This window comes from Sorex araneus, chromosome 2, assembly GCF_027595985.1.
Source record: "Sorex araneus isolate mSorAra2 chromosome 2, mSorAra2.pri, whole genome shotgun sequence".
Lineage (NCBI taxonomy): Eukaryota > Metazoa > Chordata > Mammalia > Eulipotyphla > Soricidae > Sorex > Sorex araneus.
In genome coordinates this window covers 228693536-228799838 of record NC_073303.1, presented here as the reverse complement: position 1 = coordinate 228799838, position 106303 = coordinate 228693536, and the positions used below count along the sequence as shown (strand labels likewise).

General features: G+C 49.2%; 4 protein-coding genes and 1 long non-coding RNA gene across 7 annotated transcripts; 2 read left to right on the top strand and 3 right to left on the bottom strand.

Annotated features, from left to right (window-relative positions):
* The first annotated feature begins 37359 nt into the window (after positions 1–37359).
* CCDC65 (coiled-coil domain containing 65) lies at positions 37360–47639 on the top strand. Its single transcript, XM_004616920.2, has 8 exons — positions 37360–37675; positions 39108–39275; positions 43779–43948; positions 44815–44953; positions 46270–46467; positions 46674–46892; positions 46998–47150; positions 47247–47639. The coding sequence occupies exons 1-8, from the start codon at positions 37544–37546 to the stop codon at positions 47556–47558; spliced, it is 1491 nt and encodes a 496-aa protein (XP_004616977.2). The 5' UTR covers positions 37360–37543; the 3' UTR covers positions 47559–47639.
* Positions 47640–48545: 906 nt separating this feature from the next.
* FKBP11 (FKBP prolyl isomerase 11) lies at positions 48546–53193 on the bottom strand. Of its 2 annotated transcripts, none has more exons than XM_055127950.1 (6): positions 52210–53193; positions 52032–52097; positions 51738–51825; positions 51430–51463; positions 51087–51157; positions 48546–48780 (listed from the first exon to the last, which is right to left on the bottom strand). In XM_055127950.1, exons 1-6 carry the CDS (start codon positions 52333–52335, stop codon positions 48563–48565), a joined length of 603 nt encoding a protein of 200 aa, XP_054983925.1. In that variant the 5' UTR covers positions 52336–53193; the 3' UTR covers positions 48546–48562. The 2 variants fall into 2 exon arrangements, with proteins under 2 accessions (XP_054983925.1, XP_054983926.1); XM_055127951.1 differs by having other exon boundaries at positions 51738–51820; positions 52210–52272.
* Positions 53194–64679: 11486 nt separating this feature from the next.
* Positions 64680–90372, bottom strand: ARF3 (ADP ribosylation factor 3). The gene is made up of 5 exons (XM_055127952.1): positions 90174–90372; positions 69570–69790; positions 68434–68544; positions 68101–68225; positions 64680–67434 (listed from the first exon to the last, which is right to left on the bottom strand). Exons 2-5 carry the CDS (start codon positions 69715–69717, stop codon positions 67273–67275), a joined length of 546 nt encoding a protein of 181 aa, XP_054983927.1. The 5' UTR covers positions 69718–69790; positions 90174–90372; the 3' UTR covers positions 64680–67272.
* Positions 90373–90517: 145 nt separating this feature from the next.
* Positions 90518–93128, top strand: LOC129402162 (uncharacterized). Its single transcript, XR_008628572.1, has 3 exons — positions 90518–90907; positions 91658–91730; positions 92031–93128. It is a non-coding gene; the product is annotated as an uncharacterized LOC129402162 (long non-coding RNA).
* Positions 93129–94382: 1254 nt separating this feature from the next.
* On the bottom strand, positions 94383–104146 carry WNT10B (Wnt family member 10B). Of its 2 annotated transcripts, XM_055129530.1 has the most exons (7): positions 104099–104146; positions 100157–100694; positions 99674–99844; positions 98803–98922; positions 98430–98692; positions 96479–96852; positions 94383–96002 (listed from the first exon to the last, which is right to left on the bottom strand). In XM_055129530.1, exons 4-7 carry the CDS (start codon positions 98880–98882, stop codon positions 95544–95546), a joined length of 1176 nt encoding a protein of 391 aa, XP_054985505.1. In that variant the 5' UTR covers positions 98883–98922; positions 99674–99844; positions 100157–100694; positions 104099–104146; the 3' UTR covers positions 94383–95543. The 2 variants fall into 2 exon arrangements, with proteins under 2 accessions (XP_054985505.1, XP_004616778.1); XM_004616721.2 differs by lacking the exon at positions 104099–104146 and having other exon boundaries at positions 100157–103272.
* Positions 104147–106303: the final 2157 nt, after the last annotated feature.

Below are 106303 nucleotides of genomic sequence, written 5' to 3'. Positions count from 1 at the left end.
TGCCAAAAACAATAAACTAGCCATGGAAAAAAAAAGTGAATTTAAGCTGGAGTTTGAGAACTAAACTATAGAACAGGTGGCACCCCAGGGGACCGGGAGGAGGGGCAGAAAGATGAAGGAGACCCAGAAATCTCTACCCTTTGTTCCATCTAATCCCCAATCCATATCAGTTCCCACTTCTGTCTTCCCTTCCTAGAAAATGCTGAACTCCTTTATCAGTTCCTACTGTATTCCTTTGAATGCCCACATCTCCTTCTTAAGAATACTTTCACAAAGGGGGAGAAAAAATTCTAAAAAAATTTAAATGCCTTATCATATTAGCTGGAAAAGCCCGGAAAACTCCCAACCCAGAGACAGGCAGAGTGAAAGGAATGCAGGAATCTGGAGGACAAAGCAAACAGTTACTGTCTGTTTGGCCAAACAACCTCTTACAGCACTAGGCAGGCTGGCAGGAACTGTTTAGCTATGTTTGTTCTGCCTGGATTCAGCTTCCTGGATGAATCAGGCCCAGGTCTAGCTCCAGGTTGATATCTAATGACGCCAACGCACTGCTTGTGTCACAGGCTGAAGTTCAGACTTCAGGGCTAAGACTTTAGTATTAGAAAGTTGGAGTCTCAACCTGAGGTTGAGACACACTAGGAGATGCTGCCCACCAGGCCTGCCCCTCAGACCCCTAGCCCCTCCTTGAGGAGCCTGTCCTCTGGACTGTGGATGTACACAGGGTCAGTATTCAGAAACGAAGACTGTCCAAACAAGACCTCTTTTATGTCAGGAATTACTGAACTTGGGCAAAAGCAAGAGCACTCCAGAGTTTATCTTTAGATATTAACCGGGTGGGGTAGCCCAGCTCCTCCTGACTGTGCTGTGAGTCTGATTCCATCTGATTTTCACTCCAATTCATTATCATTGTTGCCCTCCCCAGGGATATTTCTCCCATTAGAGGAATATTTGAAAACCTTTTTGTTTTGTTTTGGGACCACATTGATAGAGCTCAGGGATCATTCCTGGCAGGCTTGGGGGAATCATATGGGGTGCTGGGGATTCAATCTGGGTCAGTTGCGTGCAAGGCAAGCACCCTACTTGCTATTCTATCACTCTGGACCCTTAAAATCTTTCTAAATCCCCAGAGATAGAGCTCTGGGATGGGGGGAGGGTGTTAGATTTCTAATGCTTCTGCAGAAGGGAGCAAAACGAGGGTATTTTGAGAATGTGGCCTAACCATTATGCTGCTCATGAACCCCTGTGGTGCTTGGTTGGGAGCTCAGGTGCTAAGAGTTGCCTTCGACTCATTTCCAAAGGGATCAGGAATATGGCCTACCTTCCCCTTTTCTGAATTAAAAAAAAAAAAAAAAACCTCTCAGCATCCCTCTGAAAATCTATCTTCTTTAAGCAACAAACAGAAGTCACCCCAAACAGTACAAGAGATGACTACTTCCCTCCCCACCATGGTTCTAGAGCCTCATGAGAGATGGGCCACCCACTTGGGAAATACCAAAGATAGAGGCTTCCATTGACCAGTTTGTAACCCTCTTGCCCTAGGCTTCTGCCTCCCATCTTCCTCTCAGTCTCATTCTCAGCTGCAGATACTATTTTTTGTTTGTTTTGTTTTTGTAGGTTGGTTGGTTCCAGGAACCAAACCCAGGACTTCACTCATGCAAAGTATGCATTCTACCACTGAATGTTCCCAGCTCCTCAGAAAATGTTCTGTCTATGAAATGTGTCTTTTTCTTGCCCTTCTGCAGCAGCCTGGCTGCCTCTCTGCATTCTCTACAAAATGGGGAAGTCCTGGGAATAGCCAAAAGGTCATAGACTACCTAGGGGTCTGACAGACAGTACAGTGGGAGGGCAGTTGCCTTGCATTCAGCTGACCCTGGTTCAATCCCTGGCACTACATATGGTCCCCTGAGCTCCACCAGGAGTAATTCCTGAGTGCAGAGCCAGGAGTAACCCCTGTGCATTGCCAGGTGTGACCCCAAAAGCAAAAAAAAAAAAAAATCTGTTCAAACCTCTTCCAAGAATCTTGACAATATGTCTTTTTCCTGGGCCAGAGAGATAGTATAGAGGGTAAGTTGCCTTGCATTCACCTAGTCTCAGTTCAATCCCCTACACCTAATAAGGTGCCCAAACACCACCTACACCTAATAAGGTGCCCAAACACCACCAAAAATACACAATATTTCTTTTGCTTTGGGGGCCACATCCACTATTACTCTTGAGCACAGAGCTAAGAGTAATCCCTGAGCACTGCTGACTGTGCTGCCTCCACAAAAATAAACAAACCACAAAGACTGTAAAGAGCTTGTTTCCTTCTTATCAAGACCAGAAAAGTGGGGTAACCAGAGAGATTGTAAATGGTTAAGGTGCATGCATTCTTTTGTTTGTTTGTTTTTAACCCACACCCAGCTGGTGGGCTCAGGCCAGGGATACGGGGTGCCAGGGATTGAACCCTGGTTGGCCACATGCAGGGAAAACCTTCTATTTGCTGTACTATTGCTCTCGCCCATGCTTTGCATGTAGGAGCCCTGGGTTCAATCCCCAACACCTTATGATCCTCCAACACCATCACCATCAGGAATGCCAGCCCTCCCAAAGCATATAAGGTGAAAGAAACCAGTCACAAATGATCACATATTTTATGATTTTATTTGTATAAAATGTCTAGAATAGGAAAATACATAGAAATAGAAAATAGATTAGTGGTTGCCTAGAGCTTGGATTCATGGGGAAATAGAAAGTGACTGTTAATGGGATTTCTTTTGAGGATGATAAAAATGATCTAAATTTAATTATGATAATTGTACAACTCTACGAATATACCAAAAGCACTGAATTGCAGTTTAAATTGTTGAATTATATGGTTATAAGTTGTGTTTATCAATTATATCTGATAACGCTGTTGCTTTGAAAAATAAGGTTAGGGCCTAGTGGTAAAAGCCTGCCATGTAAGCCTGAGTCTAGTGAAGTCACCAGTTTGAACCGCCATATCACACAACGTGCCCAAGTGCAAAGTAGCAGATCCCAGCACTGCAACCAGATGAGAAGAAGAGAGGGAGGAAGGAAGGGAGGAAGGATTCATCACCCAGGTTTAAAAATTGTCAACAAAATCTTATTTCATCTGTAACCTCACCCCTTGTACCCCATTGCTAAATTATTTTAACAAAATTTAAACACCGTATTTCTTTAGTTTCTGGGGACACATTCACTATCGCTTAGGGTATATCTTCCTTATTAAGTGCTCAAGAGTCACTCCTAGCAGTGTTCAGGGAACCATGGATTAGGAATTAAACCCAGGCCTCCCTCATGGAAAGTATGTACTCTACCCTGAGCTATCACTCTAGCCCCCAGATAGAATATTATTTAGTCCATAGATGTCTCAGTGTTCATCTCTGTAAGTCTATGTCACATAAACACAAATATCACCACAACTAAAAATGAATAACTCCTTAGCATCACTGAATTTCTAGTCCAGCCTGACATTTCCCATGTAAAGTGATGGGCTACATATTGCTTTATTAAAATCATAATCCATGTTAACAAAATCCACATGTTAAGTGTAATTTCTATGGCTCTTAAATGTCTTTAGGAGGTCATGCTGTGTCAGGGATAGAACCTAGGGCCTTCCACATGTCAAGTGGATGCTAGGGAATCTGTCACTTAAGCCACATCCTTGTCCCTTTTACCTAGTATCTTATTTGACAGATTCCACCTCCTTATTTTCTCTCCCTGCACTTTATTTAGAGTAACCATGTTGTTTATTCTCTAGTGTCTTCTATTTACTAGATTCCAGCAGCCCCATGGATGTTTGCAGCTCCACAGCACTGGTGCGTAAATAACACACCATGTTACGAGCCAAATCATATGCAGAATCCAAAGATGGGAAAAAACAAACACGTTTTGGTCTTATCTTCCTGAGAGAAGGACGGGGACTCACTCAGCCTCCCCTCCTCCTTGGAATTAGGTGCTTACCTTGCACGGTTCAAATTCCCATCACCACATATGGTCACCAAACCTGAGGATCATCAGGAGGAAGCCCTGAGCATTGCAGGGTGTGGCTCCAAAACAGAAGCAATTAAGGGGCTGGAGCAATAGCACAGCGAGTAGGGCGTTTGCCTTGCATGCAGCTGACCCCGGGTTCTACTCTCAGCATCCCATATGGTCCCCCGAGCACTGCCAGGAGTGATTCCTGAGTGCAGAGCCAAGAGTAACCCCTGTGACCCAAAAAGTAAAAAAATAAAATAAGCAATCTAAAATCAAACAAATAAAATTATCTAACCAGCATAGTGTGTTGTGTGTGTGTGTGTGTGTGTGTGTGTGTTGTGTGCCCAGAGCTGTCTTATCTGTTGTGGGGACCCCTGAATATTCTGCTGGGACACTGAGAAAATACATGCAAGGTAAGCACCTGATTCCAAGGAGGAGGGGACGCTGAGTGAGCCCCACTCAGGAAGGTGCTTAGGGTGATAGCAAATTGTTTCATTTTGAGAATCAGATCCAGAAGTGCTCAATGTATAGTGCCAGGGTCTCTCCCAGTGGTACTGGGAAACGCATAGTGCTAGAACTGAGTCTGAAGGGCGAGAAGAGCCAGAGTGTAGGGCACTTGCTTTGCATGTGGGCCGCCGACGTTCCATTCCTGGTATCCCATAGGGTCTCCCAAGCACTACCAGGAGTAATGCCTGGGTGCAGAGCCAGGAGTGACCACTAAGCATTGGCAGGTGTAGGCCCCAAACAAACAAAACCCAGAATCAAGCCTGGGCCTCCTGCATGCAAAGCAGGCCTGCTCCAGCCCCTCAGGCTCGCTCCTCAGATCTCTATTTAATTTTGACTGTTGTTTTTTGTTTTGTTGTCATTTTTATTTCAGAAGGCCAGTCAGTGATTCTAGGTGGAGGTCCTACTCCCGGAGTCACGTTGCTCAGTATTGTTCCTGGCAGGGCCAGAGGACCAGGTGGTGCTGGGAGTCACACCTGGGCCTCCTGCATGAAGCTGTCAGGAAGCTGGGTGGTTCTAAGATGGATTCCTCTCATGTTGAAGGTAGGAGTGAAGTGGGGTCAAGGCAGTGACTTAAGGAAGCAACAGCCACTCATAGTAAATATGAAGAGGTGGGGAAATCTGCTCCGTCATCTTTGTGCTTTGGACAATGAATTTTATTTTCTTAGTTGGATATGATTACAATGAGGTCTTGTTCTTGATCTATAATGGTCAGTGGTGGGCAGAGTGATGTTGGCGTTCTGTGAACTTGTTCATGTTCATGTTCAACAGGGGGATTGATAAGCCTCACTCTGACAGAAAGCCACGCCAGTTCCTCAAGCTTTGCTCTTTCTTGTGCTCAAATGCTCCATAGTAGTCTTTCTCAGCTGGCAGCATGTGACCCCCGCTGGCCCCCCAGGACACTCCATGTGGACCTCAGGTTAAAATCATATAAACAGTGGTCCACAGCATGAGACCAGAGGGTTAACCAAGAGGGCATGAAGAAGAAACAAGGTGGAAGGGCCATGCCAAGGAAAAAGTTGAGAAACACTGTTTGGCGGGAATGACACGGCTTGGGAGCAAGAGTCAGAGGCTGGGATGGGGACCAGTGGATGCAAGTGACTGTAAGAGAGAAAAAGCGGGAAACAACAATAACAGAAACGTTACCTGGACCAGGGACGCGGCTCAGTGCCTGCTAAGAGTTTGACTTCAGCATCACCCCACATTGCCAAGTATATCCCAGGACTGTCCCTAGTACCCCAAGTGCCATGCCCCACCCCTACCATGTGCATGGTGCACATGCACCCCCCACACACACACACACACTGTGCAGCCAGCAATGCGTGACTCCTCGAGCAAGCACCAACAGCACAACAAAGGGAAGGAAATGGAGGAAAGTGACTTGAACTGGATTAAGTGTTAGAACAAAAGTTCAGGGATGACTAAGGATGGAGCAAGAAGGGAAACTGAGGGAGGCAAAAACTGAGCTTCCCGGGGCTGGAGTGATAGCACAGCGGGTAAGGCGTTTGCCTTGCATGCGGCTTACCTGGGTTCGATTCCCAGCATCCCATATGGTCCCCCGAGCACTGCCAGGAGTAATTCCTGAGTGCAGAGCCAGGAGTAACCCCTGTGCATTGCCGGGTGTGACCCAAAAAGCAAAAAAAAAAACAAACAACAAAAAACCAAAAAAACGCTCCCCAAGAAGCCTGTGTCCTCAGTTGGGCTGAGCTGGGAGCTGAGAGTGGCAGACAGGCACACAGCAGTGTCACCAGAGGGCACCCAGCAGCGGCCATGCTGCATGGAGCAGCATCCAGAGCCAAAGCCCAAGGAGCCTGCAGTGGCCAGCCCTCCCACCTCTCCCTGCAGTGGCCAGTCCTCCCCACCTCTCCCTGCCACGCCAGGGCTTGGCCAGGACCAAGAGGGCTTCTTGCTAGGGGAGGGGTGCGGACCCCTCGTGCTGGGGTGATGATAAGGGTCTTCAGGAACACAGGAGAGAACTGAGAGGGAGGTGAACTCTGAGCCACACCCACTTCCTCTCCAGGGTCTGAGTCCAGCCCCTTTACCACTGTCCAGGAACAACTCCCTTACTCTCCTTTACGCCTCTTAGCCCACCTGAACACCTGCCATGTCCCTAGGGGTCTTCATGCTTTTGCTCTTCTGGGACCTTCACAAGGGTCTCCTTTGTTGGTTGTTTTGTTTTGGGGTCACTCCCGGCGATGCTCAGAGTCACTCCTGGCTCTGTACTCTATCCACTGTACTATTGCTCTGGCCTGAAACTAAATACTTTTGTAGTAATTTTTTATTTCAGAACAGGTTTTTGTCACTTTTGTGGGCATGCACCTTGGGGGCAGTCAGGGAGATGTACTTGTGTCCATCTCTGTCAACTCAAGAAGCTCTGGCGCTGGAGAGATAGGACAGCAGTAGTGCTTGCCTGTAACAGGGCGGACCCAGGGGTCATCCTCAGGACCACATCTGGTCCCCTGAGCACCACCAGGAGTAATTCCTGAGTAGCATCGAGTCAGGAGTAAACCCTGAGCACAGCCATGTTGGCCCACACCCTGCCAACAAAAAAAAAGGAATAAAGAAAAGCAAAAACAAGTACATGGATGTCCCTGCTTTGTCCTTTGGAATCAGGTCTACTTGGAATAAAATTCAACTTCTTATTCCGACTCATATTGCCGTATATGGCCGCCCTTCACCGTGGCTGCCCTTCACCCTGGCTGACCTCTCTTCCCACATTCTTCCTCTCTCACAAAAATGGCTCTCAGCCTTTTCTATCCCCCAGTCACAATCAGAAACAAATGAAGGGGCTGAAGCAATAGTATAGCGGGTAGGGCATTTGCCTTGCACGAGGCCAACCCAGGTTCAATCCCTGGCATCCCATATGATCCCCTAGCACTGCCAGGAGTAATTCCTGAGTGCAAAGCCGGGAGTAACCCCTGAGTATTGCTGGGTGTGACTCAAAATACAAAAAAAAAAAAAAAGAAAAGAAATGTCTTGGCCCAAAATATATACATATGTACACCCCCCCCACACACACACACATAGAGCTCCCAGGAAGGAATACCCTTCTCCCTTCCCGTCCCACAGGACACCTTATCCTCTATTAACTCTTAGATTTAAGTGTCATCTTGTCCAGAGGTAGCCTAAAGTCGTCACCAGATTATTTTCTTTGGTACTCTCAGGCATTTGTCACTGTTTTCTGGTTTCTGGTCTTTGTTGACCTATTTTTCAGTTGTCTTTCCTGAACTCTGACCCAGGGCTCTACGGGGCAGGGTCTTGTCAGCTTTGCTCAGCAGGTGCTCCGTGATTGCTGGTAGCCTAGAGGAGCAGGGCCAGGGGCTTATAAGTGGTGCCAAGGACCAAACCCAGGTCGGCCTCATGCAAGACAAATGTTCTCCTGCTGTACTACCTTTCTGGGCCCCCTGAAGTCTAGTAATTCAGACATCCTGAGTCCATGAAACACGGGGAGTCTAGCTGTCACCCTGTGTCCCCACTGAGGATAGACACGAAGGGAGAACCTTGCTTCCAGGCTGGTGAAGGTCAATGGTATAAACCCAGACATAACAAATAATGAAAAAGCAGCCCTGGAGCCAGCCAGACACAGTGAAAACAATCATTGGTGTGCTTCCTGTGTGCTCGGCCGCCCCAGCCCAGTGCTCTGAGAGTAAACATCCAGAACTCCCAGGCTGGCACTCCAGAGCCTTTCGCCCAAATTCAACCCTGAGTGGCCAGAGACAGCCCAGACCAAGAGTGCAGGTTCCAGACAGGGGCCAGGGTTGGGGCCAAGCCCTAATGTTGGGACCTGGGCAAGGAAGTCAGGCTCTCACTGTCTCGGGTGGCACGGACCATGTTCCTTCACATTCTCTCCAGCAACTGGGTGTCTCCACTTGGCCACCTGTCCTACCTGACCCACAGCGCCCTGGCCTCGCGGCTGGAGCCTCAGCTCTGCACTTACTGAGGTGAGTCGGAGGCCTGGGCCCAGCGCTTTCTAGCTGGTGACCTTACACAGGCTGCGCCTCTGTGAGTCCTGCTCCCCCAGAAAAGGCTTTTTATTTTTATTTTATTTATTTATTTATTTTTTGCTTTTTGGGTCACACCCAGCAATGCTCAGGGGTTACTCCTGGCTTTACACTCAAAAACTACTCCTGGCAGTGCTTGGGGGACCATATGGGATGCCGGGGATCAAACCCGGGTCGGCCACATGCAAGGCAAACGCCCTACCCGCTGTGCTATCGCTCCAGCCCCTGGAAAAGGCTTTTTAGAGTTCCTGCACCAGCGTTCCATCCACCGCCAAGGCTTTCTGGCAGCCTGACTCAGTTCTCCCAGCCCCTGCGGGAAAGAAAGCAGAATGACCCAAGGACTCTAAACTCTGTCGTTTTATTAAGTCTTTCCTCATCAGTCCTCCCCAGAGCAAATCGTCCAGATCCCTTTCTCTTGTCCTCACAGCTTCTTAGCCCTCCCACAGCTTTCCTTTGCTGCCTCCTTTATAGACGGTGTCTCCTGACACTGCCAGCGCGCCAGAAGCACTCCACGTGGCTGACTGCGGTGTGGACAGAAGCGAGTGAAAGAGGGTTCAGGAGACTGCACCATTCAGGAGCCGCTCAGGTCTGGGCTCCTCCCTGAGGCCTTGCCACGACTGTGTGCCTCGTCCCCAGCCTCCGAGACCAGCTGTGACCGCTCTGCCTCTGTCCAATTCATTCCCAGCTACTTCTTTGAACCTGGGTGCTAAGGCAGTGGGAGGGACAAATCTGGAATTTCAAGGGGAGAGAAAATGCCAGGGAGGGGGAAATTTTCAGGAGGGAAACAAGATAAAATGTTTCCAAGAAAGGGTGAGGGACTTGAGCAACTTTTACCATCCGCACTGACAAGGCTGAGGGGAAGGAGAGGGGTGTGCTCGGAGGGTGGAGAAAGTCTGGGAATTTTCACCAGACCAGGATGTGGGGGTGTGGTTGGGGAAAAAGCCCTGCCCCCAGGCCTGGGAGGACCCAAAGACCAGGAAGGTGCTACTGTGTGGTATTTATTTTCTTCCAGTGTCTTAAAATAGAGGAAAGGAAGCAACCACGCACACAAATTAACCAGAAATGGGGGAAAGTGGTCACAACGGCAGCTGAGAAATCAAAGCCGGAATTTCAGGAACCGGGATAACTATGAGCTGACCTTGGAATTTCCAGCCTGTGACGAAGCTCTTGAAGCTGCCGCCTGTTAACTTCCCGTCAGCCTGGAACACTTTCAGGCATCAAGCCTGGCAGCAACGGGTGCCTCCCCCGGAGAGCCCCGATGGCCCCAGGGGAGTGGATCAGGCAAGGGGGGTCTTCCCCGGGTTACTCTCTGAGGCCTAGTGACTGGAATACAGCTCCTCACCGAGAGCTCGAGCTCGGCAGACCAGCCGGTCTGGCGCAGGCAGGACGCTCCCTGTGGAGAGGAGGATTGAGATGCAGGACGTGAGTCATTAGCCTCCCTCTCACTTCGCAAATGGCAGGCAGAGTTCGGGTCCTTCTGAGATCACAGATCTTTCTCAGGGTCTATCAGAGTATGTACCCCAGTGCTGGAGAGATAGTGCAAAGGGTAGGGCGCTTGCCTGGCATGCAGCCACAAGCCAAGTTTGATCCTCAGCATCTCACGTGGTCCCCTGAGCATTGCCAGAGTAATTCCTGAGCAGAGCAGGGAGTAACCCCTGAGCATTGCTGGATGGGTGCCCCTCAAACAAAGAAACAGAACACACACATACACACACACATACAATTAAAGTCTATATACAGCATTTTACATTCAGTTTCAGGGTTTCAGAAGCACCCAACCCTATTCCTTGTTAAGGCAATTGGCTGGTAGGGTCTGCATTAATTCAATATAGCTCATCCTCAACTCAACAATCCAGTAAATAAAGTGTGATGGGGGGCACGGGGGGCTCACAGCACTATCTTGGCAGCCCTCAAAGGCCTCTACTAGCCTCAAAAGGACCTTGAGTTTCCCCTGTGGCATAAGAGGCCTCTTCACCCAGCTCTGGTGCGAGGGGGGGCTCAGAGTGGCAGGTCGGGAAGCCCCCGCCCCTGCATCCACCCACAGAGGCCAGAATGGGGCTAGCCTGGAGGACGGTTTTTCTCTCGCCCCCTCAGGGTATCCTTTTTGGATGGAAATTTGGAACTGCCCAGACTAGAAGAGATGAAGGCCTCCTCCCTTAATTAAATGCCTAGGAGTTGCTATGGAAACCAGAGCTTCCAAATCCCGGCCAGACAATGGGGAGAGGAGCTGCCTCTAGCCTGGACAAGGGAGCCGGCAGGGGCCTCCTCGGAGTGGGGGAGGTGGGCAGAGAGTGAGAAAAGGGGGTACTCAGCCTCCCCCCCCATCCGTGGGAAGGGGCCTCTCAAATCCAGGGGGCCTGCGGAAAGCAGTAGGGCCTCTGGGAAGGAGAGGGAGCCGGTGGGGTGGCTAGAGGTGAGCGCTGCCCCAGAACCCAGCACCTCCTTTGTTCAGGAGAAAGCCAGCCAGCGAGGAACAAAGGAAAGAGGCCAGAGGGCAGACAGTCAGAGATAAGGCCCCGGCTGCCAAAGAGCAGAGAAATGGCGCCTGGAGGGAGGGACAGTGCTGAGACATTGCCCCACAGACAGCTACCAGGCCCTTTCAGACCATTCAGACCCTCTACCCCTTTGTCCTAATCCCCCGCTGGAGCCCCCTTTGGTCTCAGGCCTTCAGAAAGTCTCCTTAGGGCGGTAGATGCTTCACGGCTCTGTGCTGGCAAAGGCTGCAGGCTGCCGTCTCCCCAATATGCCCTAGAACCCCGCAAGGCTGAGGGATGGAGGACGCATAGCTGAGAGGACTGGGAAGCCTGGCAGCAGCCAGGAAGGGCTACAGCGGCCCGGGGATTTGAACTCAGGCTCTGTCTCAGCATCCTGTAGGTCTTACCATTTCCCCACCCCTGCCTCAAGGCTTCCAGCCAATTTTTCTGAGGCAAGCCCACTCTGTTCCTATCCCTCCAGCCTCCCACTCCGTGTTACCTAAATACTTCTGGAGAAGAAGTTCCCAATTTGTATGCTGGTTATCTAAAGAGTTTATATATAACTTGGTTGTTTGGAACCCAAACACATTTTCTTCCCAGAGCAAAGGTATTAAATGAATTCAGAGAGCTGCTTGACCCAGAATGCAGCTGACAAATGGTACCTCAAGCTCATGACTAACACAGGGCCCAGCCATCACTAATAATGCTGTCTCCTGGAGCAACTCACCCTTGGTTCTCTCTCCTGGGTTACAGAAAGTCAACTGGCTTAAAAAAAATATATATATATATATGTATATATATATATATACACACACACATATACATACATGTGTGTATAATTGACTTAATTAAAAAGATGTGAGGGGAGAGAGGAGAAACATTCAAGAGAGAACAAAGGCAGCAAAGACACAGAGACAAGCAAGCAAGACAGGGGTTCAAGGAAGAAAATGGGCTTCAGGGGCAAGTGCAGAAGTGGCTTTCTCTTTCCTCTTTTCGCCTCTTGCTTCCTTCATTTTGCTAATCTGGATTTCAGTTGTTGAAGTGGCTAGAAGAGGTAATAATCATTCCTCAATCAGGCTGTATTCTGGGCACGGACCAAAGCCTGTGTTTCCTGAGAGCTGGGACCAGAGCAGAGTGTTTAAGAAAGCAAGAGTTTTTTTGTTGGAGGTGAGAATATGGCTCAAAGGGCTGCTTTGCATGTGAGAAGCCTGGGTTCAATCCCCTCTCCTCTATAGTCACCCAGGCACTGCCAGGAGTGACCCTGATATCCAGTGGTGCAAATGCTGGTGATGAGGGGTAGCCATGTGGTACCCAGGACTGACCCCTCAGTCGTGCCAGGCAAACCTCCAGAATGGGTATATGGTTCACGTGGTGGAGCACGTGTCTTGCATGGGAGGCCCTGCTTCCAGTCCTGGGTACCACATGTGTGCCCCTTATAACCTGCACCTCTGGGTAGAATGATGACCCTGGTAACTTCCCCAAAGTAACAGGTGTGAATCCAAGTCTTTCAGAGCTAAGGGAACTATCTCTGTAGCACTCAGATTTGAGAGTAGAAGAAGCAAACATGATGGCTGTCTGCCACTGCTTAAAGGACTGTTGGGGGAGGGGTACCATACCCAGTAGTGGAAGGATTAGAAGGATACTCCTCACACAGTGCTCAGGGTCACTCTGCAGTGCTCAGGGGTACAGTACTGGGTTTGACAGAGATCCACATGCAAATCATGATCCAGATTTCCTTATGCAAATCATGAGCTACAAGCCCTTGTGTCATCCCCCAAACTCTTAAAGACCCATCCTGACTGCACAGTGCTCCAACAAGCCAAACTGAGCTTAAGAAGTAACAGGTTGCCAGGTCCAGAGTGCTGGTACAATGGGTAGCACATTTGCCTTGCATGTGTCTGACCTGGGTTCGGTCCCCAGTATCCCATGTGGTCCCCTGAACTGGCCAAGAGTAATTCCTGGGAGCAGAGCCAGGAGTAACCCTTGAGCGTCACCAGATGTGACCTCCACTAAGTAACAGGTGAGGGCTGGAGCAAGCAGGGCATTTTCGTTTGCACACAGCTGGCCTGGGTTCAATGACCAAGCACCACACTGCTAGGAGTGATCCCTGAGCACAGAACCCAAGAGTAAGACCTGAACACAGCGGGGTGTGGCCCCCAAACAAACAAAAAACAAAAAAGAAAACAACAGCATCCTTCATAAGACAGAGCTTTCTGATTCTCTCCAACATCTTCGAAAGTGGCCAGAAGGACCGGTGAGCACAGGAATCAGAGAGCTTGCCTTGCACGCAAAGACTCAGCCCGGACCTTGGTTCAAATCACCACCAGGGGTCACTCTTGAGCAGAGCCAGCATAGTTCTTGAGCACCAACTTTGGCCCCCAAATCAAACCCCCAAACCAAAAAACAAACGCCAAAAGTGGAATGGCCTTTTGGTAAAGTAGTGAGCTCTGTCCCACTGGAGGTATTGAAAGGGAAGACACTGGCTAGCAGGCGCCTGGTAGGGGGAAGCCAGAATTGGACCAGCCCAAGACTCCCTAAACTTGTACACTCACTTAGCAAAATGCTAAGTATCAATAATGTGCCCACATTATGCCAGGAAGGAGGTGGAGAATAAGGTGGGGCCTTGCCCCGGGGAGCTACAGCCCAAGTGCAAGAGTCAGGCATTATAAATAAACACGTTATAAATAAACAAATAAATAAACACTGCTGGAACTAGGATTTCAAACTATGGTTGTAAGGAAGATAGTAGGGTGCTATTGTTTTTGCTGCCACAAGTTGAATCTAGTTCTAAATATATACAATTTATTCATTTCTTTCTTTCTTTCTTTCTTTCTTTCTTTCTTTCTTTCTTTCTTTCTTTCTTTCTTTCTTTCTTTCTTTCTTTCTTTCTTTCTTTCTTTCTTTCTTTCTTTCTTTCTTTCTTCCTTTCTTTTTTGCCCCTTCCCTCTGTTGAGTTGCTACTACATTAGGAGTCACAGCCCTGGTTGTCTGGGGTTGCACACTTAGTTGCGGGCTGGCACACATTCAGTGGCAGTGCACTAAGGCCCGCGAAGTGCCAGCTCCCCATGGCTGGATCCGGGTGACACCAGTGTCTGGGGCCCTGAATATCAAACTCCCACGCCCAGGATGGTAATGTTTTGTGCACCCCACCTTTCCCAGACCTGACCCCTCTCATCCTTTGTCTTTCAGCTTCATTGTGGGTTCTTCAGAGATGTCTTTTTGGAGCCAGTCTCCAAATTAGACCCCGACCTAGCATGTATGTGATCCCATACATCACAGCAGCACATCAGCAGGGAGAAGAAAGGAAGAAATATACAACAAATAAGTAAGTACATTGCATCTTAGGGGCCGGAGCCAAGAGCTTCCTGCAGGTCAGCAGTGCCTGGAGCGCGTGGGCAATCTCAGGGTCAAACTCATCCCCTGGCGCCAGCAGGAGGCGCTTTACCCACGGAGCCAGCCCCTGGCCTCCCGGTTCAATTCTTTCTGTTTCTTTTTTGGTTTTTGTGCAACACCCAGCAACGCTCAGGCTTTCCTTATGCCTGCACTCATAAATTACTCCTGGTGGAGTTAGGGGGACCAAATGGGATGCAGGAAAAGAAACCCCGGTTGGCAGAGTGCAGGGCAAATGCCCTACTTGCTGTACTGTTTCTTTAGCCCCCAATGCTTTGCTTTGCTTTTGGTTTTGGGGCCACTCCCAGTGGTACTCAGGGTTTACTCCTGGATCTGTAACAAGAATCATTCCTGGGGCTGGAGTGACAGCACAGCGGGTAGGGCATTTGCCTTGCACGCGGCCGACACGGGTTCAAATCCCAGCATCCCATATGGTCCCCTGAGCACCTCCAGGGGTGATTCCTGAGTGCATGAGCCAGGAGTGACCCTGTGCATTGCTGGGTGTGACCCAAAAAGCAAAAAAAAAAAAGAATCATTCCTGGCAGGGGTCTGGGGGTCTTATCTCTCCCAGAGATCAAACTCTGGTCAGCTGCTTACAAGGCAAGTGCCTTACCCACTTGTACTGTCTCTCTGGCCCCCAGAATCATATTCTTCCTTCCTTCCTTCCTTCCTTCCTTCCTTCCTTCCTTCCTTCCTTCCTTCCTTCCTTCCTTCCTTCCTTCCTTCCTCTCTTTCTTTCTCTTTTTCTTTCTTCCTTTCTTTCTTCCTTTCTTTTGTCTGCCTGTCTTTCTTCTTTCTTTCTTATTTATTTATTTTTATTGAATCTCTATGAGATACACAATAACAAAGTTATTCATGATTATGATTCAGCCATACAATGTTCCAACACCTGTCCCTTCACCAGTGAGCCTTTACTACCTCCAATTGTTCCCAGTTTCCCTTCCATCCCGCTCCCCTCAAGCCTGTCTCTGTGACAGACACTTTTCTTCTCTTTCTCTCTCTCTCTCTCTTTCTTTCCTTTTAGGGACTGTAGTTTGCAATATTGTTATTGAAAGAATATCATGCATATCACTTTACCTCCTTACAGCACCATGTTCTTGTCCGAAGTGATCATCTCCAATTCTCAATGTCATAGTCGTTTCTTCTCTGTCCTAACTGCACCCGCCCCCACCCTTGTGGCAAACTCCCTACCATGGACCAGTCAATATCCCACAACCAAGTGTGATCATTCTATTTCTGTGCCTCTCCCTTTGACTTATTTCACTCAGCCTGATACACTCTATTTCCATCCATGATTAAGCAAATTTCATAACTTTATTTTGACTAATGGTTGCATAGTATTTCATTGGTAGATGTACCAGTTTCTTTATCCACTCATCTGTTCTTGGGTACTTGGGTTGTTCCCGAATTCTTGCTATTGTGAATAGTTCTGCAGCGAACACAGAAGCACAAATGACTTTTCTGCCTTTTTGGGCTCCTAGGGTATATTTACAGGAGTGAATTACTGGGTTCTATAGAAACTCAATTTTCAGTTTTTTGAGGAATGTCATATTGTTTTCCAGAAAGTCTGGACCAGTCGGCATTCGCACTGATAATGAAGGAGAGTCCCTTCCTCCCTGCATCAACACCAGCACTGGTTGCTCTTGTCCTTTTTGTTGTGTACCAGTTTCTGTGGTGTGAAATGGTATCTTACTGTTGTTTTGATTTGCCTCTCCCTGATGATCAGTGATGTAGAGCATTTTTTCATGTGTCTTTTAGCCATTTGGATTTCTTCTTTGGGGAAGTTTCTGTTCATCTCTTCCCCCCATTTTTTGATGGAATTGGATGTTTTTTTCTTGTAAAGTTCTACCAGTGCCTTTTGGATGTAAACCCCTTATGAGATAAGTGTTGTTTAAATAATTTCTCCCATTCCATGGGCTGTCTTTGTATCCTGGTCATCATTTCCTTTGAGGTGTAAAAGCTTCTTGGTTTCCCCCCCCCCCCCCGCCCCTAAAAGCTTCTTAGTTTAATGTAGTCACAGTCATTTATCTTTGCTTCCACTTGCTTGGTCAGTAGAGTTTTATCCTTGAAGATGCCTTTAACTTCAACGTCATGACAAGTTCTGCCTATGTTTTCCTCTATGTATTTTTTTTTTTTTTTTTTTGCTTTTTGGGTCAGTCACACCCAGCGATGCTCACAGGTCACTCCTGGCTCTGCACTCAGGAATTACTCCTGGTGGTGCTCGGGGACCATATGGGATGCCCAGGATCAAACCTGGGTCAGCCGTGTGCAAGGCAAACACCCTATCCTCTGTATATTCGCTCTGGTCCCAACTCTATGTACTTTATGGATTCAGGTCTGATATCAAGGTCTTTAATGTTTTGACTTGACTTTTGTCCATAGTGTTAGAAAAAGGCCGAAGTATTTGTGTGTGTCTGTGTGTGTGTGTTTTCCCAACACCACTTGTTGAAGATTTTCTTGCTCTGCTTCATATTTATTTTTTGCCCCTTTACTGAAGATTAACTGATAAACTGATAACTGAAGGTCTGTCTCAGGATATTCAACTTTATTCCACTGATCTGAGGGTCTGCCTTTATTCCAGTACCATGCTGCTTCAATTACTACTGCTTTGTAGTACAGTTTGAAGTTAGGGAAAGTGATGCCTCCATCTTTTATTTTTCCCCCAAGAATTGCTTTTGTTATTCAGGTGGGAGTGGGGGAGTATTATTGTTCCATATGATTTTCATGAATGTTAATTGATATCTTTGGAAAAAAAAAATGTCATGGGTATCCTTATAGAAACTGAATCGAAATAGTACAATGCTTTGGGAAATACGGCCATCTTGATGATAATAATTCTCCCAGTTCATGAGCAGGGAAATTATTTGTTTACATTTTTTTGCCACACCCAGGATGCTCAGGGATTACTCCTGGCTCTGCACTCAGAAATTACTTCTGGTGGTTGTAGGGGGACCATATGGGACGCCGGGGATTGGATCTGGGTCAGCCATGTGCAAGGCAAATGCCCTAGTCGCTGTACTATCTCTCCAACCCATTGTTTCCATTTCTTTTTGTCCTCTTTTATTTCCTGAAATAGAGTTTTGTAGTTTTCTTTATATTGGTCTTTCACCTCTTTAGTTAAACTGATTCCAAGGTACTTGATTTTCTGAGGCACAACTGTAAATGGAATTATTTCATATTTTTTTGTTTGCTTGTTTATTTTGGGGTGTCACACCCAGTGATGCTCAGAGGCTACTCCTGGCTCTGCACTCTGGAATTACTCCCAGCACTGCTCGGGGAATTATATGGGATGCTGGGGATCAAACTTTTGTCAACTGCATGCAAGGCAAACACTCTATCCACTGTATTATCACTCCAGCCCTGAGATTGTTTTTTTTTTTTTAAATTCTCTCTCTTTCGGGGCCGGAGCGATAGCACAGCGGGTAGGGCGTTTGCCTTGCACGCGGCCGACCCGGGTTCGATCCCCGGCATCCCATATGGTCCCCCAAGCACCGCCAGGAGTAATTCCTGAGTGCAAAGCCAGGAGTAACCCCTGAGCATCGCTGGGTGTGACCCAAAAAGCAAAAAAAAAAAAAAAAAAAACAAATAAATTCTCTCTCTTTCATTATTTGTGTATAAAAAAGTCATGAACTCTTTTTTTAATTTTTTTTATTGAATCACCATGTGGAAAGTTACAAAGTTCTCAGGCTTATGTCTCAGTTATACAATATTCAAACACCCATCCCTTCAACCAGTGCCCAAATTCCACCCCCAAAAACCCCAGTATACCTCCCGCCCCCGCCCCTCCACCCCCAACTGCATAACTGATGAATTTCACTTCATTTTCTCTTTACCTTGATTACATTCCATATTTCAACACACAAATCACTATTGTTGTTGGAGTTTCCCCCCCAAAAAAGACAGCCCTACTAACAAGGAAGCATTTGATAATTAGTTTTCCATTGCTGAGAATGAAGAGATATGTAGCCCCACTGCTCCAAATACATAACTCTATTTTTTTCTTTTTCCTCTTCCTTTTTTTTTTTCCTCATCCCCCTTCCCGCGCCTCATAGTATGGTGGACGCCACGCCGCGTTTCTCCCCCAAAATGGGAAACAACCCGGAAAGAGGGATATTTCTTCTTCTCGGCTGGTGTGGGGCTGTTGCATAGTTCACAGTCTAGAGGATTGGCTGCTACTTTGATTATTTTCAATATTTTTTTTTTTTTTTTTTTTTTGCTTTTTGGGTCACACCCGGCGATGCACAGGGGTTACTCCTGGCTCTGCACTCAGGAATTATCCCTGGCAGTGCTCAGGGGACCATATGGGATGCTGGGATTCAAAGCCGGGTTGGCCGCGTGCAAGGCAAACGCCCTACCCGCTGTGCTATCGCCCCAGCCCGATTATTTTCAATATTTCAACAAAAAACTCACTGTTATTATTTGGAGTTTCCCCCCAAAGTCAGACCTGCTAAATAGGAACCGTTTCACATTGCTGACAATTAAGCGATGTTAAGTCGGTTTTGGATTTCTGTATAAAGTCCAGGGAAAATTCTGCCAGAAATTGCATAGCCCATCTCACAGTCCCAGTGCATTGCTGTAAGAAGCTGCGCTGGATAGCAAAATGTGTTAGAAGGTCTCTGGAATCAAAGTCTTGAGGCGCAGAAGGTTTGTTTCACTCTCAGCAGCTCCAGATTTATCTGGGCCCAGGGCGTGCCGGTTACACCCACTTCCCATGATTCCCTAGGAGCCCCAAGTGTAAAAACCGTATACCTCTGGGTGAGGAGTCTTAGAAGATGGCTCCTGCCACGTGAATGTTGCTGCCGCCGCCATTTTCCATGCAGAAAGACAGGGTGGGGAGGAAAGATCCAACCCCAGGCAGCGCGGAGTTGTAGCCCAGCTCACAGTCCCAGTGCATTGCTGTAAGAAGCTGCACTGGATGGCAAAATGTGTTAGAAGGTTTCTGGAATCAAAGTCTTTAGGCGCAGAGGGTCAAAAAGTCATGAACTTTTACACATTACTTTTGTAACCTGATACTTTACAAGTCTATTGTTTCTAGGAGCTTTATTATAGGAACTTTAGAGTTTCCTTTATTGTAGTGTCTCCAGGGTTTTAAATATAGAATTATGTCACCTACAAAGAGCAACAACTTGACTTCTTTCTTTCCTATCGGAATGTTCTTGATATATTTTTCTTACCTTAAGTGCTATGGCAGGTGCTTCCAGTATGGTACTGAATAGAAGTGGCAAGAGTGGGCAACCTTGTCATGTGCCTGATCTTAGAGAGATCCCATTGCGTATAACGTTTGTTGTAGGCTTGTGGTAAATGGCTTTGACTATATATTGAGGAAAGTTCCTTCAATTCCCATTTTGTTGAGAGTTTTTATCTTCTTCTTCTTCTTCTTCTTCTTCTTCTTCTTCTTCTTCTTCTTCTTCTTCTTCTTCTTCTTCTTCTTCTTCTTCTTCTTCTTCTTCTTCTTCTTCTTCTTCTTCTTCTCTTCTTCTTCTTCTTCTTCTTCTTCTTCTTCTTCTTCTTCTTCTTCTTCTTCTTCTTCTTCTTCTTCTTCTTCTTCTTCTTCTTCTTCTTCTTCTCCTTCTTCTTCTCCTTCTTCTTCTCTTCTTCTTCTTCCTTCTCCTTCTCCTTCCTCTCCTCCATCCTCCTCCTCCTCCTCCTCCTCCTCCTCCTCCTCCTCCTCCTCCTCCTCCTCCTCCCCCTCCCCCTCCCCCTCCCCCTCCCCCTCCCCTCCCTCCCCCTCCCCCTCCTCCTCCCCCTCCTCCTCCTCCTCCTCCTCCTCCTTCTTTCTTCTTCTTCTTCTTCTTCTTCTTCTTCTTCTTCTTCTTCTTCTTCTTCTTCTTCTTCTTCTTCTTCTTCTTCTTCTTCTTCTTCTTCTTCTTCTTCTTTCTTCTTCTGCTTCTTTTTTTAAATAAGTACCTTTTTTTTATTAATGAATCACCGTGAGGGTACAGTTACAGATTTACATATTTTCGTGCTGTGTTTCAGTCATACAATGCTCAAGTACCCATCCCTCCACCAGGGCCCATTCTCCTCCACCGATGACCCCAGTATCCTTCCCACCCCCCTACTCCCCCCCACCCTTCTGCTTCTGCTTCTGCTTCTCCTAGCTCTGAGCTCAGGAATAACTTCTGGCAGACTCAGGGGACCATATGGGGTGCTGGGAATAGAACCCAGTTTGACCATGTGCAAAGTAGTACCCTACTGCTGTACTATTGCTCCTGGCCCCCAGATTAAACTCTTTTTAATTTTTTTTGGCTTTTTGGGTCACAGCTGGTGACATTCAGGGGTTACTCCTGGCTCTGCAGTCAGGAATTACTCCTGGCGGTGCTCAGGGGACCACATGGGATGCTGGGGATCGAGCCAGGGATGGCACATGCAAGGCAAATGCCCTACCCACTGCACTATTGCTCCAGCCCCCCAGATTAAATTCTTAAACTTGCTTTCCTCTCAGAAGAAAGTAAGCATAGCTTAGTGGTGAAGAGACAGGAGAGATAGTCTGTCTGGTTTTAGATGGTAAAACCATCTGTCAGTTACTTTTCTGTCACTGGCTGTTTGACCAGACAAGGTATTTCATTGCAAATGCTTCAGTTTTACCACATATAAAATGAGAATTGCCCATCTCTAGGAGTGTTCCTAGTACTTCTTAAGTATTTCGCACAGTGCCAGGTATATAATAAGTAGTGTACAGTATTTGCTAAATAACATCAATCATTGTGGACCTGGGGATGTAGTTACTAGTAGAGTTCATCTTTTAATTGTATGAGATATTGGCTTCATCACACACCCACATCACCTGCAATAAATTATTGTAGCATCTCCTGTTTCTTGTCTCTCCCAGCTGTACCCTTTGGCTCACCACAGAAAGCCTAAGTCACAGGGGCCAAAGTCACTGTTCTCTCTCCTCACCTGCTTTTCTTAATTTTGGGGGTTTGATGATGACAGAAAGTGCATCCAGGACCTGAATTATAGGCTATGTTTGTACTCTATAGCTTAGCCACACCCCCAACCTTCTTACTTGCTTCTCTAGTTTGACTACATTTGTCCTCAACTCTGGCATTTAAAAAGCACAGGGGCCTGAAGAGATAATATATCAGGTAGGGCGTTTGCCTTGCATGCAACCAACCCAAGATGGTTATATCTGAGTGATGAGCCAGGATTAACCCTTGAGCATTGCTGGGTGTGACCCAGAAAAGCCAAAGAAACAAAAACAAACCAAAAAAAAGAAACTCAAAAGACCAGTGCACATCCTTTGAAAGTGGGAGGCCCAGGTTATATTTAACCCTTGAGTACCACTGTCACTGTCACTGTCACTGTCATCCTATTGTTCATCGATTTGTTCGAGCGGGACACCAGTAATATCTCTCACTGTGAGACTTATTGTTACTGTTTTTGGCATATCCAATACGCCACGGGTAGCTTGCCAGGCTCTGCCTTGCGGGCGCGATACTCTCGGTAGCTTGTTGGGCTCTCCAAGAGGGGCGGAGGAATCGAACACGGGTCAGCCACGTGAAAGGCGAACGCCCTACCGCTGTGCTATTGCTCCAGCCCTGAGTACCACTAGGTATTAAAAAAAAAAAAAAAGTAGACATAGGGCCAAAAGTAGACTCAAGGGCTGGAGCTCACGCTATGTATGTGAAAGCCCCAGATTGATCCCCAGCACCACACGATCCCCCAAGGACCTCCTGGAGTAGGCCCTTCCACCAGTTTTTTTTTTTTAGTTTCATTTTCCCTTTACACTTTATATAAACATTGTTGTTTACTAAGTTGTTCATGATGATTTGTTATAGACATTTAACATACTAACACCAATCCCACCACCATTGCACCTTCCTACCACCATTATCTCCAATCTTCCCAACCACCCCTTGAGCCTGGTCCCATTTGCAGGTCCTCAATAATTTATTTTGTATTTCTTACTATCAATAATTTGCTAAGATAATGAACAAAAAATTAATGAAGATCGTTATATCTCACCATTAAGCCCTTGTGTAAGAGATTACTAAAATGTTGTTATAGATTAAGTCTTCTGTGTTTATATTTTGTTAACCAAAACTGGTTGCTGTCTACCCTACATCCCATCAAATCTGGTGTACTACCAGTTTATCAGTGTTGTAGAGTTTGAGATGTTGCTCCAGGAAGTTCAAACTTTTTAATTCAGTGATTGAACTGGAGTCAAATTTTAAACTGGGTGACTGCTTTGGGACATGAGTGTGACTGCCAGGGGTTCCAGAAGTATAGGGAGATGGCGGGAGAAGGTAGCTCGTAACTGACTCCCTGAAAGCCTAAAGATTTCAGTCACAAAACCCGCATATCTGAATTTTACATCTGATTAATTTCTGGTAGAGGTTCATCTTGGACAGTGGAGTTTGGCCAGAAGCATGGCAGTGATTGTGGAGTGTGGAGGCTTTTGGCTGCCAGGACTCTGGGCTGGTGCTGGGTTCACCTGCCCCCCTCTGAGTGCACTAGAAATCCCTTGCACGGGATTTTACCATTGTTTTTGTGTAGCTCTCAAACTACAAACTGTTGTGCCCAAGTTTCAGATCCCCAATTGCAGAGAGACCAAGTCCACACACGATAATGCAAAAGCGAAGGAACTTTATTACTAGCCTGAGCCAGCGCCAGCTTGAGCTAGGGTCCAAGTCTCACCCAACACAGCGGAGTCTTGACAAGGACCCCAGCTCCAAATCACAAGCAGTTTACATAGGGTTCAGAGCTAAAAGGCAATTTATAGGGGCCGGAACAATAGCACAGTGGGTAGGGCATTTGCCTTGCACGTGGCTGACCCAGGTTCGATCCCCGGCATCCCATATGGTCCCCCCAAGCACCATCAGGAGTAATTCCTGAGTGCAAAGCCAGGAGTAACCCCTGAGCATCGCTGGGTGTGACTCAAAAAGCCAAAAAAAAATTTATATACTGGTCTATTTTTAGCATTGGCCCCATTTCAATGGTAGTTAGCAATTAGGCGATGGTTAGCAACAGTTTCTCAGGAGGGCACAGTGACCCCTCATGACCGGCCAGACCCAACTACCCAATTCCTTATCTTGGCAAATGACTCAACTGGGAGTTTACCAGCAACTGCAAGTCCTGCTCTGGGGAAACAGAAACTGAGGCCCAGCTGAGACTTAGTGTTGGCTGCAGCTTGTCCTGGCTTCTGAGGAGCCTGCTTCAGGCCTCACAAAACAAAATACACAGGCAGCACTGAGCTCACTCCAGCCCAGTCCTCTTTATTCCAGCACCAAAGATGCTTCTAATGACCCCCTTGGTCAAGGTGGACTCCTGATGCCTCCCTTCCCTCTCCCTTCTCCAGCTGTTTCCAGCGGCTGACGGTAACCCCAAAACCCCACTATCCCCACCCTGATCTACGAGGCTGAGTGGAAGGCCACTCCCACATGTTTCTGTGCTCTTTCCCAGTATCAAACTTCACTTCTACACCAAAAGTAACAATTTTCTTGACTCTGCTCCTGAGGGCACCGGCTGTCTCCTTGTTCTCTGTGGCATCCTGGGGCCTACACATGGCACCAATCCCTCTCACCTCAATTCTCACTGTCCTGCCCCTGGCATCCCAGCCTTACTGTCCTCGCCTCAGGGCTGGTCACATAGTCAGCTCCTATTCCTTTTTCTTTCTTTTTTTTTGAGGGGTGCAGGGAAAGAAGGAGGATTAGATTCATACCCAGCAAGAGTTGGGGACTACCATGACTCTGTGCTCAGAGATTGCTCCTGGTGATGCTAAAGGGACTAAGAAGTGTTGAGGATTGAATGGGGATTGGTGGAATAAAAGACCACCTTAACCTCTTGACTATCAGGCCCTCCTACTTTTAGGGGGACGGGGCATACCCAGGAGTGCTCAGGGATTACTCCTGGTTCTGCTCTTAGGAATCACTCCTGGCGGTGCTCGGGGGAACATATGGGATGTTGGGGATCGAACCCTGGTTGGCCACATGCAAGGCAAATGCCCTAAATGCTGTGCTCACTCAGGTCCCAGGTCCTCCTACTTTTATTTCAGACCCATCTTACCTGTCTATTCCTCTGGAAGACTTACAGAAGGTTCCTAGTTTAGGTAGACGTACCACCAGATGTCCCCCTGGTGCATTTTTAAACTTCTCTTTACTTGTCTGTGTCTCCTACTAACCTATAAAGTTCATGCTGGAAAGATACTGTGTTCATCTAACGTTCTTCTGTATCTTCGGCACCCAGTACAAGACCAATAAGAGACCAGAAGCATAGGCCTGGGGGCCATGAATAATCTTTCAGGAGTTCACGAGATCCCCCCAGCTTATGAAAGTGTAGATTACAATGCATTCTTTCTGGGAGAGTTGGCATCAGGGTGGGGGACCTCTCAAGTGCACAGGAAATGAGGGTGCCACTCCCAACCTGCCAGATGGGCTAGCAGAGCAGTGCAGCTATACAGTCCTGAGGGTCACCAGGGCCACTCTTGGTGGGGGCATTCATGATGGGGGTGGAACTCAGCCCCAAGAGGATTTTACTTATTTCATCACCTCAAAGGCTATGCAACATTCCTGCCCCTAAAATGGCTAAGCATCACTGAGTAGTGATCAAAACTCGGGTTTTTTGTTCTGTTTGGGGGCCATACCCAGCGATGCTCAAGGGTTACTCCTGGCTCTGTACTCAGGAGTCACTGCTGACGGTGCTCAGGGACCATGCAGGGATAGAACCGGGGAGGGCATGTGCAAGGCAGGCGCAAATGCTACTATTGCTCCGGCCTCTTGCCCTGGTCCTTGTTTTTTGACCATAGCCGGCAATGCTCAGGTGTTATTCCTGGCTTGGGGGACCGGTTGGAATGCTGAAAATCAAAGCAGGGCCGGGCGTGTGCTGTACTCTGGTCCCTGTCAACGCTTGCTTTGGTTGGCCACACATCCATAGATATTATCGACAAAACGTTTCTGAATGAATGCAAAAGCATGAGTTAACTGAGCTTACTGGTGAGAAACCTTTGCCAGTAAAAGTTAACCCCCCTCCCAAGTGCGGCCTAATTACAGGCCGAAAGCTCTGGAGGCTCCTGGCCCCTGGCCACCACCCATCTCTGGTCCTGAGATGCTTCTTTGCTTTGCCGCCTGTTGGCAGAAAATAATTCCAGGGAAGAGCTGGAGGTGGTGGAGCCCGAAGGAGCATGACGGCGGCTTCGGCTCAAGGAGACTCTGCCCCCTGCTGGCTGCTCGGGATCCAACCGCAAGGCGTGTGTGTGTGTGTGTGTGTGTGTGTGTGTGTGTGTGTGCGCGTGCGCGCGCGCACCAGTGTGTTAGTCATCTGTGCAACCACTGTTTCCGTGTGTGTACCTATGTGTGTCTCTGTCCGTGAGTGTCCGTGTGTGTATATCTGTGTGTGTCTGTATGATGTGTGTTCATGTGTGTCTGTCTGTGTATCTGTGTGTCTCTGTTTCCCTGTGTGTCTATGTGTCTCTGTGTGTCTGTGCCCATGTGTGTCTGTGTGTGTCCATGTGTTTGTCTGTGTTTCCACGTACCTGTGTGTCCGTATCTCTGTGTGTCCACGTATGTGTTTTTGTGTCTGTGTGTCTGTGTTTCTGTGTGTGTGTCTGTGTGTCCACGTTTTGTGTGTCCGTGTCCATGTATGTGTTGTGTATCCGTGTGTCTGTTTCCATGTGTATGTCTGTTTGTGTCCGTGTGTGTCTTTGTGTCTGTGTGTATCTGTGTTTCCATGTGTGTCTATGGGTCTGTGTGTCCATGTCATGTGTGTCCGCGTCCGTGTATCCACGTGCTTGTCTGTTTCCACGTGCATGTCTCTGTGTGTCCGTGTCCATGTGTGTATTCATGTCTTTGTGTCTGTCTGTGTGTCCGTGTTTGTATGTGTTGTGTGTGTGTGTGTGTCTGTCTGTCCCTGGACATCTTTTCTTCCAGATTAGCTTTGCTGCATGAGTCAGGGCGGTAGCTTCAACTCCGGAGATCCCACCGCTTTCGCGTCCCCAGATCAGTAGGAGTGCGCGGGTTGCCGGGGCGGAGACGCGGGGCTCCCGGGCGCCTGCATCCCCGCCGCGTCTCCATGGGAACTGCTGCAGCGGGCCGTGCGCAGGGGAAAGCGGGATTTCAGGGTGGGTGCGGAGGAATGGCCAGACGGAAACGTACTGGAGCTATGGAGACGTGGGGAGAGAAAGCGAGGACCGGAGGAAGGGGGAACAGAGACGTGGAGGGAGAAGGAGAGTGGGGGCAGAGGAGGCTTTCTGGAAAACCTCATTCCTGTGAGGAAGGCCATTCCCGTCTCAGGCTGTGTGATCTTCATCCCGCTAGATATCACTGTTCTTCTCTGTAAAATACAGGCAATAGCAGCACTTCACAGGGTGCGTGCAAGATGCGCTGAGGCAATGCCCTTCACCCTCATGATGTCACGCCATAGTGGGGCATGCTTACTCCCTTCTAGCTTTCAGAGACCCTCAACTGGATCCCCGTGCCTCAAAAATACCTTAGGGGTCTGGGTAGGATTCGGTCCACACTGGTCCCCTGACCCATACCAGGAGTGAGCCCTGAGCACCTCTGGTTATGGCCCCCAACCAAATAATGATAACAACAATGACAACAATAATGATACTTCAGTAGTACGTCATACCTTTCAAAGTTCTTTTATACACATGCTCTCATTTGTCTATCCAATGCTGAAAAATAAGAGATTTTTCTCACATGACAGAAATGCAGATTCACAATTTAAGCTTGCCCAGTCTCAGCTCTGACCAGCTGCTAAACCATAGAGTTCATGAGGCCAGAGCGATAGTACCATGAGTAAGGTGCTTGCCTTATTCATGGCCAAGTTGGCTTCAGTCCCAGGCATCTGTACGGTCTCCTGAGCCCAACAGCAGTGATCCCTGAGTGCAGAGCTAGGAGTAATGCCTGATCACTGCTGGGTGTGATAAACAAAAATAAACAGATAAATAAAACCTGGATTCATGAAGAGCTTGTTCATCCCTTTTCTTTGTGTGAGGCCCCAACTTTGGTCCTAGAGCTGGACATGAGGGAAAAGCTAATTCTGTTTCTGCTTTGTTTGCAGGTCTGGGTATCAAATCCAGGGCTTCCTACATGCAAGACAAGTGCTCTAAGGCCTCATCCTGAAGAGCAGCATTTGGGTTTAAATATAGAGAAAGCAGAAAACTCTTCATTGAGGGGCCGGAGCAATAGTACAGTGGGTAGGGCATTTGCCTTGCATGTAGCTGATCTGGGTTCTATCCCTGGCACTCCCACCCCATATGGTCTTCCGAGAGCCCACCAGGAGTGATCCCTGCATGCAGAGAGCCAGGAGTAAGTCCTGAGCACAGTAGGGTGTGGAGAAAGAAAGAAAGAAAGAAAGAAAGAAAGAAAGAAAGAAAGAAAGAAAGAAAGAAAGAAAGAAAGAAAGAAAGAAAGAAAGAAAGGAAGGAAGGAAGGAAGGAAGGAAGGAAGGAAGGAAGGAAGGAAGAAAGAAAGAAAGAAAGAAAGAAAGAAAGAAAGAAAGAAAGAAAGAAAGAAAGAAAGAAAGAAAGAAAGAAAGAAAGAAAGAAAGAAAGAAAGAAAGAAAGAAGGGACGGAGGGAGGGAGAGAGGAGGGAGGGAGGGAGGGAGGGAGGGAGAGAGAGAGAGAGGAAGGGAGGGAGAGAGAGAGGAAGGGAGGGAGATAACTATCTGTCCACCTGTTTTACAAAGTGTCTGTAACTATTTTACATTTCCAACAGCAAATTATGAGTTCCTGGTTTTCCATGTTCTTCTTCTTCTTTTTTTTTTTTGCTTTTTTTTGGGGGGGTCACACCTGGCGATGCACAGGGGTTACTCCTGGCTTTGCACTCAGGAATTACCCCTGGCTGTGCTCAGGGGACCATATGGGATGCTGGGATTTGAACCCGGGTCGGCCGCATGCAAGGCAAACGCCCTACCCGCTGTGCTATCTCTCCAGCCCCTCCATGTTCTTCTTAAACATATTATTTTCTGTATTTTCAAACAGGTCCATTAGAAGAAAAGCAAACAAAAAGGTTTAAAAATGTTCAGTGACTTGCACGCGGCCGACCCAGGTTCGATCCCCGGCATCCCAAATGGTCCCCCAAGCACTGCCAGGAGCAATTCCTGAGTGCAAAGCCAGGAGTGACCCCTGAGCATCACTGGGTGTGACCCAAAAAGCAAAAAAAAAAAATGTTCAGTGAGTGGGACCCAGACATAGTACAGCAAGTAAGGTGCTTGTCTTGCACACAACCAACCTAGGTTCAATCCCCAGCACTCTACATGGTTCCCTGAGACCACCAGAAGTAAGCCCTGAGCACCACTGACTGTGGCCCTCAAAACAAAACAAAAACAAGAAAGAAAAAAAAACTCAGTAGAAGGTCTGAGAGGCAGAATGAAAGCAGCTGAGTTCTAAGATTAGATGCAGGAAAACTAAAAATAACAGAAGATAGAAAAACATCTGAAAAGAAATCATAGCACACCAAAGTACTATGGGATGAGTTCAAGAGGAACAATATAAGAATCACTGGAATTCCTGAAGAACAGGAAGGCAGATTCATTAAAGAACCACTAAATAAACCACATTTAAGAATACACCATTGTTTTGTTTGTTTAGTTGGTTTTGGGGCCACACCTAGCTATGTTCAGGGTTACTCCTGGCTCTACACTTAGGAATTACTCCTGGTGGTGTTTGTGGGACCATATGGGTTGCCAGGGATTGAACCCAGGTCGGTCAAATGCAAGGCAAGTGCTCTGCCAGTGTATATCACTCCATCCCCAGAATCTCCCAGTGTTGAGGAGTGCAGGCACCAAGATCCAAGAAGGGTTTCAATAATAATAGAACCAAATAGAAAAACTCCAAGACACATTGTAGTTAGAATGATAGAAACAGAAAACCAGAGACAGAATATTGAAAGCAACAGGATCAGAAATGGAACTTACAAACAAAGAAAAGCCTAAGAAAGAACAGACAAACAGCTGAATCTTCCCAGGTAGGGCCAGTCTGTGGACTGAAAACTCTGAGGCGTTCTTGGAATGGGGGGGAAGATCCCCTTGCACACCCGGCACTGGGAAACAGAGCAGCTCCTGCCCACACCCACCATTTTGCCATAGTAAAGATGCTCAGCTCCACAACTAGCTCAGCTCCACAACTAGAAGAACATGATGCCTCCAGGTCCTCCCAGGTAGACTGGTCCAGGCTAACAACTCTGGGGCTTTCTCAGGACGAGGGCGAGCTGATTCCTCTTTCTGCCTGAAAGCACAGCAGCCCACGCCACACCTTACACCATCTGGCACAGAAGTGGCCAGCTCCACAGCTGCACCTCATAGACTGCCAAGCCTCCAAACGGGCCCAGTACTAGGACTCCCGGACCGCACGGCTGCTTGTGCAGCTGCGTGACTCTCTCTCCAAACTTCCTAATACTGTCCGCCCTGAAAGGTTCATAACAAATCTCATGGGAAAGTTGCATAACGACCACCAAGCTCAGCGAGCCTAAATAATAACACAGAATTCTCAACTTGCACCAATCAGCCCAGTAACTTCTCAGATAATGATTTTTAAGTAACACGCTAATGAAATATAGCAATGACCTAAAATTGACTTTTATTGATCTAAGTTTTAATAATTTCATTTGTCTTTGTAGTATAACAGTATAAAGTAAATTTGTCTGTGTCCGCAAGGGGGCAGGCTGTGACGGTGGGTGGGAAGTTGGGGACATTGGTAGAGGGAAGGTCACACTGGTGGTGGGATTGATGTTGGGACATTTAGTGCCTGAAACACTAGATGTAACTGCATTATGAACAACTTGGTAAATTATGATGTTAAAATAACATTTTTTAAAAAAGGAAAGCCTGTAAGATTCATAGAAGATGTATTAAATGAGTCTGTGAGCCAGAAGAGAATAGTGGCTCACATCAACAATACTCAATGAAATGAACACCTCACAAAGAATACTCCAACTAGATTTTCATTCAGATTTAAAGAAATGATATAGAGCTTTGTGGATAGGCAACATGGGAATTTATAGCCTTGAGATCAGTTTTGCAAGCAGTGTTAAAGGAGGGGTTGGAGAGATAGCACAGTGTGGATAGGGGGGCTTGCCTTGCATATGGCCAACCCGGGTCTGATTCCTGGCATCCCATATGATCCACTGAACACTGCCAGGATTAATTTCTGGGTGCAGAGCCAGGAATAACCCCTGAGCATTGCCAGGGTGTGGCTGAAAAACAAACAACAAAAAAGTGCTAAAGGAGCTTCTTCAAAAGACAAGACAAACTTCTCAGCACTTTGCCACTGAATACTGCATTCACTCATGGTGCTTATGGTTGCCCTCTACTAGATTAAAAAACGTCTAGTTATTCCATAGCTTGCCAAGAGATTTTATACTTTTTGAATAATGAATTAATATCTCAGTTATGTGAAATTGTTCTATTGTCTATTTAGGTGATATTTACACCAATAGAATTTGTTATGATCTTCTACTTATTAATGCTGCAGATACTTAAGCATTATATACAATATAATAACATTTTCTAGCATAAAGCCAATCTTCCCTTTTTTAGGAAAAATACACATTTATAGGCCTTGTTAGATATTCTCTCAAAATTGTCTTAAGCTTCTTCTCTCTCTTTTTTTTTTTTGCTCTTTGGGTCACACCCAGCAATGCACAGGGGTCACTCCTGGCTCATGCACTCAGGAATCACCCCTGGCGGTGCTCAGGGGACCATATGGGATGATGCTGGGATTTGAACCTGGGTCGGCCACATGCAAGGCAAACACCCTACCCGCTGTGCTATCGCTCCAGCCCCCAAGCCTCTTCTCTTTATTCTTACTAAATTGTATATATATATATATATAAGTATATATATAATTTATCTATTTTATGGGGTTTTTTTTAAATTTTGTTTTGTTTTTGGATCACACCTGTTGTATTCAGGGTTTACTCCTGGTGGGGCTCAGGGTACCAAATGGGATGCTGGGGATCAAACTGAAGTTGGCCATGTGAAAGGCAAGTGCCCTATCCATTGTACTATCATGCTATTCCTATTTCATGTAATTTTTATTGATTTATTTTTTTTGCTCTTTTTGGGGGGTCACACCCGGCAATGAACAGGGTGTGTTCTCCTGGCTCATGCACTCAGGAATTATTCCTGGCAGTGCTCGGGGGACCATATGGGATGCTGAGAATCAAACCCGGGTTGGCCGAGTGTAAGACAAACGCCCTACCCGCTGTGTTATCGCTCCAACCCCTCATGTAATTTTTAATGTATTAACATAGAATTATTTATGCTATGAATTTGTTAATTTATATGCCTGGAAAAATGTACGTTTTGAAAAAAATATTTTTCAAATTATCACTTACAATTTGGTGAAATTTCAGAAGTTTAGCTTTATTTATCTATATGTGTGTGTCACCATGTCCACAAAAAAATTCTCATATGTGGAATATAAAGAAATATAAAAAGGGATAATAAGGGAACAAATGGCAAATGTTTTTAGAACTGGAGACTTTGTCTATAGAACAGAGCTTATGTAGGAGGAGCCCTTGGGACACCGAGTGAGGAAAGCAGGTGGTGGAGTGGTGGTTGGCATGATATACGCATGAAAGATATAATCAGCAGTATTGTAACTCACGAGCATCTCAATAAAGTTTAGAGGGAAATGTTTTGTGAGGGGCCAGAGAGATAGTACAGGGGTTAAGGTGCTTACCTTGCACACAGCTAACCCTGACTTGATCCTGGCACTGCATGTGGTTCTCTGAGCACTGTCAGGAGTGATGCCTGAGCACAGAGTCAGAAGTAAGCTCTGAGCACCACCAAGTGTATGTGTGTGTGGGGGGGGCAGGGGGCTGGAACATAGAATGTAACACCATTGTAGCCACATTACCTAAACTATAATAATAAAATGCTCACTGAGTATTGGGGACCAGAATCCAAAATGCTGGAGGCCCCTCCCCACCACCCCCAAATAAAGAGCTGCCCGTGGGTAGATATCCTAGAAGACTTTTCCCTGAAGGAAGCACTTTACATCTGTTTATATTTTTTCCCTTTTTTTTTTTTTTTTGGTCACAGCCAGGGATGCTCAGGGGTTACTCCTGGCTCTGCACTCAAGAATCACTCCTTGAGGTGCTGGGGTGGGGGGTGGGGGATGGAACCTTATGAGATGCCAGGATCGAACCTGGGTCCGCCGCCTGCAAGGCAAATGCCCTACCCACTGTGCTATCACTCCAGGCTTATGTTTATTTATTTATTTATTTTGCTTTTTGAGTCACGCCTGGCAATGCACAGGGGTTACTCCTGGCTCTGCACTCAGGAATTACTCCTGGCGGTGCTCAGGGGATCATATGGGATGCTGGGAATCAAACCCGGTTGGCCGCATGGAAGACAAATGCCCTACCCGCTGTGCTATCGCTCCAGCCCCCCTATGTTTATTTTTTTTATGTTCAACCAAACCCATGTTATTTCCTGTCCATTCACCCTTAAGGAGCACGTTTTCTCTTTTTCTACATAAGCCCTGGCTGATCCGATAAAGAGTGTTGTTGGCTACTAGCCTGTGACCGGTTCTTCTGTTGTCCATTAGCCAGGGGAATGAATATCAGTCCTGCACACACCAGGGGACCTGGTCACCGCCGGGACGGTTACAGATGGCACCCAAAGAGGTACATCAGTTGCCGGCCACCAGCCTGTAAACCGTTTTTCTGTCCACCAGCCAAGGCAAAAATATGAACATTCCAGAGGACCTAGTGAGCTCCAGGAATCCCATTTATGAAATTAGAATTAAAATGAGTACAAACTAGAATTCATGAAATCCAATTGGGGCATATCTCTTTAGATGAGGAAATAAGCTTGCTAGTCTTTCCCTCTAGACATTCCCCTATAGGAGCTTTAAATCAAGAAGAAATAGAGCAATAAATATTTTTATTCATGCACTGGAGACTTTCTTAGACAAAATAGGAAAAATAATATACTTTGGACGAACCTCTTCCGCCAGTGATTTATCTAGATTGATCAGACCCAAATAAAATAGTTGTGCCCCTTACTAATCTATAGGTGAAAGAAGCATTCAAAATGAGTCTGGAATGGAAATTAGTCATCTCTGACTTCATAGGGTAAATTGATAGTCATTATCCTTCTTCTAATTGTTTTGATTTAAAAAAATAATTGGATTTTACCTAAGATTATATCACCCCATCCTCTGAACAATGCACTCACTTACTTAGTTTAAATAGGCTATTTGGCATGGCAAACACCTTATTCTCAGAAAGAGGAAATGGCGGCAGTGACTCAATCGTTAAAAGACTTGATAGGAAAGGTAAATATTGTTTCTGACAGCCAGTATGTAGTCAGGGTACCCATGAAGAAATTGAACTCTAAAGACATTTATGAAATTCCAAATTAAAAGTATTTATTATGCATAAAAGAGTCTCTTACCCACATGCCTGGCTGTCTTCCCCGGGGCCCCTCGGAGGGGATGGGCTCCAGCTTCCCTCCCCACCCCGAGCAGAGATCCCAGCAGCCGAAGACCACCCCGGAACCTAGCTACAGCCATGCTGGAGGCCCCTCTCCACACGTTCATACAGGCCTCATGCATGAAGGTACCGGCAGAGGAACCAGGTGTGTATAATCCCATCAATGGCCAACATCCAGAGAGAGACTTAAAAGCAAGCTCTCAGAAGATATCTTTAGCCTTCTTCTCCCTCTGGGAGAAACTGGCAATCTTCTGAGAGTTTCCTGCCCACATGGGACAGCCTTGCAAGCTTCCCATGGTGTATTCATATGCAAAATCTAGTAACAAGCTGGATCTCATTCCCCTGACCCTGAAGAGCCCCCAGTGCAACATCCCTAGGAGGGCCGAGTTGAGATGGACTTCTAAGATCTCAGGGAAAGGACAAAATGAGATGTTACTGAGCCTACCCGAAGAAATCGGTGATTAACGGAATTTCGTGATTCGTGATTTATGATGCATAAAAGCACACTATCAAAAACAAGAAGGGGATGTGAACAAGAATGCCTAGGTAACAAATACATAAAGTCTTCTTTTTATTATTATTATTATTATTATTATTTGGTTCACACCCAGCAATGCATAGAGGTTATACCTGGCTCATGCACTCAGGAATTATTCCTTGAGGTGCTCAGGGTACCATATGGAATGCTGGGAATCGAACCTGGGTCAGCCATGTGGAAAACAAACACCCTACTCACTGTGCTATTGCTCCAGCCCCCATAAAGTCTTCTTTTTTTTTTTTTTTGCTTTTTTTTTGGGTCACACCTGGCGATGCACAGGGGTTACTCCTGGCTCTGCACTAAGGAATCACTCCTGGCAGTGCTCAGGGGACCATATGGGATGCTGGGAATCGAACCTGGGTCGGCCGCATGCAAGGCAAACGCCCTACCTGCTGTGCTATTGCTCCAGCCCCCCCCCCCATAAAGTCTTCTTAACCCTAAATTTTTCAATCGTAAAAAGATTTTTTTTTTATGCAGCTGTAAAACATTGGCAAAAGCTAGTGATCCAGATAAATCAATGTTTCTGGTTTAGGGAGGAAGAAAAGGGAAAATGAAATGAAAAGAAGAGGTAAAAGATGGGGGAGAGGATGTGCTTGTATTTTTACAGGAAAAGCTGTCACACTTGTCTCTCAAGATATTGATTAAGCAAATGGAAAAGACCCATTGAGCACCACTGTTCCACTGGGGACAAATAAACTTTTCCCACAAGGCAGGAAGAGTTTTGACCCAGACCAATAAAACACCAACCACTCTGTTTATGAAGGTGTGAGTAAGTTACACAGGTAAGCAAATTGCTGATAGTTGAATGGGAGAATACACCACTGTTGGCATTCATTAGTGAAACTGGTTGGATGCCTGATTCAGGGGACCCTAGAGCCCAAGAAAAATCATCTAGGGGCTGGAGTAATGGTACAGTGGGTAGGGCGGGTAGGGCGCTTGCCTTGCACATGGCCAACCCAGGGCTTGATTCCCAGCATCTTACCTTATGTTAAGTATTGAGAAAGAATACTTGTATTGCAAACCATAGTGACCCAAAGTGGAGAGAGAAGGAAAGTGCCTGCCATGGGCTGGGGGGAGAGTGGCAGGAGAGAAAGCTGGGATACTGGTGGTAGGATATGTACACTGGTGGCGTGATGGGTGTTGGAATATAGTATGCCTGAAACCCAGCCATGAAGAGTCCTGTAACTCTGTGTCTCATGGTGATTCAATTTAAAAAACAAATCTTCTAAAATATATAAAACTTCTTAGTATTAAATAGGGGTCATCAATATGTCCAGTGTTATGGTTCGTGCTGTGCATGTATGCTCAATCCCTATGCTCAATCCCTGGCTCCACGCACAAAAAATATTGTTCTCATCCAGTATGAAATAAATGATAACCTCCATCAAACTTATTGCTTTTTAAATTTAAAGTGACCAACTTTGTTAACTCATTTGTGTTAGAAAATAAAATTATATATTTGGGGCTGGAGTGATAGCACAGCGGGTAGGGCGTTTGCCTTGCACGCGGCCAACCCGGGTTCGAATCCCAGCATCCCATATGGTCCCCTGAGCACCGCCAGGGGTGATTCCTGAGTGCATGAGCCAGGAGTGACCCCTGTGCATCGCCGGGTGTGACCCAAAAAGCAAAAAAAAAAAAAAATAAAAAAATAAAATTATATATTTAACTTCAAAAAAAAAGTTTTGAGAAAGACACTGTGCTCTGCATCTCTTACAGATGTATCTGTATCACTTGCCTAAATTCCGGCATATCTTTAAGAGCTAACATTCTCTTTACTCAAAGCCAGGGAGCACAAGTAGATGCCTGTTAATCTTCCCAGGGCATGGCAGGACTTCCCTCCAATCTACATTGTAGAGAGCTTGTTAGAGAAGCTACTGAAAAGATTTCAAAGTTTTTAGTTAATGTTTATCCTTGGAATTATGGGATTAATAACATTAGTGACCACCACACCTGCTGCTGGAACTGGCCTCCACCAAGGCACCCAAATCATTCATTTTTGTTGAAAACTGGCTTAAATATTCTAGTTTATTAAGACATAGTCAAGAACAAATTCATAGAAAAATTGTTACCCAAATAGCAAATTTACTACAAGCAGTGATTTCTGTCAGGATAAAATACTAACTCTGCAAACTAAAGTTCATTTAAAATGTGATTAAGGGGCTGGAGTGATAGCACAGCGGGTAGGGCGTTTGCCTTGCACGCGGCTAACCTGGGTTCGATTCCCAGTATCCCATATGGTCCCCTGAGCACCGCCAGGGGTAATTCCTGAGTGCAGAGCCAGGTGTGACCTAAAAAGCAAAATAATAATAATAATAAAAAATTTAAAAATAAAATAAAATGTGATTAAAATTTTACCCTGTTCTGTGTTACTCTCAAAATTTATATGAAACACAGAAATTATGGGAATTAATTAGAAATCATTTGCTTAAACAGGGAAATGTTTCCTATGATATACAACATTTGCAACTTAATCTTTGATACTTTCTCTCACAAATTAAAAGTTTTTTTTGGCAGTGGTCTCTTTGGATGCATGACTGATGGTATTTACCAATCTTAATCCATGGAAGCATTTCTCATCCCTTAATGGCAATTATAACAGCTCTTCTTCTAGTTGTTATATTTGCACTATTAGTTGTACTCTGGAGAAGTGACCACACAGCCCGTGCCACCAACAGGACCGAGCTGCCTGAAATAGTGAAACAACTAGCCCACGAATAATAATAATAATAATAATAATAATAATGATGATGATGATGATGATGATGATGATGATGATGATAATAATAATAATAATATGGGGAAATAGCATTACTCCTGTCCTCAAGAGAAAAATCTTAAGGGCAAATTTATCATTTTGAGTGCAGAGCCAAGAGTTATCCTTGAGAACCACCGAGTGTGGCACAAAACACTATAAATAAATAAATAAACAAGATAAAATGTTCAGTGAAAAATGCTCATGAAAAATGAACTAAAAATCTAATAGGTAGCGGTCTTCCAACCTGCAGAGGGCGCTCCAGCCAGAGCCGCGTCTCCGGGTCTCTCGGCACCATTTTCACAAGATCCCGTTGCTAGGAGACGGAGACGCATTTAAGGCTGGCGAACCCAGCCTTGCCTTCATCCTAGGCGCTTACTCTCCTTTTTGCGCCTTGGACTCTCTGTGGTCCCCCTACAGAGCGGGGGCAGCTTCTGAAGGCTGCATTGGGGCCTTTTTCTCGTTAGAGCTGACCGCAGGCTGATCCTTGGCCAGGTCTGGCCCCCTTGGGCGTAGAGCTATGCCCAGGAAAGGGAGAAAGAGCAAGGCGCCCCTTTCTGAAGAGGAGCAGCTGCTCCTGTTACAGCAGAAGCTACTCGCGGAGGAGGAGATGACTAAGAAGAAAGAGAGACTCCTGAGCCAGTACTTGAAGGTGATGGTTTGCTCGTTCCTCCCTTCCCGCCCCTTTCACCCTGCGGGTGGCAGCCTCCTTGTTCAAGATCTCCCCTCCTTCAGGAATAGAACTGACTTCGATTTCAGGGAACATTGTGTGTTTTGGAGGGAGGAAAAGTTCTATTCGAAACATGGAGTAGAGCGGGTAATAGCTCAGCAGTCTGCGTCTGCTCAGGGCTGTCCAGTTCGGCCTTCTTTTTTTTTTTTTTTTTCTTTTCGGGTCACACCCGGCGATGCACAGGGGTTACTCCTCGCTGTACACTCAGGAATTACTCCTGGCGGTGCTCAGGGGACCATATGAGATACTGGGAATCGAACCCGGGTTGGCCGCATGCAAGGCAAACGCCCTACCCCCTGTGCTACTGCTCCAGCCCCCAGTTCTGCCTTCTTAAAGGAGGAAGCGCAGAGGCCGGCGCCATAGTACAACGGGTAAAGTGCTTGCCTTGCACGCGGCCGACCCAGGTTCGATCCCCTGCACCATATATGAACCCCTGCGAGTCCACTAGAAGTGATCCCTGAGTGCAGAGCCAGGAGTAACCCCTGAGCACTGCCAGGTGTGGCCTAACACGTCCCCAAGCCGCAGTCCCCCCCTCCCTATGGGATGCAGTTGTGACATGTTTCTGGATATTTTATTCCTTTTGGGGGGTGGGGAGTCACACCCGACTGTGCAGGCTGGTGAGATCTTTTGTGGTACAGAGCATCTAACCTGGGTTGGCTGTAAGCAAGGCAAGTGCCCTACCCACCATAACTATTGCTGCAGCCTTATTTCATCCTCTTGAGAACTGTGTTTACACAGACACCCGTGCACAGACTAACACACCTCACTGTAGAGACATCACTATCCTGTAGGGACCATCAAAGGATATATCTGTTCTTTGTTAAAGGAAAAGGCCTTATGTAGCTCTAGGCGCCATCAACACTGTGGAATTGTCAGAAATTCCAATGTTCCCCCTGGAGAAGGGATCATTATAAACATTATTCTATACTGATGTTTCCCTCTGAAAGAAATTTTCCTTTCCCCTCCCCCAAAGTGAAGGAGCTATCTCACTTCATATCCTCCCCAAGTAAGAACAGGACCTTCTGGTGACAGGAATAGTCAGCAGGTAGGGCATTTGCCAACCCAGGCACAGGTTTGATCTCTGGCATCCCATTATATGGTCCCTTGAGCCCTGCCAGGAGTTACCCCTGAATCTAGAGCCAGGACTGCTGCCAGGTGTGGCCCCCAAACCAAAATCAAAACTAAACTTAAAAAAAAAAACATCCAAACACAGGACTTCGCTAAGTGTTCAGTGACTTTGCTTCCACAAAAAAGACAAAGGGTAGCTATCAGCTGACAAACTGCGATCCTGCTTGTTGCACTGTCCCAGGGCTTCGCGGGCTCGTACTGGAGGTTCACTTATTCCTTCCTACAGGACAAGCTGGCCAAGGAAGAACATAACAGTGTATTGAACCTGAAAAAGATCAACACACAGTGGAGAGCCATCCTGCGCGAGGTCAAGACCAAAGAGCTTCGGAAGGACATCGAGATCCTCAGCCAGACCTTTGAGCGGGTGGTCGACTGCAAGGATAGTGTCATCAAGGTGGGCTGTCTCCGGGAAGTGCTTGTTATGGTTGCCTCTTAATAGAATACGTCGAATGAATTAAGAAATCATTCATTTTTTTTTTCCTTTTTTGTTTTGGCACACCTGTCTGTGCTAAGATCTGACTCCTGGCTCTGTGCTCAGGGGTAACTCTAGTGGGCGTGGAGGAGAATATGAGGTGCTGGAGATTGAAGCCAGGTCACTCTTTTGTTTGTTCGTTTTGGTTTTGTGCCACACACAGCAATTCTCAGGGGTTGCTTCTGGCTCTGCACTCCCAGAATTACTCCTGGCAGTGCTTGGAGGACCATATGGGATGCAGGGGTTGAGCCTGGGTCGGCTGCATGAAGGCAAGTTCTCTACCCACTGTACATCTCTCTGGCTCCTTCATAAGATCCTTTTGTTTGTTTGTTTGTTTGTAGTGACACCCAGTAGTACCAGGTGTGCTGCTCCTGGCTTAGTGCTCTGTGTTCTGTGTGGGCCCAGGATTAGATTGGCATATCAGCTCATGAGTGATTTCTCTAGCTCAAGTATTATTTTTAAGATGATTTATAAATATTTGTGTGTGTGTGCTACACCAAGCCATGCTCATGGATTACTTATTCCTGGCTCTACACTCAGGATCACTCCTGGAGGGACTTGGGGGATCATATAGGATGCTAGGGGTCAAATCCAGGTCGGCCACTGCAAGGCAAGCATTCTGTCTGCTATATATCTTTTTTTTTCTTTTTGGGTCACACCTGGCGATGCACAGGGGTTATTCCTGGCTCACACACTCAGGAATTACTCCTGGCGGTGCTCGGGGGACCATATGGGATGCTGGGAATTGAACCCGGGTCGGCCGCATGCAAGGCATGCAAGCCCTACCTGCTGTGCTATTGCTCCAGCCCCCAATGTCTGCTATATATCTTTCTGATTCACTCAAGCACACAGAAGGCAAAAGCTAGCTTTGAGGACCAAAGAGATGGTCCAGAGGCTAAGGCTTTTGCCTTGCATGCAGCAGATACTGGTTTGAACCCCAGTACCACATATAGTCCCCTAGCATTTCCTGGAGTGACCTCTGAATACAGAATCAGGCGTAAGCCCTGAGCACTGTCTGGGCAGCCTGCAAACTGAAAGAAAATAAGAGGAAGAAGAAGAAAAACAAGATGCTCTGCATAGAGGATGTGGTAGTTTACCGCAAGTGGACTCAATGATGCCTAATCCTGTGGCATCAGTAAATGCTTTTTAATTTTATGTACTTTAATATTTACTCTTTTTATTTGGGTAGGTAATACAGTCACATTATTCAAACTTCAAAAGATAAAAATATAGAAAGTTTCCTCCCACTGGTGCCTTCCATAACTCAGTACTTCTTCTAATAATTTTTGTTTGTGGGTAAACCTTTTGTTTTTACCAACATGGTGGTGTATGTCCTGTCTGCCTCTTTCCTTTATCATTTAATGCATCCTAGGGAGATCCAGATTCAATTCCCAGCACCACACAGTGTCCCTTGAGCTAAGAGCAAGAAATAATCCCTGAGCACAGCCAATTGTGGTCAGAAAAGAAGGAAAAAAATACACACACAACAAATATCCAGAGATAATTAACTCTTTTTTAAAAATATGTATTGTTAGCTCTTAAAGAGTTTCTTATTTTTTGGGGGGATGAGCATACTTAGTAGTTCTTAGGGGTATCCTGGCTCTGTGCTCAGGAATAACCCTTGGCCATATTTTGGAGGGTGCATACACAATGGTAGGAATTTGAATTGGGATCAGCCACAGGCCAGGTAAGTGCCTTAACTCCTGTTTTGTTTTTCTGTAACTGCATAGTATTCCATATTGTACATAACACATTACTCTGTTCTCTATTTCCTATATCCTGGTACTTGAGTATAGAAGCTTGTGTTTTTCCATTAGTAAAACATACAATTTTATTTTATTTATTTTTGTAATATTAGCAGCTGTTGAGTATCTTTTTTATTGAGGGTTGTGAATGCTGATTTTCTGATCATATACTTCTATAGAGATATTTCTAATGAATATGAATACTTCTATAGATATTTCTTATCATTCACCATTCAACTGCCCAGAGATTACATAATGTATACACACATGCACACACATATACGCACACAAATACTTATTTATCTTTTTTTATTTACACTTTATTTATTTATTTATTTATTTATTTGCTTTTTGGATCACACCTGGCGATGCACAGGGGTTACTCCTGGCTCTGCACTCAAGAATTACTCCTGGCGGTGCTCAGGGGACCATATGGGATGCTGGGAATCGAACCCAGGTTGTCCGCATGCAAGGCAAACGCCCTACCCGCTGTGCTATTGCTCCAGCCCCTACACTTTATGTTTTAAATGATTTGGTTGTACTTGGGGATGTAATTCAGTGGTAGTCTTGCAGTAATCAGGCCACAAGTTCGATCTTCCACACTACTCCACATATGAATGCCATCCTGGCAGCATAGCACTGCCTTTTATGATCCCCAGTCACTGTCACTGTCACTGTCATCCCATTGCTCATTGATTTGCTCGAGTGGGCACCAGCAACATCTCCATTGTAAGACTTTTTTTTTTACTGTTTTTGGCATATAGAATATGCCATGGGTAGCTTGCCAGGCTCTGCCATGCAGGCGAGATACTCTTGGTAGCTTGCCAGGCTCTCTGAGAGGGGCAGAGGAATCGAACCCCGGGTCGGCCAGAATGCAAGGCAAATGCCCTACCTGCTGTGCTATCACTCCAGCCCATGATCCCCAGTACCCCCAGAAAATGTATAATCTCTTGGGGCTGGAGCAATAGCTCAGCGGGTAAGGCATTTACCTTGCACGAGGCCGACCTGGGTTCGATTCCCAGCATCCCATATGGTCCCCTAAGCACCACCAGGAGTGATTCCTGAGTGCATGAGCCAGGAGTAACCCCTGTGCATCGCTGGGTGTGACCCAAAAGAAAAAAATGTTTAATCTCTTGGATATAAGTGTGTGAACATCACAATTAAGAGTATGACCTCCATAATGAAGCATATGGGATTCATGATCATCACAATAAAGAGAAGGGGAGAAGATGATACATAAATAAGAGCTGGTTGTCTGGGCTGAAGTGAGTGCTCTACACACAGGAGCTTGGGTTCCAGCACCAGCACCACCTGGTCTGAGCACAGCCAGATATGGTTGCCCCTTTAAAAATAAAAATGGATTGACTCTCTGGCATCTTTCTATGGGAAGTGAATTTTTGTTTTGTTTTGTTTTTTGGACACCAAGCTGTTCTCAGTGGCTCTGTGCTAAGGTTAGGGATCATTCCTGGTGGGGCTCAGCGGACCATATGGGAGCCTGGGGATCAAATTCAGGTCAGCTGCATGCAAGGCAAATGCCTTATCTGCTCTATTATCTCTTTGGCCCCTAGTTTGTTTATTTTTTAATTTATTTATTTTTAAATTTTTTGAACCACACTAGCAATGTTCAGGGGTTACTCATGCTTTGCACTCAGGAATTACTCCTGGCAGGGGTTGGGAGACCATATGGGATACTGGGGATTAAACCCATATTTGCTGCTTGCAAGGCAAACACCCTACAAGCTGTACTATTGCTCCAGCCCCTGACTTAAAAAGTCACTTGCACCATATTCTAATGATAGAAGTCATCACAGGATCTGCCCAAATTGGAGTGGGTGGAGAAGAGAGAAACTACCTCTTGCTTGAGGGATGGTCACATTGCAGATTGCGGGGTATTTTCCTGTCTTTGGAAAACATAGTCTCCTACAGTGAGCCACATTTTGTTGGTTCCTGAGTCCTTTTGACATGACCCTATTATTCTTATAGCTTCTCTACAATTTTTTTTTCAGTTTTTGTGTCATACCCAGTGATGCTCAAGGGTCACTCCTGGCTCTGCATTCAGGAATTAATGACTATGTGCGATGCTGGGGATTGAACCCTGGTTTGACCAGGTGCAAGGCAAATGCTCTACCTATTATACTGTCTCTCCAGCCCCGGCTTCTCTACAATCTTGTGCAAAAAATCTACTCGAGGTTTTCAACGTGTTTCTTTCATTCCCCAGATCTCAAATCAGCCATTTCTTCAAGAATCCCCAGTTCTGGGGCCAGAGCAATAATACAGTGTGTAAGGCAGGGGCTGGAGAAATAGTACAGCGGGTGGGATGCTTGGCTTGCACACGGTAGACCCAGGGTCAATCTCTGGCACCTTACATGGTCCCCAAGCCCTGAGTGCAGTGCCAGTAGTAAGCCTTGAACACTGCTGGGTGTGGACCCAAAACAGAAATAAACAAACAAAATCCCCAGATCTTGGATTAACCCATTACTGTTGTAACCGATTACTGTTGTCACAGTCACTGCCAGCTACCTGTGCCTCTCAATGTAAAAAAAAAACAACAACAACAAAGAATTGGCATAAGGAACGAGAGGGAAATTTCATTTATGTAACCAGCTGGCCAGCTGAATCCACCTTACTTTCTCACACACATGCCGGTGAGCGAAGTGCTGACTCTGTACTCCCTGCCCAGTCTCTGGCTAAGGACCTGGTCGAGGCCGAGGAGCAGTACGCCCACGCCCTGCGCAGCCACCTGCACAACGTCGACCAGCTGCTGTTCCTGCAGAGAAGCCGGCTCCGCCTGCTGGAGGAAAGTTACAACATGGAGCTCGAAGCCCTCACCAAGGAGTTTGAGTCAGAAAGGTCTGGAGAACTCAGGGTGACAGGGACAGAGCCAGAGCCTGTGTCTGCCAGCACCCCACAGCATCCACCTTGATCAGAACATGACTCCCGAGGGAGAACATGCTGCATTTCTTCTAAATTAACTTGTACTTCCTCCCTTTGCCTATGCCAGGTCCCTCTTGGAACACACACTTTGAAGTGTCTGGTTGGGACAGACAGGGATGGAGAGGAGACTTCTCACTGTGACCTTTTGTATTTAAAAAAAAAATGTTGGGGGGGCTGGAGTGATAGTACTGTGGATAAGGCACTTGCCTTATACACGGCCAACCAGGGTTTGATTCCAGGCACCCCATATGGCTCTCCGAGCCCCACCAGGAGTGACCTCTGAGCACTGCCAGGTGTGACTCAGAAAAAAAAAAAAGAGAGAATAAAGTGCTTGCCTTTGGATGCAGTCAACCCTAGTACAATCCCTGGTACCACATGGCTCCCCAAGCACAGAGCTGGGAGTGGTCCCTGAGCCATATGTGACCTCCAACCTAACCCCTGCCAAAATGAAAGAATAAAGCTTGTCTTCTCTCCCCTTTTTTTGGTACCTAAGAGTTGGTACCATTCATCTGGTGGGTTTTTTGTTTTATTTTTTGCTTGTTTTGGGAGTCATTCCCAAGTGGATACTCAGGGTTTACTCCTGGCTCTGTGCTCAGGGATCTCTCTCTCTGGGGCTTAGGGAACCATATGTGGTGCTGGGGCTTGACCCTGTGTCAGCCGCCATCAAGGCAAGTGCCCTACCCAGTGTACTGTCTCTGCAACCCAACATCCACCCAGTTGTACTCTTGCTTTGAGCTATTCATATTAGCCCATGTGTAGGGACAGTGTGTTTTCTCTTACAGGAAAACAATTATTGACCAACATGAAAAAGAGATTCACTATCTCCAGGATGTCTACATGGCCATGGAGCAGAATTACCTAGATTCCGAGTACGAAAGCAAGCTGGAGTTCCAGAGTATGTGGGACGATCTCAAAAACAAGGTATGGGGCAAGGAAACAGATCCCAGGGCCGAGCCCAGCCCAGCAGTACCGGGCCTCTAGCACCTCGGCCACAGGACTGCGGGGCCCCCGCCCCAGCAAGGAAGGCCCAAAACAAAGGCCAGGTCAGGAGAGGTCAGGAACCCGGGAGCACACAGAGGAAGGCGCTCCTTTTCTTTCGCACCGGAAGAGACCCCTGAGCCACGAGTAAATAAAATGCCAGGCACCTCCACACTTTTTGTAATTTTGTGAAAATTGATCTGGCAGTAGGACTGATCTAGAATGTCAGGGTAATGCATCTTAGAGCCAAAGGCACAAAGGAGATAACCTGGCTTCCCTTTGGCTTGTAACTGAAGAAAGTAAGGAGATGAAAGGAACTGCCAAGGCCCTGCTCCCGGTCCGTGGCGCTGGGGGTGCAGTTGGCTCCGGCCTGGCCGCAGGTGCTGCTTTTCTTTTTCCCCTCTGTTTTCTTTTCTCTCTTCTTCTCTCTTCTATTTTATTTTTTCCCAGTGTCGGCTTATGTCTGCCATCCTGCAGCTTGCAAACTTACTAGCCTCCAGACCTGGATTTGAATAATGGGAGTTCTGTTTTGATTTTTCCCTGGTGTTTTTAAAATAATAATAATAGTAATAAGCTTTCCATATTTAAAAATTGGGAAATTGAACATAAGAATACAGATTTTTCAGTTTCCCTTGAAAACTATAAGGATGGGCTGGGAGATGAGGAGCTGGAGGGGAAGGCCACGTCCCTCTTGAGCAGCAGATGGTCCCTCAGGCACAACACAGAGAAACTCTGAGCAATCAGAAAGTAGGCCTTGAGCACCAGCAGGTGTGGCCAGAAACCAAAACCAAAACCAAACAAGCAAAAACACTCCAACAACGTATGGTTCTGGTCACACTGGCCACATCCCCAGTGGAGCTAACCAGCTGGGCCCACTGCCACCCCCTTTGGGTTTGCCACAGGCCCTGTCTGCCCTGTAGCATTTGTATCATCTGCCTGGCTTTTGTGGGCTTTGTTTGTTTGTTTTTGGATCAACCCAGCAGTGCTCAGGGGTTGCTCCTGGCTTTGCACTTCGGAATTACTCCTGGCAGTGCTCAGAGGACCATATGGGATGCTGGGGATTGAACCCAGGTTGGCAGCATTTGAGACACATGCCCTCCCTATGGTACGATCACTCCAGCTCCTTTGTAGGCATTTTGTATTGGGGTCACTGCAATAGGCTGTGCTGTGAACAATACAAGCAGGTGAGGTTGCTGGCAGGAAGGAGGGAGCCCTGACCGGGTGGGACTGAGCACTGGCTGTGTGGGGCCACTCCCTAGAATTTAGAAGAGAAGCATTTCCTAAGACTGCGGCTGGAGACTATAGTGGAGGACCTCTGGAGACGGTTCCAGGAAGCACTCAAGCATTACACAGAGGCCACAGAAGACCGGAAGGTTGCCTTTGAGACCCTGAGGGCCAAAGATGAGAAGAGCTCCAAAGAGATTGAAGAACAGATGAAAAAAATACAGAAACTGCAGGTGAGTACAGATAAGCAAAGCTCTGCTTTAATTGTGCCATTATTCCCCATTCATGATCCCAGTTCTCACTGGGCCTCTGCAGGGGAGAGAGGGAGAGAGTGTGCTTGGATCTCAGTCCCCAGGCAGCCTGTACCAGTGTCTGAAGCTCCTCAGCCTGTCAAGCGCTTCAGCCCCAACTGCCCTATAGTCCTGCCCTGTTCCTCCAGGACTCCATATTTATTCTGAAAGGCAAGATCCTATTGCATATCCGTGAGAGTGAGGAACAGAATCAGCTCATCCGTAACGACAAGCAGATGATCCTTGTACAACTGCAAAAACTTAAGGCCCAAAAGTCTCAGGCCCGGGCAATATCCAAGGAAAACTTAGTCAAACTCACCCTGGAAAGTAATGCCACCCTCACGGCCCTAAGGAAGACTGTGGATAAGGTAAGTGATGGGAGAAAGCGCGCAGAACAAGCCCAGGAACTGGGCACCTGCTCACTGTAGGGGTCAGTCCTTTCCTAACAAACGGTCTCTTCCGGCATCCAAAAGGGTGAAAAGATCCTTAAACTTGCTGAAATATGCAGGAAGTTTGAAACAGAAGAAGAAAAAGTGCTGCCCTTTTATGCATCAGTACTGACTCCGGAGGAGCAGGAGAAGATTGAGGAACTTCATGGAGAGGAGCTTACTGAGGATCTGGCCAAGGTCAAGTTCCTCAGGCCCGGGGTTGGGTGTGGTAGGGCCATGGGCATATTTACTAATGGGCCCCAACACCTGCCTCTCCCATGAATTCAACCCTAGGTCATAGGAGACTACCGAGGGATGCAGAATTTCTGGAAAAGATTTAACAAAGTGAAGCTAGAGCAGCTGAGCCTGCAGTGTCGACACAACCAGCTGTCGGGCATCAACAAGAGGCTGAGGGAGATGCTCAAGCAGTACCTGGACGGCATCTCTGTGAGTGACGAAGTGCTGAGCCAGCTCAACCCACTCTTCATCGTCAACTATCGAAGCAACGTACCCCAGCCCCTGTCCTTACCTGCACCCCAATCAGGGGACAAAAACCCTCTGCCCACTGTCCGCACTGGAGCAGACCACATCTCCTTTATACTGTGATACAAGAAGAAAACCACTTTTTTCAGTCCCCAGAGAAGTTCCTGAGGCCTGAGACCTTAGCTATTAAAATTTCTTCTAGCATTTCTCAGTTCCTCCTTAGATATGTGCCATTTTGGACACCAAGCAGAGCCATCTATGTGAGAACCCAGGAACACTGCAGTGCTGGCCTGGGAGGTCACAGCAGGTAGTGACCAGGAGACTCACTGAGCTGGGAAGCAGGCTTCCTCGGTCACACTGCTGGGCACGTGCAAACTCAGCTCCTTGGAGAAACTTGGAGTGGGTTATTGGGCTGTTAGGCCAGAAAGGTGAGTGGAAAAGGTGATCCAGAGCCTCTAGTCACACCAGGCCTGGCAAGATCCATCACAGAACACTGTCTCCCCAGCCCAAAAACTCTTTCCCACTTAGAAGAGTCAGGGAGAGGGAGAGGAGGGGTGGGACAGAATGACAGTACAGCAGGTAGAGCATTTGCCAACAGCCAACCCAGGTTTGATTCTCAGCATTGCATGTGGTCCCCAGAGCACCGAGCACTGCCAGAATAATTCCTGAGTGCAGAGCCAGGAGTAAGCTCTGAGCATTGCCAGATATTGCCAACAACAGGAGTGTTTGGGCTGGAGAGATGGCTCGGTGAGGCTGTGTACACAGGAGGTTGTGTTTGATCCCTGGTACCGCCTGGTCCCTCAAGTTCCACTGGACGTGACTCTGAGCACCAAGCCAGGAGTAGCCCCTAAGGATCACAGATGTGATCCAAAATGCCAACCGAACAAATGTAGTCTTAAAAAATATCAGTGAAGGGGCCGGAGCGATAGCACGGCGGGTAGGGTGTTTGCCTTGCATGCGGCCGACCTGGGTTCGATTCCCAGCATCCCATATGGTCCCCTGAACACCACCAGGGGTAATTCCTGAGTGCAGAGTTAGGAGTAACCCTTGAGCATCATCAGGTGTGACCCAAAAACAAAAACAAAAAAATCAGTGAAGAAGACAAAGCACTGTTTTTAAATTGTTTATTATTTCTTTTTGCTCTTATTTCGTTTCTCTTCCTTGAGCTTCTTTTTGGAGACTTTGGGTTTGCTGGCCTTTTTGTAGAGGTGATACCCAATGAGACCCAGGAGGGCTGGCACCGTGCACATGCCCACCAGAGGCAAAATGCCCCTCACCAGCTTTTGCCAGTAGTTGGCTCGGATCAGTGCGATCAGCTCCACATCAAATTGCAGCACTGCATCCGCTAGAGGCAGAGAAGTGAGAATCAGAACCTGTTTATACTTTATCCAGAGCTCAGAATCTGAATGGGAACTAGGAGGTAGACCACACCAGAGCAGCAGCTGCGAAACTGCAAGATCTAAATATGGGGTTGAATTTTCTGAGCAAAAAGTAGAGAAGGGTTAAGGACAAACTGCCGTGGGGCCGGAGAGGTAAGGCCTTGCGTGCAGTCAACTTGGGCTCGGTCAATCCCCAGCACCACAGATGGTCCCCTGCGCCCTGCCAGGAGCAGCACAGAGTCAGGTGTGCTCCCCCACTGCCCCCACCCCTACCCCCCACTCAGGAAACTTTATAGAAGTGTGGTTGTCACAGTCAGGTTGTGACAAGTACAAGACAGTTTCTCTGTGGATCTGAGATGTACAGGCTGTTCTCTGCAAGTGGGAGAACCTCCAAACTAAGTGTTCTCTGCGTACAGAAACACAGATGGAATCTTTGCACCCAGGAATTAGTTGGGTTTAAAGTAGACTTATAGGGGGCTAGAGCGATAGTACAGCGGGTAGGGCGTTTGCCTTGCACGTGGCCGACCCGGGTTCGATTCCTAGCATCCCATATGGTCCCCTAAGCACAGCCAGGAGGAATTCCTGAGTGAGTGCATGAGCCAGGAGTAAGCCCTGTGCATCGCCAGGTGTGACCCAAAAAGCCCAAAAAAAAAAGTAGACTTATATTCTACCAACCAGGGGAAAGAGTGACAGTACAGGGGGTGGGGTGTTTGCCTTACAAGCGGCTGACCCGGATTCAACCCCCAGTATCCCACTTGTTTACTCTGAGCATGTCTAGGAGTAATCCCTGAGTGCAGAGCCAGGAGTTAGCCTGAACAAAACAGTGTGACATCCACCCACCCACACCCCCAAAATTCCACTAACCAATAAGCACACTCAGTGTTATATATATATATTAGGAAAAAATGGTGTCTCACACAAGAACTGGAGAAGTGCAGCCTAACTAAGGGTGGGGGAAGAGCAAGCAGGCAGCACTGGAAGGGGGGATGACTGACCCCCTTGCCAGACCTCCCTGTAAACTGGAACTAAGAAAAAGCATTCTCCTACATTCCAAGGCAGAACATATTTTAACAAGCAACATCTATTATTATACAAAGCAAGGGGATAATCATTTTGGGAAATCTGACCTATCTCTTACTTCAAGAATAGTTATTAGCATTAGGGCTGGAGCGATATTACAGCAGGTAGGGTGTTTGCCTTACACGTGGCGACCCAGCTTCCATCCCCCACATACCATATGGACCCCGGGGGCCCACCAGGAGTGATTCCTGAGCACAGTCAGGAGTAACCCCTGAACACAGTTGAGTGGGTCCCAAAACAAAAAGAACAGTTATCAGAAATAACCTGTAGAGGCTTTAAGAAGTTATGTGGGGGCTGGAGTGATAGCACAGCGGGTAGGGCGTTTGCCTTGCACGTGGCTGACCCGGGTTCGATTCCCAGCAGCATCCCATATGGTCCCCTGAGCATGGCCAGGGATAATTCCTGAGTGCAGAGCCAGGAGTGACCCCTGAGCACCGCTGGGTGTGACCCAAAAAGAAAAAAAAAATTAAGAAGTTATGTGGTGGGGGGGGCCGGAGCGATAGCACAGCAGGTAGGGCGCTTGCCTTGCACGCGGCCAACCTGGGTTCAATTCCCAGCATCCCATATGGTCCCCTGAGCACCGCCAGGGGTAATTCCTGAGTGCAGAGCCAGGAGTGACCCCTGTGCATCGCCGGGTGTGACCCAAAAAAGCAAAAAAAAAAAAAAAAAAAGAAGTTATGTGGTGAGCTTAGATATTGTTTTGCTCTGAATTACTTGACTAGGAGCATTTTCAGGATTATTCCCTGTGGAGGCTCAGAGAGGGCGATGGTGCGCTGGGAGGCCCTGAGCTACACACACAGCCTGGCACTTCGAGGAAGCCCTGACCCTGCAGGAGGCAATTCAGCGGCGGTCTCTTTCCCAAAAAGGCGCCGCCGCCCAGCAGGACTCAGCTGGCCCTAGCAGGTTACAGTCTCTAGGCGCGAGAGGAGGGGGAAAAGACCCTTTCAGAGCTACCTGAGTTCAAGGCCCCTGCTCCCACCCACCCAAGCACAGCTCTGCCTAAGCAGCACTGACGCCGAGCGTCGTGTCCCTGAGCACTGCTTGGGAGCCCCTCTAGAGAAAAAGTGCTGCATCAGAAGGGCCCAGCCCTCTTTTCCTTTCCATAAACTGAGTTTAGTCCTTCTCAAGTGGCAAAGTGGAAGCTCCTGGGAGGGCGAGTATATTGATGAGCTGGGAGACCATGTCAGATTACCTGGGATCGATGGTGGAAACCCCCGTTTTCCATAGGCCAGGTGCGAAGGAATGATGGCCCTTCGCTTCTCTCTGTGGGAAGGAAAGTGAGTCACAGCCAGAGGTGGGGACAGATGGGCCAGGGGGTCTGCAGCCCACTGAGAAGAGCCCTCTGCAAATTCACATTCCCCCCACATGCACCTTCCCATCAACCGTGAGCACCATAAGGTTGACAAGCAAAGGCATCCGTCCCCTGCGCTGTGCCAACACCTCCCCCCAGAGCCCAGAGAGGCGGCCCGCGGGGGTGGGGGCAGCAACCTGGCCTCCGGATCCCGTCCACCCGTGTCCACCGTGGCAGTACTCACCCCACACACATGTCTAGAAGGCTCTGCTCCAGACCTTAAGGAAGAAGACACAGCAGGAAGCTACTCATGTCCCCCAGGCCCAGGAGAGGGGCCAAAGGCTCTCCCTTGACCCTCAGCGGAGCGGCCCCTTCGCAAACCTCTGGCCTCCGGTGGAGTCGGGGGCAAGAGTAGGACTGGAAGTCAGGTTTGCAGCCAGGAGGTGGCTCATGAGAAAACCGAACCCCGAGGAGTGTCTTCAGGCCATTTCCGGCAAAGCCTGGCGCTTGAACGTGCTGGAGGAGGCGGACCGGGAGGCCGCGGCCACATACCTGGGATCACCTGCTTCTGGCCAAGTTCTATGACCAGAGGGTCTCTGGTGAGGGAGGTGTCAATGACGCGGCCATCTACCAAGCTGCCCTGCGGGGAGAGCGGAGAGCGCCCTCCTTGGACCTCCCGGCGCGCACACCCCTGGGCGCGGGCCGGCAGGGACGGGAAGGCCGCGAGGGACGCTCCCCTCCCCCCGCCACGTGCGCGGGGACCCCGAGCCGGGGGCAGCGGGCACCGCGCGCCACGTGTCCCAGCGCGGCTGACGTGTCCCCGCAGGCCCCGCCCGCCGGCCTCACCGTGTAGTGGATGTGCAGCGTGTCTCCCACGGCGGCGGGCTCGGCGCACGGCTCCGGGGGCTGCACCTGGGGTCGCACGGCGGGCGTCACCGGGGCTCCCCGGGCCCGCCCCCCGCGCCGGGGCCGCGCGCCCGCTCCCTGCCGGCGGGGGCGTCCGCACCCCCGGGCGGCTCCTCACCAGGGTCTCCACTTGCAGGGTCCGCGGCGGCCCCTCGGTCTCGGCGCCCGCCTGGGCCCTGCTCGCCGTCCCGCTCAGCAGCAGCAGCAGCAGCCGGAGCGGCAGGAGCGCGGGGCGCGGGGCCATGGCTGGACGCGAGGACGGCGGCTCCCGGGCGCCCAGGCCGGACCGGACGGGACGGGGCGGGGCGGGCGGCCGCGGGCTCCTCCTCCCGCCGCCCGGCCCCCGCCGTGTCCCCACCCCCGGAGGGCGGAGGCGCGCGCGGCGCGGGCGGGGCGGCGGGTTCCGAGCCGTCCGTTGGCCGGGCCGGGCCGCGCGCGGGGTGGGTGCGGGCCCGACCCCAGCAGTGCCGGGGCGCGTGGCCCGCGAGCGACTCAAGAGTTCGGCCCGCGCCGCTCGCCCGCCCACCTCCCCGCGGCCCGGGCCAGACCCCTCTCTGCCCCGGCGGAGCCTCAGTTGCCCGGAGGAGGCAGTGGGCTGCCCCTCACGGGTCCGTCGGCAAGTCCGTTAAGAGACCAAAAGGAGGAGAAAGGGGGACAGTACCTGCCACAGAGGCAGGCTGGGGGGAGGGTGGCAGGAGGGAAACTGGGGACATGCGGCGGGGAGCACACACTGGTGAAGAGACCGGTGTTGGAACACTGTAGGAGTGAAACCCAATCATGGGCAACTTTGTAACTGTGTATTTCAAGGAAATTCAATAATAATAATAAAAAAAGAGCAAAGGGCATAACCCCCTCCCCCCCTTTCCTCATACCCTAACGTTTCCTTTCTGCTTTCATAACTCCTTGAAAGACTTCTGTGTGTGGAACCCTTTTATAATTGCGCAGGGACTTTACAGGGTATGGGGAGGTTGTTTGGTTTTGGGGGTCACATCCAGTGGTATTCAGGAGTGACTCCTGGCAGTGCTTGAAGGCCATACTTTGGGACTGGGGGGACTGGGGATCCAACCAGTCAGCTTTAGGCAAAACAAGTGGCTTCTGTACCTCTCCCTCCCCCCACCTCTTTCTCCCTCTCTCTCTCCTCTCCCCCCACCCCTGCGAAAAAAGGTCTTTTTGAGAGTGTGTGTTGGGAGGGGGGGTTGGAAGGGTAGGGTGGGGGCCACACCTGATGGTGCAACCCAATTCTATGCCAGGGGCTGAACTGGGGCTGGCTGAATGCCAGGTTCATGCCTGGTACTATGGCTCTGGTTTTTTGCAATGCACAAGGGTTCCTCCTGGCTCTGCACTCAGGAATTACCCCTGGCGGTGCTCAGGGGACCATATGGGATACTGGGAATCGAACCCGGGTCGGCCACGTGCAAAGCAAACGCCCTCCCCAGCCCTCCCTGCTGGGCTACTGCTCCAGCCCTATGGCTCTGTTTTTGTTCTTTTATGGGTTGGGCTTTTTTGTTTTGGTTTGCTTTTTGGCCACACCTGATGCTCAGGGGGTTACTCCTGGCTCTGCACTCAGAAATTACTTCTGGCGGTGCTTGGGGGTTTATATGGGATGCCAGGGATAGAACCCGGGTTGGCTGCATGCAAGGCAAATCCCATATCTGCTGTGCTATCGCTCCAGCGCCTCACTCTAGTTCCTAAAAGGGTTTAAAATTATTCCGGGTCATCACTCTACTAGTTCCCTTCTACATGATTTAACCCCTTACAGCCCACTCAGGCCTTGGCCTCTGGATTCTGTTTCCACAAAAGTCCTCATTGAAGGCCTGGAACAACAGTACAGCGGGCAGGGTGATTGTCTTGCATGCAGTCAACCTGGGTTTGATCCCTAGCACCACATATGGTCCCCTGCCAGGAGTGACCTGAGTGCAGAGTCTGAGCACCCCTGGATATGTCTCCCCCAAAACATTTTTTTAAAAATGTCCTCACTGAGGGGCCGGAGTGATAGCACGGCGGGCAGGGCATTTGCCTTGCACGCGACTGACCTGGGTTCGATCCTTAGCATCCCATATGGTCCCCCAAACACCACCAAGAGTAATTCCTGAGTGCAAAGCCAGGAGTAACCCCTGAGCACCTGAGCATCGCTGGGTGTGACCCCCCCCAAAAAAAAAAGCCAAAAAAAAAAAAGTCCTCATTGAGTTCAGTCACTAAAGTTTGGGCTCCTGCTTTGGTCCTTGGGCTCTTTAACACCCGGCCGTTTTTGGTTGCCCGGACCTGACCGGTTGCACACACTAGGTACAACTGGCCTGGGCCTGGCTACCTCCACCTGGACATTTGATGGCACCTCAAACTAATTTGTACTAATTTCTTTCTCCTTCTAATTTTTTTGTCTCGCTTTTTGGGTCACACCCGGCAATGCACAGGGGTTACTCCTGGCAGTGCTTGGGGGACCATATGGGATGCTGGAAATCAAACCTGGGTTGGCCATGTGCAAGGCAAATGCCCTACCCACTGTGCTATCACTCCAGCCCTCTCCTAATTTTCAGTTTCTTTTGGCTGCCGTGCTCAGCATTCTTTTGGAGTCTTTGCTGTCCTCCCATATCCAGTCAGGTCCTTGGATTCGCTCTCCATGGCCCCTTTAGCTTTCCTTTTTCTTTCAGTTTTTGACTACACCTGTCAGTGCTCAAGGCTTACTCCTAGCTCTGCACACAAGGATCACTCCTGGCAGGGCTCATAGGACATATGCAGTATTGGGGATCAAACCCAGGTTGGTCGTGTGCAAAGCAAGTGCCCCACCCACCATATTCTCTCTGCCCTGCCCCTTCCAGTTTCTAACTTCCACTCCATGCTACCGCCCTAATCAAACCCCTATTTTCTATCTTTGTTTTTAACAAAAGAAGAAAAGCTGTGGGCCGGGAGATGGCACAGTGGTTAGGGCAGATGTCTAGCAAACACCAGACCCAAACACCAGGTTCTATTCCTGGTGCCATATAATCCCCAGGTACCCCTGGGTGTAGCCCTCGAGGTTCCCAAGTACAGCTGTGGTGGCGTAGGCATTCTTGGCACAGAGGGGTCTAAGCAGCATCACCAATGGAGCCCTGGGCCTCCTCAATCCTACTTGGGAGGCCCGTGCCCCAAAAAGGCTGAGGGCATATCTTGCACACAGGAGACCCCAGCTTTTCTCCTCAGCACCACATACACTGAACCTCTAAACCTGTGGAGCGCACTTAAAGTACTGAGCTAGAGTAGCCCCAAGCACCACTGTATATTGCACACACACACACACAAAACCAAAATGGACAAGGCCATGGAGTAAGTTCACGTGGTGAGGGCCACATGGGCAAGTTCGCGTGGTGAAGGCCTTGGTTATGAAGTTCTTCCTAAAGAGGAGTATGGAAACATTGTCCTAGATTTCCAGGAAAGCTTCTTTAAGGAAGGCAACTGAGGTGAGAAGTGCCTCATTGTGGCACCCTGACCCCTCCTCCTGCCGCCAGTGTGCACACGTGACTGACCATACTCTGGAACCCAGCTTCTTGAACTGAGGGTCTTCTGATGTACAGGATGACATAACTGAATGTGGGAAGTTACAAAATTTTTGTTTTAAAATATGATAGAGACCGGGGCAATAGTACAGCAAGTTGGGCGTTTGCCCTGCATGCAGCCAACCCAGGTTTGATCCCTAGCATCCCAGATGGTCCCAAGTGCTGCCAGGAGTAATTCCTGAGAGCAGAGCCAGGAGTAAGCCCTGAGCATCGCTATGTGTGACCCCCCAAAATTAATTTGATAAATTATCTGTAAGTATTAGATTTGTATACATAGTTTGCACACAAATATACGCAGTTGCATCAATTTTATTTTTTTTGCTTTTTGGGTCACACCTGGCAATGCACAAGGGTTACCTCCTGGCTTTGCACTCAGGAGTTACTCCTGGCAGTGCTCAGGGGACCATATGGGATGCTGGGAATCGAACCTGGGTCAGCCACATGCAAGGCAAACGCCCTACCCGCCGTGCTATTGCTCCAGCCCCAGTTGCATACAAATTTCTTGGGTGAAGATTTGGAGAGATAGTACAATGGGGATTGCACACGGTTGATCTGGGTTCAATCCTCAGCATTGTCAGGAGTAATTCCTGAGTGGAGAGCCAGGAGTAACCCCTCAGCATCGCTGGGTGTGGCCTACCTCCCAATGGCGAAAAGCGGTCATAAATGGAAAAATTTAAGCAATCCTGATCCACAATATTTTGGTTTTGGGGCCATATCTAGCTGTGCTCAGGGCTTAGTCCTGGCTCTGTGATCAGGGATCACTCCTGGTCGTTGTTCAGGGACCAGGAGTCCCTGGGAGCCAGGGACCAAACCCGGGTTGGCCATGTGTAAAGCAAGTGCCCTATCCATTGTACAATCTCTCCAGCCCTAGAGACCATCTTACTTATCTACTTAGGTTTGGGGGCCACATCCAGCAGTGCTCAGGGATAACTCTGGCTCTAGCTCAGCTACAGGTACATGGTGTAAGCAGCCTACAGCTGGCACGGGGATTCCAGTATTCTTCCCTTTGGCTTCAGAATTTTAGCAAATAGCTTCTATCCTGATGGTTCTAAAATGGCCTCAAGAAGGGCTGGAGTGATAGTACAGCAGGTAGGATGCTTGCCTTGCAGGTAAGGTTCAATTCCCAGCATCCCCTATATGGTTCCCTGAGCACTGCCAGGAGTGAGTTCCGAGCACAGAGCCAGGAGTAAGCCCTGAGCACAACCAGGTGTGGACCAACCCTTATCTCAATAATAAACAACATAAAGATAAAACTTTCTCGGGGCCGGAGCGATAGCACAGCGGGTAGGGCGTTTGCCTTGCACGAGGCCGACCCGGGTTCGATCCCCGGCATCCCATATGGTCCCCCAAGCACTGCCAGGAGTAATTCCTGAGTGCAAAGCCAGGAGTAACCCCTGAGCATTGCTGGGTGTGACCCAAAAAAAAAGAAAAAAAAAGATAAAACTTTCTCTTTAATATTTTCCCCCCTTTGGGGCTTTAGGTCATACCCAGCAATGTTCAGGGGTTACTCCTGACTCTGCACCCAGAAATTACAAAATTTTGTAAGGTGCTTGAGGGACCTTATGGGATGCCAGGGATCAAATCCTGGTTGGCCACGTGCAAGGCAAATGACCTGCTGCACTATCACTCCAGTCCCTAAGATTTCTGTATTAGATTCCATTGCTTAGTATGGTCTTTCCTTTCCCTCCCCTCCCCTTTCTTTCCTTTTCCTTCACCACACTTGACTGTGACAGCGCTTAATCTTTGCTCTGCATACATGGTTCTTTCCTGCCTGGCTCAGAAATGGAGTACTTGGAGATCAAACCCAAGTGGGATGCATGCCAAGGCAAACACCTACCTGCTGTACTTTCTCTCCAGCCCCTATCTGATAAATGTTTCTAAATTAAACCAAAGCCTCATCCTGTTCAGAGCCTGTGGCCCGGCACCTGATGAACCTACATCATGGGCTCTCATCTGTGAGCCTAACTCTAGCTCTTTCTCACCTGTCAAGTTCCATCCAGGACAAGCTCACTCCTTAGCTACAGTGCCCCCTTGTGTGTTCTTCAGGAATACACTCGGGACACCAATGCGTTTCCCCAGCGCTGCAGGAGTTCTAGAGGCCAGAGCCCTCTTCCCATCAGCTCACCAAAGCAAGGACAAAGCGTGATCATGTCTGCAGTCCCCTAGGTACTAATTGTACAGTATCCTCAATGTATGTACTGCTATTCAAACATGCTATATTTTGAACAGACACCCACTGGAAAGGAAGACCTAACTACACTAACACTAACATGGAAACCAGACAAATATACTCTTAAGTTAAAAATGTCAGGGAGGAGCTAAAGAGATAGTACAGCACGTAAAGTGCTTGCCTTGCACACACCACACCCAACCCCCCCGGGGTTCAATCCCAGCCATCATGTATGGATCACAAGCACCCCTAGGTGTGATCCCTGAACACAGACCTAGGAGTAAAGTACCACTGGGAGTTGCCCCCAAACAAAACAAAACAGCTAGGTGCTAGATAGTATAGGGGTTCAGGTGCTTGCCTTGTACTACCAATGCAGGTTCAATTCCCAGCACCAAATAGGGTCTCCTGAACATCACTAGGATGATTCCTGAATGGAGTCAGAAATAGCCCCTGAGTACTACTCAACCCTGGAAAAAGTATGTACAGGGCCAGGGAGCAAACTCATAGGGTGGAGTGTATGTTTTATATGTGGGCGATTAAAGTTTGATCTCCAATACTACATAGTATCCAGTACCCCCAGAACACCTTGACACAACTGCATGTGGCCCCCAAACAAATAAGCACGAATAGGGAAGGGGAGACAGTTCAGTGATGGAACTTGCATGGGTGAGGTTGCAGTTCAGTCCTCAGTAGGATACACATACAAGACAGCAGCAATAATGTATTATGTGCCCATTCATATTTTAACCCCTGTCCAGGGGCTGGAGTGATAGCATAGTGGGTAGGGCATTTGCCTTGCACGAGGCCGACCCGGGTTCAAATCCCAGCATCCCATATGGTCCCCTGAGCACCACCAGGAGTGATTCCTGAGTGCAGAGCCAGGAGTAACCCCTGTGCATCGCCAGGTGTGACCCAAAAACCAAAAAAAAACAAAACAAAATAACCCCTCTCCAAATGTGGGTGGGTTTTATACAAAAAATTATCTAGAATGGAAGCTGGAGCGATAGCACAGCGGGAAGGGTGTTTGCCTTGCATGTAGCCAACCCGGGTTTGTTTCCCAGCATCCCATATGGTCCCCTGAGCACCACCAGGGGTGATTCCTGAGTGCAAAGCCAGGAGTAACCCCTGTGCATTGCCGGGTGTGACGCAAAAAGAAAAAAAAAATATCTAGAAGGCTACCAACCAGAATGGCCAAGGGATGCACCTTTGAGGATGGGGGTGAAAAAAACAGAGGGGTGAGGACTCCACTTGCTGCTTGCTATATTTATGTATTGTTCAGATTTTTAAAATAAAAACTACTTTGGTCATAAAAATGAATTTTAAAATTAAATACTGAATGAACATGGTTATAAGGGAATGTGTGGGAGGTGCTGAATAAGTGTTATTAACAGAGCTCAGGAATCAGAGTGCAGGGAAAAGGTCCCAGTGATTAGTCACTGGAACGTCATAGATCTGAAAGCAGGTTTGTAAACAAGGGAGAAGACAGATCAAGACAGAGGACCAGGGGGGCTAGAGCGATAGCACAGTGGGTAGGGTGTTTGCGGCCGACCTGGCTTCGATTCCCAGCATCCCATATGGTCCCCCGAGCACTGCCAGGAGTAATTCCTGAGTGCATGAGCCAGGAGGAACCCCTGTGTATCGCTGGGTATGGCCCAATAAAAAAAAAAAGAGAGAGAGAGAAAATGTAAGTGCTAGGGCCTCACAGACAGTAGAGGGCTTCAAGCATTTGCTTGCATTCGACCAACCCATCTAATTTGGATCCCCTGCACCACATGTGGTTGATCAAGCACCACAGGGCTCACTTCTGGGCACAGAGTCAGGAACAGACCCTGAGCACGACCAGATGTGACCTCCAAAACAAGCCAAAAAAGAAGAAAAGAGTTTTAAGTTTTAACCTAGTTCTGCCATCATTTCATTTATAAGAAATGCAGACCTTGGAAATGACCCCAAAAGCAAAAAAATAAAAATAAGACAGAGGACCAGGGGCTGGAGCGGTGGTACAGTGGCAAGGTGCCTGCTGCCTTGTACCGGTTCACCCACGTCCCATCGCCAGCATCCCACAAGACTTCCCAAGCCTCACCAGGAGTAAGTGTAGAGACGGGAGTAAGCCCTGACCACAGCGAGGTGTGACCCAAAAAACAAAATCAAACAAGAAAGACAGAGGCCAAATATTTGGGGCAAATTTTGGGGGTTTGGCCAGAAGAGTAGAGAGAGGTGTCCGGAGAGGGAAGTAGAGGTCAGATGGGGGAAGCTGTGACCGTAAGACCGAGGCTGTGGGATGGCCAGGAGGTGAGCGAAGGCACAGTCGTGACACAGCGCTGACCCACCCACGGACGGGAATCATGTCCTGACACCTCAGCTGGTATTGTTCTAAGATCTTATTTTTAATCTGAATGGGAGGGGAAACAGGATTGGGGTGAGGGGCTGGCTGTGGGAACGAAAGGGGAAACCAAGGCAATACTATCACCCAGAGGGCAGCACACGGCCGCCCGGCCCCCAGCCAGGCCAGGGAGGGAGCTTTCTCCTTGGATCAAGTTAGGAGGGAGCTGGTGAGACGGTTCTGGGAAAGGCAGCCAACAGAAGCCTGGCAGGAGGCACAGCCTCCTGCATCCACCCAGAGGCTCTCCTCAGCTGCCAGGACTCACAGGGTACTGCTGTGCCCAGTTTGACCAAGGGAAGATGTTTCCCCGTCTCTGAAGACTAGGCATGTGCCTGAGAGTAAGCAGGGCACTGTTCTTTTTTTTTTTCTTTTTGGGTCACACCCGGCAATGCACAGGGGTTACTCCTGGCTCTGCGCTCAGGAATTACCCCTGGCGGTGCACAGGGGACCATATGGGATGCTGGAAATCGAACCCGGGTCGGCCGCGTGCAAGGCAAACGCTCTCCCCACTGTGCTATCGCTCCAGCCCTGGCACTGTTCTTTAAAGTATTTTTAGTGTTTGTTTTTAACAGATTGTTAAAAAGGCTGTACTCTTCCTATGCAAGTCTGGGTTTAATATCTAATGCCTTCTTTCCTAGGGCGATGCAGCCAGTGGTTCTCTTTTTAAGGGTGGCCGGATTCTCGCCTCCTTCAAGAATGAAATGTCATGATTCTTCTCCCAATTTCTCTATAACTGTTCTAGTCAAGAAATATCATCTCCACTGGGTTTACGGGTGGTGGAGAATGGGCACTGGTGAAGGGATGGGTTCCCAAACTTTGTATGAGGGAAGTATAAGCACAAAAGTGTATGAATCTGTAACTGTACCCTCACGGTGATTCTCTAATTAAAAATAAATAAATTAAAAAAAAAAAGAAATATCATCTCATTGATGCAAGATCTAACATAGGCAAAACAGACAGCCCATCTCTCTGATAGAAAGCCAAGAGAGTGTCCCTCTTTCACAAAGTATCCGAATCCCTCTGGCTCAGGGCCCCTAGCTAAGTCCTAGAACCCTTTAAAGATGTTGTACTCAATGATCAGAGAGGGGTCAACAGTACAGCGAGCAGGGCACCTTCCTTGCATACAGCTGATCCCAGCACCTAATACGATCCCCAGGAGTGATCCCAAAGCGAAGAGATAGGAATAAGCCCTGAGCACCACTAGGTGTGGCGCCCAAACCAACAAAAGACCAGAGAGAGGATAGTTAGGCTGCAGCTTGCTCTGCATGAAGCTGACCCCCACCCTGACTCCCAGCACCTCTGAAAATGACCCTGGAATACAAAGCCAGGAATAGTCCCCAAGCACTGCTGATGTGATCCAGGGGAAACGAAAAAATAAAAAAATCCTGGGGCCACAGAGACAGTATAGCAGGTAAGGTGCTTGCTTTTTGTACACAGCCAAATCCAGTGCAATCCCTGGTGCCGCATAAGATTCCCGAGCACTGTCAGGATTGCTCCCTGAGCAGAGTGAGGAATAAGCCGTGAGCACAGCTTTAAGCCTTCACACCACCATCAAAAGAAGAGAGACAGACAGAGAGACAGAAAGACAGAGAGAGAGAGAGAGAGAGAGAGAGAGAGAGAGAGAGAGAGAGAGAGAGAGAGGATCTTGAACTCAATTTATTACTCAGACTACTTGACTACTTTCAAAATGCTGTGGGATGGAGGGGTGGCAAGAGATGGGTAATAGCAGGACAAATTCATTTTCAAAGCTCCTCCTTGGCCTGGACCAGCCAGCCAGCCTGAGAGAACTATCAACACAACTGGCTTGGAGAACGGAGGGGGGGGGGGGAAGGACTCCCAGGTAGAACTGATCTGGGGGAGCAGAGAGCCAGAGTGCCCTTTCCACCCCACCCTTAGAGCTAAGTACCAAATTTGCTTCTAAACTACAGCCTAAGGGCCTGGAACGATAGTGCAGAGGGTAGGACACTTGCCTTACACACAGCTGCACAGTCGACCCCGGTTCAATCCCCCAAGCTATGCCGGAAGTGATCCCTGCATCTTATATGGTCCCCCAAGTCCACCAGGAGTGACTCCTGAGTGCAGAGCCAGGAGTAATCCCAGAGTATTGCCGTTTCGAAAGTAGTCTGAGTAGTGAATTGAGTACAAGATCTTTCTTTTCTCTCTCCCGCTCTTTCTTTTGGTGGTTGTGGGAAGGCTTTGAGTTGTACTCAGGGCTTATCACCCAAACCCCCAAAATTCAAAAATTCAAAAATTCAAAAAATGAACTAGACCCGGGTTCGATTCTCTGTCCCCCTTGGAGAGCCCAGCAAGCTACCAAGTGTATCCCACCCGCACGGCAGTGCCTGGCAAGCTACCCGTGGCATATTCGATACACCAAAAACAATAACAAGTCTCACAATGGAGACGTTGCTGGTGCCCGCTCGAGCAAATTGATGAACAGGGCGATAGTGCTACAGTGCTACAGTCCCTAAATACCCTCCACTGTAGTACATGACTAAAGTGAGAAATATAACCTAACACTCACCTTCAAGCTTTGACAGCTGAGCAGTTCCGAAGCGAGTTCCTCCCTGCAGACCACCCACCACCACCTTTGGTGGCACAGATCCCTTTCCCATGCTCCAGGCTTAACTTTCTCAGAGTTAGTTCTGTTTCCTGTGCTCAGGGACAGAGAGCCACCCCTACCCATTGTGGCACCCAGGGCAATGAGTCCCAATTTCAAGAAGCATTTTTTGCTTGGGGGCCACACCCAGCAATGCTCAGGGGCTACTCCTGGGTCTGCACTTTATCCCACACGGCTGAACCAGAGCAGAGCAACGGGATTCCCCTGCATTTATTCCCTGCCTACCCCAGAGACTCGAAGGTCTCTCCCTCTTCCTCAGCATAGAGGCTTGACTCCTCCTTAGCACAGGTCTGGAACATAAAATGTGTTAAACACTTGTTTATTTTCCACTGTGACCAACCTGGGCACTTTAAGTGTAGAGGCAACAGGCCTTATACCTCGAGCCTGAGAGATTCACATACCCACATTCATTCATTCCTGTCACTGCCCCCAACTCTGGGATGAAGGGGCAGTGTTGTCCTCTATCTCACCTGAAATAATCCACATCCTTCCACTGTCTTCCCCAGGCCCAGGCCGGGTGCTCCCTTGCCCAGGTGACCCTGAAGTAGATCGGGCCCCTCATGTTATAGGAAGAAGGCATGCTGGTTTGCCCTGAGGCTAAGTGCTGAGCATCTTCCTTCTGAGTTAAGTCTCCTCTTCGCCCCTCTCAGTGCTCCTTCAGAGAGCTGGGAGGCTTGACCAACTGTCCTAACGGCTTCCTTTTATCTTCTGGTACCCTAAACTGGGTTTGAGGGCAAAAAGGAACTAGATTGTCCCTTGCTCCAAGTGATTCAAGGGTTAAAGGACCTCCACTGGCCTAACACTCAACTCAGTTCCTCTCCATAGCAACGTGAGGGGGTTTTAGCTCTAGGAAATATCCATTTATCAATATATAAATGAATCACTTGAGGAAAGTGCTCCTAACTTATCAGTACCATCAATCACCAAGCAGGAATTTCGAAGACCCTTGGAAGAAAAGTTACCTATGACTTTGAGGGACTTTGAGGTTCAAAGTTTATAGGGTTGGTGAAGAGATACCTGTTCTGGGCAGTTTATGGGTTTCATATGAGCAACTCTGGACCTCGAGGGTGATGGCTTGTTAATAACAGGAAAGGGACTGAAAAGGAAAACTGGCAGGGAAGGGAGGGAGGCAAAAGAACACACATGATTTATTTCACATCTGTGGCCCGACTTGATCACACACCTGAATGCTGGCTCTCGCCACAGCACGGTGGAAAGCCTGTCCTCCAAGCCTAAGAAAGTGATGAGTGGAAGGGCCAGCCTGGATACCCGGCCCCTATCAGCCCCGAGGTGAGCACCATCGCCTCTTTCCTTGCCTGACGCCAAACAGCGACAGGAGAGGAACAGAGGAGGAGTGGGGTGAGATGGGAGAACAGAGACTTGACTGAAAACGTCTTCCCCTCAAGGCATTTGTGGAAAGCCTAGGTAAGGTCTGGCATCCTGACAGCAGGGAACCATCACATGCCTGAATAAGAGTTGATGCGAGCCCACCACTGTGAGAAGATCACACCACCCATCCTTACCTCCCATCTCACTCCAGGCCAACCCAGAGCCACATGGGCCAGGGGTCTCCAGAATGCAGTTCTAGTCACTGAAACCCCTAACGCCTGCCAACACTCAATAAACAGGTAAGTCAGGGTCAAAGCCTTGTGAGCTAGAAAGCAAAGACATGAACAAAGCCACACATTCTGGTGCCCCAGTGACCCCAGGCTCCCCCAGAGTATGTGGGCAGAAGCAAGCAGTGTGCAGATGAGTCTAAGCTTCTCGGGGACTTCACTCTCACGCAATCTAGTCTTGTCTTCTCCTCTCTGGAGAGGAGGTGGACCCCTCAGCAGAAGCCACTGTCCCGGGTCTGCTGCACATCAAGGATGGAGGTCTGCTCCACAGCTGCATAAAACAAGTTTAATATCCAACCAGGGTCACAGTCATCGCGTATCCCACATATTGAGCAAGGAGAGAGAAGGTGAGTTATTTAACATATACAGTCTACATTCCAGAGGAGGAAAAAAGAGAAAAACCAGTTCAGAACTGCAGTTACCACTGTAACATCACAAACAGACTTTGGGGAAGAAATGAGGGGAAATCCCCAGGGAGAAGAAAGGCTGGAACAAAGCAAAGCACAAAATCAAGTCTACCAGAAAATAGTGGGGGAGGAAGTGGCAGAGAAGGAATAAAACACCCGATCCCAGAAGGGCTTTTAGGCGAACATGAACGTAGAAAGGTCCAGCCCTGCTGAGACACACCAGAGGACCAGCGCCCCCTGCTGAACAGACCTCGAGCAGCAGCATCCAGGAACCTCCCAAGCCGGCTGCTCAAAACCCACCCTCCGGACTATCCCTGGACACGCAGGTGGGGCTGAGTTAGGAAAGCCTACTTGGGACTGACACCTAAGGAAGGGAGGGAGGAGAAAAGTCAAAATCCTCACCAACCACAACGCTATAAAATGGGGGGTGTGGGCGGGGAGGGACTCCTACGAAGGAAAACAAAAATGCCAGGAAAGAGCAATAGCAGTGAATGGGTCTGAAGGCAAAGGAGGAGCAACAGGCGCTGGGTGAGAAAAAACAGGAAATGGAGAAGGCAAAAATACAAATAAAAAAGTGTGGAGGGGAGCATCTGTGGGATAGGGGAGTGAGTGAACACATTTTAGAATGAAATCGAAGCTCCAGTAACCCTCTCCCCAGCCACCCCCTCCCCCCCTGCCAAGCACACGCACACATACAGACACACACACAGACACAGACACAGACACATACACACACACCCCTAAAGCAAGACCTGCACATACCCACTGCAGACTGGGCAGTACATCACTAAGGAACTGGCACTGAAGGAGACAGCCCTGGAACCTCTTTCAGTCTGGGCAGGGTGGAGGGGACAGGGCTGAGGACAGCCCTCCCGGGGAGAGACCCTCAGTCACACTGTAGGAGTCTGGGCCTTGACTTGAGCAGAAAGGTTACGGGCTCTGTCTTGTGGCTCAGGCACAGCCAGCACACACAGGAGCCCAGAGGAAAACGGCGGCTTCACAGAAACCTCGTAAGTCAGGACCCAGGCCAGGGCCTCAGGGACAGCGCCCCCTGTACACAGAGAGACGCATAGCAGCAGCTTCTGAACAACTACGTCATCCTGAGAGGACCCTGAAAACCAGTGCATCCCACCAGCACCAACAACCACTTCAGAATTCTAGTTCCTCCACGCCAGGCCCCAGACCCACTTGTGGAAGGAGGAAAGAAGGCAGGAGGAAGGTTCGGGATGGAGAGGGGGATGGAGAGAGGGGGCAGGACAGCAGGATGATCCGAGGACTGGAAACAAGAAAATTTTCATCCTTCATAACATCCTGAACTAGAAAAGAGAAGAGCTGGAGAACAGGGGAACTGTATTAGGCCTGCATGCCACCCCAAGCCCACTAAACCACCTGGGTCAGGTCGGGCATACAGACAACTGAATGAGGGAAACTTCTGGCAAAGAACAACTCCAAGATCAGAAGGTGAAGGAGGGGAGACAGTGCCTTCTAACCAAAGAGGATGGAGATGAAAAACCCGAGGCCTCTCTCCAGTGCCCCAGGTCCCAACACACACCACGGTTGTGTCATCCTCTCCTCCTCCTCCCATCCTGAGGAACAAATCTAAGGGTGTGGGGGAGGATCAGCTGAACACTCTGGGCTGTAAGAGTGAGTGGGTTCCTCTCTCCCTCCCATGAATAAGCCAGGGCAGAATGGTATCTCCTTGGAAACAGTCATCTGAGATCAATGCCAGCCCCTGCCCTACGCAGGGTAGAGAGAGAGGTTAGAGAAAGATGGTGGTGGAAAACCCACCATCTGTCCTATAACCCAGAAAACCCACCTGCAAAGAAGAGAGGGGCCAGGGAAACACTCGGGGGCTTCCTGCACCTCCTTCCCTTTATACACCAACATGGAGGGGCAGACCACAGGCTGGAGTGGGCAATGGTCCAGCTCTACGCCCTGAGCGCCACTCCACCCCTCCACTCCTCTCCCTGACCCCCAAATGTTTCTCTCTATACATGTATATACACGCGCACACATGCACGCACACAGAGAGGCCCGTGCAATTTCCATGAAGAACAGAGAGAAGGTGGTGATGTAAAGGAAAACAGGCAGGGGAGAGGGCAGACTCGAGAGCACAGCAACCAGAGCCAAACGAAGCAAACAGAGAGAATACTACCCCACCCACCTCCCAACCCCCAAGGAGCATCGGGGGAGGAGGTCACCCCAGGAAACCATAACAACCTTATGTTTTGTTTGAAATCCAGTCAATTGGAATGATTCATCATTAGGACAGCAGTTAGGGACTGGCCATGTCGGCAGACAGAGGGAGGGAGCGGGGAGGCAAGGCTCTTGGTGGGCATGCGGACATGATACCCAGGGCCCTGGCCACACTGGCACCAGGAGGAAGGGGCAGGGCTGGAGCAGGGAGACAGGAGGTGTATCGGGGTGGGTGGGGCGCTCAGATTGGACTGCCTGGCTCTCACTTCTTGTTTTTGAGCTGATTGGCCAGCCAGTCCAGGCCTTCGTACAGCCCGTCCCCACTGGTGGCACAGGTAGCCTGAATGTACCAGTTGCGGTGACGCAGCGAATGCAGGCCCAGCTTGTCTGTGATCTCTGCGGCGTTCATTGCATTGGGCAAATCCTGGAGCACGAGGGAAACACACAGAAAGGAGGGTCAGGATCTTCCAGAGATTTCTAGAGTGCCCCTCTACCAAAGAGACATTATCAGCCTAAGGAGCTGCTTTGTTTGGGGGAGTGCCCCCTAAGGAGTTGGTTGGATTCAGATATGCCACGATCCGACCCGGGATCCAAGGCATTGGAGGTCATTCATTCCACCACGGGACTAGAAACCAAATATGGATGCAGAGGTGGCAGAGAGGCGCTTCAGGCTGAGCAGCCAACCAGGCATGTCTGACCGTGGGAATGAGCAGATTCACTATAAAGAAAGAAGGCAATGGAGGGGCTTGAGGTGACAGATCTACGTTACCAATCCCCAAGGAGAGAAATGTTGCTAATAAAAGCCGGGGTGGGAGGGGCCAGAGCAAGGACAGCAGGGAAGGCACTTGCCTTGCATGCAGCCAACCTGGGTTTGACCCGAGGCACCTCATATGGCCCCTCCAGAACCATCAGGAGTCAACGCAGAGCCTGGCGTAACCCCTCCTCCCAATATTTTTTTAAATAATTAAAAATAAAATCCTAGGTGGGAGACTAGATGAGCATGAAGAAGCCAACATTTCCACACCTCCAAAACCGAGCTCCCCAAGCAGTGCGCCCCAGGCCCTGTCTTGGAGCCCAGAGCAAGGCTCACCTGCTTGTTGGCGAAGACAAGGAGCACTGCGTCCCGGAGTTCGTCCTCTGCCAGCATCCGCATCAGCTCCTCCCGGGCCTCATTCACTCGCTCCCGGTCATTGCTGTCAACCACGAATATCAACCCTGGGGAGACAGAACACAGGCTGTACGTGGGCCACAGAGGGACCCCGTCCCCACTCCAAAAGCCAAAGCCCTCCTTTCCCCTCCAGATATTTCCTCCCTCTCCTTTTTCCTGGAAGTTTCCGTCAGCAGGGAGAGGCGTGGCTGCTCAGACCAGGAGCCACTTCCTGCTAACACTCACTCACCCCACGTCAGTCCAGAACATCTCTACCTTGTGTGTTCTGGAAGTAGTGTCTCCAGAGAGGTCGAATCTTGTCCTGGCCACCCACATCCCAAACCGTGAAGCTTATGTTCTTGTACTCCACTGTCTCCACGTTGAAACCTTTGGGAAAACAAACAAAACACAATAGCCATTTTATCTCAAACACAAGGCCTGCAAAGGATGCCTCCCTGGGTCTGTACATGCTGCCCCAAGCTTGGCATGAGCCCAGCAAGAAAAAGAAATGTCAGGGGCTGGAGCGATGGCACAGCGGGTAGATCATTTGCCTTGCACGCGGCCGACCCGGGTTCGATCCCCATCATCCCATATGGTCCCCCAGCACTACCAGGAGTAATTCCTGAGTGCAGAGCCAGGAGTGACTCTGTGCATCACCAGCTGTGACCCAAAAAGACAAACTAAAAAAAGAAAAAAGAAAAAGAAATGTCAGGCTTTAGGTCTGGTATTACTATTACTTGGCCCAGTGGCCTAAAGCCCAGAAAACAAGCCCAAGAGAAGTGTTTAGGCCTGTGGCCAACAGAAGGGACAGAGTGGCTGGGCAACATGAGGCCACCTTTCCCATCATCTGTCTTCAGCTCTGCCACCCAGGAAGAACCAACTCTGGTAGGGTGCCTACCCGAGTGCCTCAGTGCGGCAGGGCAGAGGCAGAGTGAGGACAAAGACACGGGCTACATTCCTAGAGCCCCAAACGCGGAACCAGCTGTGGCTGATGCACTGCAGACCCAGCTCCAAGGCAAAAGCTCTCACTCCCGCAGGCAGATCTAACCAGGACCAGGGCCACCGAGGATCTGAGATGAAGCAATACCACACCTCTGGCAGGCACATCAAAGCCCTTCACCTGCTTTCCAAACACAGAGAACAAACCAGTTCAGTGCCTGAAGGCAGCTGTTGAGTGCCAGGCTGCGGAAGTTCCCGCATCAGAGAGAACTGGTGGGCAAACGGCTGCCCCAGCACCTGCTGGGAAGTAAGCAAAACTAACCAACCTGCCCTGAGCCCACAGTTGTATGGACTTGCCTGGGGAAAAGGGGCCAAGTAGTGGTGGTGACGGCGGGGGGTGAGGGGTAAGGGAAGCTGCATCGAGGAACAGATCACTGCTGGCATGGAAACCTACATACAAGCTGCACCCTTACCGATGGTGGGTATGGTGGTGACGATCTCGCCCAGCTTCAGCTTGTACAGGATGGTGGTCTTTCCCGCGGCGTCCAGGCCCACCATCAGGATGCGCATCTCCTTCTTCCCAATCAGGCTCTTGAGCAGGTTTCCGAAGATATTCCCCATGATGACAGCAGAGCCCAAGAGGGGGCAGCAGCAGTCTGGTTTGGGCCTGGTCCCTGGTACAGAGGACTTGATCCTAGACAAAGATAAAAAAAAAACTCACTCAATCATCTGCTTGCCGGGTTCCATGGGGTCTGCTGAAGTCCCGAGTCGCACTCACTCCTGACAAACTGACAGCCTGAGTAGAGAGGAAGCTCAAGGCCCAGCCAGACACGACTTGAGCCTTTGGGAGCAGAGACAAAGCTGTGATCACTCAGAACCCCAGCTCTGCCAGTAACTGACGTAGGCAGCTCCGGGGAAGTTACTGCACCTGTGTACTTCAGCACTTGTCACTGGCGGAGGTCGAACAAGACGATTTCTAGAGTCCCTTCAGTTGTGACACTATTACCCAAGCACACGATCATTCGTGCCTCTCCTTCCCAAGGTTTCTGGAAAGCGGAGGAGAGGACGGGGTGGAACGCAGAGGGGTTCTTTGTGAGTCCTGACAAAGCTGGGGCTTGCCAGGTTCCCAAGGTTTATGTTCTCTATAGTGACTGTTCCCTCCCTCCCTAGACTGCAATCCCACCTTCCTCTGCCACAACAGAATGAAAAAGGAAGGAAAAAGAGAGCAGCGATCCTAAGAGGCTGACCCTCCATTCTGCAACGTCAACATGCCAGTGCCGCTGTCCACTCTGCAGCGCCCCAAGTGCGGAGGTGAGGCGGGGAGAGGCACGTCTCACCCTCGGCCCAGTGAACCTGGGCTTGAAGCGACCGCACTCAGACAAAGCTGTTCCACGCGGCCAAGAGACAATCCAAGAGATAATCATCTCACCCCTCCTCTTCCCCAACTCCTATCTCAGTTAACTCCACACAGCAACTGGACTGATTTTAAGAATCAAAATGAGCTGGAGAACAGAGGGTAAGATGCACACTGATCCCCCATACATTTGGTCCCCCAACCCCTGCCAGCCGACCCAGGTTTGATTCTCAGCATCCCATATGATCCCCCGAGCACCGCCAGGAGTAATTCCTGGATGCAGAGCTAGGAGTAACCCCTGTGCATCACCATGTGTGACACAAAAACACTAAAACAAAACAAAACAAATCAAAATTGGGCAATGCTTTTTCTGTTCAAAGCCCTCTCTTGATTTCATTATCTCCCTCTTTATTTTTTTATTTTATTTTATTTTTTGCTTTTTGGGTCACACCTGGCGATGCACAAGGGTTACTCCTGGCTCTGCACTCAGGAATTACCCCTGGCGGTGCTCAGGGGACCATATGGGATGCTGGGATTTGAACCCGGGTCGGCCAGGTGCAAGGCAAACGCCCCACCAGCTGTGCTATCTCTCCAGCCCTCTCCCCCTTTAGTAAATCCCAAAGCCATAGCTTGGCCAACAAGGCCCCATATAGTTTGTATCTCCCTCACTTCACTCATTAAACTTTTGTTTTGGGGCCACTCCTAGCAGTGCTCAGGGAAGCACTTTATTCTGTCTCTGTGCTCAGGGATCACTACTGGCAAGGAATGGGAGAATTTACTGGGGTGCCGGGAATCAAACCCAGGTCATCTGCATGCAAAGCATGTGCCCTACCTGCTGGACTATCTCTTCAGCCCCTCATCAGATCTCTTACCACTCTCCCTTACTTGATGTTTATTTCCCAACACTTTCCCACCTCAAGGAAAGAGTATTCAGGGGCATAAGAGACAGTAGAGTGGGCAGGGCATTTGCCTTGCACATGGCCAAGCTGGATTCCATCCCTAGCATCCCAGGGTTCCTTGAGCACCACCAGGAGTAATTCCTTAGTGCAGAGCCAGGAATAACCCCAGAGCACTGCCGGGTATGGTCCAAAAACCAAAATAAATTAAATTAAATTGAAAGAAAAGAAAAGAGTATTTGCTGTTTATACTTGCTATTTTGTCTGCTGGGAATGAAAGCTCTGCTCGCAAATAACCACCAGAACTCATTCCCTCACTTTCTTTTCACATCACTTCATCAGAGGTTTCTATCCACCTAGAGCTTCGTTTTCTTTCTCCCCCCGCTCCATTTATCCCACCTATATTCTTCTTCATAGCACTTAATACCACCTGACACATTACATACTCATTTCTTGCTAAAGTATTTTCCGTTTCCTACTATAAATATCAGCTCCTTACCTAGTTCATTCACGGCTGTGTTCCTGGAGCTTGGCTAGTGCCTGGCACACAGGAGGTGAAAAACTAAACTCACGCTCAGTTACTCCTACTGACCTCACTAGCAGCACTGCAAGGGACACTTACCAGGCACCAAAACCTGCTGAAAGGATAAAGGGAACAGAGAACACCCCTGTGAGTGTAGGGACAAAACGTCTACAAGCGACCCCCAACAGCCAGGATCAGAACCATTCGATCTCTCTTCTTTCCCCATGGTAGGAGACAACCAAAAAAGGCATCTCTGAAACAATGAAATGGGGGTTCAGAATCCCCCGTACCAGCCAGTTCTCCGTGCCTGCAGGAGTCATGCGTCAGTGGGTAGCTGACTCAGCAATCACCATATGCCAGCCGCTGGCATTCTTTATAGAGTCTGGTAGACACACACACACACACACACACACACACACCACACATGCGCACACCAACTCCTAGCAGGCAAAGGAACAGGACAAGACACAGTGCACCCAAACCAAAGACTGTAAAAGGTGGACGAAGAATCCCATTTTCAATCTAAAGGAGGTTGGAGGTTAGTTTGTTGGGGTTTCTTTCTCCAAAAAAACTCAGTTCGCAGAAAATTCCAGACTAGTACAAAAGAACCAGATCAACAGCCCCTGGAGACCAAAGTACTAGTTTAAAAAAAAAACAAAACAGAAACAATGAAAGCTTATGAATCGTTTCATCTTCAAAGGCCTCCCCAGACTCCCACCAACAGGCCAGGTGTGGTGCTCCTGGTAGGCGCCCCTGCTGAGTCCTGCCTAACCTGGAGGGAACACGATGCAGGGAGGGGCCGGCTCAACTGCAGGACCCCAGAGCAGCCAAGGCTCCACTACCATCCTCCCCCAGCCCGCCCAAGCATCTGCCCAAGATCCCCGAGGCACTAATAATCAGGATATCATATGAGCCAAGCTATGAAAAGCGGATTCCACCAGGCTTGGCAATCTGCAGCAGTTAGACTTCCTGTTCTACTACCACGAGCTCCAGGAACGTAAATCTTCCTCTGCTTTTCTAGTCTCTTCTTATCTCTCACGACTGCTCCTCTGTTCAGTTCCAGACAGTACTTTGCTCTAAAGGTTAGAGAATAGGCTTTGGCCTATTCTGAGTGGCATAACATGTGGTATAAATTTAAGACATGTTCGTTTATCTTGACATTCTTCATAACTGAACTACTGCTGGTTAAATGATTATCAAATGTGAACACATCAGTGGCTGAAAATATCCACTGTCCAGAACATGCAAACATACTATCCTTAAGTTGGCTTCTTTTATATCAGGCTAATCCTGTTCAAAATCTGACCCTGGAACTGGTGAGGTAGTACTATGATTAACGTGCTTGTCTTGCCCAGTTCTTAAGCTGGACAAGCCCAGTTTAACCCTGACACTATGTATGGTCCCCCACAGTCACCACCAGGAGTGATTCCTGAGAAGAAAGGCAGGAATAGTCCGAAAATTACTACCAGGTAAGGCCCCCTCAAAAAAACAAAAAAGCTACTGATCCAGGGTCACACTTATTTCTCATTGACATGTCACATCATGTCAGTTAATAAAGGCCCTGAATTAACTACCTCATGGAGCACTCTCCTTTCGTGTCTGTACATTCACTATGGCCCTGATTTTACTATATATTCTCCATGGTCAAGGAGTAGCTTGACTGTTAGTTTGGCTCTGTTCTCACCCCTAGTGCCAAGCCCCCTGTAGTTCAATCCCTTAGGGGGGGCTGGGGATTGCATGGCAAGCACTCTACTGGCTGCACTGTCTCCGGCCCGCTACCAAGCACACTAGGTGATTAAAGTCTCATCTAAGGATGTCCTCACACCACTTCTGCCCTCGGCACTACTTGGTATCTGTGTGTAACACAGAGAGGCGCCTAGACAGCCTGCCAATTCTTGGCTATTTCTCACACATACCTGACCCCGAGACTAGTTTGGAAATATCATAAAATGAAGACCAGACTAAAATTGGTGAAATGTTTTTCTTCCCCTTTAATACCCTATGGGACTAATAGATAACTGATGAAATGTCAAAGAAGTTACCAGGTGCATCTCCCCATCTAGGGCAGGCAGGGCCTTCAAATATAAAGCATGACAGTGTGTTTTTTAGTAGCCTCACAGCTAGCACTAAGCTCAGGGGGTCACTCTGGTGGGTCCAGAAGATCATATGAGTGTCAGGGATCAAACCTGAGTTAGCCACAGGTAAAGCAGATGCCCTTCCCACTGCGCTATCTCTATAGCCCCATGACTCCTCTTTAATACAATTTGTAGGGCTGGAGCATTAGTACAGTGGGTAGTGTTTGCCTTGCATGCAGTCAACCTGGGTTTGATCTCCACTTCCCATGTAGTTCCCTGAGCACTGCCAGGAGCAATTTCTGAGTGCAGAGCCAGGAGTAAGCCCTGAGCATCACTGTTGTAACCCAAAAGGCAAAAAAATAAATGAATTCTTTTTAAAAAATAATAATAACATCTGTAACATGGTTTGATCCTGAGGCCAGAGCAATGTTACAGGTGGGGAGGATGTTTGTTTGCCTTGCACGCAGCAGACCCAGGTTCGATCCCCAGCATCCCATATGGTCCCCCAAGGACCGCCAGGAGTAATTCCTATATGCAGAGCAAGAAATAACCCCTGAGCATTGCCAGGTGTGACCCAAAAAGAAAAAAAGAAGAAAACCATGGTTTGATACTAGACACTTTGGAATGTTTCCTAATATACAATCACTGTCACTGTCATCCCGTTGCTCACTGATTTGTTCGAGCGGGCACCAGTAACGTCTCTCATTGTGAAACTTACTGTTCCTGTTTTTGGCATGTCCAATATGCCACGGGGAGCTTGCCAGGCTCTGCCGTGCGGGCGCAGATACTCTTGGTAGCCTGCCGGGCTCTCCAAGAGGGGCAGAGGAATCAAACACGGGTCAGCCGAGTGAAAGGCGAATGCCCTACCGCTGTGCTACCGCTCCAGCCCTATAATATACAATATAGCCAGTAATTACTCTTTTACTCCCATGATGGAACTCACATGTCGGTAAGGTAAACTCCATGGTTGGTAGAAACCAAAAATCTAAATCTAAAGATAAGTGGACAGGAGAGATAGTACAGGGATTAAGGTGCTTGCCTTGTGCACGACACATGGTCCCCCAGCACCACCATGGGTAACCCCTGAGCATGAAGCCAGAGGCAGACCCTGACCACTGTCAGGTGTAGGTTAAACTCCCCTCCCCTCAAAAAAAAGAACTAAAGCTAGTATCTCAAGATAATGTTCCTGGGACAAAGGACAGCAGAACAGGTGGGGCACTTGCCTGGCACACGCTAACCCAGTTTCAATCCCAGGCACCCCGATGGTCTCCAGAGCAGCACGTGTGATGATCCCTGAGCACGGAATCAGGAGTAAGGCCTGAGCACTGTCTGGTGTAGCCCAAAACAAACAAAAAAGAATAATATCCTAGAAATCTATTTTAGAGTCATAAAATTTGTTATCAATGGCAAGGGCATGGCTCTGAGTGTACAATGCCATGAGTTTGCCTCTCAGTACAGTGTGGCATCCCAAGTGCCACCCAGCAAGGCCCTGGTTCTCTGCCCCAGTACTGGACTATCAGGCCTCCCACCAGACCAAGCACTGCCAAGAACTCTGGATGTAGCACATACTTTTTATTTATTTATTTATTTATTTGCTTTTTGGGTCACACCTGGCAATGCACAGGGGTTACTCCTGGCTCTGCACTCAGGAATTACTCCTGGCGGTGCTCAGGGGACCATATGGGATGCTGGGAATCGAACCCGGGTCGGCCACAAGCAAGGCAAACGCCCTACCCGCTGTGCTATCGTTCCAGCCCCCTGTAGCACATACTTTTTAAAAAGTCATTGGAGAAAAGATAGTAAGAGGAACTCTAAAAACGTTAGTGCTCGCGGTGGGACAAGCACCATCTGAACCACCTGCCCCAGAGAACTGCCTCCCACCTGCTGAGGGGCGTGATCTGGCACTGTGATTTGCGCTGGCTGCGAGACTATGCCTTTCTCACTCTCCAGGTAATGCTGAGAGTCACAGCCCAGTCTGACCCCTGCCAATGTCAGTGACAGAGGCAAGTGTCCTGAGACGCCTAGAAGACTCCAGTCTAGTGCCATGGCCTCCTCTCCAGGCTGCGTGGGTGCAGAGTCCTTTCAGACCTGTTGCCAACAGGAGTGCACAAAAAGTAGCTTTGATACAGTGACCAGAATACAAAGACAATCTACAAAATGGGAAAGGATATTTACACAATGCCCATTAGATAAGGGGTTGATATCAATGGTATATAAAGCACTGGTTGAACTCTACAAGAAGAAAACATCCAACCCCATCAAAAAATGGGCTGAAGAAATGAACAGAAACTTTCCCAAGGAAGAGATACGAATGGCCAAAAGGCACATGAAAATGTGCTCTACATCACTAATCATCAGGGAGATGCAGATCAAAACAACCATGAGATATCACCTCACACCACAGAGACTAGCAAACATCCAAAAGAACAAAAGCAACCACTGTTGGAGAGGATGTGGGGAGAAAGGGACCCTTCTACACTGCTGGTGGGAATGCCGACTGGTTCAGCCCTTTTGGAAAACAATATGGACGATTCTCAAAAAATTAGAAATTGAGCTCCCATTTGACCCAGCAATACCACTGCTGGGAATATATCCCAGAGAAGCAAAAAAAAGTATAGTCGAAATGACATCTGCATTTATATGGTCATCGCAGCACTGTTTACAATAGCCAGTATCTGGAAAAAACCCAAGTGCCCTAGAACAGATGACTGGTTGAAGAAACTTTGGTACATCTATACAATGGAATATTATGCAGCTGTTAGAAAAAATGAGGTCATGAATTTTGCATATAAATGGATCAGCATGGAAAGTATCATGCTAAGTGAAATGAGTCAGAAAGAGAGACAGACATAGAAAGATTGCACTCATCTGTGGAATATAGAATAACAGAGTAGGAGACTAACGCCCAAGAATAGTAGAAATAAGTACCAGGAGGTTGACTCCATGGCTTGGAGGCTAGCCTCACAGTGTGATAGAGAAGGGAACACCAAGTAAAATGTGGTCAGAGGCCATGCGGGGGAAGGGTGATGTGTGCCGTATGTAGACTAGAGACTGAACACAATGGCCACTCAACACCTTTATTGCAAACCACAACACCTAATTAGAGAGAGAGAACAAAAGGGAATACCCTGCCACAGTGGCAGGGTGGGGTGGGAGGAGATGGGATTGGGGAAGGTGGGAGGGATGCTGGGTTTATTTGTGGTGGAGAATGGGCACTGGTGAAGGGACCCTGTAAACTTAAACTGAGCTATCACTATAGAAACACTATTTTTAGCACAATCAATGGAGCAGATCAATCCAATTTAAAGGGTCTGCCTATATTCAGTCTCCTTAGTGCAGCTGGCCTGTGACCTCTATATATGGTCCAAGTTTTTGTCTCAAGAGCACTGTCATCAGCACACTAAATCTGCATCAGTATCTCAATGACTTCCTCTGGGTTCAAGGATTCCCCAAAGCCAAGAAACACTTTCTGATGTCAGCTTCCATCCATTCATCAAACACTTATTAGGACTGGAGACATAGTTCAAAGGGATGAAGCACATACTTTGAATGCAGGAGCCCTGGGTTTGATCCTTTGCACCAACCACTGATTGGCATCCGGGTACAGTCCCCAAGCCACACTGACTCAGGGACAGAGTGGGGAAGGCTGACAGTTTTTACCTTCTTGAAACTCAGTCAATGGGAAGCTAAGGATTACAAAACAGTGTTAAGGGCAGGATATTTGGAGACAGAGCTGAAGCAGCTCAGAGCTTACGGTAAAAGGGGTTGCCTAGAAAAGACTGCCAGGTCTGATCTGAACAGACAACTGGAAGAAGAATAGGAAGCAACAGATAATAGAGAATGGAGAAGAAGAAATAGCATGGACATATAAAGACAAGTTAAGAATAACACTATTTTATTAGCCAAGTCAGGTACAAATAGGAGACAGTTGACTTGAGATACAACACGGTGAGTAAAGGAAGTGATGGAAGGTAAGCATGGGTAAGAGAACAAAGAGTGAGGGTGCTTGCCTTGCATGGATGACTGGGCTCAATCCCCAGTATCTGCCATGAGTAACTCCTGAGTACAGAGCCAGGAATAACACCTGAGCACCAGTAACTGTGGCCCAAAAGAGAATCATAAAAAGTGTTAAAAAGCCATTGTCTCTCTAGTTCTGGGCAGCTGTTGCAAGTAGGACTTAAGAGTCAGAGCAAGCCAGGGAAAGCGCTGCTCAATTCACACTATGTTACAGATCCCATGGAGAGCAAACAAAACATCACAAATCAAGAACAGGAAACGAAGCCTAGAACTTTAGATGATGATTATTTGAATAAAGATTCAGGGGATTCAAGCATGTTGTGGTTTTAGACTTGCAACAAATTTTGATATGAGTCCTTCAACAAGAACAAGAGTTCTTTCCAAGGTGGTGCTAACCACTTAAAATTGCTGTTATTGGGCCCAAGCGATAGTACAGGGGTAAGGTTCTTGCCTTGTACTCAGTCAACTCGGATTTGATCTCCAGCAGCCTGTACATACTGTGTCCTCAGCACCGCCAGGACTGATTAATGAGTGGAGAGACAAAGTTAACTCCTGAATGTTGTCAAGTGTGGTCCAAAAACAAAATGAAACAAAACTTGCTGCTGTTTCAGCCTGACATTCATTTATACTCTAGTGAGAGAGGTCATTTACCCTTACGTGACATCCTATCAACAATATTTTTATACACTTCCATCCTTGGTCATCAACAAAGCTTTGCTAAATAGTTTCCATCACCTTCTTGGCATTGATTTATTTGCCAGGTGTGATAGCAGTTGCTGTATAACTTCATAAGGGCACCAAGTATTAAGAAATTTCCAAATTTCTTAACACTTGGATAAGTGGACGGTATTTAGAAAGCAATGTGAGCTTCTCAGCTTCTTTTGCCATACTGCAAGCAATTTAGTTTGTCCTAGCCAATAAGGTGATCTACAGGTACATGCTGTTAAACTGGGCATATACACACGTTCAACAAAATAAAGAAAATGCAGGGGCTGGAGCGATAGCAGAGCGGGCAGGGCATTTACCTTGCACACGGCCGACCCGGATTCGATTCCCAACATCCCATATGGTCCCCCGAGCACTGCCAGAAGTAATTCCTGAGCCAGGAGTAACCCTTGTGCATTGCTGGGTGTGACAAGAAGAGAAGAGAAGAGAAGAGAAGAGAAGAGAAGAGAAGAGAAGAGAAGAGAAGAGAAGAGAAGAGAAGAGAAGAGAAGAGAAGAGAAGAGAAGAGAAGAGAAGAGAAGAGAAGAGAAGAGAAGAGAAGAGAAGAGGGCATTTGCCTTGCACACGGCCGAGACCCGGGTTCGACCCCTGGCATCCCATATGGTCCCCCAAGCACTGCCAGGAGCAATTCCTGAGTGCAAAGCCAGGAGTAACCCCTGAGCATTGCTGGGTGTGACCCAAAAAGAAAAAAAAAAAGAAAAGAAAAAAAAAAGAAGAAAAAGAAAAGAGAAGGAAGGAAGGAAGGAAGGAAGGAAGGAAGGAAGGAAGGAAGGAAGGAAGGAAGGAAGGAAGGAAGGAAGATGCCTAGATTGAGGATGATATTCGGAGAATGAAAATATATCAATCTCTAGGAATTATGGCATTTGCATTAGTGGCTCTTTTAGCTGTGACACTTATCTGTGAGCAAATTACTGACATAGAGAAATTTGATTATTTTCAGAGAAATTCATGAATTCTTACCCTTATTGTTGACACAATACATGCACCTTTTGTCTAGAATACATGGGAGATGGGAAGTTATTTATATGGCGCACACCTCCTACTTTTATATAGCTGTTTTCCTTCCAATTAATGTCCTGATGGGTAAAGCCATACTGTTCCTGCCATATTTCAGGAAGATTCTGAAGATCCAATGTGGTTGAGAAGGTGTCACCAAAATTAGTAAGACTGCAATGTCCTCTCACTTAAAGAACAACTGTTTGTTTACATTCTTGCTCAGTATTGTTAGATTTACCACAAAAAAAATTTACTACATTTCAAATCTGTAGTTTTTTTGTTTTTATTGTTGTTGTTTTCTTTTGGGGCCACACCTGGTGATGATCAAGGGTTACTCCTGGCTTATGCACTCAGGAATTACTCCTGGCGGTGCTGGGGGGACTATATGGGCTGCTGGAAATCAAACCTGGGTTGGCCAAGTGCAAGGCAAATGCCCTACCCGCTGTGCCATTGCTCCAGCCCCAATCAAATCTATCGTTTTTTTAAATAAAAGGATGTTGAAGATCTAAATGGACTATGAGTTTGAAATATGTATTTTCTTGAAAAAATCAAAACAAAGTCTTTAGCACTTTTTATATTCAGTAATGCTAAGTATAACAATAGTATCTTGATTTATCATATGATCAAACTCTTGTAATATGTACTATTGCAAAAAGAAAAAAAAAGTCACTCTGAGGGGACTGTGACAGTAAAGCAGATAGAATGTTTGCCTTGAACACTGCCAAACCTGGGTTCGATTCCTGGCATCCCATATGGTTCCCCAAGCACCACCAGGAGTAATTCCTGAGTACAGAGCCAGGAGTAACTCCCATGCATAGCTTGGTGTGGTTCAAGAACAAAAAAACAAAAAGCCATTCTGAGTATGTGACCAGGTGTGTGCTTAATAAAAATTATTCTAGCAGTTTAGGGCATAAATCAGGGAAGCAAGAGACCTCTTGAGAGATATAGTAATACATGTGAGAAATCAAAAGTTCTTAACTACAGGTGATAGCAGAGAGAGGATGTATTTAAAACATCTAAATAGTAGAATTCAAAGGATTCAATGGCTGATTCTATTAAAAGAGTATAAGAGCCAAAGATGACACCCAGATTTCCTCAGGCCTGAGCAATTTGGTGGCATTTTCACCAGACAGGAAATACCAGAGGAATAAACCTGGAAGTGATGCTGATGTTTCTGGACTACTGACTTTGAGGGCTAAGAGAAGGATACTTAGGAGAAGAGTCTGAGTCTTGGGAACCATCTGTGTAGATGTTACCTGGAACCACAGAGAAACCAAGCTGGGCATAATGGCTCAGTTACTGGCAGCCTACTCAACAATCACTCTTCACCTTTCCTCTAACAGAACCACTAGCGCCAGTAAGATAACTCAAAGGGGTAACAATATGCTTTGTATGTGCAAGGTTCTGAGTTTGGTTCCTGGCACTGTAATTCCTCGAGTGTCTATTTTTAAGGAAAAAAGAAAAAAGAAACCAACAAAACAGCAGCCAAATCAATAGTACAGCGGATAGGGTGCTTACTTTGCACAAGGCTGACCTGGGTTTGGTCTCCCACATCCAATATGGTCCCCCAAGCCTGCCAGGAGTAATTTCTGAGTGCAGAGCCAGGAGTAAGCCCTGAGCATCACTGGTTGTGGTCCCCCCCACTCCCCCATACACCAAAAAACCAAGACCGCTAACTTTCAGATATTTGGATAGAATATGTCAGATATTCCTTCCCAGTTCTAGGTATGAAAACCGTTCCACTTAAGGGACGTGGGGAATTATGGTATACTAACACCAGAGGTCTGATGGGAGCCCCAACGAAAATCTAGCAATCTTAAGAAGACATACTGGGGCCAGAGAGAGCGTACACAGGTAGGGTGCTTGCTTTGCCTGCAGCCAAGCAGGAGTCCATCCCCAGTACAATGTCTAAACCTTTGAGCAATTCCACATGTTCCCTGAACACAGAGCCAGAAGCCCTGAGCAAAGCTAAGAGTGATCCAGATACAAAACAAAAAAAAAAAAATTTAATATATTTTTTTTTTGCTTTTTTTGGGGGGGGGTCAACCCGGCAATGCACAGGGGATACTCCTGGCTCTGCACTCAGGAATTACTCCTGACGGTGCTCAGGGGACCATATGGGATGCTGGGAATCGAACCCGGGTCGACCATGTGCAAGGCAAACGCCCTACCCGCTGTGCTATTGCTCCAGCCCCCCTTTTATTTTTTTTTTAAAGACAAGGCAACATTCTTTTGTGTTTGGATGCTGATTTGGAAGGATGTGCTGCTGGAATTGTTGTTTGGGGGGCACACCAGTGGTGCTCAGGGCTTACTCCTGGCTCTGCACTCAGGGATCACTCTTGCAAGCTCAAAGGACCATATGAAGCACTGTGGATCAAACCTGGCTGAGCTCTGTGCAAGTCAAGCACCCTGCGCACTCTATCTTTCCAGTCCCGGCCCCTGGAATAGTCTTAAGGCTAAGAAGGGACAGACAACTCGAGGGTGTCAAACAAAGAAATGGAGAAAACTTAGCACTGTAAAGTTGGTTGATTTAAGAAAAAATAAGTGTTCTATTCCTTTACCTGATGGAAACTGCATAAAATTTCCTCCCTCTTTCCCTTCAGCCCTTCCCCCCATCTTTCCTACTTCAAAGCTCAATACCTGGAGATCATGAGATGCTCAGAGTGGAACCCTGCATGCAAAGCATGTGCTCTAGTCCTTTGAGCTCTCTTCCTGGTCCCACTTTAACTTTATTTTGGGTGAGGTTTGTGTCACACCCAGTGATGTGCAGGGATCACTCCTGGCAAAGCAAGCACCCCCATTTTAACCATTTTCAACTGCACAGTTCAGTAGCGGTAAGCACATCCACATGGTATGCACATAGCCTTGGGCTTCAGCCCCAGCACCACAAAGTCCTCTGTTCTGCTGGGGTGGTCCAAATAAACAAACAGGCCAAAGAGACAGTACACCAAGTGGGGCACTTGCTTTGCACATAGCTGAGTCAGGTTTGATCCTGGCACCATGTAGGGGCCCAGAGAACAGAGCCAAGAGTAAGCAAAGAGCACTGCCAGGTGTGATCCAAAAAACAAATAAAAACAAAAACAAAAAAACCCTGAGCAAAAATAAAGTTGTTTATTTTATTAAATAAAGTAAAATAACAAATAAAAGCTTTCAGTTTACCTTATTCCGAGAATCCGATCAGTTTACAACTGCTCCACCTCCTGACACTCAATGGTTGGTATTGCAAAATCGCTTCAATGCCCACGTGTAGAGCCTGAGATTTTCAAAACACTGTACTTTCCTAATTGCAAAACTGCTAACACTTCGAGGCCGGCGCTATAGTACATCGGGAAAGTACATCGCCTTGTACGAAGCTGACCCAAGTTCTATCCCCATCAGCCCATAAGGTCCCTTGAGCACTGTCAGGAGTGGTTCTTGAGTGCAGAGCCAGGAGTAACTCCTGAACATTGCCAGGTATAGCCCCCAAACAAACAAAACCCCCAAAATCACTGAAATTCCAATAGTAGTTGGTATAAAATCTTGAAAATAACCTCTGTGCTGCCCCTCCAAATCTGGACCCTGTGCAGACCGAGGAGCTGCCCATGAACAGAGAAAACAGAAAGACATGATTGGGAGAGGCTTGCCATGAGCAGCCTGAAGACACGGGAGTCAGGAACTGCCCACCTTGACTAAGAGCCCCGTACGTGGGGGCTAGCGAGAGTACAGGGAAGGGAGGGGTAAGGCCCTTTATGTGGCTGACCCTGATTCAAGCGCTGCAAAAAGTGACCTGAGCACTGACAGGTGTGCCCCTCCCTCAAAAAAAAAAAATGCCCTGAATGCCCTGAAGAACCCAGCAGGATCCCTTAGCACCTCAAACACATTTCTACTCCATACTCATCACAGTTCACTTCAGTCATGTTTCGCTTTTCAAAGCTGGAACTTCCCAAATAACTGTCTTACTTCATTACAGGTCAGCTAGATACTGATCCCTTCTGTACTGAGATTAGTGTGGCCAGAGCTCTCAGGTCAGGCATCTCAGGTTGCAAGTGGATATGTCTGCTACCATTTTCTATGCTTGTTGTGAAGGGGAAAAAGTGAGGAAGTATTTACTCTGAGCCCACTGCAGAAAGAACCATGTTTTATTCATGGCTTATGTCATCAGATCCCAGGAACACACCTTATCTGAGATGCTTCTGAGGAGCATGAATGGACTGAAAGTGGCCGTATGGGGCTGGAGCAATAGCACAGCGGGTAGGGCATTTATTTGCCTTGCACATGGCAAATGCAAGGGTTCAAATCCCAGCATCCCATATGGTCCCCCGAGCACCACCAGGAGTAATTCCTGAGTGCATAAGCCAGGAGTAACCCCTGTGCATCGCCGGGTGTGACCCAAAAACCCAAAAAAAAAAAAAAAAAAGGAAGTGGCCATATGTGTGAGGCTACAGAAGACTGTACTCTCCAGGAGGTCCCAAGCCCTTGCTCGTATCTGCTATTTTCTAGAGAGCCCCAGGGCTCACTGAGATTGGATCTGAGGGGGGTGGGGAGAACCATGTGAGACCTCAGTGTCCTCCTGCTCACAACCACCTTAGAGACAGCTCCACCCACTTCTGTTTTACGGTATAGACTTCAAATGAGATTTTACACACACATAAAAAAAAAAAAAGAGTGAGGGAAATGGAGCGATGGTATTAGGTGTACAGGTTTTCCTTGCACATGGCCAACCTGGGTTCAATCCCTGGAACCCCACATGGTGCCCTGATCACTGCCAGGAGTGATCCTGGAGTGCGGAGCCAGGAGTAAGCCCTGATCATCGTCACTAGGTGTGTGGGGGGGGGGGGAAGGAGGGGGAAGGAGGGATTGTTTAGGACAAAAACCACTGCATTCTAAATCATGATGTCATTTACATTCAGGTTTAGGGCCAGAGCAGTAATAGTACAGTGGGTAGGGCATTTGCCTTGCATATGGCTGACCCAGATTCAATCCTTGGTACACCGTTCAGTCCCCCGATCACAGCCAAGAGAGATCCCTGAGCTCAGAGCCAGAAGTAAGCCCTGAACACTGCCAGGTGTGCAAAGCCCCCTACCTACCCCAGGAGCAAAAAAAAAAAAAATCTTTGACATTTGACATTCTCCTGTGTAAGCTCATAAAAGAAGCGTTATGGCAGGCTCTCATCAGTTAGGAGTCCAAAGGTTTCATGAGATCTGTCACACCAAGGACCAAGCCGTCTCACCTTTCTTCAGAATACTGGATATCAGTGGATCCACGACACCTCCAGCCATTTCTTTTCTGGCCCATATGACACAGCAAACTCTCTGCAGAAGCCCCTGACAAAGCTCTAATACATTCACAAAATCCTGGCCTCGGTTCTTTCTTTCCCAGGTTATGATATAAAGCTCCCAGACTTTTGTGAATTTCCAAATGCTCCCCATGCCTTTTTATTTTTAGAAAGCTTTTAGCTTTCTGCACTACCTATTAGCACCCTACCTATATTCCGAACAAATTTCGGAAAAGAGAAAACAGACACAATTCTAGACTCATCTTACAACTCTGGCCTTAATACAGTACATTCTGAAACAATCAGAAGCAAACATTTCAAGAAGTTTTGATTAACCAAAGAGCCCTACCTAGGTGTTGGAGAGACAACTAATAGGCCTGACCATTTCCGTACCACAAAGGGTCCTCTGATCACTGCCAGGAGCAACTCCAGAGTACAGTAGCAGGTGTAACAAACAAAGAGTTTGGTCCAGGAAATGAAAATAAGGGTGTCGAAATACTGATCTAGACTTAAATAAAGGGACCCAGGAATCTAAATCCCCAACAGAGGTTAGGGATAAGAGCCCACTGTCATCTCCGAGGCACACCGACTTTCAAGCGTGAATACAATTCTGAAGCCCCCAGGTCCTAACTGTATCCAAGTGGCTGGCTCAGCCTTGCTCCAGCTTCACCTCCCACTCAGACAGCAGGAGCTGCTTCTATGAGGCTGATGCTGAAAAAAGATTTCACTGCTCAGAAGCTACAGAACAGAAAAACATGGTAATAATCACCCTCTACAACAAGCGCCTCAGGTGGCAAACTGTTCTTTTCAAAACCTCTTTCTGGGGCCAGCACAAGGGCTGATCTGGATTCGATCGCCGGCATCTCATATGGTTCCCCAAGCACTGTCAAGAGTGATTCCCAAGTAACCCTTGAGCATCACCAGGTTACTCCAAAATAAATAAAAACCAAAGCCAAAAATAAATAAAAACCTCTCTTCATTAAGACATTCCAAATGCTCACATTAAAATTACTATGATGACAATATTAACAAGATATTTACTTGGGGTTGGGGGGGGGACGGGAAAAATACTGGGATCATCAGTGGTGAATGGGCACTGGTGGAGGGATGGATACTTGAGCATTGTCTGACAAACACAAGCACGACAAGTTGTAAGTCTGTAACTGTACCTCATGGTGATTCACTAATAAAGTTTTTTTTAAAAAAAAAGATATTTGGGGCTGGAGTGATAGCACAGCGGGTAGGGCGTTTGCCTTGCACGCGGCCGACCTGGGTTCAAATCCCAACATCCCATATGGTCCCCTGAGCACCGACAGGGGTGATTCCTGAGTGCATGAGCCAGGAGTGACCCCTGTGCATTGCTGGGTGTGACCCAAAAAGCAAAAAAATGAATAAATAAATAAAAATTTAAAAAATTAAAAAAAAAAAGATATTTAGGGGCCAGAGCGATAGCACTGCAGGTAGGGCGTTTGCCTTGCACACGGCCGACCCAGGTTCGATCCCCAGCATCCCATATGGTCCCCCAAGGACTGCCAGGAGTAATTCCTGAGTGCAAAGCCAGGAGTAACCCCTGAGCATCGCTGGGTGTGACCCAAAAAGCAAAAAAATAAATAAATAAATAAATAAATAAATTAAAAAAGATATTTAGATATTTACTTGGGACTTATGTATGTGCTTTGTATAATACTTGGTGCTGTATCATTTAATTTTTATGACAATGCCACAAAGTAGGAACTATCATCATCACACTCTTCAGTAAGATAGAAATGAATAAAATTAAGCTAAGTACAATGTTGCCAAAATCATACCATTAAAATTATCATGAGGCTTTTTTCTATCTGGAATAGCCCATGTTCTCTTGAACATGTATGTCTCTCTTTCCCCACACTTCTCTGATTTCTTTCAATAAAAACTGTTTTGTGGGGGTGCCTGAGAGATAATACTGCAGGTAAGGTAGTTGCTCTGCGTGTGGCCGCCCCGGATTCAATCCCCAGCACCCCATGTGATCCCCCAAGCCTGGCAGGAGTGATCCCTGAGTGCAGTGCCAAGAGTAAGCCCTGAGCATCACCAGGTGTAGCCCCGAAACAAAAAAGGATATTGGGGTCAGAGTGAGAGTACAGCAGGAAGGACAGTATAGCAGGTAGGGCGTCTGCCTTGCATATGGCTGGCTTGGGTTCAATCCCCGGCATCCCATACAGACTCCAGAGCACCACCAGGCGTAATTCCTGAGTGCAAAGCCAGGAGGAACCCCTGAGCATCGAAACCAACAAACAGGAGAAGGAGAGCTAGTACAACACTTGCTGTCCACACGGGAAACCCAGATTTCATCCCTAACATGCCACATGGTCCCCTGATCTCTACCTGAGCACAGAGCCAGGTGTCTAAAAAACAAAAATAAAAATTTAAAATAAAGTTTTGCTTCACACAAGCTATATATAAAACATGAGACAGATTTTGAATTCAACTGGGCATGGGGGGAGGGAATGAGCCACACTCTTAGATGCTCAGGGCCTAGTACTGCTGGCCACGCTCCTGGGGGCTGGGAGGGTGAAGAATAAAGTAGAGGGAATCAAACCAGGCCTCTCTTATGATCTCTGACCCTTGAGCTATCTGCTATCTCACCAAAGAAAGCCTAGTTTTAAAGAAGTTCCTCCCACAAATCCCACCCACCAACCTCTGAGTCCATTTCCTCTTAGCGTGACTCCGTAGAAGAGAGACTAGTAAAGATGAGCACACACAATACAACCCTTTATGAGCACCAACTCACTTTCACTCTTTCAGCCTACTATGGTCTCCTTTATGCTTGCGTTAGCTACGATAATAGCAGCTACCAGTCACTGGCACCAGTTCTGTGCCAGTCACCACAGACATACTCTATTACCTCCTTGTAATCTGCAGGATCCCAATATGCAGACATTTTGAAAGACTTAACATGGAATGGAAAGACCCTGTGGCCACACTGGTCAAACAGGAAGCCTAGAATTTCAGATAAATGCTGTGTCGGTGGAGTCATAGTAGAGTGGGGAAGGTGTTTACTTTTATATGTGCCTGATCCAGGTTTGATCCCCAGCACCTGGTGTTCTGGTGTTCTGAGTCCTGCTAGTAGCGATTCCAGAACACAGCACAAGAAGAAAGCCGGTGTGGATCAAAAGCAAATAAACAATAAAACTATGTTGTAATGATATTTCTCTCCATTTTTGTTTTGGGGCCACATCCAGCTTGCTCAGAGCTCACTACTGGCTTACTACTGGCTGTGCTTAGGGATCATTCCTGGTGGGCTCGGGAGACCCTCATATCAGGCAAGTGCCCTACCAACTGCACTACTGCTACAGCCTCTCAAGATCTTAGTTTTCATTATTCATTCCAGTTCTGTGCATCTAGGAAAGTGGAGAAATCAAGACTGTTTAATTACAGAGGCTTAAGAGTGTCTCCAGTTGTGAACTACTTTACAAAATAAAATTAAATTAAAAAAAAGAAAAGAAAAAAAAAGAGGGTCTCTAGCGCTTGCTGTCACGCTCCATCCTGTTCCCTTTTTTCCTTAGACTGTGGTTAGAAAAGTTTTGAGTTCTGGGGCTGGAGAGATAGCACAGCAGGTAGGGCGTTTGCCTTGCACGCAGCCGACCTGGGTTCGATCCCCAGCATCCCATATGGTCCCCTGAGCACCGCCAGGGTTGATTCCTGAGTGCAGAGCCAGGAGTGACCCCTGAGCATCGCTGGATGTGACCCAAAAAGAAAAAAAAAAGTTTTGAGTTCTAACCATTTACAGCCTGTATTCAACTATGAGTGCCTCCTCTGTGCATAGGCAACGTGGGACACACGACTGACATCCAATTCTGGTACTCAAGAAGATCTAGATTCTTTGGAAAAGCAACATCTACTCACAAAAAAAATATATGATTATGCGAGATAATAATTCTATGCAGGGAGACAGAACATACGTGAATGTGATACACAGGGGCCTTTCCAACCTACATCCAAGTCCAATGATTAACTGTGAAAAGGTGATTTCATCTGGTTCAGTCTCTTGGAATGAGCTTTCACAGACATGTTACTCAAGTTCAGGTCTACCGTGCGGTCCACTGAGCCACAGGCAGTCACAGCACATGGACAAATGACCCCAACAAGAAGCTCAAGACAAAATGGCAGCAAACAGTGTCACCCCCAGACTAGTGAGAGGGAGGGCAGTCTGCAGACTCGACTCTGTCCCGTCCAAGGACCACGCAATCGGACTCCGGCGGCAGCTCTCCTACCATGAAACTTTCATGCCCAGACCAGGGGGGAGCCACCCCAGCGGCAGGTTTCCAGTTACGCATCTCCCGCAGGGGGGCCTCGCTACTTCTTCTCACTCCTGGCCACAGAAAGCTCCTCTGGGCGTGGGCGGGAGACCAGCAGTGACACAATCGAGAAAGACGGGTACTCCCTCCAAAAGGCGCTAGGACTCTGCTAATTAAGTGGCCGTTTCAACCGGGAACGCCACCTCCCCCTCGCTCCCCCAAACACTGGTGTAAGCAATGGCTCCATTTTCTGTTCCGGGAATCCTGGTACTTCCTAAAGAAAGAAAGCGGATTGGAAGACACAAACTCAGAGTCAGCGACAAGATGCTCCCTCCTCTCGAGGCCGCCCCCGCTTCGCCTGGGGGAGGAAAGCACCACCTCGCTCTCGCCTGCCAGCCCGGCACCCCCTCCCCCTCCGCGCCTCCTCTGTCCCCGCCCGCCGACCCCTGCCCTGCGCGCGGCGCCCCCGCCCAGCGCCCTGACAGCTCCCCCTCCGCACCCCCGCCCGAGGGCCGGGCCGATGGGCTCACCGCGGCCAGGCTCTTTTTCCCGTCTCCGATCTCCCGTTCCCGAGGAGGGGAAAGGAGCAGGAAAAAAGCTGATTCTCTAGCCCTGGAACAGGAAAGGGACCTACGGGGCGGCCTGCGCCGCGCCGCCCCCGCGCCACCTCCCCGAGCTTCTCCTCAAGCCCGACCCCTCCGCAGCCCAACCGGAGGGCTCCGGGGACGTCGCGGTGCCCCAGGTCGCCCCTGTGCGAGGCGGAGGACAAACCTCTGAGCGCCCACCCCCACCCCCACCCCCGATCCGCGTCCTTCAAACGCGGAAACAGGAGTGGGGCTGGCCCGGCGCCCCCTCTCCGAGCTCGGAGGGGGGATCCCGAGCTTCAGGGGCAGCCGGGGGGGTCCCCACCTTTCGGCCCCCGAGCCTGTCCTCCCAGGGCCCGCCCTCCCACCGGCCCTCACCTGTTCCTGCTCCCAGCCCCGCCGCGGCGGCCGTCGCCTCCTCCCGCTCCGGCTGCGCTGGGCTCTCGCTCAGCTCCCGCCGGCTCCCGCAGCCAATTCAGCGCCGGCTGCTCCCCGGCCCCGCGCCCGGCTCCCTCCTTCCTCCTCTCCACCTAGCACCGGAAGCCGCGACGGCGACAGGAGCTGCGCGGCGCGCCCCCACCCCCAGGCCGGAGACGTCCCACCTCCCGATCGCGCGAGAGCTGCGTGGCACCTAGCGGCACTTCTCGCGAGATCCGTCACCATGGCAGCGGCTGCAGCAGAGAGCACCCTGTACCGGAGCAGAAGCCCGGGCGGGGGCTGATGTGGAGGCTGGAGGCTGCGGGCGGCGCCGGCGGGAGCGGGGCGGGGGTGGGGAGTTGGGGGTAGCGGAGCCGGAGCGGTGGGGACTGCGGTGAGGAGCCAAGCCTCGGAGGCGTGCCTGACAATTAGAGAGCCGGGAGGCGCGCTGCCACCCTAGGGTGACAAGCCCTGGAGCTCCTGGGGCGAAACGAAGCGCCGGGTATGGAGCGGCCCATGCGGAGGCCGCCGTACTGTTTGCTCCAGGCTCGCCTCGTCTTTAGCAGAGCCCACCGCAGCCTCCTGAGAGCTCTCGCTGCACCAGAGCGCATCGCTTACGACCCCTAGGACTAGGTCCCTAGGAGGGCTAAAGAGATCTTTTCTCAGAAGGAAAAAGAAGAGTAATTAAACAGGAGGTAATAACTGGGCTAGTAAATTATAATTTGAAAGATGAACGATTTAGGTCTAATAGTCCGAGGAAGACTAGGTTGGTATAAATTTTAATAATCCAGAAATGTGAGGGACTCTGTCCCCATGCCTCCTTTTTCCTGCCCACCCCTCACACTCCTTTCTGCTTTGAAGTCAAGGTTGTCAGAGAAGGGCACAACCTCTGAGCATCATCAACTGTGACCCACCTACCAAAAAAAAGGTGTGGGGGGGTGTAAACTGTGTGTGTTTCTTCATTTGCCATAGTATAAAAGAGCACATGGTTCTTCCCTAAGTTTTGAGCCAAAATCGTTGCTTTTCTTAAACAAAAATATCCTCTTTTCTTTTTTTTTTTTGCCTTGTTTTTTGTCTACTTCCAAGAACTATACTATCCCTACCCCTTGTCCTCATCAATCCAGAGTGCATGAATTCATTCAATCCCTTCTTATCCCAGTCTGGTTTGGTGTGTGTGTGTGTGTGTGTGTGTGTGTGTGTGTGTGTGTGTGTGTGTGTGTGTGTGTGTGTGTGTGTGTGTGTGTGTGTGTGTGTGTGTGTGTGGTGGTGGTGGTGGTGGTGGTGTTTTAACCAGGGAATAACATGACCCTAGAATGAGAAGCTAAGAGGTCCCTAATTTGAGATAAGGATGAGGCTGATAACAAGAAGCATGTTTAAAACAGAGTTCTGTCTCTCCTAGGGTCATTAGGGCATTTGCCCTGTTAAATCCCACTTTTTGTTTTCAGGCCACACCTGACAGTGCTGCTCAGGCCTTACTTCCAGCGGGCACCAGGATGAGGTACAGGGGATCAAATTCGGGTAAGACAAAAGCCCTACCCACTGTTCTATCTCTCTGGCCCCCTAAAATCCATATTAAGTCTTAGAAAATGTCCACAGTGTTGCTACAGATTCACTTAGTAGTTGCTGTGAAACAACATGATCTTTGTTTTCCTAGGACTCTGATATGTGGAACCTAAGACTCTAGGTTCTGTCATGGTTGGGTCCTCGGTATGACAGGAGATGTAAACAGTGATAGACTAATCTGGCTGTAGCAAGCACTATGGTAGTTAAGTCAGAACTAGTAACTGGAGAAGCTCATAGTCTTTCTGTCAACCTTAGGAGTTTGGAGAGAAAAGAGTTCATTGCATTTCTGGGAGCTTCCCATGGAGCAAACGGGAGCACAGATAGGAGAGTGCTGCCCTGCTGCCAACTGGCCAACCACTGCCACCACATGAGGTGCCTGCCCCAGCTTCCCAGCCACCTGAAAAACTGAAAGAGAAAATTTTATCTAAAGCTGAAGAAGACCAAGAGGCATGACTGACAACTCATCAGTCTCTCTCCCTCTGCTGCCACTGGAGCTAAGAAAGAAGCTGAATTTGTCATCACTGGTAACTCACTCCGTGGGTTGCATACTCCTGCTCCAGCCACTGGCCCCAGACCTGGGCTGCTGTCCAGTGTGTGCCCAGGAACGGGAAGGGGGGCCCGGGGGATGGTGGTGGGGGGGAGAGGGGAGAGTGTGAGCCTTGCTGACAGAATTCATGTGGAATCTCTGAGGGTTGTGGTTTGGGGCTTCAGTTTGCCACAGAGTGTGTCTGAAGAAAGAAGAGAGAAAGAGGGAGCCAACAGGAGTACAGAGGAAGGAAACAAGAAATAGCTAAAATATTCTGGCTGTGACCATTGAAATTTCTGTTCTGGATATACCTTATCACTATTCTCTCATATTGTGTGTTCATTTAAGCTGTAGACTCTCACCCCTCCATTCCCTCTCCCCCATACTCACAAAAGTCAGTGCCTGAAGACGTGTTTAGTTGTCGCCCTACCTCCACCAAGTGTCCAAGCCCAACTTCTCAATGCTCATCTGGAAATCCATCCAACTTGTCATAAAGTACTGCCTAAGCAACTCTCCTCAAACATGTTCTCTCTGATTTTTGAGGATGTTTTCTATCTATTGCCTAGAGAACTAGAGAGAACTATTCTACATTTCCTGACCAAGGGAATCAGCCTCTTGCAATTTATAAATATTCAATTATTTATATACAGTTCTGAATGTGTGATACATATCATATGTTGAAATATGACTGTTTTCAAAGATAGTGTGTTAGAAATAGACTGGAATAAATAGATTGGGATAACTAGATTGTAATACAGAAATAGATTGGGATAACTAGATTGGAATATTGGAAAATTGGAATAAAATACTTTTTGCTGTGGTTGTCTCCTAAATGGTATTTTACTGAACTCTTTTTCTGAATGCAGAAGAACTTTGAACAAGAAAGACCAAAATACATATGCAAATAATTTAGAACATGCTGATTTTGCAGGTTTCCAGAGCAAAAACACTCCTGTTTTGATGCTGGGCTGTTGGTATAGCATAGGTCTTACATGTATAAAGCCCTTGGTTTGATCCCAGCAGAAAGCAAAAAAAAAAAAATCTCCCTTTTTGAATGCAGGAGTCTTTTATATGTTTCCTACTAGTCTTGTACTTACCTCCTAAGTGGTTTGGAGTCGAAGGCGGTGGGGGGGCGGGGAGCCTGCTCTTGTGGGTCTAGGCTTGTGTATTCAGGACTTGACAGGTGGTGGTGTAGGATGGGGACTAAGAAACTAACAGCCAAAGCCAAAGCACCAAACCTCATCCTCTAGTCCAGTTTTGTCAATTATTTTTCACTAGGCACACTAGGCCCATTTAGGACTGCTTTTGACCTTCCACAGAAGTATTAAGTACTATAACAAAGTCCACAAATTTAACATACTTAACACCAAGCCCTCTACATCTGGAGAGAAGGGAGCCAACTCCTATTCTAGTGCTGTGACCAAAGCAAAATCTGGAGACAAAGCAAACAGAGCCTCTATTGGGTCTATAGTCCTAACATTAAAAAGTCCCACCTGACTTCTCACACAAAAAGCTGCAGAATAAATCATTGAGGAGCATTTCAAAGCTTCTGTGGAACCAGGCAAGACATAAATCAGGTCACTATATGCAAAAGAATAGAAGAAATTCACCTGATGGAGCTGGAAAGACAGTATAGCAAGCAGGGTGCCCCTGCCTTGCATGTGGCCAACCCAGGTTTGATCCCTGGCACCCCATATATTTCCCTGAGCCTTCCAGGAGTGGTTCCTGAGTGCAGAGCCAGGAATAAGCCCTGAGCACTGCAGGCGGAAGAGGAGGAGGAAGAGGAGGGGGAGGAGCAGGAGGAGGGGGAGGAGGAGGAGGAGGAGGAGGAGGAGGAGGGGGAGGAAGAGAGGGAGAAGGTAGGAGGAGGAGGATAAGGGGGAGGAGGAAGAACAAGAGAGAGGGAGAAGGTAGGAGGAGGAGGAGAAAGGGGAGGAGGAGGAAGAAGAGAGGGAGAAGGTAGGAGGAGGAGAAGGGGGAGGAGGGGGAGAAGGAGAAGAAGATGACAGCTGGAAACGAAGAAGGTTGGATACTGGGATACCAAGTGTGGCAGAAATAATACCATCTGCAGCCATCGGTCTAGTAACTTTATTTATTTTAGTTACAAAGAGCAACCAAGAACAAGTCTCGGTACAATAAATTATCCAGTCCACCCTCCTGCTGAAAGAAAAATAGTCTCAAGGTAAAACTCTTCCTTTGTAAGTTCCTTAATATCTGAATGGAGGGAGGCAGCTTCTCTCTGAGCCTGTACAGATGACTGCAAATGAGAGGGAATCCCCAACTCTTTTCCTCCCCCAAGAAAAAACCTCCCTTCTACTGTCTTCCATTACCGCGAGAAGGTGCTTATCAGATACTAGTCTTACAATTCACCAGGCATCCGGAACTAGCTCAAAGGAAAAGAGTGGTCAAACTAGAGGTACTCCCCAGACACAGGAGTATGGATCAGTGTGGAAGAGAACCCAGGACCGGGGAAGGAAAACAACACAGTGCATTTCATCTTGTCCCTTCAGGTATTTTAGAAGCAAAAAGTGACAGGGGGATAACAGGACAACAGGAAAGTGGCTTAGCAGTAGAGCACTTGACCATCATGAGTAAGGTCCTGGGTTCAATTGCAAGGAAGGAAGGAATAGCCGGAGAGGGAGTGCAGTAGGGCACTTCCCTTGCACATGGCCAAACCCGGGTTTGACCCCTAGCACTGCATTGGTCCCCTGAGTACCACCAGGAGTGATCCCTGAGCACAGAGCCAGGAGTAAGCTCTTAGTACAGCCAGGTGTAGGATAGAGAGGGACAGGGGCGAGGGGAACAAAGAAAGCCGTAGGGTGGAATGAGAAAGAGAAGACAGGAAGAAGAGACAGGTAGTACAGTACAGAGGGGTGTGGTCATGCACACAGTCAATGCCAATTTGTCCCCCAGCACCAAGTATGATCTCCTGGAGCACTGCCAGAAGTCCCTCCTGATCACAGCGCCGGGAATAGCCCCTGAGCACTGCGGAGTGTGCCTTCAGAGAAAAGAAACCCCAAAAAGGAGCAACAGAGGACTGACAGCTTCCGTCCAGCTGCCTGGGGGGTGGGGAGAGGGGGCAGGCTGCACAGCAGGCTCCCGCCTGGCCCTGCCACCACCTGCAAAGGCAGGCAGATATTTTGAAGCTCCAGTTGTGAAGACCGACCCTGGCCCCTGGCCGGAGATCAGCAGCAGATGAAGGGTGCCCCTCCCGCTCCCCAGCTCCGCCGCCAGGCAGCCCCTCACTTGCACACATTGACCCACTCTGCCACCTTGCACTCATCACACAGCACGTAGCAACACCAGTGGAAGCGGCAGTGACAGCGCTCGACTCGTGTCTGTCGCAGCACGTTGTGCCCCCGGCCGCAGCACAGGCTGCCACAGCCGTCCAGCAGGCGGCTGGTCTTGTTGCAGGCCCGGCCCCTGGTGCCTGGGGAGCCCACCGCGGGGTCACGCTCGCAGAAGTCAGGAGACTTCTCAAAGTAGACCAGCTCTCCTGAGAGGCGGCGGGGACGCAGGCGGGGTTGGAAGGCCCCCGAATTGCGGTTGTGGGTGTCGATGAAGATGGCCCGGCCCAGCCGCTCCCGCAGTGCTGCTCCCACGGCCCGGAACTCCGGGGCAGCTCTCCAGCAGGTCTTGAACTGGCAGCTGCCTGATGTGCCATGGCACTTGCATTTCCGCTTCAGGTTTTCTGTGACCACCTACAGCAGGGGAATGGGAAGCATTGGAGAGAGGCCTTGGGGGACGGAAGAGCCGCGGCCCTCACTGCCTAGCAGACCAGCCCCCTCAGCTTCAGGTTAGAGTACCAAAGCCAGCGCTGGCTCGTTCATCTTCAGGTAAGAGATCCAAGTGGGTAGCTAGCTGGGTTGGGACTCAAGCATAATTGTCCAGACTTTCAGTGAATGATGCTAAAGTGGGAAATTTGTCCCAGAGCAGCTCTAAATACTGAGAAGGTTGCTGCATAATGCTGCCCCAAAGGAGGTCCTGCTGCCAGCTGGCTGCGTGCTGGGTGTTATTTGCTGGCTCCAGAGCAGGCAGATACCCTCTTTACAGATGCAAAACCCAAGTGACTTGCCTAAAGCCACTGGGTGGTGAGGGGCAGGGGCACCACGGCTGCTCTTCCTCTGTCGTGCCTCTCCCTCTCCAGCCAGACCTGAGAGCTAGGGGACCCACATACCTGGCGCCCCACTCTGTTGTTGTGGATTCGCATTCGTGCCTGGATGTCCCGAGGAGCTTCCCTGGAATCCAAGAAATCCCGAGAGAACTTCTCTCCAAAGTCCATGTCATGGCTGCAGCCACCCCATTCCCATGTGTCCTGGGGGCCAGGGTTGGGGCCAGAGCCAGGCCCTGAGCTGGGCAGGGAGTGGGGGAAACTCTTTCCCCGAGACAGCGCCTGCAGCTGCAGCAGCTTGGCCCGCAGCCGGCCCTGCTCGCCACTGCCCTTCCAGCCACAGCCGCAGCTCACCAGCTTGCCCAGGCTGCAGGCCGTGGCGACCGCGTGCATGACCCCCGCAGCCAGCATGGAGAAGGAGAAAGCGCTCTCGCGGAAACCTGGGGAGGAAGAGGGATGATGATGGTCCGGGCTGACAGGCAGAGGAGAGGAAGGAAATAAGCAGACACCCTCCTCTACCCAAAGCTCCGGGTTGCCGACTCTCTCGTTTGCCAGTTTAGCAATTCAGGGGAAAGTCAGGAGGGAAAGAAGAGCCTTGTCTCCTAGTCTGTGAAGGGAGAGGCTGCGGGGAGAAGGTCTCAGAGGCCCATCCTCGCCGGGTAAATCTAGGCTGTTCAGGTGTGGATGAAAGCGCTAGCCTGGAGGGAAAGGCCCCTAGGGGTGGGGGGATGACTAACAGGGAGTCCCCGAGGTCTTTGAAGATGCCTCCACTGAGTTCTACATCTGAAAGCCTTAGAAATTCCCTAGCCCTGCAGGGTGCCGGGGTGGGGTGGAAGCAACGGCGTTTGGGGTTCTTTTTTATTTCTTTCCCCTTCAGGGTTATTTTAATCAGTCTTTCAACCAACCAGTCCTCCAGCACCCACCACCCCAGGGCGCTGGAGCTGCAGAGCGGTCCTTCCAGCTCCCCAGTTTCTAAATTTGTCCTTCACCACTGCCCTCCACGTCTACCCTGACCTACTAGTACTCTATAAAACCCTGGCAGGGGAGTGAGGTGGGGGCGATTTTCCCTAAGGACCTCTTAAAATGTTGGCTTCTTTGTTACATTTTGGGGGTCCCTGGAGCTCAGGATGACAAGACTTTCCTGGCTTAGGTAAAGCCTTCGCCGGTAACCCGGTACTGTGGGGAAGGAGAGGGTCCCTCACTGCCTTTTAGGAAAGGCTCTCTGAGCCAGAGAGGATGAAAGAGAGCCTCCTTAGAGGCCAGGCCTCTTCCCTGCAGGATGCAGGGCTCCTGGCCCATCCTCCTGCCCCCCCCCCCCAACCCCAGCCTCCAGGGGTGAAGCTGTTTGCACACGTCTTGGGAATTCCCCTGCAGATGGCAGCTGCCTATTAACCCTATAGTCCCCACAGTCCTGCCCCACCCAGAGTGCAGCCCAGGATGGGTCTGTCCTCCCGGGGCCAACGCTGACACGGCCTGGCAAGAGGTAGAGGTTCCTCCTGGCCCAGGCCTCCCAGACCAGGCTGGCACTGACCTGTTCCCCGGCCCCTCCAGCCCTTCCTCACCTGCTCAGGTGAGAGTCACCTGGGGCCCCCACAGTACAAATAGGGGGCTGCTCCCCAGCTTCAAAGCCATCAGGGTCTTTGTTCCCAGCTTTGGCTCCTGGGAACCCCAGCAATTAGGGGAGTAGGTTTAACCCTTAAACGGTTGGGGGCGTCACCCCACCCCCGCTGAGGCTCTGGGGACACCAGCCTGGACTTGTCCCTAAGAGTGGGGGAGAGAGCTGGGGGAGGTGCAGGAGGGGGGATTTTGAAGCTTTCAGGGCTGGGGGCATCTTTCACTCACAGGTGCAACCCGGAACGAACCGGCAGAAGCAGGAAAGGGGGGCCCAAGGGGAAAGGCGCAGAGCCGCAGCTGGCTCGCTGGCCCGCTCGGGTGAGGCCGAGCTCTGAGCGCAGCCGGGCGGGGGGCGGGGGGTCCCGGGAGGCCCCTCCCCGGTGGCGCGCCCCGGCCGGCTCACCGCGCTTGAGGATGGCGCTGTGGTGCGGCAGGCGGCCGCCGCTCTCGAGCGCCGAGCAGTTCCAGCGCTGGTCGCGCAGCTGGTGTTGGCACTCGTGGACCGCGATGTGCAGGCCCTGGAGCGCCGACGCCGTCACGTCGGGGCTGCGCAGGCACAGGCCCAGCTGCCGCTTGCTCAGGCCCGACAGCGTCAGGCACACGGTGTTGGCGGTCAGCGGCGGCTCCCCGGGCAGCTTCAGGCCCAGGATCTCATTACTTAGGGCCCTGGGATGGAGAGGGCGTTTGGAGGGTCTGTCGTCTACACCTTGCACCCCCTCCCACCTCCGCCGGCTCTCTGCGCTGGGTGACGCGGGTGGGGGGGGTGTTCCGCTCACCGACTGCACAGCGCCAGGAACAGGAGACCCGCGAGACCCGAAGGCGGAGGCCGCGGCCGGGGCCCCTCCAGCCCGGGCATGGCCAAGCCCGCCGAGGGCCCCGCGCTGCCGGAGCAGGGCCTGCGGGACAGGGACACTTCCTCAGGGCGGCTCCCCCGACCCAGAGATGCCCTGTTCCTGGAGCCCTCTCACCCACGCCACCCACCGACCCTTCTAACCCCTCCCCAGAGGAAAGCACGAGTCACCAGTCCTCGCTGGGGAGTCTGCGCCCAGCGCTGGGACTCCCGAGGGAGCCCCCAGCCCACCCTCCAGCCAGCCGGAGCCTGGCACACGCACACTCACGTGCAGACTCAGGCTGGGAAACACCCGCTCCACCACTTCGCCCTTCGCCCCCTTTTCAATTTGCTCCCTATCCAGCCAAGGCTGGGGAGCGCGGTCAGGAGGGGGTTCCCCACCACCCACAGCTGGAGGGGAGGGGGCAATGTCGCCTCCAGGTGCCGGGAGAAGGCAGCCAGCCAGCCTGCAGGCAAGACCAGAGGAACAGCCCCCACCGAGCAAGGCCCCCTCAGAGCAGGAGGGGGTAGTTCCAGGTGCACAGGCTGGGAGGAGGCCGCTTGCCCCCCTCAATGGGACGGGGTTCCTGAGTCCTCTGCCTCAGCTTCCACCTTTTCCCTCCTCAAATCACCCATCTAGTCGCCAGGTTCCAGTCTTAGTCTCCACCCCCTTGCTCTCCCATTTATTGACCCCCAAATCTGGGGGTGCTCCTGGATTTGCTGTCCTTGTTTCTGACAAATCTCCGGTTCATTCACTCCCGGTGCCCGGAGGATGCAGGGCCGCCCGCCCGCGGGGGAGTCCCAGCCCTCCTGATTACCTCCAGCCGCCCCGCGGCTCTGGCGCGGGGTCCAGCTCCACCCGGCCGGGTGGCCCGGGCTCAGCTCGAGCTGCTCAGATCCTGGGGAGGCTGCGTTGGGCTCTGCCCCCACGGCAGAGCCGCATTCTTCCAGGGCAGGGCCACTCCTCTTCGCCGCTTCCCCAGCGGCCGCTGGGAGGAAGGGAGGGAAGGAGGGAGGGAGTGATCGAGAAAGGGAGCAAGCGGGTAAGCGGGACGCTGGGGGCTCTGACTGCACTCTCGGCAAGCTCACAGACAGCTCTGCCTCGGCTGACGGAGCTGCAGCCCCTCCCCGAGCCCCGGGCATTCCCACCCCACTACACACACGCACACACACCCCACACGCACCCGCCTTGACCCGGGGAGCAAAGCCGCTCCCCCTCTTCCAACACACACACACACCCTCTCCCCCGACGACAGGCTTGGCCCACTGAAAAGGAAGAGGGGGGCTAGATTCTCTCTCACCTGCTTTGTGGTTGTCAAGGCTGCAGAAAGGATGCACTGGCCCATGTTAGAGAACCAAGAATTGGTGCAAGTGGCCAAGACTTTTCTCACTTCTCTCTGCCTCAGTTTCCCCTGGAGAGCAGGGGTGGCTGGAGGGCACCTCCAGTCCAGTGAAGATGGAGCTGATTGCTGATCAGGCATTGGACGGTGGCTGGAGAGTTTCCCGTGCCAGACACTGGGGCTGGCAGCAGAAGCAGGACGCTCAGAAACTTCCACCCACCTCTGAGCTCTGCGCCTGCCCCTTGGGAGGGGTCAGCTCTGGCCTCAGAGTTCTCCCTCGCAGAGACTGGGTTGCCCCAAAGACCATCAGCCTGCCCTTCGATTTCCTCAGCTCACAGGCTTCCCTGCCCACAGAGGTCTCTGCCTTTTCCAGGACTCCAGCTCCGCACTTCAGACAGCCCACAGAGAGGCTCCAGCTCCGCAGACTGGCTTTACCGGATCTCAAACTGCGGACAGCTGAGGAGAGTCTGCTCTGGGTGCAGAGACCCAGGCAGCCGGCCTGAGGGAGCCCCAGCGGCAGTGAAGGGGTTAGATGCCGTTGTGCTCCTGCCTGACTCACCCTCCCGCTCCAACCACTGTGGGCTATTTTTGCCAGAGAGGGGCCCCAAGCCTCCCAGCCGCCCCCCACCCCTGCCAGACCGCAGTCCAAGGCACAGTTGGCCCCGTGCTCCCAAGCCTGGCACATTGACTCAGAAACAGACCCCCGGGGAAGCAGCCACGGGCCTGAAACCCACAGCCATGGTCATCTCTTCCTGGCGGTGGCCGTGCCTCCGGCGAGGCCAGGCTCTTCTGCAGCAGGTCCTGCCCCAGCTGAAGGGAGCAGAGCAACTTGACGGATCAGTGACAGACATCTAGAGGGGGAATTAGGAAGCACTTTGAGCACCAGGACGTGAGCAGGCTGGGAAGGGGCAAGTGCCATGGTCCCTGACAGGGGCTGTTGTGACCACAGAAGGCAGCTCCTCTGCTTTCCTGCCTCTCCATCAGTGGTGCAGGGAGGACGAGACACCCTGGTGCCAAGAAACAACCCACACGTGGCTTTCGAGCGCACCCGAATCTGCAAGCCTGTCTCAGGAGCTCGGATGGGGTGTTCCCTGCAGTGCTCCTTGTCCTTTCTGCATGGCAGTCTGGACTCCACCCAGGGTGGAGGACAGGGGGCTGAGGTTTCTTGTACCCAGAGGGCACCTCTCAGACATTTATGTTTGCCCACATGTGTCTGAGTCTCCCTTGGGTTTCATGTTTCTTCCACTCCTACCCATGTCAGGCGTGGTCAAGTGCCAAGGAGGGCCCAGGACTAGCCCGGTAGATTCCAGCTTCTCCCTGACCCTGTCCCACATCCCATTCCCTCTCCCTGCACAATTCTGGGGGACGCCACAGGCAGGCACCCTGGGTGGCCTCTGCTGGCCCGCAATGCCCTCTGCCCGACCGATTGGCCTGAGCACTGACCCGCAGGGCTGGAGGGTGGTGGGGCAGGCGGGGCCTGGAGCAGGCTGTGGGTACACACCCATTGCCTAATACCCCAAGCACGCGGCCCGCTCCAGGAAAGGGGAGGGGCGGGAACCAGAGAGACCTTGACAAGCACTGGGGCCTTGACAAGAGGGGGAAAGTATGGGGCTGTCACTCTTTCAGGGCAGGGGTGGGAGCTGGGGGTGCCCTTCGCCTCTAGGATGAAGGGCTCCCTCCCATCTTGAGGGCTGTAGTAGCAGGACCTAGGGAAACATGGGGGCCCTGGAAGGTGGGGGCAAAAAGGCCAGCGGGGGCCCCGGGAGATGGGGGAACTCGAGCAAGCCGAGGCGGTGGCCAAAGCTGCGCACAGCCTTGGGAACCTCCTCCCCACCCCCTGTTTGCCTTGGCCCAGGGTCCCGGGTGACTCATCGATTGCTGAGCCACTGATAGGGGCGGCCAGGCCCGGGGAACCCAAATTATAGGCCCGGGAGGGATGGATGCGCCGGCGGCGGGTAGCTCAGCTGTGCTGCCCACCCTTCTCCTCTCACGCCTCTTCTGCTGCAGCGCCGACGGCCACCACCTGGAGGCACCAACGGGTCGAAGTCTTACAGTGCTAGGGAAAACCCCACTTTCAGCAGCTGGTCCCAGCAAATCTGTGGGATTACCACCTAGACAGAACTCGGCAGCGCCGATGCCTTCCAGCCCAAGGAGACAGTGCCGCCTGCTGGTTCGTCGGAGGAACACAGGCTCCCCTACCCACGATCTCAGCACTGTTCCTCTTCAAGGTAATAGACGCCTCTTTTCCCCGCCAACATCTTCCCTTTTTCCTAGTCCTAAGTGGTGGTTGGCAGTGGTTTGCTACTAGTTTTTTAAGTCAAGAGTTTATTATTATGTTTTTGCTTGTTTGACCACACAGAAAGTATTGAAGAACTACTCCCAACTCTGTGCTTGGGTCTCTGGGGACCAGGTGGTGCCAGGGAGTGGACCCAGGCCTCCAGCACGCAGAGTGCTTAGCCTGTTGACCAATCCCTAACTTTTACATTTAAAGGTCAAAAGTGACACATAAAGAATAAAGGAGGGCAGGAGACTAGAGCGATAGTACAGTGGGTAGGGCATTTGTCTTGCATGCGGCTGACCTGAGTTCAGTTCTCGGCATTCCATATGATCCCCTGAGCACAGAGCCAGGAGTAACTCCTGAGCACCACCAGATGTGGCCCCTCCCCAAAAATAATAAAATTAAGTAGGGCAGGAAAATGTATCAAATTGCTAAGGAGGCTCAGCATCACATGGTTTCCCAAGTATCACAATGGTGTGACCCAACTTCCTTCACCGCCCACCCGAAAGAAAAAAATGGAAAACAAAGCAGGATCCAAGGAGATAGAATAGAGATCAAAGCATTTGCCTTGCAGATTCAATCTCTGGCATCATAATGGTCCCCTGAGCACTGCCAGGAGTGGTAATTTTTTTTTTTTATTTTTAAAGAACAGATATAGGCTAGAGCAGGTAGGGTTCATGCCTTGCACGTGGCTGGCCTGGGTTCTATCTCTGGCATCCTAAATGATTCCTTGAACACCTTCAGGAGTGATTCCTGAGTTCAGAGCCAGAAGTAACCTCTGAGCATTGCCAGGTATGGCCCAGCCCCACCCTCCCCCCCAAAAAAAAATGTAAAGAACAGGTAAAGGAGATAGGTTGTGGAATTTCATTGTCTTCTGGGGAGAAAGCATCTGGGAACAAAGCCTTGCAGGTAACTCAGAAAGGACATTTAGGAGACAGAAGAAGCAAGTTCTAAGCCCTTGCGACTGGAGCATCTTCGTTTCCTGAGAGAGTGAGCGGAGGCCTGTGTGCGGGAGGGAAGGGAGAGTCTGCAGGGAGGCGCAGAGGGAAGGAAGCTGGAGGATGAGAAGGAACAAGATCATATAGGCCAGTAAAGATTTTGGCTTTTTCTTTGAGTGAGATGAGTAATCGTTGGAAATTCTGAACAGAGGAATGAAATGATCTGACTTCTGTTCAAAAGAATGGACTTGGCTGCTCCATTGAGATTAGTCTGTGGGGAATAAATATAGACTGAGGGAGTTTATTTATTTATTTTTTTAGTGTGGTTGGTTTGGGGGCCACACCTGGTGGTGCTCAGAGCTTATTCCCGACTGTCTTCAGGGATCACTCCTAGCAAAACTCGGGGAACCATATGGGGGTGCTGGGGATTGAACCCGGATTGGCCACGTGCAAGGCAAGAGGGAGGGGCAGGGGGCTTCTTGCAATAGTTGGTGAGGAGCTGGTGGCTCAGACTAGTTGCAGAGTAGAGTGGTAAGAAACATCAGGTTTTGCATCTATTTGAGGGCAGGAGGGAAGAATTTGTTCATTGATTTGGCTGAGAGGATAAGAAAACCTGAGTCAAGGGTGACTCTATGGGGCTGGAGAGATAGTTCAGCAGGGAGGGTGCTAGCCTTGAATGCTGCCGACCTGGGTTTGATCCCTGGTGTCCCATATGGTGTTCTGAGGCCTGCAAGGAGTAACTCTTGAGTGCAGAGCCAGGAGTAAACCCTGAAAATAAAACAAACAAAAAGATGACTGTAAAATTCTTATCCTGAGCAACTGGAAGGACAAAGTTGTCTTCTACCAAGAAGAGAAAGACTAAAGCAAGAGCAGGTTATGGTGAGGGAAGAATCAGGAGGACAGTTTTGGATGTGTATATCTTGAGAGCAAGCCCCAAGTTCAGGGCTTAGATATCAGTTATGAAGCACAAGACTGACAGTCTGTCAAGGGAGTAAATCAAGACTGAGACGAAGCCCCACATCAAACTGGAAGGCACTCCAGTGTTGGGAAGCCATCATATAAGGTGGAACCAGCTCAAAGGACCCCAAAAGGAGAGCTACCAGAGAATCAGAGACCAAGTGAGAAGGTATCTCAAGGAGGAAGTTGTGTCGACAGTGACTGCTGCTCCTGGGGGCGTCAGGCGAGAAGGAGAGTGGACTGTTGGATGCATGGTCAGTGCCTGAGCTCAAAAGGAGCTGCTGGGTTCAAAGGTGTGACTAAGGTGGAAAGGGAGAATGGAGAAAGGAACCCACACCAGTGATGAGAGAAATATTTGCTATTTGCAGTAAAAGAGATCAGAAACAGGGCAATCTTTGCCTGTAATGTAAAGTCAAAAGAAATTTGAGGTTTTTTGGGGCCGGAGCGATAGCACAGCGGGTAAGGCGTTTGCCTTGCACGCGGCGGACCCGGGTTCGATCCCCGGCATCCCATATGGTCCCCCAAGCACCGCCAGGAGTAATTCCTGAGTGCAGAGCCAGGAGTAACCCCTGAGCATCGCTGGGTGTGACCCAAAAAAAAGCAAAAAAAAAAAAAAAAAAAAAAAAAAAAGAAATTTGAGGTTTTTGTTGTTTTGTTTTGGGGCCACACCCAACAGAACTCAGGGATTACTCTTGGCTCTGTGCTCAGGGATCATTCCTGGTGAACTCAGGGAATATATGTGGTGCCAGGAATCAAATCTGGGTTGGCCAATGCAAGGCAAGTGTCCTACCTGCTGTACTATTGCTCAGGTCTGAAATTTGGGGGCATTAATAGGTGGGAGATATTATGGCCTAAATGCATATTGATAGGTATGACCTGGTAACAAGGTAAAATGAGAAAAGTAAGTGAAAACAGGGTTTGGAGCTAGAGTATTGCCTTGCATGCAGCCAACCCAGGTTCTATTCCCAGCACCTCATATGGTCCCCTGAGCACTGCCAGGAGTGATGCCTGAGTGCAGAACTAGGAGTAAGCCCTGAGCTCATCTGAGTGTGGCCCAAAATCAGAAGGAAAGAAAGAAAGAAAGAAAGAAAGAAAGAAAGAAAGAAAGAAAGAAAGAAAGCAGGGGCTGGAGCAATAGCACAGCGGGTAGGGCATTTGCCTTGCACGCGGCCGACCCGGGTTCGATTCCCAGCATCCTATATGGTCCCCTGAGCACCACCAGGGGTGATTCCTGAGTGCAGAGCCAGGAGTAATCCCTGTGCATCGCCAGGTGTGACCCAAAAAGCAAAAAAAAAAAAAAAGAAAGAAAGAAAGAAAGAAAGAAAGAAAGAAAGAAAGAAAGAAAGAAAGAAAGAAAGAAAGAAAGAAAGAGAAAGGGAGGAGGAAGGAAGGAAGGAAGGAAGGAAGGAAGGAAGGAAGGAAGGAAGGAAGGAAGGAAGGAAGGAAGGAAGGAAGGAAGGAAGGAAGGAAGGAAGGGAAGGAAGGAAGGAAGAAAAAAGAGAGAGAAAGAATGAAAAAGAGAAAGAAGGAAAGGGGGAAAGAGAGAGAATGTGTGTGTGTGTGTGTGTGTGTGTGTGTGTGTGTGTGTGTGTGTGTGTGTGTGTGTGTGTGTGTGTGAAATGAGGCCAGTTCATGTGATCCAGACTAAGATCTCCACTCTTGGTTTTTTGGTTTGGTTTTGATTTGGGGGCCACACCCAGTGGTGCTCAGGGCTGACTCCTGGAAGTCCTCAGGGGACTATATTCAGCACAGGGAATCCCATCTGGGCTACAACATTAAATGTAAGCACCCTCCCCACTATACCATCTCTTTGATCTCTTTGACCCTAAGATCCTTACTTTTATTTTTTTGCTTTTTGGGGTCACACTCGGCGATGCTTAAGGGTTACTCCTGGCTTTGCACTCAGGAATTACCCCTGGCAGTGCTCAGGGAACA

Excerpts from the sequence above, each read along its gene's own strand:
- ARF3 (XM_055127952.1), bottom strand. The coding sequence starts at position 69,717 with ATGGGGAATATCTTCGGAAACCTGCTCAAGAGCCTGATTGGGAAGAAG. Across the intron at positions 68,226-68,433 it reads CTACTTCCAGAACACACAAG|GGTTGATATTCGTGGTTGAC; the intron begins GTAGAGATGTTC and ends CTGTCTCCCCAG. Across the intron at positions 67,435-68,100 it reads TTGTCTTCGCCAACAAGCAG|GATTTGCCCAATGCAATGAA; the intron begins GTGAGCCTTGCT and ends CTCGTGCTCCAG.
- WNT10B (XM_055129530.1), bottom strand. The coding sequence starts at position 98,882 with ATGCCCGGGCTGGAGGGGCCCCGGCCGCGGCCTCCGCCTTCGGGTCTC. Across the intron at positions 98,693-98,802 it reads TTCCTGGCGCTGTGCAGTCG|GGCCCTAAGTAATGAGATCC; the intron begins GTGAGCGGAACA and ends TCTCCATCCCAG. Across the intron at positions 96,003-96,478 it reads ACAACAGAGTGGGGCGCCAG|GTGGTCACAGAAAACCTGAA; the intron begins GTATGTGGGTCC and ends CCCCTGCTGTAG.
- FKBP11 (XM_055127950.1), bottom strand. The coding sequence starts at position 52,335 with ATGGCCCCGCGCCCCGCGCTCCTGCCGCTCCGGCTGCTGCTGCTGCTG. Across the intron at positions 52,098-52,209 it reads CCCTGCAAGTGGAGACCCTG|GTGCAGCCCCCGGAGCCGTG; the intron begins GTGAGGAGCCGC and ends GTGCGACCCCAG. Across the intron at positions 51,464-51,737 it reads CCAGAAGCAGGTGATCCCAG|GTCTGGAGCAGAGCCTTCTA; the intron begins GTATGTGGCCGC and ends TTCTTCCTTAAG.
- CCDC65 (XM_004616920.2), top strand. The coding sequence starts at position 37,544 with ATGCCCAGGAAAGGGAGAAAGAGCAAGGCGCCCCTTTCTGAAGAGGAG. Across the intron at positions 39,276-43,778 it reads GCAAGGATAGTGTCATCAAG|TCTCTGGCTAAGGACCTGGT; the intron begins GTGGGCTGTCTC and ends CTCCCTGCCCAG. Across the intron at positions 44,954-46,269 it reads GGGACGATCTCAAAAACAAG|AATTTAGAAGAGAAGCATTT; the intron begins GTATGGGGCAAG and ends GCCACTCCCTAG.